The sequence below is a fragment of the Canis aureus genome, chromosome 14 (assembly GCF_053574225.1).
Source record: "Canis aureus isolate CA01 chromosome 14, VMU_Caureus_v.1.0, whole genome shotgun sequence".
Classification (NCBI taxonomy): Eukaryota; Metazoa; Chordata; class Mammalia; order Carnivora; family Canidae; genus Canis; species Canis aureus.
The window spans coordinates 42,397,631-42,528,924 of NC_135624.1; the positions used below are offsets into that span (position 1 = coordinate 42,397,631).

At 49.0% G+C, this 131,294-nt stretch overlaps 5 long non-coding RNA genes and 3 pseudogenes across 14 annotated transcripts; 5 read left to right on the top strand and 3 right to left on the bottom strand.

Annotated features, from left to right (window-relative positions):
- Window positions 1–7,390: 7,390 nt before the first annotated feature.
- LOC144283009 (TOM1-like protein 1 pseudogene) lies at window positions 7,391–8,134 on the bottom strand (annotated as a pseudogene).
- A 227-nt stretch (window positions 8,135–8,361) lies between these two features.
- LOC144283010 (TOM1-like protein 1) lies at window positions 8,362–10,896 on the bottom strand (annotated as a pseudogene).
- Window positions 10,897–17,812: 6,916 nt separating this feature from the next.
- On the bottom strand, window positions 17,813–33,035 carry LOC144283571 (uncharacterized). Its single transcript, XR_013352118.1, has 3 exons — window positions 32,974–33,035; window positions 18,043–18,335; window positions 17,813–17,871 (listed from the first exon to the last, which is right to left on the bottom strand). It is a non-coding gene; the product is annotated as an uncharacterized LOC144283571 (long non-coding RNA).
- On the top strand, window positions 19,304–43,559 carry LOC144283570 (uncharacterized). Of its 7 annotated transcripts, none has more exons than XR_013352113.1 (5): window positions 19,319–19,386; window positions 34,767–34,834; window positions 36,818–36,890; window positions 40,699–40,844; window positions 43,284–43,559. It is a non-coding gene; the product is annotated as an uncharacterized LOC144283570 (long non-coding RNA). The 7 variants fall into 7 exon arrangements; XR_013352117.1 differs by lacking the exon at window positions 19,319–19,386 and adding an exon at window positions 22,128–22,142; XR_013352116.1 differs by lacking the exon at window positions 19,319–19,386 and adding an exon at window positions 24,671–25,007.
- Window positions 43,560–50,813: 7,254 nt separating this feature from the next.
- On the top strand, window positions 50,814–61,877 carry LOC144283572 (uncharacterized). Of its 4 annotated transcripts, none has more exons than XR_013352119.1 (4): window positions 50,814–51,568; window positions 59,983–60,118; window positions 61,005–61,191; window positions 61,440–61,877. It is a non-coding gene; the product is annotated as an uncharacterized LOC144283572 (long non-coding RNA). The 4 variants fall into 4 exon arrangements; XR_013352120.1 differs by having other exon boundaries at window positions 61,005–61,157; XR_013352121.1 differs by having other exon boundaries at window positions 50,816–51,517.
- Window positions 61,878–92,698: 30,821 nt separating this feature from the next.
- On the top strand, window positions 92,699–94,823 carry LOC144283573 (uncharacterized). Its single transcript, XR_013352123.1, has 2 exons — window positions 92,699–94,276; window positions 94,567–94,823. It is a non-coding gene; the product is annotated as an uncharacterized LOC144283573 (long non-coding RNA).
- A 5,633-nt stretch (window positions 94,824–100,456) lies between these two features.
- LOC144283837 (U6 spliceosomal RNA) lies at window positions 100,457–100,556 on the top strand (annotated as a pseudogene).
- Window positions 100,557–103,892: 3,336 nt separating this feature from the next.
- On the top strand, window positions 103,893–110,519 carry LOC144282924 (uncharacterized). Its single transcript, XR_013351334.1, has 3 exons — window positions 103,893–106,033; window positions 106,623–106,728; window positions 110,421–110,519. It is a non-coding gene; the product is annotated as an uncharacterized LOC144282924 (long non-coding RNA).
- Window positions 110,520–131,294: the final 20,775 nt, after the last annotated feature.

Genomic DNA, 131,294 nt, shown 5'->3' on the forward strand with positions numbered 1-131,294 from the left:
TCCCCCGCCAACGCATACCTTGAATCCCTAACCCCCGCGTGACTTGGACACAGGGCTTCCATGTATGCGTTCGAGGGGGACACAGTTCACTCCGCACACTAGTCTCTGCCAGAAAGTTGTCAGAATATATAAATGTATGGGAGGCGCCTGGGGGGCTCAGTTGAAAAGCTGCCTTCGGCTCAGACCATGAGCCCAGGGTCCTGGGGTGGAGCCCCGTGTCGGGTGCCCTGCTCAGCAGGGAGTCTGCTTCTCCCTCTGGCCCTCCCCTTAGACAAACAGATAAATCCTTTAAAAAGGTCATTAAAAAGAACATCAAATATCTACGCTTTGAACAGAGTGCCTTGTGCAGTGTGCAACCTGCGGAGCCTTACGCAAGCCCGGCGCATGGCAGGTCCTGATTTCATGTGGCTCTCCTCCTCCTCCCTCTTCCTCCTGCGTCTTCCTCCTGAAGTTGCTGCGACCTGTACACCTGTACGTAGTGAGGCGGGTCCCCAGGGAGCCAGACTTGTTGAGACGTCTCCCCGGCTGGTTTTCTGGCCCCCACGCCACCCAGAGGCAGGGGTGCCATTGCCACCCTCCATTTTTCTCTCTCCCACTGCCTCCTGTGTCCTCAAGCCGGATTCCCCCGGGGTGGGGGGGGGGGGGTGAGCCAAGAAGGCCGGGCCTAGTGCCGGAGCTGCCCCGCACCTGTCCTGCCCAGCCTGGGGCCTGCGGGTGGCTAGCCTCTGCGAGTGGGCCCGGCTGGGCCGAGCACCCAGGAAGGCGCCAGGCGGCACCAGGTCCGGCCCGTTTCCAGGACTCCCGGCCCCGCTGGCTGCCGTGGGCTCCCTGGCGTCGCTGCGCCGTCCGGTGCGCTGGCAGGGCCCTCCCTCGGGGGCTACTCCTCGACGGTCGCATCCCTGATGGCTGTAGTCGCTGTCGCGTGGATATCTCCAATCCCCTCGGCTCCGGGATTCCTTTTCTGTTCCATTTATCTGGCAAAGCTCTGACCTGGACCCACGCGTGTGCCTTCCCTGGGCTTGGGCCTGAGCAGCTGGGCGCTGGCACGTGTGGCACGTGGCGGTCCTGCGTCACCTGGAGGTGGCCCGGCTTTGTCCTCGGCCCCCGGCCCCTGGCCCCCTCCGCTCCCTCGTTTCTCCCAGGCAGCTGTGGCCCACGAGCGCATCTTCCTCGGGCAATAGGAGCCCTTGGTGGCAGCACCTGCCCTGGCCGTCACCGCTGCCACCGCCGTCACTGCATCGGCCGCAGGTCTTCTGTGTCCGCATCCGCCCCTCGGCCTCTCCCCTGTCTCGCCCTCCTTGCACTGTCACCTTGCACCCTCCCCTTTCTGCTGGGCCGTGGGGCGTCCTCACGCCCCTCCCCGGACCCCACCGTGTCCGTGTCCGGGCAGCCCCTCCGTGTCTCCGCATCTCATCGTGGTCAGACGCGTCGGCAGAGCTGCCTGGCTCTTGTCGTCGGTGTCCACCAGGGAGACGCCGACCGTTTACATGGTCGCCCTGGGGGTTTCACGGTCTCCGGCCCTCCCTGCGTGTGCTAGAGCCGTGGGGACCCCTGGACGCCCCTCCTCCTTCACCCAGGCACCGCTTCTCGTTTGGTACCCGCGCCCCAGGCCCTTCTCCTCTGTTCCACCGTCACTACCAGGTGGCCTCAGGAGCTGCTCATCGGTCCCCTTTGTTGTCCACAGTCTCTTTCCTGGGGACCCTCTCCTGAGGGTCCCAGGTTCCTGGCATGTGTGTGCTGACGCTTCCAGTGCCCGCCTCTCTTCCGAGCTGCAGAGCCCACGGCCCGACCGCCGCCCTGCATGTCCCACGAGCGTCCCAGTAATGCGGCGTCCAGGCCTGGCCGTGTTGGGAGGTGCTGATCGCCCAGCAGCCCCCCTGGAAACCGGGAGGCGCTCCCGGATCTTCCCGGGGCCCCCTCTACATCTAGCGCCTAACCCGCCCCCTGGGACTTCACGCTCTACTTGGGGGGGTGGTCTTCACCTCCCTGCTTCCCCGCCCTGTCCTCGTAGCCACCACCCCTCTCGGGGCTGACGCGCATGTCCCCCTGCCTCCCAGGTGAAGGCTGCTCTGGCAGCAAAAGCTGGAGGCCAGGCGCCTTGCATGAGGCTGCCCCGCATGCGTGGCTCCTGCGGGTGTCCCCGCCGTCCCGCCGTGTTCCTCTCCGCTCCGGCCTGAGCACCCCGAGCACCCTGATCGTCGGACGGCCTGCCCCGGCCTCCCGTTGGCACCACAGCGCACCTGCGCTGGCACCCAGTCTGCTGGCACCTCGGCCCCCGCCCGGCCTCCGGAACCCTGACACACACGCCTCTGCCACCTGTTAGCCAGCCAGTCCCGGGCCCAGACCCCTTCCTTGGGGTTGGCGTCCGGGGTTGGCATCGGGGCGGTCCCCTTGTCTGGCATCAGCTTCTCTCCCATCCCGGGGAGGCTGTTTCCTTCCCGACGCGGAAGCCTCTCCTGCAGTCTCCCCCTCCCCTTGTCATGGGGGGTCTCGTCCACCCTCCGCCAAATGTCTTTGCCTCCACACACTTATCCCAGGTGTAATTTCGTACTTACTTCTTTGTCACTCATTTCAGCCTGCCCCCACCCCACCCCCGGGACCATCAGCCGGACAAAGGCAGGGCCCGTGTTGGGTTGTCCCCCTGCCCAGAGAAGCCCAGCCCTCGGCATCACGCGTGGCTCCTCATTGGCACGTTTGCTGGATTTGTGATGGGATGAAGCAGCTGCAAAGTTTTTTATTTTATTTTATTTTATTTTATTTTATTTTTACATTTATTTATTTATTTATTTATTTGCGAGGTTTCCGGTTAAATCCGTTATCCTGGATTTGAGCTTCCTCACCTGTATTCCACGAAGTGTCACTCTGGGATTCAGGAGATGATTACAAGGAACATCATGAGTCATCATGGTTCTTAAAAGTACCCGTTTCAGCTTTAATTAGTAGCTCTTCCTTCCCTGCCAGGAAGGGTGGAGGACGCAAGCACCCCCACTTCCTGCCACTCTCCCTCCCCACCTCCCGTTTTCCTTCTGGTACCTGATTACATCCTGGCAAAGCCTTTGCCGTCTACACCTGTTTCGCAGCCCTGACTCCCTCAGTTACTTGATCATGGTTTTCTATCGAGATGGGGGAATTGCTCACCGTCCGCATTATTTTAGGTCTTTGGTGTTAAACAACAAAATTCAGTCTTGGCTGATTCGAGCAGAGAAGGAATTGGCCGGGCGGGTGTCGGGCGACTCACAGGCGGGAAGAGGGAGGGAACCGGCTGGAAGTTGGGTGGGAACCAAGGGATGCGGAGGGACGGGGAAAACCCAGCCCAGGCCCGGCCTCGTGCAGCTGGTTAGGACGCATCTCAGGGCCTCCCTCCCTCCCGTCCTTCCTCTGTTCCCTCCGTCTTCCTCCTCTTTTCTGTCCTTAATGATCGTCCCCAATCTGAGGAGCTTTTCCAGCTTTTCGTGTGGTGCAAATGAAGTCCCTTGTCTCTGAAACTCCGCCTCCCACTCTCAGTTGTTTGAAGGCCGGATATTTCGTTTTCTTTCGGTCTTGGTTTTTGTTTTGTTGTTTGTATCCTCAGGAATGGGGAAAAGCATGGTTGAGGCTGTGGGAAATCTTTATCAGAAGACCCGTCTTCTGGGGGATCCCTGGGTGGCCCAACGGTTTAGCGCCTGCCTTTGGCCCAGGGCGTGATCCTGGAGTCCCGGGATCGAATCCCGCATCGTGCTCCCTGCATGGAGCCTGCTTCTCCCTCTGCCTGTGTCTCTGCCTCTCTCTCTGTGTCTCTCATGAATAAATAAATAAAAATCTTAAAAAAAAAAAAAAAGAAGAAGAAGAAGACCTGTCTTCTGTTCTGTAATGTGATTTTTGTCAATGACTTCTATGAGAATCCACTCCAGGGTCAGAGGGTGGATTCTGTTCCATGAGCTGGGAACATTCCCTATGTTCCAGATTATTTACCCCCCACCCAACCCCACCCCACCCAAGGCCCTAGGTTCATTGAAGGGTCCTGACACCTTCATTTCTGGCGGAGAAAACAGGCCACGGGCGTCTCCTCTCTCACCCGTCCCTTCTAAGGAGCCGTTTCTATTTTCTGCCAGTTGGATGATGGGAAATACAAAGATACACCCTCAGTTCACCTCTGTCCAGATTTGGAGTAAAGTGGTTGCAGCGTAGGATTTTTTTAAAAAAAATATTTTATTTATCTATTCATGAGAGACAGAGAGAGAGAGAGAGAGGCAGAGACACAGGCAGAGGGAGAAGCAGGCTCCATGCAGGGAGCCCGACGCGGGACTCGATCCTGGGTCTCCAGGATCAGGCCCTGGGCTAAAGGCGGCGCTAAACCGCTGGATTTTTTTGTCTGGTGGGCCAGGGAGGTTGGTGGTAGAGGCTGGAGGGCGTGGGGGGAGGTCGTACTCAGGAGCTATGCTAGGCCAGAAACCCCTGCTTCGTTCCTCTGCGGCCCCTCCCCTTGTTTGATGTGGGTGAAGCGTCTGCTAATTGCTCGACTCTGGACGTTGGTGGAGGGAGAGGCCCTGAGAGTCTCCACGGGCCCCAGCATCCCGATATTGCACCTGTCACCTCCTCTGGCTCAGGTTGAGTTTCTGTCACTTGTGAACTGGACCGTGCGCACACGGGCAATGCCGTAGGTGGAGGAGGCAGCCGTTTCCCGTGCGAATGAGGGGCCCAGCCTGCAGCCTAGGAGCTTCGTACCTGGTCTGCAAGAGATGGCCGGTGGGGGGGCGGGGGGAGAGTCAGGAGCATCTCTTTCTTCAGCGGCTCGTTGGATCCTCTGCTTAACTGCTCCCCTTGCAACCTCGTGGAGCGATGACAAGCATAAAGCGACCCGGCCCAGACTGGGTAATTTTAAGAGTGCTGTGGTGCTCGGTGCGATGCACCAACTTGGCCAAGCCCAACTATCTGGTCAAATACCACCCTAGATGTTGCTGTGAAGGTGGTTTTGGATGCGATCAACATGGCAGTCAGTAGGTTTGAGTGAAGCAGATCACCCTCCAGGACACGCTCGGGCACAGTGGGAGGCCTTCAGGGGAGAGACTGAGCTCCCTCCCTCCCGACGGGCTGCCCCACAGTGCGGGCCTCCTGGCTGGCCCACCTGCCACCTCCCACCTTCGTGTCCGCGCAGCCGCTTCCTTAGCGTCCCCCCCTCGGTGTACCCGTGCTTGCACCTGCCGCAGCCGACGGCTGCTGCTTCCCTGGAGGACCCCACTCAATACAGGCGGGAGGACTGCATGCCACGGTCACCACGGATGCCCAGTGGGTCTCCTAAGGGCCAGGCGACTTTGTCTCCTGTGGACCCGTGTGGGGTTTGCCGAGGTGAGTTTGCTGCTGAGGGGGGGCCGACTCTGTGGTCAGGCTGCCTTGTTTCAATCCCCAGTGCCCCCCTCCTTGCTGGCGACTTGGGCAGTCGACGTGGCCTCTGTGCACCCCGGTTTCCCCACGTGTGAGACGGGACGGAGGTTCGGATTGTGTGCAGATCGAGGTGACACCTACAAAGGGATCGGAATAGCTTCTGATACAGTAGATCCTGGGGAACCTCGCAGATGCACTGTGGCCTCGCATCCGAGCCCCGATGGGGGGGGGCCACCACTGCCGCCAGCCTGCCATCCCCGTCTAAGTGGGCCGCACCCAGAGGAGGAGATGCAGGGGACAAGCCCCGCATGCAGGTGGTGTCACGCTTCACCTCGGGCGTGGGCTTGGGGCGCCGCGAGCAGGGTACCAGGCTGCAGGGAGCTTGCGCCACCCCCACCCCCCCGGCACCGGGCACCAGGCACTGTCTTGTGGGGTGTTGGCGGGGAGGCCCGAGGCAGCCAGGCCTGGCAGCAGCAGCTTCTGCCCAGAAGCGCCCTGAGCTCAGGGACAAGGACCCCGGTCGGCCGGGGCCCGGGGCGCGAGGCGGGCTGGCCACCTGCTGCCTCCTCAGCCCAGCGCGGGCGCCCCGTGCCCCTGGTGCCTGTGGGGGTGGAGGCCGGCCGGTAGGCGCGGGGTGGGCCGCGGAGCTCGGTGCGTTAGGGCCCAGGTGGCTGAGCCGCTCCCCTTAGGCCGGCGGTACTGGAAGCCTGCGCGTCGGGGGCACCCGCTGAGCCGGCCCTCTTTGGTTTTAATAGTAATCCCGTTGTCTCTGTTCCGACTAGAAATACTAAGTTGCAGTAAAAAAGGGTAGAGAAAGGAACATTTAGTATGAGAAAGAATAACAGAAAATCGCCAGGACTCAAAGACAACCTGATACCGAGCCCGGGGACTCGTGAGGGCGCCTGAAATGTGACTGAACTCCCATCATCAAGGCTTTCATAAGTGACATTGTGAACCAGAATATTTATAAAGCAGTACAAATTGACTTTTTTTTAATTCCAACGTTGTGCTTATTTATTTATTAAAGGTTTTATTTATTTACTCACGAGACACAGAGAGGGAGGCAGAGACACAGGCAGAGGGAGAAGCAGGCTCCCTGCAGGGAGCACGATGCAGGATTCGATCCCGGGACCCCGGGGTCACGCCCTGAGCCAAAGGCAGGTGCTAAACCGCTGAGCCCCCCAGGGACCTTTCAAGGTTGTATTTAAATTCAAGTTGGTTAACATATAGTGTAGTGTTGGTTTCAGGAGTAGAATTTAGTGATTCATCACTTACAGGCACCACCCAGTGCTCATCCCCACAAGTGCTGTCCTGAGTGCCCGTCACCCAGTTACCCCACCCCGCGCCCCGCTCCCCTCCTGCAACCCTCAGTTCTCTGTAGTTAAGAGTTGCTTGTGGTCTGTCTCCTTCTCTGTTTTTATCTTATTTTGTTTTTCCTCCCCTTCCCCTGTGTTCATCTGCGAAGAAGTACAAATTGACTTTCCCATTCGATTTTAGTTAAACGAAGGCACTCCACAGTCCTATTATTTTGTAGGAAAATACTCTTCATCTGCTCTTCTCACAGCTGCGTGGTATCTTCTCTTCCAAATGTGGGAAGGCCTGTGAACCACCACATGCTATAATATAACTAAGCTGGCTGGCGCTTGTACAACGCATTTTTCTTCTGCTGAAGTTTCAAGGGAGTATGTGTTAAACCAAGTTCTGGGATAAAGCTTGCACTATGGTCAGGAACCGGTAAGGTCACACCGGTTGGCCACTTTTCTGTTTTTATTTTATTATTTTATTTTATTTTATTTTAGTTAATTAATTAATTAATTGGCTACTCTTCTGTTTTTATTTTATTTTAATTAATTAATTAATTTTTTTGGCTACTCTTCTGTTAAACTGCATTATTGCAGGAGAGAAATGGTCTACCATGTTTTTTCAGGCACAGGTGGGTCTTGTCTTCTGAGTTTCAAAGCTGCCCAGGGCCACCTTCTGGAGGATTGGCACCTCTAATGTAGTTAATGGGCCGATCATCACTTTCACCTCAACAGTCACTGTGACTTAGAGCTCTTTTATGGTGATAAACATCAGGCTTTTTTTTTTTCCTTTTCCTTTTTTAAAATTTTTATTTATTTATGATAGTCACAGAGAGAGAGAGAGAGGCAGAGACACAGGCAGAGGGAGAAGCAGGCTCCATGCACCGGGAGCCCGACGTGGGATTCGATCCTGGGTCCCCAGGATCACGTCCTGGGCCACAGGCAGGCACTAAACCGCTGCACCACCCAGGGATCCCCTTTTTTCCTTTTTCATACATAGCTTCTGTAGTGACAGCAGGAGCTAAGGACTCGAACCCCATCACCCCGTAGTACTTGGGTGGCTGGAGATCATTCTTTGCCGTTGCCGAGTGATTATTGGGCAAAGATGACAGTCTTCGGCTCGATGGTGTTGCTGGAATGGCCTAGCGGCTACGGTAGGAACACTGCATTTGAATGTTTTGAAAAACTCTCATATGTAGGACTCCAGGTGAGGCTTTGGCTGGCCCTTTGGGGAAACGGGGAGGTTTCTGTGTTTACCAAGGCCAACAGACCCACCTGTGGAGGAAGGCTAGGTTTCAAGTTGTTTGTTATAGCAGGACTTTAAGTCTGAAAGCTGAGCAGTCGTGGCGCCGGGCTCTCCCAGAGTGGCCCCGTGCAGTGGAGGGCTGGGATTAGGTCAAGGAGATCACAGGATGGGTTTTGCTGGTGGTGTGGGCATCTTCCCTCTGGTTCTTGTTTTGCTCGAAAATCCTTTGATGTTTTCTTTCTTTTTTTTTTTTTTTAAAGATTTTATTTATTCATCAGAGAGAGAGAGAGAGAGAGAGAGGCAGAGACACAGGCAGAGGGAGAAGCAGGCTCCATGCAGGGAGCCCGACGTGGGACTCAATCCCGGGACTCCAGGATCCTGCCCTGGGCTGGAGGCGGCGCTAAACCGCTGAGCCACTTGCGCTGCCCTCTTTGATGTTTTCAAGGAAGGCTGTCACATCCAGGGACATTTAATCCATTGAATTAGCTCAACGGTGACATCTGCATTCTCCACTACCGTGAGCAGGTTCACCATCCTGTTCTGCGTCTCCTGACCCATCGTATAAGGTTTCCGCAGTAGCTCTGTGTCTTCATAGTTTTCGGACCCAGGAAGACAGTGGGTCTGCCTCAGTCGGGCGGACAGCACCGTCATGTTCATTGTCACCACATCCAATTCGCTGTGCAGTTGTCCAGTCTGTTTGGGACCGATGTAACAGTAGAGCTCTGGAGAGCAGTTCAAAAAGAAGGGCTGGTGGGGTAGGTGTCCATGAGGTCTGGGCGGTTGCTTGTCTTGCCGATTCAGCCTCAGCATCTGAGGGAGGAAAATGAACCCCTTCCTTGAGAAGGTCGGGGTACACATCTCTCACTGCTCTTATGTCTGTTCCTCCTGGGAAACGCTGTCACCAAATTTTTTTTTTTTAATTTTTATTTTATTTATTTATGATAGTCACAGAGAGAGAGAGAGAGAGAGAGAGAGAGAGAGAGAGGCAGAGACATAAGCAGGCTCCATGCACCGGGAGCCCGATGTGGGATTTGATCCTGGGTCTCCAGGATCGCGCCCTGGGCCAAAGGCAGGCGCTAAACCGCTGCGCCACCCAGGGATCCCCAAATCTTAATGAAACTTAAAGATTCTATCCTGAATGTCTAATAGCAGAATGTATCTGGGATCCAGTAGCTTAACTAGATTATCTTTCATGAATTCCTTCTTCACAGTATTGGAAACTTGGACCACAGTCCTGCACGGACGGGCATGTCAGTAAGTGACCAGTAAGTTGGAATTCTTTATGATTGTGGTTTTTGGAAATCCTTCACTTCAGAGTTCTTATTGCATCTTTTCACCCATGATGGGCAGTGCTGTTTATGTCACACAGGAACTGGCCCCCGTCTTCAGCCTGAATGCTAGCATATATGGCCTTTCTGTATTTTGGGGTGCTCTGTCCATCATTTGTAGGCTACGGATATGGCACATTGTTTCAGAGGCAGGATTCTGGGCATCCTATGATCGAGTCACTCAACACAGAAGGGTCTTCGTAGAACACCACTTAGGGATCCAGCCACAAAGGACACCCTTGGTGGGAAGCGTGGTTGGGAAAAAATGGAGAGTCAGAATCTTGTTCTTCAGCATGAGGCCCTACTCCCGCAGAACACTCATGTGTGGCCTGTTCCAAATGCTTCAGATCGTTTGCGTTCCAGTTTAACTTCCAGACTTGAGCTTTGCAGAGTGTGCACTGCTAGAGCTCTTTCACGGGAAGAAGGCTCCTCTTGCTGTGCCCTGGGGTGGTAGCAGGTTAGGAACTCCTTCTCCCCTGGTCACAGTCCTGCAAGGCCCGCAGATGTGAGCTCCACTGGCCACCTGAGCCCGGACATCTAGAGGTGCCCCTTGGCTGGTGTAAAAATCAGGGTGCCAGAGGAGGGCCTGAGCTCCTTGATACCAGTGAGCTGCAAGAGGCAGAGAGAGAGAAGGAAGACGGGCCCGCCGGCCGCCATCCCTGGAGAGCATTTCAGCAGGCTCCTCGCTGTATATTAGATTAGCTGCCTGCCCCTCGGGCCACCGCCTTCAGACCAGCAAATATGCCTCCTTTCGCAGAGAGTCTGGGCACTTTTTAATCTGGACCCTGGGGCAAGATGAGTCCTCTAGAAATGTTCTCAGTTTGCAGTATAGCTTTGTGGGTCCAGTCAACGCAAGTTCTGTTGATTTTCGAAGCACCATGCTTTGGGGCTTGTCTCTCAGGCGCAGGGCTTAAGACATGGGGTTCCCAACGTTAGAGTCAAAACTTTTACTCCTCAAGAAGAAGCAGCTGAGCATTTTGAGTTCCTTCCATGTTGTGAGTTGTCACCCTGGAGTATGATTTATGGTGAGATTTGTCTCAGCTTCTCCTACCCGCTTGGATGTAGGTTTCTTCTCATTTTTTGGACGTGTAGGAGTCCCTCAGCTAGCTTTTTTTTTTTTTTTTCAGAGGAGGTTGTGCCATATGTAGGTGTAGATTTGGCGTGTCCACAGGAGGAGGCAAGTTCAGGATTTTCCCGCGTGACCATCATGAACCGGAATATCTGTAGTGTGTATACATATTTGAACCCATAAAGGTCAGATGGTTTAGCACTCGTTGGTGCCAGCCATCAAAATAGGATTGAAGTAGCTTTGGCAAAACATCTCCTGGAACTTGTTTTGGTTTAAGGAGGTTAATCAGAGATTTTATTCTTCTTCTGTGGAGGCTGTGCAGCATTGCCCAGGTCCCTGCTTGAGGTAAAAGGGCTTAGTCCCCTGGCTACTGAGAAGGTTGTTGGCTAACGTCTGTCTCTGGAAATTGCCACCTGCTGGAGAAAGAGCCTTCTTGCCCAAGGTCACACCCCTTTGGGGGCAGCCCTCGTCCGTGGTGCTGAAATATCCACGCTCCTCCCCCGCTTCCCTGGCTGGGGAGAACTCGGAAGGGCTGTTCCTGCACCAGACTCGCCTGTGGGGTCGGCTGAGACCTTGTTGTACCTGCTCCATAGCCCAGCTTCTCCCCTGCCCTGTCCTGCTCCCATCCTTTTCTTCCGTGGATATTGAACCAAGGGCAGTCCCAAATATGCCTCTGTACCTAAGTCAGCCTCTCAGAATTTGCTTCCTGGGGAATGCAACCAGGTCTCAGCGGGAGGTGAAAAAATATAGTTCTCAGATCCTTACCATGTGAGAAGATACTCACTTTTTTTTTTTAAAGATTTTATTTATTCATTCATAGAGACACAGAGAGAGAATGAGAGGCAGAGACACAGTCAGAGGGAGAAGCAGGCTCCATGCAGGGAGCCCGACATGGGACTCGATCCCAGGTCTCCAGGATCACGCCCTGGGCTGAAGGCAGCGCTAAACCACTGAGCCACCCGGGCTGCCCGAAGATACTTTTGAGATACTCTGCCTTTGATCATTAAAAAGGAAAGAAAAGAAATGACTCTTTTGGAAATTCGCTGGGTCTTTCTGCGGAGCTGCACGCTCTGCTGTGTACTGTTTCCCTTTACTTAACTAACTTTCACCCTGGTTTTAATTTATCTCAAAATACGAATAGCCAGGCCGACTTGAACCCTTTTTGCAAGTGAAATTTGTTGCAGAACAGAAAATTACACGAGGAGCCGGGAGGACAAGGCATTTGTTGGAACGGGAAACTCAGAACGTTATAGCAGAAGGGAGTACTTCTGGTAATGATGCGTGGGGTTGAAGCGATGTGAAAGGGAAATCATTTAACCATGTAAATTGAATGAAGGAGCATCCCATGAGAATGACCCCAGGCCCCAGTTTTCAGGAAAAGAAAATGGTGGGTATTGGAATGAGGTCACCCCAGCGCATGTGGGACATTGGGTCTATCGGTCCACTTGGGTTTGGCATCCTGGTTTAATTCTCTACTGGAGCATGAATTAGTTTTCATCTCAACAGCCCTCCAGCTTCTCAGAGGGTAAAAAAATAGGCCCATTTTATAACAGACTGCAAGATATCTCCGGGTAGGAGCAATTTTAGGGAAAAAGGATTTTCGCAAACAAATTGGCGACTCCATTTGACCTGGAGTCTCAATTAAAGGTTTCAGTAACAGGTTAAAACAGTTGCATTTGCTGGAGACAAGGAAGAGGAGGAAGAGCTGTTACTGTTGTCATTGTTTTTTTTTTTTTTTTTCTCTAATATTTCCTAACCAAGCAACTGCTTTGGGATAATAACAAAATGATTTCACTATGGAAAAAATGCAGAGAAGAGAAACTGGAGCCGTTTGATTGGCTAATAATGAACATAAAGGACTTCATGCTTGTTGAATGGCAGATTGAAATCCAGTGTGTATTCATGCAGATCTTATGGGGGTGGTATTGGATTGGACCACAAATTAGTGCTGGCATTAATGAGATGGAGGCTGTAAAATACAGAGAGTTCCAATAACCATGATCTCTGATAAGGCCCGATTGAAAGCACCCAGACCTTTCAGACAAGTTCTGTGTGAGAGCAGAGCAATAAACAACAAAGAGACATTATTCAAAATGGGGGAAAACTGGGGATTATATAACGGACTGAAGTGGTGTTAGAACGCTTGGTTAAAATGACACAGCACAGCTGAGTGACAAACATAGCCTTGCCTAGAATAATGATTTTTAGAAACAGACACTGTTTAGATGCTACTCAAATGATCAGAGAGAAAAATTATGCCTTTTTATTGTAGGGAAGTTGGTCTAAATGAGGAACTGCTCTGTGGCAATACCACCGCCGCTACCCTTAATGCTAATCACCTTCCATGTGATGTGTATTGTGATTTATGGTTTATGACGCTCTTAACATTTGTTATCCTGTTCTGGCCTCACAATGTTTGCACACCAATAGTTGAATACATGTCTGTGCACCCGGTTAGCTCTTGCATTCCATGACTGCAGGAACTGGATCTTACTCATTTTACGAAGCTTCTCCTCTTTTGTTTGTGAATTCTCCAAATCAATTTGTTTCCAAGAACACTGCCAGGTGAAAAATCTCTCTTTTCCAGCATTTCCGGGATTATCTGGCATACATAACAAAGGCTATTATGGCAAAATTATATTACGTAATGACATTAGGTTGACAAATGAACAGAAGACGCCGTGTGCTGTTAACGTGGGTGGCTTGCGTTTGCATGAGTGGAGTTCTTGGGTTACCTCAGTCTGCAAAACTCGTCCATACCTGCTGTGGGTGTGTTCTCTTTCCTAGGCCGACCAGCAAGGTTTCGATGTGCACGTGTGCTCCTTGTAGAACCGCGTGGCTTCCTGGAGCTCTGTCAGTAACTTTTCAGGAGTTTGTCTTCATGTTGTCTCAGGTGAACTGGCTGGTGGCTCTCCTGCTGGAGCTCCCCGTGCTTATTTGCTACTCAAACTCCAGTCTTTTATTTCCTGAGCCTCTAGCAAAGCCTTGAGTCCTAAAGTAGCTGTGGCCTGCTTTTTTGTTGAGGGCACACGCAAGGCGTTACTATAGAGAGAACTTATTTCATTTCCTTGATGGTCACCATCTTGGATTTGTTCTTCCACATTCTCATTTTCCACATAACCTGAGTTATTTCTGTCTTTCAAGGGCCTCATCAGATACGCTGGCCTTTAACCTGCCTTTTTGTAATCTCTCCTTCCTGCAGAAATTTGTTGGGTGTTCAGCACAGAGCCTGACATACAGTGTTTGTTTATTTAGTAAATATTGAAATGAGTTGAAGTACCCTCCACGAGAGGCCCTTCTATATTCATTGAATATATAAGAACAGTTAAACCAAGAGAGATTATATCTATGACCTTAGATAAAAATTTACAGCTGAGGAGACCCTTAGAAATCAACTAAGCTTCTCTACTGCATCCCCATTGTTTGTTTTGATAAGAAAATTAAGTTAGAAGGAAATTGGCTTTGCCAGTATCTAGCACTCAGGGGGTGGTTTCATAAAGGCTAGAACCCTGAGCAATGGTTGTTGTCTGTGTCCCCATATGTCTTCCTCAAGGTTAAACACAGTAGACATAGAGACACTCCTGTGTGCATCATATTGATCTTGATTTCAACATCTTTCTCCCAGGCGTGGCGTGCCAATGGCTTTTTATTTACATCCCTTGGTGATTTCATGTCTTTCTATACCAGGAATTTAAGAAATGTCAGGGAAGGAGAGGCTGGAAAACTTCCTGAACTGGCTGTCATGGAATCGTAGAATCTTGAGGTCAGAAGAGGTTATACAGGTCACCCAGAGCAGCCATGCTCTAAAATTTGAATCCCCATCTACGACATTCTGACAACTGGTCAGTCAGATTCTATCGGAACATTCCTAGCCTCTCTCTTTGGGCAGAGCCGACTCTTGGGATTTTGCCTGAAAGCCGTCTTCCTGGAGCCTCCACGTGAGGACCCAAGTCTACCCCTTTGGGGACGCTCAGAAATACTGAATTTCTAGTCCCCATGGCAGTTCTTCCAGTGTGCTTCTCCATGATGTTTCTCTTTCTATATCAACGTTTTTTTCTTTTTTTTTTCCTACCACTGTTTCCCAGCCTTTTGAAATCCAAGGCAGACACTGAAGATATTTACAGAGCACCCTGGGGTGAACCCAAGGGGAATTAGGGATGTCTGTCTGGGGAGTGGTGAAAAACTCATTACGTTTTTTCACTATAGTATATAATTATGATAAAATAAAGTACAAACGATTAGGGAACATGTTAAATATTGAAATTGTAGGAAGCTTCCAAATAAAATCTTTTCAAAGGTTTGAAAATGAAACTTAGCTTGATTCCACGAACATAACCTTTAATACCAGGTTTTATGTTTGAAATGGCTACTTATAATTCCCGATCAAGACTCGTTAATGATGAATTCTTCAAATTTTCAATAGTCGAGATGGACAAGAAGCTGTGATTAAGAATTCAATACCGTTTTTTTCCCCACCTATGAAAAACAGAGTAGTTGAAATTATACTTAATTAAAGACTCTAATACCGCTCTCTTTACTTTCATTGACAAATATAATGTTGAAATTTCTAATGTTGGTGAGAAAGGACTTCTACTCTGATTGCACTTTCATGTTAAGTATTTCAAAATATGCTGGAACTCTGCTTTGCAGAATGCACATGCATTGTTCGAGCAGACATCCAGCAGTACGGAAGCCTCCCGGAGGGGTACATCGGTGCACAGACACAGAGGGAAGTAGTTGCATGTGAAGGAAGAGACCCTGAGCAGCATGAGTCATACCCACTGGAGCAGCTGGCAGGCTCCTCCACCTCCGCCCCCCCCCCCCCCCCCCAGCCAGGAGCAGGTGGGTAACTGTGCTCTCTGGGCACCTGGAGTGGGAACTACTTCGGCAACGGCATCTCCACCTCTCAAGATGGGCAGCTGTGCTCTGCCTCTGGCTGCCAAGGTAGATGTAGAGGTGATAGATCTTGTTTGTGCTCAGTACATCCAGGCTGAGTAGCAAGTGCCAAGTGTCACTTTTAATGTTTTCCCATTGGGGGACCGTGAAAGACATCCTGACCCCACTGTGCTTGGACAGTGCTTGCACAGACCGACCAGAGCTGCCTGGGCCGGAGCTGGCCGGCATAGGGTCTTTGGCTGTCCAGGTCCTGCTCAAGAGCTGAGTGATCTAGCTCCAGGCACAGCTTTAAACAGTTCGGAGCACACCATGATGCCAGAGGCGCGTGGCCTGGGAAGATCTCTTGGACATTGCTTCCATGGTGTGCATTCAGATTCTTTCATCATCATGGTCTTTCTCTGAGGTCATGTCTGATTGATCTCCATCCTTTTCACAGCCTGATGCCCAAACTTTGAACACTAGGTGCAAACTAATCAGCAACAGAGAACCCCCGTCCACCAGCCCCAGGGATCTTTACCTCTTTAGACATTGATACAGTGCTTCTAAGATGCATTCCTGGCACCTACATCATGCCATCTCGTATTAAGCTTCTTGAATATTTTAGCTTTTTTTTTTATAGACTACATTTTTAAAATTTTTATTTATTTATGATAGTCACACACACACACAGAGAGAGGCAGAGACACAGGCAGAGGGAGAAGCAGGCTCCATGCACCGGGAGCCCGACGTGGGATTCGATCCCGGGTCTCCAGGATCGCGCCCTGGGCCAAAGGCAGGCGCCAAACCGCTGTGCCACCGAGGGATCCCCAATATTTTAGCTTTTAAGTGGCTAACTTTGTCTTAAAGAAAAAAAAAAAACCTGCTCCCCTGGCCACAAATGATTAGGCCAGTGATTTTTGTAAGAGTTAAAGGCAAAATCTTGGTTGAATACAGGGAGACCAGCTGCCTCTGAGGTGACAAAACTGAGCCACATAGATGGCAGCATGTCCTCTTGCTTTGCTTAAGGAGGGTGAGTACAAATGCTAGGTACATGAGGAGGAGGCGTGTTACTCTTTGTGAACTTAAAGAACCTTCAGGTACTCCATGACCAAGAGCTTGGACATTTTTCTTCTTTTCTTTTTTTTTTTTTTAATTTAAAGATTTTATTTATTCATGAGAGACACAGAGAAGGAGAGAGGCAGAGACACAGGCAGAGGGAGAAGCAGGTTCCATGCAGGGAGCCCGACGCGGGACTAGATTCTGGGTCCCCAGGATCACGCCCTGGGCTGAAGGCGGAGCTAAACCACTGAGCCACCAGGGCTGCCCTTGGATATTTTTCTGTAGGCAATAGCAGTCATTGTGTTTGGAAAAGCAAGTAGCCTAATCTAGTTGTACACTTTTACTTTGCTTTAGGTTAGGATTTTTTTTCCTTGTAATTTTTCTTCCTTTTTTAAAATAAGCCAGTAGTGTTGGAATATGTATAAAGAAGAGTGCACCAATCATACACGTACTCCCTAATTATTACAAAATCAACACACGAGTCAAGAAATAAAACATTACCAGGAACCTAGAAGATTTCTTACTTCCATTTACCAACCACTTCCCCTCCTCCTTGTCCAGATGTAACCACTCTCCTTACTTCTAATATATAGATTAGTTGTGCCTGTTTGGGACGTCCTACACGGACTCATCAAATATATATTCTTTTGTGTTCGGCCAGTGTGTCCAATATCGTGTCCACGAGGTTGATCTGTATTGTTGAGATAGCCGTAGTTTGTTCTTTTTCATTACAATGTAGAATTTCAGCGTATCGAATATACCACATTTCATTTATCATTCCATTGTTATATGGATGTTTGGGTCGCCTCCAGTATTTATCTCTCATGAATAATGCTACTAAGAGCATTTGTATACATGTCAGTGGCCCATATTTATGATTTTAAGGGATTATCATGCTTTGCTGCCACTTGGAACTGATCTGCTCTGGAGCAGAGCCTGGGTGTTCTTCTCCCTGGGCACAAAGGCAAGTAGTAGAGATTCCTTCTTGAACCACAAAGCTATTTTTCCTGATGTATATCCCAAAGTTGTCCTCGGTGAAATAATAACTCTGAATTTCTTTCTTTCTTTCTTTCTTTCTTTCTTTCTTTCTTTCTTCCTTCCTTCCTTCCTTCCTTCCTTCCTCCCTCCCTCCCTCCCTCCCTCCCTCCCTCTCTCTCTCTCTCTCTTTCTTTCTTTCTTTTCTTCTTTCTTTCTTTTTTTCTTTTTGGCTTGATGCAGTATGTATGCATGTATTTTAGTTCCAGTGTGGTTCACACACAGTGCGATATTGGTTTCAGGTGTGTAACAGAGCGATTCGCCAGTTCCACATATCACTTAGTGTTCCTCAAAGTAAATGTACTCTTAATCCTCTTCAGTTTCTTTTTTTTTTTTTTTTTAAAGAATATTTTTTTTAATTTATTTATGATAGTCACAGAGAGAGAGAGAGAGAGAGAGAGAGAGAGAGAGAGAGAGAGGCAGAGGGAGAAGCAGGCTCCATGCTCCGGGAGCCCGACGTGGGATTCGATCCGGGGTCTCCAGGATCGCGCCCTGGGCCAAAGGCAGGCGCCAAACCGCTGCGCCACCCAGGGATCCCTCCTCTTCAGTTTCTTAAGGTATTTTCCTCTCTTTGAATTCCAAATGTGTAGTCCACACCTGTGCAAGAGAAGAAAACACAAGACTGAGTTGTGAGATGGTGACATTGGAGGTTCTTTCCTACTCTGAGACCTACAAAGCAATGAGATATTCTAGAGGAAGGAGTGAGAGCCCAGGAAACTTGACCTTTGCCTCTGTCTCCAGTGTGATCGAAGCCCAGCCCTTTCTTACCCTGTAGTACATTGTATCCCAGTCATTTGTTTATGCTCATCTCTCTGGCCCCATAGGATCTCCTCAGGGATCCACATGAAGTCTTCTTCATCTTTTTGGTTCCTAGCATGGTGCCTGCACATGGTAGATTGTCTGCGTGAATTCCATCCTCAGGGTTACCACTGGACAGCTGCAGAGGGGAGGCTGGAGATTGGCCCTGAGAATACATCAGAACTGCTCTCGCACCTCTAGATTTTTCAAATTTGTTTCTTAGTGTTGATGATCCAGTATTAGCACTCAGAGGCACAATGTGGCTTAAAATAATAAAAAACACATAGTTAATGCTAATTGCATCTTTCTAGTGACCAGACACCGTTCTATGTGTTTTACATTTATTAGCTCATTTAATCCTAGCAAATCTTCAGGTGAGAAAGTTAAGGCTCCAGCAATTAAGGCTTAAAGTCCTCCAACTAGAAGGACAAAAGCAGGATGGGAACCCGGGCTGTCTGGCTGCAGAACCCCTGTTACAGCCATTCCTCTGTGTTGTGTTCACCAAGAGACGCGTAGGACAAATACCTATTGATTAGTTTTTGGTGGAGATTCTTCACTCTTTAAAGAACAAAACCATTTCCTATGTTAAAAGTTCTCTGAATAAATTCAAATGTATTCCAAATGGAAGCCTTGCATGGTAGTCGGGTACAGAATCCCAACCCGCGGTGGAGTGAGTAAGAGCATGGGCCCTGGGGACAGATGCCATGGATTTGAGTCCTCGCTCTGCCTCTTATTCCCTGTGAATTTGACAGTTTACATAACTTCTCTGAGCCCCAATTTTCTTATCTATGAATTAGAAATAGTCATTTTTACTTTAAAATTTTTTTGAAAATGAAAAAAATATATAAAATACTTAGCATTACTAAAAAATAACAACAAATGGTAGTAATATTTTTGGTAGTATTAGTATTTCTGTTAGTATTATTCGCTGTGACACCACAAAAGGTCTTCGTAGGGATGTTTCTTTTCTGAAAACTTGTTCATCTCTAGCCCTCTACAATCAGAACCTTTTCTCTCTCAGGCAATCTTAGAAGGAAATAGACTCTATCTTCTCTAATACTCAGTGTTGTCTTGTGGCAAAATATACATGAAATTTACTATTTTAGCCATTTTTTAATACAGTGCTCTGGAAGGAAGTACACTTAAGTTGTTGTGCAACCATCACCACCATCCATCTCTAGAACCTTTACATCTTCCCAAACAGAAGCTTAGTACCCATTAGACAATAGCTCCACATTCTTCTTTGCTCCTGGCTCTTGGCAACCACCATTCTATTTTCTTTCTCTATGAATGTGACCACCCTAGGAGACTGGCGTAAGTGGAATCACACAATATTTGTCCTTTTGTGACTGGCTTATTTCATTTAGTAGAGTGTTTTCAAGGTTCATCCAGGTTAGAATGTGTGCCAGCATGTCCTTCCTTTTTAAGGATAAATAATACTCCATTGTGTGTATATATCACAGTTTCTTTATCCATTACTTCATCAGTTGGTTGCTTACCTTTTGGTTATTGTCAATAATGTTGCTAAGAACATGAGTATATAGATACCTGTTTAAGTCCCCGTTTTCAGTTATTTTGGTATATACCTAGAAGTGGAATTGTTGAATCATATATTAATTCCATGTTTAATTTTTGAGGAACTACCATGCTGTTTTCCACAGTGGCTGTACCCTTTTATATACCTACTGGCAACACACTAGGGTCCCAGTTTCTCTACATCCTCACCAACACTTCTTAGTTTCTGTTTTTTTTTGTTTGTTTGTTTATTTTTTTAATAACAGCCATCCTAATGGGTATGAAGTGATAGCTCTTGTGATTTTTTGTTTGTTATTTTTTATCATTGTGGTTTTGATTTGAATTTTCGTATGATTGGTAATGTTAATCATTTTTTCATGGGCTTATTGGCCATTTTTCTCCAATATCCAGTTTTATTCTTTACGAAAAACACATGCTCCCACTCAACTCTAACAGTCCATCAATTCATACCAGGCAAGTCACCATACGATATAGTAGGTAGTTGTTTCATATTTTCATGATACCTCAGTGTCCTCTTAGTACATTGCTGGACCATTGTAGGGTGAGTTACTTGCGATAGATGACTAATCTGAAATGCAAGACATTGATCTTTTTTCACTATCAGTTTTAGGGCGTGCTTTTTCATCCATCTGTTGCCTTATCTGATGGGCAAGAAAGCTTTCAGTAGGAATTACCCCTGTGTGCAAGTAAACCCCATTGAATGAATGATGAATGAATGATGCCTTTCTTCCCCAAATGTACTGAATATATCTTGAGCAGTCTTTGACAATGTTGACTACTCTGTCCTTTTGAACTTGTCTTCTCCTTTGGCTGCCCTGACACCATCCTCTCTGGTTCTCAGTCTACCTCTCTGACATTCCTTCTAAGTTTCCCTCCCTTTTCTTTGTTCTTTTAAATATTGGTGTTTTCCATTTCTGTTTTGGCTCTTTTGTTCATCTCCATGGTCTTTCTCCCTCACCCACCATTTTTACCTCCATTTATATATGGGGAACTTCCAAACATGTCTCTTGCCTAAAACTCGGAGCTCTAGGATCGTTTATTAAGCTCTTCATTAGAAAAATCCTATAAGCACCTCAAATTCTACATTATCTAAAATAGAACCCAGATTCCCCCCCAAATAATAATCTTTCTTGAATCTTCCCTAAATTGATGAAAGACATTGCCATCAAGTCACAAAACAGGGAAATCATTCTGCATTCCCCTCTTTCCCTTACCTCCCCACATCTAGTAGGTCTCTCAGTTCCCCTCTCATCTCCTACCCAAGATTTCTGAACTCAGTAAGATGATGCTTGCAGTATGTTGACTCTGTGCCCTGCACACTGTAAGCATGCCATTCATGATAACTTTCCTGTTAGTAGTAGTTGCTTCCAACTCCTGTTACTATCCACCAAGGCTCTTTCAATGGTCATCTCTCCTCCTGCTTCCAATCTTGCCCCCATCAAATCCATCCGTTAAATTCCTTCAGTCATTTTTAATTTTTTTCATAGCACACATCTTACCATCTCACGTCCCTGCTTAAAAATGCTTTCCTGGCTCCCTAATGCAATTCAGTTTCTAAGCTCAGTACACAAGGTCCTCCAGCATCTGGCTGCTGGCTAAAGTTGGATCCATCTTTGGTTGCTTCCCATGGAACCCTATCCTATGTTCTGGCCAGAGCAAATGCCTATGCTTCCCTGAACACACCCCGTAGCTCCACAAGTTTACGGCTTTGTGCACACTCCTCCCTGTGTACAAAACGTGTTCCTCCCTCCTTTTCCTCCAACCGTAGTTCATCCTTTGAGACCTCACCAAGTGACTTCTCTTACATGTTGTCTCCCCTGAGCTCAGGTTTTCCAGGATGGTTGGCCATCCTCTGGCTTGTGCTACTGTAACTCGTACATTATCACAGGTAATTCAGGTGTCTGATGAATAAGACAGAAACTGCTGACAGCATCTTAGATGTAAGGTTTTCTAGCATTGAAAATAAAATAAAATTTCAAGGTCTAGTCTCCACTGGAAATCCTGTCACGGTATCATTTTTTCTCCCCAGATTGCTTTGTAATTGTTATTTTTTAAAATGTCTGCCTCCTGACTAATGGAAGACACGGGAAAAGGCCTGGGTCATAGTCACCTTTACCTGGCTCAGTGTGTGATACCAGACGCTTCTTGAGCACTATCTGTGTGCCAAGAACTGCTGTAGGCACTGTGCAAATTGTAAGGAACAAAAATCCCGGCATCCCTGAGGGCAGGGATGCACTCTATGCACTGCCCACCATTTCCCAGTTTCCCTCCTACCCAAAGGCTGAGGTTATTCACAGACTTTTCTATGATTAGGAATATAAAGGGGGAAAAAATCACTCAGAGAGAAAATACGAACTGTCAGATGAGAATGAAATTATAAGTGGTAAGAGGAGAATTAAATTAAGAGCAGTAAGCATCATGGATTTATAAAAACAAGTCATGTCAGACAAACTTAATTGCTTTTCCTGATAGAATTACCAAATTAGGGGATGGCGGGATACAATATCCTGAGAGCAGTTTCCTTCAACGACCAGGTAATGAATATTATTTTTGAAGTTAGCAGAACCCTTTGAAATAGTATCTGTTGAAATTGTACAAAATGAATTCAAATTGACTTTGATGTGAGTCTGGTTCACTGACTTGACAGCAGATTGAAAAGGAGAAAAGCTAAGGCAACTACAAACAATATGGCACTAAGCTTAAAGATATTGCCTAGCAGGAGCTTGGGGGGCTTTTTATTTAGATGTGTTTATCATGATCATTATCAGGGGTCAAAGTATGATTTGGTGGCATTTAAAAGACATTGAAAGAAAATCATAGTACTTGGGGGAAGTCATTGAATGGAGCACAGAAATGAGATGGTTCTATATTATCATTCTAATGGTATGGTCCTTGGAGTGATAAAACCCAATATTTTGCATAGTGCTTTAAACTCTTGCTACTCAAAGTGTGGGCTACAGACGGCAGGAGCCCAGAGAGCCGTCATGATCTGGGAGCTTGTTAGAAATGTAGAATCTCAGTTCCCACCCCAGTGATTCCAAATCTTCATTTTAACAAAGATCCCCAGGTGATATTTGCACGCACATTCATTAGAGAAGCACTGCTAGGCTATTTTCAGATTGTTCTATATGATTTGAGTTTTAGACCCTTCTCAGAGGTGCAAGACATTGCATTGATCTAATAAGTGGGGACTAAGTCCCAGTCTCAGTAATCCCACTCATTTACCCTTTTTACTTTGCTTAAAAGCAAGCCTGTGTAGCTGATGAAGCTGTGTCCTGGGGGCAGTTAACTTCAGTGGGTCACACCATTGTCGTCTGTAAGGAGGAGCTACCCACCTGTGCCTCCTCACAGTGTTTCTGTGCGCCATGCATGTGTGCCGTCCCTTTGCATCCTTTAACATCACGGAGAAGTGTCTCACTAGTCTCATTTCACAGATGTGAACTCTGATGTTTGGAGTGTTAATATAATTGGCCTAAATTCATGTTTTTAGTAAATGGCAGAGCCAGAGCCAGAATTTAAACCTAGGCCTGTCTGATTCCCAAAGCCTTGGTGTTTCATATATAACGGGCTACGTCATGGCTATGTGTGATAGGGATTTCAGAAGATGGCACAGAGAGGGGGATTCACTGAAGAAATATTTATTGAAGGGATGCCTGGGTGGCTTAGTCAGTTAAGCCTCCGACTCTTGATTTTGGCTGGGGTCATGATCTCAGGGTCGTGAGATCTCGAGCTCTGTGTAGGCTCTGTGCTGGGAGTGGAGTCTGCTTAAATTCTCTCTCCCTCTTCCTTTGCCCCTCCCCCCAAAAAAAAGAGAGAGAAAAGAAGAGTCTTTACTCAAAAAAAAAAAAAAGTATTTATTGAGCATCTATAATGTTGTAGGAACCTTGAGAATATTTATTAAGGAATAAAACAGACCTAGGCCCTGACTTTGTAGAATTTACAATCTAGTAGAGATGGGAAATTGTGTGTGTGTGTGTTGAAGTGGGAAGAGTATGAGGAATATTGCTTCCAAACGTGCCGTTTGTTGGGATAATGCAGATATCAAGAACGACGGATGATTGGTAAACATGCGGGTATGAAAACAGCTTAAAATACATAATATACTATTAACCTATTAACGACAAACTTCTAGGTAACCATTTTGCTTTTTAAGAATTTCTTCCAACTTTGTAAGGAACCTTATTGGGCCCTTAGAAAATTCTAATATCAGTGTATGTCAATGAGAACTTTGGAAAGGAGAGGTGAAGGAGGAGACTGAAACGCCATCTCTTTCATCTGACTTTGGCCCCGTGTCTAGGTCCCACTCCCTTTTGGTATTTGAGGTTGAACTAAGAGAAAGATGTTTGTCTTCACGTGAGTCTGGTCTCTAGAAAACTGCTGAGTGACAAGCATCATAGAAATGTAGACTCCAAGAGTGAGGATCCTTAGTGGGGAGGTGGTACATTGAGACATGTGGGACCAAGCATCGCTCAGAAGCTTTTCTCCTAGTGAACTGTCCTTTATCCCTCAAGTTTCTGATCCTGCAGACCTGGTTAGGAAGGTGATCTCTGCCACATGGTCCTGCACAGCTTTTCCTTTTCCTTTAAAGTCCTCCTTAAATTGTATTCTTTTTAATATCCATTTCTTGCCACTAGTTCCCAGCTCCATGAGGGTAGAGCATTGGTCTCTTGCAATAAATACTACATCCCCAGGATCTAGCAGAGTGCAAGGCATATAATAGGTGATAAATCAATGATTCAATAGTTGTCCTATTAAAATTTGAAAAGCTGATATTTTTAAAAGTCTTTTCGGTTTTAAAAAATGTGGCTCAATAAATATCCTTTGTGTGTGTGTGTGTGTGTGTGTGTGTGTCTGTGTCAAAATGCATGTAACATAAATTTACCATCCTGACCATTTTAAGCATACAATTCAGTGTCATAAAGTACATTCAGATTGTTATACAACCATCATTACTACACATGCACAGATGGATGCAAAAACGAAACTCTGTACCGATTCAACACTGACTTCCTGTTTTCCCTTCCGCCCTGTCTCTGGCGACCACCATTATGCTTTTTGCCTCTATGCGTTCCACTACGCTAGGCACTTCACACTAGTAGGCTCGTGCAGTATTTGTCCTCTGAAGACTTTTTTACTTTTATTGTTCTGAAGGAGCAAGGAACACAAACTACATGGTGGTGTTTGTTGGAGTGAGTCTATTCTTCATCTCATTTAGAAAGAAATATGCTTATTCTTGGCCTGTTCACATTGAAAGAGCCAGAGACTAGTAGAAGAGGAAGAGAAGTGGATGGATCTTCTCCAGGCTTCTTACTATTAAACTTCACTTAGAGATTTGTGGCTACACTGAAATTCAAGGGTGTGACCTATTGAATGTGAGAATCCAAGGCAATGGATTTAAGGTAGGGTTTCCCCAACCAACATTACTTATTTTCACAGCTCACCCAGGCTCCTAGCATAGTATTAAAGAGAAGGCTGAAATGCAGATAATAAAGAGAAACAGAACGAACGTGGCACGGATCCTCGGGCAGTAATTTAATACCTGAATCTGGGGTGTGGAGAAGGGACTGGCTCTGGTCTCTTTGATCTAACAGGGCCAAGCAGGGATTATGAGGTCTGTCTGTGCTTTGCCTGGGATATGCTTACCACACACACAAATCAGTGGTTTAGAGATGACAGAGAGGGCTTGCGGAAGTCACATTTACCTTTGCAACATCATCTTTGACTAGCGGGTGAATTGACAACAAATAGCAAGTAAAGATGAGACATTGGGGATCTCTGTTTAGATTAGCTATCTATACTACTCAGATTGGCCTTTCCATGGTACAGGGAGGGGTGGGGAGAGTGATGTTTGATGGGGGCTCAGCACCATGGCTGGGACCTGAAATGGGATTCTCCCTCAAGGCTTTGAGCATCATCAGATTCTGGGGAGCACATGGAGCCAGGAGCTGAATAAGACACCAGAGTCCACTAAGCCCATTTAGGAGGTGGGAAGGAGTACAAAACGTGAAGGGAGTCGGAGATTGTTATCAGAACGAAGAAGCTGAAAGATAAGAAAGTACTCAGCATTTAAAGCATAAGTGGGCAATAGCTGGGACGGGGTGTTTTCTGTGACCATGTAGGCAAGTTTAAAGAGCTAGGAAATTTTGCCCAAATTGCTAAACAGGTCACATTTATTTTACTGGGTAGACATAACCAAAGTGCCACGTTGATGTCTCTTTCCCCTAAACCCCACCTCCTCCACATCCTAGACGCTCCCAGCTTTATATCCCTATTACAGACCAACCACCTGGATGCCAAATGATGTACTGGTGTAATAGTTAAGGGGGCTTCTAGCAAGATAAGCTCTCTATATCCAGTGATTTGCCTGGGATTAGAAATGTGCATTCCACTTGGAGAGCCCTGCAGGTATCTGAGAAGCTTTGGGTCTTACACAAAACCATTTGCATGTCTTACGCATGCGTTTTAGCTTTTACTTGTGCAGAGATGATAATGGTTTTATTTATTCCTTCAACTTTCTTTGACTATTGAAAGAAGTAGTTACAGAGTTTGCTGAGAATCTTTGCAGCCCAAGTGCAAGTGAAAATACATATATCATGGATCTGTGTCTCTCTCTCTATATCATATATCAAGTATATTTTTATCCATGAAAAGATGGCTTCCGAAATTAGTGGACGTATTTGTCTTAGCTTTTGCAACCTCAAGCCCTGCTGCCAGACCAGGTAATGCTTTTCTTCTTGGATCATATGGTATGTGCTTCAGTCTGAATAACATTAAAAATATTTCTCTTAGCAGGATGTGGTGGAGTTGTTTTCTTTTTTAATTTCAAATAACACCACTCCTTGAACTGGGAACAAACAATTCACTTGCAGCTCAGCTCTGCATTTATTTGTAATTTTCACATAAATCAACTTATATGAAAATGTATTCATAATTTGAGCTTTCTCTATAGCGATAAAATGTTTCTGCTTCTGTGGTAGAAAATAGCTTATTATGCAAACAACATTGCCACTCTTACATTATGCATGGGATTTACCTGGAGAACATCACAAAAGCTTCAAAAAAGGGGGGGCGTCCAGGGGAGGGTGTAGGGTACTTCATTTACTGCACCATTTACCTATAATAATTAGCTACAAATGAGCTAATATCTGTATTTAGCAACTTATTTAATATTGCTTTGGTTAATTCAGTGAAACAATGGAGGAAAAAGAAAAAAATACAAGGGAGGTCTTCTGATAAATGGTGCCTTTCAGGATGTCAGCCCAGTGAAAAATGAGATCTAGTGGTTTCAAACTTAGGCCAGTGGTGGTGAGTAATTAATGGCCAACTCATTTGAACTTGTGTGCTCGATCTAATTTGGGATATTGAGGGTTCACACTGATTTGCCTTTAAAAAGAATGTCACTGTCAAATAAGGTGATTGTATAAGATTGATATGGAGAGCTCTGACTTGGATGTATAGCACAATTTATATTTAGAGAGGCAGCAGCAGTGTTATTCCAAACCGTGTGTGTAGTGTCACCACCATATCTGGATGGAAAGCTGGTGTTCTTTCTATATAGGATTCAAACAGGGATCACTTTAGGTATAAGTGGTATATGGTATTTATTTTTTTCAGTCACATAACAGATATGTTTTAAATGTCTTTTTGCTGTGTTTGGGCGTGTGGATAAAGTAGTAATACACAATGGCCTCTGCTTTTATGTTACCTTATTGTGATTGGAGGGGAGTGGGTAGGCAAAGCATAACACAAGTAAATAATTGCAATAAGATTGATAAATGCTATGAAGGAAACATACAAGGAGCACGATTTAAGGAGTATTGGGATGGTAGAGATAATCTTTGACAAATGATTTAACCTTTCTGAATTTGCTCTTTGTAAATTGTGAAGGACTATATGTGAATTATCATTACTTTACACAGTTACATACAATTCTACATGGTTGCCTCTTGTGAATCTGCCATCTTGAATCACTGTTAGTAGTCCATTTGCTCCATCTGGGTGATCCCATTTCAAAGGACCAAAAAGCAAGAAGATCACTCTGTGGTTGTGGCTTCTCAGCAGTTCCTAGCTCTTCTTTGCAAAGGCTTATGACTTTTCTATTGGGTGTTCTCCAAAGGGCAGCTTTCTTTTGTTGGTCCTGCTATAAGATTTCTGCTAAACTTTGTTTAGGGCTGAATTAGAGGCTCTTACTTGCAGAGATGACATGGTAGATCAAAGATTCAGGCCTGGAATCAGAAGCCTGGTGTTCCATTCCTAGCTCTACCCTTTAATGGTTGCTTGACTTTGGTCAACTTACATACTTTACTGAACATCTATTCCCTGTCATGTTTAAAAACTATATTACAATAATACCTCCCTAATAGTATCTAATAATACCTTTCCAAGTTATCATAAAGTAAAATGGAAACTCCTGTTATTTAATAATTTCAGTCTTTAGAAAAAAATAGATAGTTCCTTAGTTCATTTTACAAAGCCAATGTAATCTGATAATTATGTATTGATTTCACTTATAAATATGGATGCAAAAAGTAAAACTAAAACTGTAGCCCTGTATAAAATGAATGACATACCATGACTAAGTAGGGTTTATTTCTGTAATGTAAAGGTGTTTTAATATCAGAAAATCTACATGGTAATTCTTTAAATCAAACTAAAAGGGGAAAAAATCATGGGATTAAATCATTGGATACTATAATGTAATTTTATAAGATTAAATAGCCATTCTTGGCAAAATAGGAATATAGGGAAATTTATTTAAGCATAAAAAGATTATCACATTATTTTAGCAAGTATAATAAGCTATCCAATGATAAAGTTATTTTGTTTAAAATTAGGAACAAAATAGGGCTCTTCTCTATGACCACAATTATTTACCTTCATTTGAAGGTAGTAGCAAATGAAATGAGAGAAGTAAATAATGGATATAAATATTAGAAGAGATAAAATTGCTGTATTTGGAGATAGTATGGCTGGATACTTAGCAAACCCATGAGATTAAAAAGAATACTAAATTTGGTAAGAGGTTTTGGTAAGGTGTTTGGTTATTTGATAAATATACAAAATCTGTAATTTTTTTGAAAGATTATTAATGTGTTTATTTGAGAGAGAGAGTGAGCAGGGGGAGGAACAGAGGAAGAGGAACAAGCAGACTCTGCGCTGAGCCTGGAGCCCAATGCAGGGCTTGATCTCAGGACTCTAAGATCATGACTTGAACCAAAATCAAGAGTTAGATGCTCAACTGACTGAACCATCGAGGCACTTCTGTAATTTTTTTTACTAGTGTTAGTCAACTAGAGGTAGACTTTGAAAAAAACATTCCATTTATAATAGCAACAAAAATTTAAAGTACATAGGAATAATTTACAAGATTTATACTCTTCCTTAAAAAAGCTTAAAAAATCTTATTGAATACATTGAGAGACATATGATCTACATGGAAGACTTAAAACTGTAAAATTTTCAATTCTTTCAAAATCAAACACATACTTGCAATTTCATTTAAAATCTTAATGGGATTTTTTAAAAAAGAAAATAATTAAGTATCTTAAAATAGTCAAGAAAATTATGCAAAAGAATAATAAGACATACTTACTAGATATTAAAACTAACTTCAGATCCATGGTAATAAAAATTGTTTGATATCAGCATCAAATCAAATAAATAGATCAAAGAAGCAGAGTAAAAACTCCGGAAAAAGATCCAGGTATTTATAAGACCTTACCATGGCATTGCGGGGTGCCTGTGTGGCTCAGTTGGTAAGTGTCTGACTCTTGATCTCAGCTCAAGTCTTGATTTCTGGATCATGGGTTCAAGCCCTGGGTTGTAGTCTATGCTGGGTGTAGAGCCTACTTAAAAAAAAAGTGGTATTGCAACTTATTAAAGCAGTTATTTAATAAAAATTGCTGGCAAAAGTGGCTACCCAAGTGGAAGAAAACAAAATTTATAATCCTTACCTCATCATATAAAAAATAAAGTCTGGATGGATTAAAGAAAGTAATATGTCAATTTTTATTAAAATGAGTGATGTACTTAAGCTTTGACCTTGCAAAGTGAGTGGGATTCTAGCCAATAGACATAAAGCACGTATGTAAGGACATTTATACTAATATTTATTACAGCATTGCTTTTATTAGCAAACAAACAAGAAAACTGGAGACAACCTTAGTTTTCATCAATAGAACTATTGAGTAAGGAGATCCATTATTTGGCATTTTGTTTTTTGGGTTTTTTTTTTATGTAGCATTTTGAAAGAATGAATTCCACCTCTATTTATTGGTTTGGAAGGATGTCTATAAAGTAATTCAAGAAATAAAAGCAAGCTGCGAAATTATGTGACGAGTATCATCTAGTTTCTGTATCTATATTTTTATATTTGCCCAAAAAGGTTTGAAAGTGCTCACCTAGCTGTTGATATTGGTTTTCTCTGGGAAGAAGGCAAGGATGGAGGGAAATGAAGAGGGGGATGTATATTTTCTTCTTTGCATATTGTTAGATTTTGTCACATGTTAAAATGAGCACATGTTCCTTTCAAAATTAAAACAAAAATCATTAAAAATGACCAAATGAGTTCATGGATACAAAGGCGTACTGTCTGATTGGCATTACTTTTTGCCTCTCCTTTTTTTTTTTTGCCAGAGAATAGAAAACTAGCTTATTGAGAATGGGCCAGTTCTCATCTAATTAGATAATATTTTTCCAAAGATCCTCTAAGAAATAAACCTTCCCAAAGATCCCTAAAAACCCAGATCCCTAAATCACAAGCACTTTCCTTTATATTCAAATAACCAATGTTTTAACAAAATACATTTGACAGTAAGAACAATTTATAAAAGTTAGATCAAAAAACCTTTGGTAGGGCAATTACATGGGGTCAGCCTCCAAAAGGAAGAGGCCTGGGGCCTAGAAGTTCTCAAAGGACACCAGTCTCATAGCTAGTAATGCGAGGCTCTGACTCTCCTTATCTGACTTGGGATATGATATCCTTTACTGCCTCATAACTGCCTCTCAATATGGTCAAAGGGCACTAAACCTATTCCAAATGGAAATGATTTTTTCTCCCACCAATTTAGTAGACCTTTGAGGACTTTACAGGCTATTGTACTAAACCATATGTATCAAAATGTTCTGCTGTTTTGAATTCTGGTTTTTGAGATATTGAGTAAATAGAAATTTTCATAGACTGGCCATGACCATTTCTTGCCAGACCAAGTCAAATTGATGCCAGCTTCTACCTATCTCATTCTTCATTTTACTACTGTCCTAGTAAAAACTAAAGTTGGCTTGCAGTCTAGTGATAACTGGGCATCTATCTCTTGGTGCAATGCTATTAAGCTCCAGGTATCTGATGTGGGGTGAGTTATTTAGGAGATGCAAGCTAGTGGCATGGACAAAGCATACTCTCGGGTATTAGCATAGTAGCCCAGTCGTGTGTGTGTGTGTGTGTGTGTGTGTGTGTGTGTGTGTGTGTTTGTAAGGCTTAGAATTGCCTCAGTAATGATCACAAGCACTTTTTTGATGTTTGCAACCTATGAACACATGCCAACAATTGACTGGCTGGCTGAGTTGGATGAGTGTCCCAGAGGACGGGTTGTTGGCAGCTGTTCTTGGTGTATCTTCAAGCATAGTTACTTGGGAGAGAAGAAATAAGATTGGAGCAAGAGAACAACTTGGCTTCATTTCTCTAGTATGAGAAAGGGTTGTGACTTGAAGTCATCTGTCTGTATCCTGATGTTAAGAGTAGCTCAGATGTAAATTTCAAATTAAAGAAGAAAATCTAAGAGAATGCATTATGAGCTCAGTGCTCAATGAACAAAATAAAAAATGATTTCACTAAGGGAGTTCATTTTACTCTGCGGATGAGTTTATATGTTTCCCCTTTAAGTATACTTAGAATTCAGTCCTGAGGGTCAAATATTGACATTAATGAGACGACTTCTTATACTATACAGCAATGATAATGAAAGATTGTACATGAAACATTGTGAGTGAATCTTACAACATAATGTTAAGCACAAGAAGCCAGACACCAAAGAGTACATTGTATGATTCCATTTACATAAAGTTCAAAAACAGGCAAAACTCATCAATGGTGTTGGAAGTCAGGAAAGTGGTTGCCCCTGGGGGCAGGGGTGAGAGGAAGGAGCATGAGGGGAGGTGCTTGCCATATTCAATTTCTTGATCTAGGTGCAGAGTACATGAACATGTTCAATTTTTGAAAAAATCATTGACCTGCATGATTATAATAAGCATACTTTTCTTATGTATATGTCAATAAAAAATAAAAATAATTAATTTCTTGGGCCTTTCTTACCTGCCCTTTCTTTAATTGGCTTTTTTATTATCCTTGGTAAATGGCAACCGTTCCTTCTCCCCTATCTCACTTTCTTCCTATGGGTAAATCTTTAATAAAGGTTACAATTGATTAGCATGAAACTGTTTTTGAGTCCTTGACTATTTAGAATGGAGTTCTTTTTTTTTTTTTTAAGATTTTATTTATTTATTCATGAGAGACACACAGAGAGAGTCAGAGACCCAGGCAGAGGGAGAAGCAGGCTCCCTGCAGGAAGAGCCCGATGTGGGACTCGATCCAGAGACTCCAGGATCACACCCTGGGCTGAAGGCCGGCGCCAAATCATTGAGCCACCCAGAGATCCCCCAGAGTGGAGTTCATTTATTGTAGTCTTTTCACCTGACACTTACTGAGGGGGCAGCCTAATAAAACAGGTGCAGACAGCTTGAAATAAGTGTTAGGCATGAGGAAAAGATGGCCCATTAACCTCACACAGTGAAGGGTACCGTAATTGCAGGTTGAGAGGCAACTTTCACCCCGTTTACAGATTTGCTTAAGGCCTGGTCATCTAACTAAGCTTTTAATCTCTGTGCTGGGTAGTTTGCTTATTTATTCTGTCTAGAGGCAGGGCGTTGTTTGGGAAACCTCTGGAGATATTTTCTGGTCTTTTCATTTCAGATTAAGTCTATCAGGGAGCATGGTAGGAGATGAGCACAACTTGCATTGTGAGTAATCCAAGCAGGGAGTGCCCAGGAATGAATAAATGAAGGAGGGGATGGAATCTGGTTGACCTCCAGGTCAGGACATCCCGCCTTCAGCTCAGTAATGTCCCTACCCCAGACCCTTCCTCCTGAGTCCACTCAAGCTGCCCAAGGCTGCACTCATCTTTGGTTTGTCTGCACCTCTGCTGTTCCACCCCTACTTCTGTTGTGACCCCCTGGTACTGACCCATCTCTTGCCACCAAGTGGTGTTCCCAGGTACCATCCCTCTCTGCGAGGGATGGCTATCCACTCGCTGGCACTTGCCTATCATAATTCTCCCCTCCTTTCTGCAAGGGAACTCCATCGGAGCCTACCTTGGGATGTTTTCTCACCACAGCTTGAACTGCCCCTTGCTCACGGATCAGTGGCCCTGAGCTGGCACTGAACAGACAAAAAGAAGGGGGGTGGTGGGAGGAGCAAGTAGAAGGAGAAACTCTGATAAAAGTTGCTCATCTTCAGGGTGCTTCAGTTCAAATGTTACTTCCTTAGAGAAACATTCTCTAACCTCCCTTTCTACAGGGACCCCATCATTTTCTATCATATCACTCTTTTAGTTTCCTCCTTATTCCTGAAATTCTCTTGTTCATTGTTTACTTGTTTGCTAGATAATTCTCTACTTCACTACGACTGTGATCTCTGTAAAGAGTCCCTTACTTATCTTGTTTGCTGTGACATCCTAGCACTGTGATAGGACTCAACTCACATTTAATGAATGAGTGAATCTTTTTTTTTAATTTTTATTTTTATTTATTATTTTTTAATTAATAAATTTATTTTTTATTGGTGTTCAATTTGCCAACATACAGAATAACACCCAGTGCTCATCCCATCAAGTGCCCCCCTCAGTGCCCCCCTCACCCATTCACCCCCACCCCCCCTCCTCCCCTTCCACCACCACTAGTTCGTTTCCCAGAGTTAGGAGTCTTTATGTTCTGTCTCCCTTTCTGATATTTCCCACACATTTCTTCTCCCTTCCCTTCTATTCCCTTTCACTCTTATTTATATTCCCCAAATGAATGAGACCATATAATGTTTGTCCTTCTCCGAATGAGTGAATCTTTAAAAACACTCTGAAACTTGAAGAAAGTTTGAGTGACTCCCATTCAGAGTATAATATGTGAAAGTAAAATGGCCTCCATCAGTATGAAATCCTTGTGGTTTTGTCTTGCAAAACCCAACTGGCCAAAAACTATTGAACACCTGCTCGGGTTAGTTACACTGTGATGCTGGTGTAGACTTTGTTGGGCTAAGTGTAGATCATTGGCCTATGATGGTGATGCTGCTTCTCTAGGCTAGCTTCTGGCTCTGGCGAGGAGTGTGGCTTTTAGTTACAGAGTTGAGAAGGCACGCAAGGTTAATTCTGAGTTAAACTTTAGGATTCAACTCCCCAGGGAGACCTAGAAATGGCTAAGATCTTACATTAATATGTAACCAAAATTTAAACTCATATTTCAGCAACAAGGAATAGTAAATAATGCATTGCTTCATGAAGATTTGTTTAGTTTATTTACTTACATTATTTATAGGTTATGTTGGGAATAGACTTGGCCTGCTCTGCTTTGTTCACAGTAACATTCCATAAATATAACAGCAAGCAATAAAATAGCATTGATTCAGAAGTGAGCTCATAGCTTTGTATAACATCAAACATAAAAGCTGTGTTACAATGATAAATACTAAATCTTTAAAATATCTTTAAAATATCATTGGCTTTTTACTGCCATTACTTATGCAGTGTGTATTTCAGATTTTCATATTCAGTATTGTACGTTTTATGTGTGAGTTATGTCCTGAAGCTTTTGGTGTAGTCTGTACAAAACCGGCATTTTGAAGTTTTGGATGGGTGGCGAAAGAACTTGATTCTGGTTCAGAAGACCATTGTGAGTTGTCCAGAAAGATCTCAGTGAGAGAACAAATGGTGTTCTCTCTCTCTCTCTCTCTCTTTTTTTTTTATGTTCTCAAAACATATTGGCGTTTTTTTTTTTCTATGAATGTGCAATTTAGAAAAAAAAAAGTGTGGGTTTAAAACAAAAGTCTTTTATTCTTCCTATAGTAGGAAGTGTCCTTGTTTTCTTATTTGGCATCTAGAATTTTCTTGTGATTCTAGAGTCTCTGCATGGTCTGCTGTTGGTCTGATGGACTCCAAGATGGTGCTTAGCAGAGGCTGGGAGATAGGTATGTAGTTGTGTTAATATCTGGAATATGGAGTCACGTAGCTCTGGCCTGGGGTTCTGGCTCTGCTATTAACAGGTTGTGTGTTTTGGGCAAGAGACTTAATTAAGCACTTGAGCCTCAATTTGCTTGTCTGTCAGAGATCATACCGTATAGCTAATAATGTAATGAATATCCAGTAACATAATGTTTGTGGAGCACAGTGCCTGACACATACTGAAGGCCTTTACATGTTGCATCGCCTTGGGGAAGGGCCGATGAAGAGGAGGGGGAGATATCCCGGCCGTATAACCAAAATAGAAGTTGCAAATTACCTGATATTTATGGGAAATGGTTTATATGAAATAGTCATAATTATACATTGAGACCTCACCTTAACACTATTTGGCATAAGGCATGTCTTGGAGACCCCTTTCAAGGAAATTTATGAAAACCAGTATTACAAAAAGGCCTGCCATAAAGTACGGTTATACACATCTATTTCCCTGGCAAAGGCCTGAGGGCAGTGTGAATATATTTAAAAAAAAACCACAATCTGCAATATTGCTAACTCTGAGTGTTGGGTAATTTAAAAAATTTTTTTAATGCCCTTATGGAGGCACAGTTGTGTTTTTATTTTTTTTATTTTTTTTATGCAGTTGTGTTTTTAATATAGTGACAGACAGAAGTAGGAATGGGAACGATGGAAAAAGCAAGCCCAGGGGAGGACGGAAAGGAAGGGGGGCTGACAAATAGCCCTCGGATGGGACAAGTTGGAGCAGCTCTCAATTTATGGGCCACCACTTTCAACCCTGGGTCTGTCTTTGACATGCAGATTGGAAAGCAGTGGCTCAGACGGTTAGATCCCCATGTGAGGTGACCTAAATTACAGCCTCAGTACACTGGGACACGGGAGATTTGTTAGAAATGATTTTCTGTCTCTTATGGTACCCTCAAGACTTATTTAATCCTCTCTCAAAGTTTGAAGAATACATAAGAATTATGGTATCTTGTTGAGAGTATCTTTTTTAAAAATTTCATCTTTTAATTTGAAAAAGAAAAGTACTGAAAAGTTACAAGACCAATACAATGAACTACCGTACATGTTCACCTAGATCCACCTATTATTCCTATTTTTCCACTTTCACTTTATCTACCCATATCTATGATATAGGATGCATGACATATAACATTTTTTACTTATCCTTCTGCTGAACCTTTGGGAGTAAATTGTAGAAATCATGGTCGTATCAGCGAACATTTTCTAAGAACATAAAATGCATCAACATCATGATCCCATCAAATCTAGAAAGTTTCACATTGATACAAGGCCATTATCTAACATACAGTACATATTCAAGTCTTGTCCATTGTCCCAGAAATGTCCTTTCTGGCACCTGTTTTTTTCCACCCCAGGATAATTTATTGTATTGACGTGCCATGTTTCTTTAGCTTGCAATCATTCCGTGGTTTTTCCTCTGTATTTCCTTTTTTTTCCCCTCTGTATTTCCTGACAGTGACATTTTTGAAAAATATCAGCCCCTTGTTTTGTAAGATGTCCTCCAATTTGGGTTTGTCTGATTGTTTCCTTATGATCCATTTCAAGTTCTGCATTTTTGTTACGACTACCACTGACGTGATGTTGTGTCCTTCTCGGGGCCTCAACGCAGGTGATATGCAATGCCAAAGTCGAAAATTTTCATCAGCACTAAAATATATTTTTAATAATCTTATTTGTTAAAATGAAGACTTTGGAGTACTTCTTAATTGGAAAAATCTCCTTGAAAATCTTACTTTATGGAACATTACAACCATAAGATCTGCCACCGTTTCTTGGAAGAATGGTTGTGGAGTCATCTTTCTAGTCTTCATCACTCGGTAGAATGGCGCTGATGTGTTTAAATGTCAAAATATCTTAGGGACTTCTCTAAGATGCCTTGTTATCAGGAGAATCCAATTACATTGGAAGTCTGAGGGTGCAAATTAATCCCCATTCCCTTTCCGCAGGTGTTTAACCAGTTGAGAACACAAGGGGCAAAATGATGATCAGCTTTATCACCAGGAGACCCGGAGCATATGGGCAAACCTTTTCCCTCCCTCTCCGAAGCAGAACCTTCAGTGCTTTCCCAGTCCTGACCTCACCATTCTCAGCCCACATTTGGAAAGGTTGAGACCTGGCCAGGCCTGCCAGAAACTGGTTGGGAGAGGAAACAGCTATCTGTGTTGTCGAGCACATGCAGATCTGAGAGGCCACGTGCAAATGGCAAGAGGTGGGGGCCCTCGCTGGCTCCCCACTGCCTGGAATGTGCCCACGACTGCTCTCTTTTTCCAGTCCTATCCTCTTCTGTGGAGAGGAACCAGTGACAGAGGAGAGAGAGGAAGTACAGGTGTTCTCCCTAACATTCCCCTAGAGGACGAGAGGTGAAGTCTTGTCCCTAGTGTAGGGTGGCAATGTGGGGAAGAACAGAAAAGGACTCTTCCTATAACATTGCCCACATTTATTTCTTGGGTTGCACCAAGTGGAATGGAAAATATGAAGTCTAATTGCAAAGTGAAATCTCATCTTTCTAATTAATGCTGCAGGCTGCCAGGGATGTCAACTTGCCTTTTCAACTTCGGAAAACTCATTGAAGAGCAAAACATTTGTCAGCTTTGCCAACCTAGACTGTTACTAAGATAGACTCTCCTACACTGTTGTTTTTTCTTTTCTTCTCTCTCTCTCTTTTTGGAATAAATAATACATTCACATGGTTAAAAGTTTTAAAGTTACAAAATTTACAGAAATCTTCATTTCACCTTTTCTGTCTGTTGTTCAGTTCTTCTTTGAGGTTCCAGGGCTATTGCTTCTTTTTTTAAAATCTGTTCTTCAATGGTGTGGGTCCAGCATTCATTTTTCAGACAAGTCATTATCGCCTGAAGCTTCCTCACCCTTCCATCCCTCCTGTCCATCTTGGTTCCCAATCTTTTGATATTAAAGCCAGATCCTGGAAAGGGGTCAGTACTAGACAGGGAGAAGATTCTAGGCATATGTGTATGCATATTTATGTGCCAGCATTTCAAAGTCAAATATAAATGATTTAGGAATTGCTCATTTAGTCAATAAACCAAAATATATTTATTATTTAATTATCATGTGCCAAGGATGATACAAAGAGTACAAAGAATGGTCCCCTGAATTCAGAAAGCTCCAGAGTTTACTTGTGGAAGCAGAATTAATAAACCTGTTTGCAGACAACTTCTAAGCCGTGTGGGTACTGGGGTCTTCTGGAAAGGAGTTCTCTGGCGAGAACTTCATGGAGGAGATAGGATTTGAACAGCCCTTTGGAGGACAAGTGGTACCCAGTGGGTGTTGGGAAGGAGGGGCTTTCTAGACATGACTACCTAAGTCACACCGGCCCCTCTTCCGTTCCCCTCCTGTGGAGGCTCATTGCTGACATGCACCCTTACTGTTTCCTCTGCCCGGATCCCTATCCAGTCTGCTTAGCTAATTCTCCATCCCCGGGTCACTGCTCTAATATCACCTACCTGATGACACCCGCCCCAACCTCCCTATTGAGAATCAGAACCCACCTCCATGCTCTGAATGCCCCTTATTCCGATCTAGTCTTTCCAGGGCTGTCAGCAGTTTATAAGACATTCTATCATTTAATTTTGAGATTATTTATTTATTTATTTATTTGAGAGAGAGAGAGAGAGAGAGAGAGCAAGCAGGGGGAGAGGGAGGAGCAGACTCCCCGCTGAGCAGGGAGCCTACTGTGGGGCTCCATCCCAGGACCCTGGGATCATGACCTGAGCTGAAGGCAGATGCTTAGCCGACTGAGCCCCCCAGGCGCCCCTATCATTCAATTTTAAAAACTCTATTAGTTGTTCATTTTCTGTCTACCCCCCACTAGAAGGTAAGTACTGTAAAGGCAGAGATTTTTGTTTTCTTCCCTGTTTTCTGCTAACCTCAGCCCTTAGACATTGGCCTGTCATAGGCAATCTGTAAATGCCGAGTACAAGAAGGAATAGAGCCATCCCTTCCTTCCTCTCCAAGAAATTGTGGAGAGAGAAAGCCCACGTCAAAAAAAAAAAAAAAAAAAAATTAATCAAGTCATCCCTTTGAGCTCAAGACCTCTTTGCATTTCCTTTGTGTGTGTGTGTGTGTGTGTGTGTGTGTGTAAGATTTTATTTATTCATGAGAGACACAGAGAGAGAGGCAGAGACCCAGGCAGAGGGAGAAGCAGGCTCCATGCAGGGAGCCCGAGGTGGGACTCGATCCCGGGCCCCGGGGTCACACCCTGAGCTGAAGGCAGATGCTCAACCACTGAGCCCCCAGGTGCCCCACCACTTTGCATTTCTAAGGGACAGTTATTGAAAGTAGGTGGCTCAATGCTGGGCCTCTGATTTTCTGCAGGCCTGAACATACACAGTTTGGAAATAGAAAATGAAGGGAAGAAAGTAAACATTGTTCTGCATATTAATGTGACACAGTGATGCTATTGAGAGAACAGCACCTTGAAATTTATGAGCAGTTAGAAACTGATTCCTCTTCATCTCTCCGGGTCTAGATGGTCTAGACGGTGTTGCTGAACTGCTTTCCCTCCCTCGTTCAGCCTGGCCCTCCCCTCTGCGTTGAATCCCCCTGGATGTGCTGCTGACACCCACACTTGAATCTCTTAGCCTGACAGCCCCATTTGCATGTCATGTCTAAGTCGCCCCTGTCTTCTCCGTCTCCGTTAATGGCACTATCATGTACAAAGGCTCCAGCCCCAGGCCTCCTGGTCATCGTCCATTCCTCCTTTTCCTCCCTGCTCACATCTCATTCAGTGGCAAGTCCTGTGAGTTCTTCTTCCAAAAAGTATTACATCCCAGCGCTGTTCGCCGACCCTCTCCACCACCATCACCTCCTCCTCCTGCTGCTGGAGACTTCCACGGATCTTCCTGCTTCCTCCCTTATCCCCAAGAACCTATTCGCACAGATCAGGCTGCGGTAATTCTGTCAAAGATGTAGCTCCGATTATGCCCCACTCCTGTTTAAACCCTTTTAAGGTCATTGGATAGGACTTAGAATGGAATCTAAAGGGGATCCCTGGGTGGCGCAATGGTTTAGTGCCTGCCTTTGGCCCAGAGTGAGATCCTGGAGACCCAGGATCCAGTCCTATGTCAGGCTCCCGGTGCATGGAGCCTGCTTCTCCCTCTGCCTATGTCTCTGCCTCTCTCTCTCTCTGTGTGACTATCATAAATTAAAAAAAAAATAAACAAAAAAAGAATGGAATCTAAAGCCTTACCGTGGCTCTGGGCTTCACCTGATCTGACCTGGCCCTTGCCTGCTTCTCCATCCCATCACCATCACGCTCCTCCTTCACGACGTTGGCCTCATTTTCCTTCTTTGAATATACGGAACTCATGCCTGCTTTGGATCTTTTGCAATTGAATTGCTTTTCCCTTTGTCTGGAAGTCTCCATCCCAGGGCATTGGCTGGACTCTGTTCGTTAGTCAGGTCACCCACTCAGAGAGCCCCTCCTGACTGTCCTGTATAACGCCTTTCCGCCCCCACCCTATCTCCTAGGTCTTATAAGCAGGAATCATTTTGATTGTGTGTCTGTTTCTCTTAAAGAGGTCCCACAGAAGACAGCCCGGTCACATGGGTGGATAAAAGGACCATTTACAAAGATTTAGGCAGATAAAGGGAAACGAATAAGTGATAGAAGTACTTCTTATAGCAACAATAACAGAAAACTGTTAACACCCCAAGGCCTGAATGGGGCAGGGGGTGAGAGTAGCTACTTGAACCTGGAGAAAGTAGCTGTAGTTTACAGGAGAGGCCATTTGGCACGTCTTTGGCCCAGCAGACAGGGTGTCAGGGGGAAGAAACACTCAGACCTTACTTTCCTGCTTCCATCCAGACTTTTGCTGCTGCTCCTCATTGACCAGATTCAACCAGAAGCTGAAGGGCATGACTACCAACTGATGCAATCCATAAAGGACTGTCTCCAAGGCGTACAGTTGGCTTGAAAAGAGAGGAGAGAGGATCCGGGAGGGCAAACAGAAGGTATCCACACACACCCCTTACTAGAATTCACGCTTCATGGGAGAAGCAACTGTCCTCCGAATCTAGGAGAGTTCCCGGCACACATAGATGCCCAGTAAATATTTGTAGAATAAATGAATGAGAATTCTTTGTCTTTGGAGGATGTGTCTGTTTTTTTTTTTATTCCCCCCAACTATTATAAGCTATAAATTTGGAGAGAGTAAATAGATGTGCCTTCAGTTCACACTGCCGGAGTGGGAAGTTGGGAATGGATTCACTCTGGCAGGTGTGTGTCCTCCCGATGCTGGGCAGTGCTGTTGCAGCTGGGAGCCTGCCCCTCCTAACCCTCCAGTTGAAGCCCTGGTCAGGGTGTTGCTATACGCGTAACTACTCAGACTTGGAGAAGCATACCTTGGACTGGGTCGTGGGAGGGGATTGATTCTCCAAAAGGAGAGCTGAGGTTTCCCAAAGGATGAGTTGAGATTCACGAAGAGGAAGCATGAGGGAAGCACTTTTGTAAGAGTGTGTAAATCTGAGGGTAGGAGTTCCTTGAGAAGGATGTAACTTGTTACCCTCTATATGTGACACCTGAAACCCTTTAGCTGTCTGTTATGCAATCTTTTTCCTTCAGGTTGAAAGAGAGAGTATTAATATTAATACCCCTTTTTTCTTAAGGAAGATACACTAAAGGGCCATTGCACATGTGCTTGTATTAAGGAATAATGAACAGCATCTATATAGATGTGTTATCAGCAATTCTCCTCTCTTGACACCTCCTAATATATATAATGAGAGACATGTTCCTTTGTTTAAGGCCTCATGGAATTTCACCAGGCCAAGGTCTAATAGAGCTTTGTCTTGAGTAAAGGCCTAATGGGATTAGGCCTGGGGGAAAGAAAACTCATTGTGGGCCTTTTAGTTTGTGCCTCCAGAAAAGTTAGGGGTGGGGAGAGAGACAGAGACAGAGAAACTGAGGGAGAGGAAGGGTAGATGGACCAAACTTTTCAGAAAGAGGAGATAAATTTTACTACCTCCTTTGGGCCATCTCACACCTACGTGATTTCATTTATCCCTTAGGACAATATTATGATGTCAGGAGTCTTATTGTTTCATTTCTACAGATAGGTAAACAGATTAGCCAAGAAATTGAGTTCCCCAAAGTGAGAAGTCTGGGAACAGTTCCCTGCCTTTTTAGTCTTGTACCTCTCAAATCCATTCTGTCCACCAGTAGAAAGAACTCCAATGAAAGGTTGCTGGGAACTCAGTTGTGACAGGAGGAGTTCTTTCTTTCTCTTTGCCTTGGCATTTTTCTGACACAGTAGACTTTGCCCTGGACGAGGTTCCAGGTGAGCATGAAGGATTGATGAGGCCCAAAAGGGGTGGGAGGAAGGGAGTTGGTACATTGGTACTTCATACTCTTTCTGATGTGGAGGACATGATAAATGTTTTTTGGTTTAAGAGAAACCTTTCATAAGAAAAGTCTCTTCTGAGGCACCTGGGGGGCTCCGTTACTTAAGCGTCTACCTTCTCAGGGTCCTGGGATCGAGCCCCATTTGGGCTCCCTGCTCAGGGGGAATCTGCTTCTCCCTCTGTCCCATTTGTTCTCTCTCGTGTACCCACTCTCTCTCAGATAAATAAATAAAATCTTAAAAAAAAAAGTCTCTTAAAGAAGAGATAGCGAGTTAATGTGAAAACTATCTTCCTAAACTAATAATGTCAACAATTATTAGGAAGCAATACAGATAATGCACTGAGGGTAATCAGGAGTGAATATTGCATAAGTCAATGTAATGATCATCATTTCTTGAATTTCAAGAAGGAGAAGGAACAGAACTTTCTTAGAGAACATGGAAATATTGACGCAATGGATTATCCCCTTCTCCTGCTGTTTTTGTAGTCAGAGAACAAACACTCTTTATGTAAAGGAAATTTGGGGTTGAGCAAGGAGAAATATGTTAACTCAGACCTTTCTTTATTACTGGGTAAAAATAAGAAAGAAAGCATGAGAGGAATAATTTCTTGGAAGAAAAGTTTATGCAGGAGAAAACACAAAGCCATGCCTAGCTGTATCTGGGCTATATCATGTGGAAGATTTATTTACTTTCAGACTGATCCTGCCCACAGAGCATGAGAGCGTGAGGCGAGGCAGACCAACCCATGTGTGATAACACTCTTGTTCTAGGCTCGATTATATTGTTTTTGAAACTTAGATAAGATTCCACTGCCCTGGTACCAGTACTGTGTACTTACTAGTTGTGATAGATATCACTATTTTTCACTGATATTTCCAATTTTCCTCTCCTCCTCAGACATATGAAAGACTATGTTTTCTTGCCCCTCCATTTGTTGGGTGGGACAATGTGACCAGTTCTAGCCAGTAGGCTAGGAATAAAAATGGCATGTGTCCCTTTTGGGGAAAGCAGTGATATGCTGATGTGTTATTTTCTGTCTTTCTCTTAGCATGGTAGACCAAGAAGTATCACGTTGAGATGGAGAAACCCAAGATTGAAGCCTGGAATGCTGACCCACTACATGGAGGACAAACGTCCCAAAAAAGCCACCAGGACCTGCAGTGAATTTGTGTGAACAAATCTTTGGTTGTGTCCATGTCTGAAGATTTAGGGAGATGTTTATTACCACAGCCTAAACTAGCCTATTCTTAGAACATCTGGTGGGTGGACACACACACCCATATACACACACAGAAGTCAAGAAGAATGTACAAAACTGGCTCTTCATTCTGTTTCTAATTATATCTCCTAAGTCCCACAAATTACATAGAATATGATGACACTCCTCTCCCTTTTGCCACCAGCTACTCATCTGGGGTACCTGTAACCTTGGCTCTTAGGGCCACCTCTTGTGCTTGCTTCTCAGGTGGTCACTGCTCAAACTAGTAGTTCTAACTCCCCTCACTCCCAGAACCTGGCAGCTTCCCCTTCCTAGCCTCTGGTGTGCATTTTAGTCATTACATTTTGTTTTAAGGCTTAAGGTATTTAGGATTCTTGTGGAAGGATAATCTTTAGGGCAGTGAGGATTTTCCCATCAAGATGTCTGCTATTAGCAGGAATTCTTAGAGTTATGAGGCTGAAAGAATCCAGTATTCTGGATTGTGTGTACATTGGTCTGTACTGTGTTGCAGGAAGAAGTGTTTGTGTGTATGGGGAGAGGTAGCAAGAGGAGGGAAACAGACCACCCTTCCCGCCACACTAAGAGACAAGAAAATGAGGCCTATCTCTGGTAGGATTCTGTGAATGCCCAGTAAACGCCAATAATGATGATGCCTGACTTTTCATTTATATGGTCTTATTTTGTTTCTGCCCTAACCTGAATGTGGTGTCAAGGGAACTATTAATGGCTTCTATTCAGGGACATGTGACTTGGTATTTATATATTACCTGCCCACTTCATAAAGTGCTAATGAATGTTTGCAAAGCTCTTTGAAATCCTCTGGTGAAAGGTGCAACGTTAAGTGAAAAATATTATTATTATTATTAGAAGGTAATAGACAGCTTTGAATGATTGGTCATAAGAATAACCGACATAGCATTAAAAGAAGTGCCAGAAATCATCCAGACGTTTTCAGCTCCTCCGGCCCTATCAGCCTCCACATTACATATATTACACTGTTTCCCTGACACCCATTCTAATAACTGTATAATTCACACATTAAATCACCACTTCCAGGGAAAGGTTGAGCTCACTCACAGCTCTATTGATGGTGACACTGAGAGGATATTAAATGTTGGAAGGTCTAAAATGGAGGCGAAGTGCTCTTAGGTGGAGAGGCCAGATCTAGCCACTGAATGGCCACCATGTTTAAGAGGATATGAAAAGAGAATGAATCAGAGACACCTTGGAAATGGAGATAAAACTTTAAAATAGATGCAGGATGGGAAATCCATGAAAACAATCAAAATCTAAAGTGAGATAGCCGACACATAGCCATATTCTTTATTGTATGCCTTCTCTGGTTTGAAAAGTAGTGGCAACACAAAAGGATTTGGGTTTCCTAATTCCTTTAGCTTGGAGTTGTTTAGTATTTCTATCTTCTGCATAAAACTCAGTCTTGGTTAGGGTTGGCAAGTTACTTCCAACTTTTCTCACTAACTCTGGTTGGATGGCTGGATGGATGGCTGGATGATGGTAGCCACCTAAAGTACGGTATTGAGAATTATGGGGGCACATTTGGCCTTGGCAGGAAAGAATGCTACGATCCATTAGCAATGTCTGCCCAGGCAGAGGGAGAAGGAAGATTGGCACATATGTGGAGTAGGCCTTGGGCTTAGTTCAAGGCTGCTTTTATTGTGACTTATAACCAAAGCTATTAAAAAGTAGTCCAGGGGATGCCTCTTGATCACCTGCCAGCAGAGGCCAGAAAAGCTTGTGTTCCTGGCCCTGTAGGAACATAATAATCCATGTCTCCTGGAAAGGAACTCCTACGTCTGTCTGGCACCGTGATCTTTCTGACTTATGTCAGGAGACACCTCTATATTGCCTGGCTTTAGTTGCCAGTGGGACTTATGCTTATGAATTCCATAGGACTGTAACCAGCCAAGAAACATTTCTTAAACATCTACCATCCTAAGGCATAGTAAGAAGCAACCAACCCAGGAAATTTGTTTTTTCTGTGATGGAGGCCTATTAGCTTACCATCATGAACGCAACCAGGGGTAGGCTTCTGATTAGGCATGCATCTTGAGGTGGACTGTAATCCTTTCCAGAGCCCTTGAAGAGCAGGTGCTGTCTTTTTTTTTTTTTTCCCCCCGAGCAGGTGCTGTCTTCATGCTCACCCTCTGCTGTGCTCCAGAGTGCCAGCGTGTCCTGGAGGGAGTGTTACATGATTTTGGTGCTCTACTTTTTGTGTCTGGAGCTCAAGTTTTTGCAGTTGCCACCTGGGGGGATGCCCCTTAATTGCCTGGTTCTGGTGGCCAGGGGCACTTGCATTCCTGGGCCCCAAGAGACTGTGACAATCAGAGGGATGGTTCTTGGCAGGCAGGCTATCATCCCTATGGCACTGCACAGACGGCAGACCATGGTACACTCCCCATTATTTCTGTGAAAGACACTTGTCTTGGAGTTTTGGTATGAGGTGCAAGATTCAGGTTTGGCACACATTTAGTGGCTTCTGGAATTGCTCTCAAAGAACATAGGCTGTGGATGCCATCTTGCTGCTTTCCCTCTGACCTGCTTCACCTCACCAGTATCACCCAGAAAAGAGTTTATATACTCTTCACAAATTATGTGACTGCTGCTCAGGGGACACCTCCAGATCCCTGGCTCTGGTGGCCAATGGGGCTTGCACTTGTAGACCTATAGGACTGTATATATCTGCACACTTCAGAAAGTTGATGCCTGAGGGTCTGGTTTTAGTCAGCCTGAATCTAAAGCTGAGATCCTAAATAAATAAATAAATAAATAAATAAATAAATAAATCCATGCTGAGATCCTCCCCTTTGGGACATTGACAGGTTTCGGCACATTCTCAGCCACTGATAGCTATTGAAGATGTAATAGGCTACTTGGAAAAGCACAGAGGTTTGGGAGAAAACCAAGAGCTGAGGCAGGGTTAAACCAGGGTCATCTCCTATACAAGGCCACTTCTCCAAGACTGGAAGAGGTATTTGTTTCATCTACCAAATAGAAACCAACATAGAGAGTCAAGCAAAGTGAGGAAGTAGAGGAATATGCTCCAAATGAAAGAACAAGATAAAACCTCTGGGGAAAACAAAGTTAATGAAATAGAGATAAACAATTCAAGTGTTAAAGTGTGCTAATTAGTGGTCATAAATATGCTGATCAAACCTGGGGAGTCAAGGATGAACACAGTGAGAACTTCATCAAAGAGATGAATAATATAAGAAAGTGCCAAATAGAAGAAGTCATAGAGTTGAAGAATACAATAGCCGAAGTAAAAAAATATACTAGAGGGATTCAACAGCAGACCAGATGAAGCAGAAGAAAGAATCAGTCAACAAAAAGACAAAACAGTGGAACTCAACCAATCAGAGCAGCAAAAAAGCTAAAAGGATGAGAACAGATGAAAATATTGACTTGCAGGGCAACATCAGATGTTCCATCATAGGGTCCCCAGGCAACTAAAGGGAGAGGGAAAGAGAACCAAAAATCTTATTTGAAGAAATAATGGCTTAAAACTTTCTTAACATGGGAAAGGAAACAGACATCCAGATCCAGGAATCCCAGAGAGTTTTATATAAGATAAATCCAAAGAGACCCACAAGAAGACATATAATTCAAGTGTTAAAGGTTAAGGACCAGGAGAGGATCTTAAAAGCAGCCAGAGAAAAACAACTCGTCACATACAAGGGAACCTTTGTAAGACTAGCAACAGAATTTTCAGCAGAAACTTTGCAGGCCACAGGAGAGCAGTATGATATATTCAATGCGCTGAAATAGAAAAAAAAGGCTTCCAACCAAGAATTCTCTGCTTGGTGGTTATCAGTCAAAAATGAAGAAGAGATGAAGAGTTTTCCAGACAAACAGAAGCCAAAGGACTTCATCACCACTAAACTGACCTTATAAGAGACAGCAAAGGGATTTCTCTAAGCTGAAAATTAAGGGTGCTAATTAGTAACAAGAACACATGAAAGAAGAAATCTCACTGGAAAGGCAAATATAGTAAAGGTAGTGGAGTAATCTTTTAAAGCTAGCATGAAGGTTAAAAGAAAAAAGTAGTAAAAAATAACTATAATTACAATAATTACTTAAGGGATGCACAAGATAAAAAGATACAAAATATGATCTTAAACACGTAAAACCTTGGGAGGAGAGCTTTACAATGATATCAAACTTAGGTTGTTATCAACATAAAATAGACTCAACTATAAAATGCCAAGAGTAAAAGAATTAATCTTATATCATTGTTGCAAAGATTAAATGAGATGATACATGTAATTTAGAATAGTGCTAGACGCACAGTAAGCTTTTATAATAATTTTTAAAATATTTTATTTATTTAATTGAGAGATGGCAAGCACAAGCAAGGGGAGGGGCAGAAGCAGAGGGAGAGGGACAAGCAGGCTTCCTGCTGAGCAGGAGCCCATTGAGGGGCTCCACCTCAGGACCCTGAGACCAGGACCTAAGCAAAGTCAGATGCTTAACTGACTGAGCCACTCAGGTGCCCTAATCATAATCATAATCATGATCATAAAATTTATTTTAAAATTTAAAAATATTATTAAAAGTTTATGATTTATTTGTACTAAATATTTTGTTTTATATTTTTTTGGGGTTTTTTTTTTGCTTTATACTTTGAATTTGCTTCATTTTATTCTTTTTTTATGTTTTGCCTCTTATTTTTGTTTTTGTGCTCTTTGTTAGTTTAAAGGTACACACAATTTGGCTGTAAATAGAATGTTCATCTGAAGTCTATGCAAAAATGTACTAGAACTTTCCCCATTGTCCTAGAATTGCAGCTAAAGCCCAATAGGCCATGTTGGAAATGTGCTATTATTGAGGGATGATCTCCTCCCTCTGGGGCTTACAAGAATTGCCAAGAGGTATGTTTGGCCTGGCCCTACTACCACCTGCCTCCTTTCAAATGACCCTAGTCAATATAAAGCGAGGATTAAGAGTGAGGAGTTAGCATTAAGGGGGTGAAGTGTTTGAGACTGTTCCCTCCACTCATCCTAACAGGGACCTCAAGAGACCCACAGGTCAGGACAGGATGTTCTGAAGGAAGAGGAGACTAGCCTTTCATTCTCCAGTTATGACTGCATAGCCAGGAGACTTGTGATTTGTCCCCAGGGCTTGTGACCATATAGGAGATAATTATTATGAGTCAAGGCATGGAACATAATCGGTATTTAGACACAAAAGAGTGCATTAGTAGCAAAAATACTAAAAAGATACTGAGGGGCACCTGGGTGGCTCAGGTGGTTAAGTGGCTAACTCTTGATTTTGGTTCAGGTCATGATCTCAGGGTCCTAGGATCAATCCCCATTATCAGGCTCTATGCTCAATGTGAAGTCAGCTTGAGTTTCTCTCTTTTCCTCTTCCTCTCCCTCCACTAATGCTTGCTGTCTCTCTCTTTCCACTAAATAAATCTTTTAAAAATCTTTTTAATGTTTTTTTTTTAAATATATTATTTATTTATTCATGAGAGACACAGAGAGAGGCAGACACAGGCAGAGGGAGAAGCAGGATCCCTGTGAGAAGCCTGATGTGGGACTTGATCCCGGGACCTTGGGGTCATGACCTGAGCCCAAGGCAGACACTCAACCACTGAGCCCCCCAGGTGTCCCTAAATAAATCTTTTTTAAAAAGTAAAAGAAAAAAAAGGGATATTGAGCTAATTTTTGTAATTAGCATCCCATGTGTGCCAATTACAAAAAACAGTTTTTAGGCTACTATAGCAAAAGCTAGAAATTTGAGGTGTTTAGCATCATATCCTTCCAAGAGACAGTGCAAGTGTAGTGGTTAAGCATTGATTTTAGAACTGGATTATATGAGTTCAAATCTTAGTTTTCTTTTTGCTCGTTGGTGGCCATTTACAGCTGGGGTCCCCATGCCTCAGTTTGCAGTAAGTGGTATTCAGATTGAAGGGGGTGTTGGCCGAATTAAGAAAGTTGATGTATCTAGAGCTGTGCTGTCAAACGGAAGAGACCAATGAGCCATATATGTAATTCAAAATGTTCTGGTAGCCTCATGAAAACCCAGAAAAGGGGAATAGGTGAAACTAATTGTAATAATATATTTCATTTAATCCAGTACATCCAAAATATAGTTTCAATGTGTAATTAATACAAAATTATTAATGAGATATTTTACATTAGTTGTCTGACTCTTCGGCATCTGTAATTTATATTTACTGCACAACTCAGGTTGGACCAGCCTCATCCCATGTGCTTATAGCCATGAGTGGCTGGTGGCCACGGCGTCCGACAGCACAGCTGTAGGATGTTTAGAAGAGCGAAGAGCGCCGGGTGCATGCAAGCTGTCATACGAGGTTTATCAATTCTTTTACCTTTCAAATATTTTTCAGATGGATCACCTTTTTCCTTCTCCACTGACATGCCCGAGACCAATTTATCATCATCTTTGCCAGGAAAGATGGATTAGCCTCCTGCCTTGGCGCCCCCCATATTCACTAGCCACAGCCCTTTGCTCTCTGTTCTTCATACTGAAGTTCAAGGCATCCTTTCAAAATATGGGTCTGATCATACCCCCACTCCTTTGCCCCCGAACCTTCCCTGAGCCACGTTCATGCTCCTCTGAGCTTTGCCACTAACCTTTGTTCAGTTCCTTGCGGAGTCCTTGGACATGTACCCCCATCTGTAGCCTTCCTTGCACGCCCCCCTTCCTTTGTATCTTCTTGGGAAGCCCTTTCTGGTGGCTTCGGTCTCTGTCAGATAACTTTGCTAAACTGCAGGCATAGGATCCTGTTCTTTTCCCAACGCTCTTTTCTCTGTTTGTAATTTTGCTTTCGTTAGTGCAATAAATTAGTTAACCTGCCTGCTGCCCCATGTAGACCATAAATTCTTTCAGGGCAGGCACTTCATTGGTCTTTGTTCACCATTTTTCCCCTCCATCTAGCTCAATGCCTGGCACTTTGTGGGCCCTCATGAAATATGTTTAAATGAACTACTGAAATAAGTAAACATGCAAATATTGCCCGACAGGACCCAGCAAAAACAGAGTGAGGGGAATTTAAACCAAGGAAGAAAATGACACAAGGTCAGCTTTTAGTTTAAATTATTAAAAGATAAGAACAGAAGGATTCTAGAGTAGAACGACGCACCACGTAACAAGATGCAGAAGGCTTCACAAACATGGGAGTACCAACGTTTGGACTGACGTAGACAAAGCCGTGAGCAGACGGTGTCCTTAACCCAAGTGTATAAAATCAGCCTGTAAGGAAGAGAAAGAAAAGGAGGTGGGGAGCATGGAGGAATATTGTGGGCCGTCTTTTACTTCTCTGGTGCCTGAGAAAGGAAATGAGTTGGGCATGGGGGAGTATGGCTGGAAGAGGAAGCTTGGGGCCTTTTGACCCAGATTTTACACGATAGACCTGTACTCTCTTCTCTGTAAACAGCTGAACTATAACGGAAATTCCAGGATCTCAGCAAATAGTAATGAAATGGAGCTGGTCAATGAGTCAACAAATGTTTTTATTTTCCGTAAGCTGCGTGCTGGGAACCCTGTGGAAAGCAAGACAGCTTGGTGTCCGTCTCTTTAGGTCTAGGGATGACATCAGTTTCATACTTCCTTTTTCAGTTCTCTGTCAACTGAGCTCGGACCAGGCCAAGTAAGGGTTAAAGTGGAGTGTGTGGACTGGACACGTAAAGTAAGTGACGGTAAAGGTGGTTCAACGGATCCCACCAATAAGGCCGCCTAGTACGTCTACTACGTATTAGAGGATGGGGGAGACCCTGACTTGAAGAGTTCTCCAATATTGCCCCCCTCTGGAGGGTAGACGACTACTCCCAAGAAATCATGGAAAATGGATGCGAGCGTCTGCTCACTGCCGACGTGAAGTTTCTGTCCAGTCGGTTGGGTGGAGTGAGAACACCAGAGAGAGGAGCAAGTCGACTCCATCTTGGATGAGCCGCCTCGTGCCCCTCCCATAAATTCATCGCGGAGTCTCAGCGACTAACCCAGTAGGGATTTAGTCCGCGCTCACATAGTGTCTGTTGTGCATCTGGCGGCTCTCTGGAGCAGCACGCCTTGAAGCGGTGAGAGAAACCCGGGGCTCTGTTATCTCGGCACGACTTCCAGACCTCCAGGTGACCTCTAGGTGGCCAGGGCAGTGGAAGAGAACTGTGGCACTCAGTCCCTCAGCCTGCAGGGGACATATGTCACTGTCATTCACAACCCCCCGGGCAGAGGGAGTCACCGTACAGCCCCGGACTGCAAACGGGTCTGTGACGGGCCAGCTTCCGTGTGCCCAGGAAGGAGGGCGACTGGATGTTCGTGAACGCGAGGAGTGTCCACCACGCAGGAGATGCACTTAGGGTGCCCCTGAAACACCCGAGTGGGAATCTCCGATACGCAGCTGGACACAGGGGTCTGGAGCTGTGGGTCTCAAACTTGACTGTGTGTAAGAATTATCTGGAGGAGACGGTTAACAATTCAGATTCAGATTCCTGGGTCCTCGGCTCAGAGGCTCCACGGCGGGAGGCCTGGGTTAGGCCCCGGGGTCTGAACGTTTAGTCCCCGCGGAGACCGTAACTTGACGAACACGAGTAGAGACGTAGAAGCTCAGCCCCGTAGGGGTGGTGCCGGGCTGCCAGTGGGGGAGACCAGGGCCACGACCCGCTGCCGGAACGTGGGGGCGGGGCAGATAGGAGAGAAAGATCCAGGGAAGTCCAAGGGGAGAGGCTGTGTGGAGAAGGCAGGAGGGCGGCGTTTACGGCCCGTGTGGGGTGGGGCTCAAGGGCTTCGAGGGGCCAGAGCCCGAGGTCGACCGCAGCTCTGCTCCCTGAAGAGTGGGTGGAAGCGGCGGGCAGCGTGGGCCCCTCCTCGAGGATGTTCGGCTGCAAAAAGGGGAGAAGGTGGCGGCTGAGGTGAGGGCGCGAGATCAGGGGAATCAGAAGAATCCATCGGGTGAAGCTTGGACATGGTTACGGGCTGACAGGAAGGGGCCGGGGGTGAGGGTTCAGGTGGAGGGACGGGGACCAGGCCTCAGCTGCATCTTCCCCGTGGACAGAAGGAAGGATGGATGCTCCTCCTCTGTGGTGGAGGGAAGGGGAAGGGCTTGTCAGCTCCGGCGCCCGGGAAGTGCCAGGGAGGCGGACACGCAGGGGCCTGTCCCCCGTGACCAGCCGGGACCAGAGTCCTGTGCAGAGTCTGCCCACGGTTGGGACGCGCCGCTGACCCTTCCAGGCGGCCGCTGGCTTTGAAGCAGGCCTGGTCACTAGGGTCCAGGAAGGGTCGCAAGCCCCGCTCAGACCCCAGCCCTTGGCTCCGGGACCTCATCTAGGGGCCCGTCCCCGCCATCCCCTCTGTCCCCCCCAACCCCTCCATCCCCGCCATCCCCTCCGACCCCTCTGTCCCCGCTGTCCCCTCTGTCCCCGCCGTCCCCTCCATCCCCTCCATCCCTGCCATCCCCTCCATCCCTGCCGTCCCCTCCATCCCTGCCATCCCCTCTGTCTCCTCCGTCCCCTTGGTCCCCTCTGTCCCTGCCATCCCCACTGTCCCCTCCATCCCCTCCAACCCCCCCATCACCTCCATCCCCTCCGTCCCTTCTGTCCCCTTTGTCCCTGCCATCCTCCTCCATCCTCTGTCCCCTTTGTCCCCACCGTCCCCTCTGTCCCCATCATCCCCTCCGTCCCCTACGTCTCCGCTGTCCCCTCCATCCCCTCCTTCCCCGTCGTCCCCTCCATCCCCTCTGTCCCTGCCGTCCCCTCTGCCCGGTTTCTGCTGGCCCCCCGCTGGCAAGCAGGGCCCGGGCCGTGGCAGGACAGCGGAGAGGTGGGAGGGACCCGGGTATGACCATGGGGGCGGCGGGGGGCACCTGCAGGTGCAGAACCAGCCGAGGGCGCCGACGCAAAGGCCCGCGTGGCCCACCCCCCGTGCCGCGCACGTGGGCGCTCCCTGTCGAGCCCCGCGTGGCTAGTTTGTCTGGCGCTCGGGGCTGCTGGCAGTCCAGAACGAGCCCCTGGCCTGTTGGCTGCCGGCGACTACGGGGACTAGACGGGGCCCCAGGCCCGTCGCAAGCCCGTTCAGGACTAGAGCTCCGGAGGGAGGCGTCGCGGTCGCGGGTGCGGTGCTTGTGCCTCAGCCAGCAGGACACACTTTGCTCACAGCCAGACCCCTGTTATTTTTTTTTTTCACCCAAGAAGTCGAATCCTGCGTGAATCCATAGTACATACGAATGAGGAGGCGCTTGTAGTGTGTGTGGCGAGGACCCAGGAAACCACGGACCTCACAACCCTTTTTAGGCAATGTTTTCCTAATTGTGCCCCCTAAACTTTTCTTTTATTATTTACTTATTATTATTATTTTTTTTAATTATCGGATTTGGTTGACGTACGACGTTACGTTGGTTGCCGGTTTACAACAAAGTGGTTTAACAGGACATCTGTTCCGTCTTCAGCCTCCATCCTGCTAAATGGAACCGCCGACCGATGCGTGTTACATGGCTGTGGGCGGTTGGTATGGATGATGCTGCGTCATAAGTTTGCAGACTTTTTCTGTACACGTCTCATGTTTTGTGGGCTGTCCAGTCTGTCGCAGCCACTCAACTCCGCTCCTGTAGCCCCAGAAGTGTCTCAGACGATAGGTCAGTAAATGGGCACGGCCACCATACCGCTTTTCTTGCTGTGTCATAAATCATCACAGACTTAGTGGCTGAAAACCATGCGCATTTATGGCCTCACAGTTTCCGTAGGTCAGGAGTCCGCTCAACTGGGTCCTCTGCTCGGGCTACCATCAAGGTGTTTCAAGGGCTGCAGTCTCATCCGAGTCCTGGGATCCTCTTCCAAGCTCAAGGGCCCGCTGGTGGGATGCAGGACCTTGTCCGTCTAACTCACGGCTGCTTGAGAGCAACACATGAGCTCTCTACTCATCTTACTCATCTCAGCCGGACACTTGGGGAAGGCCTAAGGCGTCCTTTAAGGGCTCATCCGGTTAGGGCGGGCCCGCCCAAGGCTGTCTTCCTTTGGTTACTTCACAATGAACGGATTGAAGGCCTTCATTACACCTACAAAATATCACATCCCCTCACCTTTGCTATGCAAGGTAACATAATCCTGGGGCGGGGGGGGGGGTGGGGGGGCACCTCATCATAGTCACAGGTCCCACCCACACTTGAGAGAAGGAGAGATTACAGAGGGAGTGGGAATACGGGGGGCTGACTACCTTGGACTTCTGTCTACCGCATCTGTGTGCTAACAAAACGACAGAGGTCCTGGGAAATGTGAGCGTCAGAGCTCTTTTCCCCTGTCACAAAAGTAGTATTCTTCTCTTGATTATTTTTTCGACCCTTTAAATATGTAAAAGTCACTCTTGTGGGCTGGAGAAAACAAAAAGCCAACATCATCAGGCACTCGGCTGGACCTGTGGCCTCTGGTTTGTCACAGCCTGATGCCATCTGTGGAACGGAGTGAGACAGCTCTCGTGGCCGAGAGGGAGGTGGTTTCCAGAACCAGACGCTGGATCCGGATGTTAGGGCTCTGCAGTGTGCGGAGCAGGGCTGGAGTTTGAGGGTGACCTGTTGGGATGGAAGATGCTCGATCCCTCCAAGACCTAACAGAGAGCAGAGCCACAGCCCTGACCGTCGCCTGCACAGGGACGCGTGTGCTCAACCAGTGCTCCGCAGCCTGTTATCTCCCCGTTACCCTGTGAGGACGTGTTCTCCGTGCTTATTGATGCAAATTGTTGCTTTCCTGCATTTACCTGTTCCAGTGCTTATTTTCTTCAAGTCTTCACTGGGATCCTCTGTGGGGCTGTTGCAACTTCACATAGTCAATCAGGGATCGGCTTGCTCTTTGGTGTTACGGAAAATAGAATTCTGCTGAAACAGAATTTATGGCCAGAAAAACACCAAACAGAATAAAACAGGAAGCCCAAGCATTGCTTTTCATATCACAAGGCACAATCATAGTTTCAAATATGTGGATTGTACGTCTAGGCTAATTTTCATATTGTTTAAATCCAAATTTTCGCCTGCACAAACAAAAAGATGAACAACTGTGAAAAACGTCCTTGTTCCGGAAGCTCAAGAGAACTCTGCTCGTATTGTGTGAGACATTGGATCTTAGAATCATGATCTACTCATCTAGCCATAAATATACTTAAATGCGTATATGGCGCTTACTATGTGCCAGGCACTGTTCTAAAGATTTTATTTATTTATTCATGAGAGACCCAGAGAAAGAGGCAGGCTCCACGCAGGGAGCCTGATGCGGGGCCCCATCCCAGGACCCCGGGGTCACGCCCTGAGCCGAAGACCCCTCGGCGTCCCTGCCAGGCACTGTTCTAAGCCCTATGCAAGTAGTAATTTGGTTAAGCCTGGTAATAACTCTTCAAATACAGTGTTATTAATATCAACAACAAACCGAGGCACGGAGCAGGATTTAGTCACATGACCAGTATCTCCTGACTAAGGAGTGGCTGAAATGGGATTTGAACCCCAGCAATTTCCATCCAGGGCCCGTTCTTTCAACCACTATCCATAGTACTTCCCCAGCATATAATAGTAATTTCTAAATGTCTCCTGAACATGCTGTTGTGATTCATGATGCACAACTAGTTGATAAGATATTTAAATGAAAACACTGAAATTAGTGTGAAAATTCTTGCCAGGTGACTGAAATGGCCAATTAAATGACCATCTTTCCCCTGGTCTCAGCCTCGCAGCCTTGTTGATTAGCCTGTCAGGGTGTCCTGTGATATTTCTAATGCCAGCTTTGAGATTCTTTCCCAATAATGGCGATATCAGAATCTTGGTAAGGATCAGTTACATGGCACACATTTGCAACGACTGTATTAATAATTCATCAGATTTTTTCAATTGATGCAGAAGTTGTTATTGTAAAATTATTCAAAATTTGTTACATTTCTATAATACGAGTGAAGACATTGAAATAATTGTGTGATTTTATCAAAGACAAATCTCGTCCTATTCAAACATAAGATTTCTGATACGGATGCCTGTTCTCAGAAGAATACTAATAATGTCTCGATCATCACGTGCTTTGTTTTTATCAGCTGAAAAAGTTCCATTGTCAAGACATTTTCCGAAGACCCTAAATCAAAACAAGGCCATTGCAATTTTCCATGACACTTTTTTTAAAAATGGAGAAGCATAAAGTTTCTCCATGTGAATCTTTGCATTTTAATCAGAATTGAAGAGAAAGATAAAAATATGGTTTCCTTCTAAAAATAAAAGAATTTCAGAAGAAAATCGCCAGTAATGTTAACTATTTGTTGTGATGTGGATTTGGTGAAACGGCTGAGGGGATGGGAGTAGAATTACCCGCCTTGAGAAGGAATATATTGAAAAGCCTTGAACGGTTTTGCTTCACTTGGAAAAAACGACAAAAACTTGTTAAAAGGCCCTGGAAAGGATTATCTGAGGAAAGCAGGGAATAATTTCTGGGATATTTTGTTTTCTGTTGCTGCAAAGACTTTTCAAAATGGGATCCTTAAACTCTCGCTTGAATAGTTGTTTGCTGAGTGGAAGCAGAAGAAAACAAAATTCCACAGAAAGATTTCCATGGAGAAACATCGTACTATTCCAGGGTTTCATGCCACATGGTATATGGTTCCAGTTCATGAGATCATTTTTGCTGACAGTTTTTGGAGGATTACTAAAATAATTGATATAAAAATCTCTCTTGGTAATCAAGTGAATTAGACTTTCCAAGAGCTGTTTGGAAAAAAAAAAATTTCTAACTTCACATGTTGAATTCTACAAATGGGCACAGACCCTGTCATCAGCTTTGACAGAGATGATGAAATTGTACTAAAGTAAAATCATATTAATCCGTCTGTAATTTTTTTGCAGAATTTTTAATTAAGCCCCACATACATGTACCCGTGTTGGTAAAAGGCAATGGGTTAAATGCATAACTCGTAAAAGTTATTTTTTTCTAATTTCTGAGGCTTCTAAAAATAAATTCACAAATGCAAAACACTGGTTGTCAGAACATGAATTTAAATTCGGGGTCTGTCAATATGGTCACCATATGAATGTTCTGGACCAGAACGAGTGTTCTGAGCCAGAAAGAACGAAGCAGAGCAGTCGCAGAGTGGATGTAAATGAGAGAACGATGAAGTGTGGGTGATTTGAGGATTAATGGGGACTTTTTTGTGTCCAGAAGGAAAACAAGGCTGACATAAGATGATTCTTGATAAGGTAATAATCACTCACTATCATCAAAGTGTAAGTACTTCAGCCAGAGACTGCTGAGCCCCAGGAAAGGGCTATTAGGCCTTGTTAAGGCGATCAGCCGCTTCCGTCATTATTTGTGTGCCTGGCATTTCACAATCAGAACTCGGCATCCGTGTTAGGAGGCCGCTGGAATTCACGAATTTGGACGGACAGATTGGCTGGATGACGACAAAGCGGGAAGGCTGTCTTTCTGCGCTGGACCTCAGCAGAGAGTGAGAAACACCGTGACGCACCCACGCTAGCCTGGCGCGCTGTGCTCGATGATGCTTCCCAAGCCGGCGCTGGGCGCGGAGAAAGGGATCCGGGGAAAGATGTGGTAAGTGGTGTTTTGGAACAACCAAAGGTGAAACTCACGCCTATTTCCTGAATAGAAAGTTATGAAATGGCTCATTTGCTCGTCCAACAAATCCTGAGTGTGTCCCGTGTGCCAGGCACCATCCCAGGCGTGACAGATAGGCCAGTGAGCAAAGATGGGCCACAGGGCTACGAGTCCAGCAAAACCACAGGAAAGGAGATAAAACTATTATATGCAGGGCAGCCTGGGTGGCTCGGCGGCTCAGCGCCTGCCTTTGGCCCAGGGCGTGACCCCGGGGTCCCGGGATCGAGTTCCGCGTTGGGCTCCCTGCATGGAGCCTGCTTCTTCCTCTGCCTTGCCTCTGCCTTTCTCTCTGTGTCACGAATAAATAAATAAAATCTTAAAAAAACCTATTATGTGCAAGTTGGATTGACTGTGTATAAAAAAGTCACATACATATTAGGAGGAGGGATCTACTACCCGTGTTGTTACAGTAAACACTACTGGATATCGTGTAAATACAGTCCAACTGCTTTTTCCTTTTAAAGATTATTTATTTATTAGAAAAAAAATAAAGATTATTTATTTATTAGAAAGAGCGCACGCGTGAGAGAGATCACGCGTGGAGCATGAGCGGAGTAGGGAGGGGCAGAGGCAGAGGGAGACTCCCCGCTAAACGGAGCCGGTGTGGGGCTCGTCCCAGGACCCGGAGATGCTGACCTGAGCTGAAGGCGGGCGCTGCACCGACTGAGCCACCCGCCTGCCCACAGTTCAACTTCTAATTAACGTTTCTTTTGCATGGAAATTATATTTGACTAATACATGCCAGGGGAGTCCGTGTGCTTCTTTTTAAAAAACGAATATTAACTATCGCATAATCCCAGAATTCTGTTCATCTAGTTTCTAAAGAAAATTTAGGTCATTATACACAATCGACCAAATTAAAACTGACTTGCAAAAAAAAAAAAAGTGTTTTTAGCATATGTAACCTGGGAGATTTCCAACTTTGAGGAAAACTCAGACTCCATATAGTTCCACTTTAACTGTACTTCTTGTAGTTAAAAGCGTTTCCAAGAGATACGCACATTTAGGAAATATTTCTCACGTACTGAATTCTAGATGTTTGCATGACTTCTCAGATGGACCAGGAAAAGATTCTGATAGTTTCCTATAAAGGAATAGCCCTGAAAAGCACATAAAAATTCTGAGCCCTTTACACAGCGCTTGGCACATAGTAAGTACTCATTAAATACTTGTAGACATGAGCAAGCAAATTGGGCATGACAAGTTAGCATCACGATAATTAGATAGTAGGGGCCGTCCCCGTTTTGTGAAATCGGAAGCTTTTGCAATTTTGGGAGCCCTCTAAAAAAAAAAGAATTCAAAATCATACGTATAAAATTAGGCATGAAAGTGAATATCCATTTAGAATGAGAAAATAAATCACTACAAATTATAATATTTAAAAGGATAGACAATTGTGAAAAAGCACTTCTTCTCGCATGTTTTTGGCTTCTCCCAGGATGTTTCATTTTGTCATATTTAATCAATAATCTGCAAAAATACACAAAACGAATCTGAAATTAAGGCATACAAAGGAAGAATGCAAATATGTTTTTTTTTTAAATGCAATTGTGTAACCAAGTCACTGAGACCCTGGAACATGCCCCTATTGCCCTTCGGCCCCTGGCCCTGGGCTCTCATGTCCTGACGTTGGGAGAGCCAGTATGGGAGTGGGGGTGGGATGGGAAAGAAGCCAAGTCGTCCAATTCTGGGGGCCCCCGGTCACTCCTCCGTTTCCAGGCCTGGGGCTGAGCACCGGCACTTGGGCTTCATGGTGTTGGGACCGTGGCCCGTGACTGGCACCACTTGCCGCGTGATGGGCTCCCGTCCCCGACCTGCTCTCCAGCCAGGACAACTTTACCAACAGGGGGGCACCTAGTGTGACCTCTGATTTGCACAAATGGTGCAATAAAAGGGGTCCTTCTGGTCCTTTCTGCTCGCAGCTTCTCAGTAAAGGGACATCAGAGCTCATATGGCAACTTAGTGACCGAGTCACCTGTCACCAGTGACTGTCCTTACGGCCTCGATGCGGACTGGCGCAAGAGCAGGATGTTGTCGGGAGGACTCTAATCCTAAAAGGTCAGTCCTTAGCCCTGCTGTCCTGCCCGGACCCTTTGGCCCAGACCCGCCGGGGCCCTGCCTCTCAGAGCAGGAGCCTCCTCCCTGGCCCGCCGGCCCTGCGGGGGCCTCTTCCCTCCCAGGGGCACCGCCCGACAGCGGCCGCCCTCTTGCCCCGGACACTCTGCTAACTTGCCCAGCCTCCAGGCCACTGGGCCGCGTGGACCCTGAGTTCCCGGGGGTCTTGGCACTGAGGCCAAGCGGCGTCAGTTAGTTCCCCGTGGAAAGCAAACCTGGGGCTCAGCTTGCCTCCCGAGCCCGGGCACTCCCCTTCCTCACCGAGTGCGGTCGTGGTTGTGGGATCTCTGGGGTTAAGGCTGGGGGGTGCTTCTGGGCTTCCTGATGGGCCCCATGCTTGCTCTCCTCGCACCCATCCTTGAGGCTGGGCGCTGGTGAAGGTGACACACGGCCCCCGGGACCCAAGCTTGACCTTCTTAAGGCTCCCTGCCGAGCTAAACCACAGCTTGTCCATATGTGCAGGCTGGGGGGGGGGGGGGCGGGAACCCGCCCGGGGGACCAAGGGCTGAGGCCAGGCTCAGGGCTGGGGGAGCGGGTGACCCCATGACGGCGGTGGTGGCACTTCTCTGGTGTTGGAAGTGCCGGAAGCCGGGAACCCGCAGGACATGTCGCACTCCTGGTTCACGGTTCTGTGACCATACGGGTCTGTGTCCCCGTCGTGCTCACATTTAAAACTGGACTTTTTGTGTTTTTGTGTTTTTGTTTTCTGTTTTGTCTCTTCTGTCTCCCTTTCTTTTTCTTTTTCTTTTCTTTTTTTTTTCTGTCTCCCTTTCTTCATCTGATTGATATTTCATCCTTCAAAACACTCTGCACTCATCGCTGCTGTAAGGAGAGCCCTCCTGACGCCCCCAGAGTCTGCACTGGGCCCCCCAGGTGCTCCCGCGGCAGCCCGCCTGCCTCCACTGTGGGCTCCCACGGGGTCTGTGCTGTCTCGCAGGAGGAGCTACGTCTTTTGTCTTGCCGTTCCGATGTCTCGTGCCCAGTAAATATGCAATAGATGCTTGTTGAATGAATGAGTGAGTGAGAATTATTGACTTTTGGGGCATCAAACTATTCCAGACCCTGGTGATCTCAAATCCATCATCATATTCTGTACAAACTGATTGAATATCGATCCCTTGACATTGCTTTGAGTTTTTTTTTTTTTAAAAAAAGGCCTTTTGAAACTATGATGTGCAACTGTAAAAAAAAAAACAAAAAAAAACCTGTTTCTACAACACACACGTAGATACCAGTCTTATTATTTTATGATTATCCTTTGCAGGTAAGATGTGAGATGCCCAAGCTGCAGGCAGACCTGAACACATGCTTCACGAAGCTTCACTTTGTTCGCTCATAGAAGACAGTTTCGATTGAAAATCTTGGAAAGAAACAGCTTGACCAGGAGAAGATTTGCAAATAGTCTTTTATTTCACTCCTGCCATATGGTCTGTGCCCATATGCTAATCTTCAGGTCCTGCTCTCAGTGACCCTACCCCCTCGTCCTGGGACTCTCTTGTTGACTCAAACCAGTCACACACCTAAGACGCTCGCAGTTTATTCACTTCCACGCAACTTTACTGAATACGTACTCCTCACATTCGCTGTTGTTGAGATTAGGTCACGCGGTCAGGGTATCTGTATCCAATGGTTTTTTCTTATTCTTTCATTTCTTCAACAAATACAAAGCTTTCATGTCAGGGCACCGCGTGCTCCCGAAGCCATGAGAGGGAAAGAAAGGTCGATGCTTTCCTGATTTCAGAGAAATCTTAATTTACTTAGGAAGATAAGGGACACAGGTGTAATGTGTTGAGTATCAACAGGAGCCAACACTGTCAGGGACGACCCCTGGGGAGGTCCCTCGCTGTTGCTCTGCCTGCCCCTAGGATTTTCACCCTCACAAAAGGCCGAGTTGGGTGTGAGGGCGAGGAGATGTGGGCGGGTGGGTGTGCAGGATGAGGAGACGTGGGTGAGTGGGCCAAGCCTGGGGTATGGGGTCGGGGGGAGCCGAGCCTGGAGCTCCCGGGGGATGGAGTCGGGGAGGGGGGGCCCAAGCCCAGGGCCTTGAGGGATGGGGTCTGGGGGAGCCAAGCCTGGAGCTCCCGGGGGAGGGGCCGGTGGGGTAGGGGGGGCCCCCCGGGGTCCTACTGGGCCACAGCCCAGGTGCTTCCAAGAAGCGGGAAGGGAGGGCGTGGGGGTGGGGGTGGGGTGTGGGGCTCAGGGTGTGACCCTGGGTGTGCGCTCAGGTCCGGGTCTCAGGGTGGTGGGATGGAGTCCACGGGGGCTCAGCGCCCAGCCCGGAGGCTGCTGCAGGTTTTCTCTGGCCTGGCCCTGCCCCTCTCACAGGTGTGCACTTGCCCTCCCTCCCTCCCTCCCTCCCTCCCTCCCTCCCTCTCTGATTCTTACACACACATAAATAAGTAAAATCTTGTAAAAAGCAAGTGGGGCGGGGAGGGGGTGGCTGGAGAGGGCCTGGTGCAGGGGCGCGGTGGCCTGCGGGCTCCAGGGGACGAGGCACAGGGGCCTGCAGGTGCCGGGCAGCAGGTCTCAGGGGGCAGGGGCCCAGCACCCCAGTGCCTCCTGGGGACCAGGACAGGAGTGAAGCCGAGCAGTGCCCAGAAGGCTGCATCTATGCAGGAAGCCACCAGGCGAGTGCAGCCCGAGTCACAAGGAGCCTTGAGCTTGTCCCCTCTGCAGGGGCCGCCGTGGGGGCTGGGGAGGCTCCGGGGCAACACCACCTGCACCCTGATGTCCTCCCCGGCCCTGCGGGGACAGCCGGTGGGAAATGAGACTCAAGGGCCTTCGCCGTAACCTTGACCCGGGCCTGGGCCTCTGACAACTGAGCGAGCGTCGGTTTGCGCTGTAGGATGGCCTCGCGCCCCAGGTGTGGCCTCATGGAGGACCCGGGGGGGGGGGGGGGGGGCTGGGTGCAGCATAGCTGGGAGCAGCGAGGGGAGGGGACGGAGCGTCTCCATATTTGTGCCCCTGGGAGCCCAGGCTCGCCCAGGTCACCCAGGAGCCGAGCGGCCGGGCCCCCCGGGGGTGCTGGCCATGGCCTGCAGCTGCCCTCCCCCAGCCCAGTGTCCCTGCAGGACTGGACCCCCCACCACCCGCGCAGGGTGAGAGCCCCCCGCCTGGCGGATTGGGCCTGGAGCCCCTTGGAGCCCCTTCGCTGGAATTTGAAGGGCCCACCCCCTACCCAGCGGTGGCCACCGGCCGTTCCCGGCCCACGTTTCTGAGCTCGGTCTCTCTGCCTCTAAGCGGGGGGATGAAGGAACCCGCCTCCCAGGTTTCCTTGGGGTTGCTTCGGAAAGAACGGAGCTCATGCTTATAGGGCGCTTAAAACAGTGCCTGTGTACAGTCCCGCGATGCGTGTGAGCGTGGACGTGACTTCTACACGCACTGTATCGGCACGATGTGTGCCCACACGCGGGTCAGGTAACGCACATGCATGTGTACACATATAGATCACGAAATACATAGATAATGAGATATTTCCTGCGTGTCCCCGCTCATAGACTGGGAATCCCGCCCGCGCCCCCCGGTTCCTGGGGCGGCACGGTAAGGGCTCGGAGGTGGCCAGTCCTCTCCAGCCACAAGGAAACAGCGCGACGAGCTGGAAAACAATAACTTGGCTCGGATTTAGCAGAGAAGAGCGGTCACAGGGCCGAAGCTGTCCTCAGAGCTGGAGGACAGACAGACAGACCCCTCCTGCCAGTAGGGCTGCTGCTTCCCGGGGCTGCACATATACCCGGTGGCCTCATAGGGAGGCTCGGCGCCTTGGCCGGTTTCCCGCCCCCGGAAGGGCATTGGCCACAACGCAGGGAACGAGTGGCGGCCTGCGGAGCCCAGGTAACCTTGGAGGGAACACCCGAACGTGCATATCGACGCAGCCATTTGAGTAAGTATTGATTCCTGGTAGCTGGGGCCCGGATGCTTAGCTCGTGCAAGAGGTGGGAAGGGTTACTTACACATCAGGGCATAGAAAGCTTAAAAAAAACCAACAAGGGATCCCTGGGTGGCGCAGCGGTTTGGCGCCTGCCTTTGGCCCAGGGCGGGATCCTGGAGACCCGGGATCGAATCCCACATCGGGCTCCCGGTGCATGGAGCCTGCTTCTCCCTCTGCCTATGTCTCTGCCTCTCTCTCTCTCTCTCTCTCTCTCTGTGACTATCATAAATAAATAAAAAAAAAAAACCAACAATAAACCGATAAACCCTTGGGGGATCTTGTCGTTTTTTTCTTTATAGATACTTAGTTGATGGAGAATGCAGTGGGGCCTGTGGCTTGGTGGTTATTGATCCATAGGTATGATTAAAAGAGCCCATAGGTAGCTGCGGAGACCACCCTGAGCGGGGAGCAACCGCGATTCCCTGGTAGGAAATTGATAAGGCAAACAGGAATTCGGAAAGGGGTGCCTATTGGACAGGAACCGGGCTGGTTTTTCTTCTGGAAGGAGGGAGGTGCAGTTTTATGAATTTATACTCTAAACCAGATCAAGGGCAAGAACCAGGGACAAGACTGAATGTGATGGGCCCTGGATTCTGCTTCCACTTCTCTTCAGTCATCCACAATTAAGCCGCTTGCATTTACTTAATATCTCACGCTCTCAAAATACACTTCCAAGATCTTTTTTTTTCCCCTGACACTGTCATACCATGAAGGAGACAGAAAAGTCTTATTTTTGGCCACACATGAGAGCAGAACAAGGCTGAGAGTCTACTGGTGGGTTCCAGGGGAATGGACACCTAGTGATACCACAGTTAGAATGTCCATCTGTCCACCCGTCCACCTGTCCAACCATCCGCCCACCCACCCATCCATCCATTCACCCATCCACTCAACCACTCACCCACCCATCCATCCACCCGCCCACCATCCACCTATCCATCCATCCACCCACCCACCCAGCCACTCACCCACCCATCCACCCATCATCCACCCACCCACCCATCTATCCACCTACCCAACCACTCACCCACCCAACAACTCATCCATCCATCCATCCATCCATCCATCCATCCATCCATCCATCCTATATTTGCCGAGTGTCAGGCATTGTGTTTATGTCTGGAGATTCATAGATAAACAAAACACAAGTCCCTAGATCAGGAGCTCACGATCTTATAGGGGAAGAGGGAAGACAGCTGTGTAAACAAATATAGGCATCATCATTATCCACATTTAATTTTTTAAAGAAAAGTGATGGATTGCCTATTTCCAGCAGAACCCAAGCTCTTTTGTTTTAAATTGGAAAAATAATGTGTCCCTATCCCATTCAAAAATGTCAGTTTCTCCAAGAATCTTTCAAAAACCCTTGTAAACACCTATACAACTATCCAATAAAAATGTCTGGTTTAGTATAAAACACCTTAAACAGCAATAATCTAAGTTATAGCACTTCACGGATTTCTTAATCATCTTCTTGTGCAGCATACAATGATACTGAAGAGCACTAGATAGATCATGTTTTACCCCATGATATCGTGTTCAGGGAACTGGAAGTATTTTCACACGGCTGAAGTGTAAGCCACGAAGGGCCGTGAGACCGGAGAATGAGGCACGAACCTGGATGGGACGGCCTTGTCTGGAATTTATTCTGGAAGACCTGGACCCTGTACCTGACCGTCTTGGGGCGAGAGTGTCAGCATCCCCTTGGAAGTTTAGAAAAGTCCTCGGGAAACAGAACAGAAGCAGTTTCTGGGGCCAGAGACCTGGGGCCCCGAGGTGATGAGGTGATGCGGCCCAGGGTGGGGGCCACTGCAGAGGGCACAAGAGGACGGGCTGGTCTGCAGCGTCCTGAGGGTGGAGCTGGTGGGGTCTCTGGGACGGGAGGTGGGCACTTCCCTGTGCTCGCCGTGCCCGGGCAGTTAGGATCGAGGGTAGGTTTGTTCCAGGTAGTGCCTCCCCAGCCCTGCGCAGCCGCTGGCAGAGCCCAGCGTGACACCTGGGTAAATGCCGTCGCTTGGCCAACGCGCCTTCAGCGAGGTGCCGAGGAAGGAGTCAAGTAGTGAATCCGTGAGTGAATGAGTCACTGACTCTTCTTGGCAGCGTCTGGGCTCCCCCCGGCCTCCGGCCTCCGTCCTTCATTCCTACCCCGTCCCCATCCCGGGGAGCGCAGAAGTCTCAGCCGGGGCATCGTGAGACCCTCGCGGGCACCCTGCAGCCTCCCTTCTCCTGCCCCAAGTCCCGAAGCCCCCCTGTCTGGGGGTGGGGGCCTCCTGATTTCCAGTCTGGGGTTTCCTTGACCTCAGCAGAGCCCCAGGCACTCAACTGTTTTCATCATCTCTCTCTCCGCAGTGGAAATAATGATCCTTATTCATCCCCCTCACACGGATGTCGGACAGATTGATTATTTAATGTGCAAAAATTGCTTGGAGGATGAAAAGTGCCTATTATTATTATTATTATTATGTTGTCCAAGAGACATTCTCTGCCTTTTAAGGGGAGCCCCGGAGTGGTCGCTGATGTGTCGTTCGAACGCTCTGCGTCTCACAGGTGGAATATTTATTTACCAATAGACAGAAATATCCGCGCGCAGGATGGCTCCCCGGAGCGCGCTCATCCACTTCCAGAGTTGGTGAGCGGATCACTCCCGTGGAGTGTAGACGGGCTGCTGGGTCAGGGCACGTCTGGGCCGATGTCCGCGGGGCTCCGTCAGGCACCCTGACCCAGCTTCGCCTCTCGTCCGCCACTTGTCATCTCAATGATGGCCTCAGTCACGGAGGGGGCGTCTCATCCATCCGTCCGTCCGTCTGTCCATTTTTCCCCCTGAAAGCTTTGAACTTAGAAACTTTCACCTTGGCCAGAGGTGAATGACGGCTTCCCAGGGGCATCCTTTTCCAGGTGCTGCTCTACGGAGGTGATTTTCATGCACGCACCTCAGGAATTTCTGTATTGAACAATGACAACTACAAAAAGAATGTTTTGATTTTCTTTCTTTCTTTTTTTTTTTTTTTTGAATCCCTTTTTTAGTTTGCGGCTTGATAGAGAGTCAGGGAAAGTCGTAAGAAAAGTTTCAATTGCTTTTTAAGTAGTGGGAAGGGGGGACCCTTAATTCAAAGCGTGTGAATGTAGAATTGATGCTGGTGGCTTGATGTCCCAAGCTTGATTTGCTGCTAGTTTTCTTTAGCAACTTGGGCTTTTAGTGTGATTTATGCCTAAAGTTTTAGAGTGAAATTTATGAACTGCATTAAATGCTAAGGAAGAAGCATAAAAATCAGTAATTTGAGAGTCTGCAGCAGGAGAGTGCTGTGTACAAATAGGCTAAATGGAAATAATAGACTAATAGATGTGTCGGGGAACAGCAAATGGCTCTCTGACATCAAGGACCCAGAGCTTTGGGAAATTCTTTAATTACCATCTAATTGGCTGGATGAGGTGGCACTGCGAAGGCTGTATGGATGCGAGGGGTACCCTTTGCAATGGGCAGGCTGGGGTGGGGGGCGGCCAGGCCCAGTGGGGGGGCCACGGGCTCCGCTGTGCGCCAAAGCCGGAGTGCGGGCCACCGCCTGCCATTTTCTTTTTTTTTTTTTTTCTTTTTCTCATTTGTTTTTATTGAAGTTCTATTTGCCAACATCCAGCATCACCCCACGCTCATCCCATCAGGGCCCTCCTCACCCCGTCACTCGGAGCCCCATGCCTCTACCTCCCCTCTGCAACCCTTTGTTCATCTCTGGAGTCAGGGGCCTCTGTGGTTTGTCTCCCTCTCTGACCTCCCCTGCCTGGGGGACCCTGTCCCTGGGGCTGCGGGGCCTCTGTGACCCCCCTTCCTGGGACCCCCCTGCCCCCTGTGCCCGGCTCCCCTCCCTGGGACCCTCTGCCCGCCCTGTGCCCGGCTTTCCTCCCTGGGAGCCCCTGCCCCTGTACCCAGCTCCCCTTCGTCCCCATGGTGGCACCTGGTCCCCCCCACCCCATGTGCAGCTCTCTCCCTCCCGCCTGCGCTCCCCGAGGGGCTGCTGCGCCCCTCTGCCCTCCACTGTGCCCCCTGAAGCGCTGGCAGACGAGCAGGGCCGGGGTGTGGCTGGAGGCTGGAGTGCCCAGCCTGGAGCTCCTGGCTGCCCCCCGAGCCCCCGTGGGACAGGTGCCTTCTGGCCTTTGACTGACAGGGGCCTGAGGCTCCGGGCCCTTGGAACTTCCCCTGGGGGCGGGGGGGGCGGAGCAGCAGCCCCTGGCCCCCCATGCACCTCCTGCCCGGGCCCCCCACCCCGTCCCGCAGGCCCCACACCCGGCGTCCTGGGCGCTGGGCTCCAGATATACCTGCCGACCCGCGTGGCTGCGAGCAGAGCCCTGGATGCAGCAGGGTGGGCACAGTGGGGGCTTCCCAGGGGGACAGGGCCCCTCTGGGTGGGTGGGTGGGGTGCGCAGGGTCCCCGCCCCGAGACCCGGAGCCAGGGCGGCTGGGCCCTGAGTCTTGGTCTGGGTGGGAAAGCCCGAGAGCAGCAGCTCTGGGGTTGAGGGCCGAGGAGCGGCTCCACTGGCTGCCGCGGATCTGAGCCTCCTTCGCCCTTCCGTTGTGCGCGGGCCCCCACCCACGGTGACAGCCTCCGCGCCCCTCAGCCCAGGCAGGTGACACCCAAGGTCGCGGTGGGCATGGGGAGAGGAGGAGGTGGGGAGACCCGGGGGCTCAGATGCCGAGGGGGCCGTGGGGACTGGGGGTGCAGAGCGGGGGAGTCCCGCTGGCTGGGGGGGCCTGGGGCAGAGTCACCCGTGACCCCCCTCTCTGGGGGCTGCGCCCCGAGGAGCTCGGCTGCGGGATGCTTGGGAGCCTGCTGAGCCGGGGCAGCCTTCTGGATCCCCCCACTCGGGACCGGTAGGTGGGGACGTGGAGGCTCTGGGCAGAAGCTTCAAGGTGAGACGGCGGGAGCTGGTGGGGCCGGGCCGGGTCCGCGACGGTGCCGGGGTGCGGGTACCCCCGGGGAGCCAAGAGGGAGCGTCGGGGGGGGGTTGGGTTGTGCCCCCTGCAGAGTGGGGTCCCCATGGGAACGCTGCCCAGCAGGGAACTAAAGGTGAGGGTCTCCTGCGGGGGACCTGGGGCCCAGCTTCCTGGCTCCAGCCATAGCTCGCGTGTCCCCCGTGTCCCCCCCGGCAGCGGCGCCGCGGGACCCAGGATCCCATGCCACCTGGAGCCTCGGTGTCGCCGCTGGTCCCCAACCCTCAGCATCACACTCGGGGACAAGCGCGCTCTTATCAAGGTCGTGCTGGCGGGTGACCCTCACCCCATGGCGGCCCGACGCATGTTGCCAGGGTTTCCGCAGCGTGTGTTTTAGGAGGTGACAGGCCCTGCCCGGAGCCTTGCAGGTGGCCGGGACGGGGTGACAGGGCCTCTGCTTTGGTGGGTCCCCTCTCCGCCTAAGGTCCCGGGGGGCCCACAGCGCTTTCCCCCCCCCCCCCCGCGGGATGGTGGCTCTGCAGCAGGGACATGAGGACCGTGTACACCCGGACTTGTCAGGCCTTTTCCAGGCGGGATCCCCCAGCGGGGCTCCGGGGGTCACCCCGCAGAGGGCAGGGCCGACGCCCTCCAGGCTCACCGGTGCTCCGGCCGACGGCCCAGCCAGCTCTTACTCTGATTACGCCGCCGGCTTGGGCCCCGGCTGCTAATCCACGTGCAGACAAAGGGACACGGGGATGGACCTGAGCCTGACATGTGTCCCCAGTGGATGCCCTGCAGGAGACGCGGCCTCCCCCAGAGGGCGCTCGCTGCTGCTCCTGGAGCTCGTGCAGCCCCGGCCGCGAACTCCGGCCTCGCAGCTGAGGCTTGTCGTCACCGGCACCTGACGCCCCTGGTGCTTCGGGGGCACCGGTGGGCATGATGCGCGCGTGGGAGCGTGAGCTACGAGGGGTTCCTGCTGTTTCTCTTGTGAACAAAGCCGCCCCCCGCCCGGGGACTTGGCCTCCGTGCACCCTGTGTCCCGTTGACAATCATCAGGACAGGAAGGGAAATGAAGGGCGCCCACGGCCCGAGGCCCCCGCAGTTGAGGCTGGCCCTGGGGACAGGGGGACAGCGGGGACGGCGGGGACGGTGGGGACGAGTCGGCAGGCACAATGTGCTCCCGCAGCCCAGGAGCCACGTGTGGGGTGTGGAACGTGGCCGGAGCCCATGTCCCCGGCGGCCGAGCGAGAGGCCACAGGGTCACCCGCGGGCCCGGCAACACCCCTCTAGGAATCTCCCTTCTCAAGCCCGCGAGTGGCTCGGGTCAGAGCAGCGTGGAGGGAAGCGAGTCGGGGCCTGGGCGCCCGGGTGACCGCAGCCCTGCTTGTCACGCCGGGCCCGCGCTCGGCCCTCCGTCCCTGCGCACCCCGCCCGCCTTCCCTGGGGCCTGGGGTGCTGGGCGGGGGGCTGGGGCCACGGGCGGCGGGCTCGGGAGGCCTGGGTCCCCGCGGCTCTGCAGCGTGACCTGCTGGTCGGGACGATCCTGAGGGCTCTTTTCTGCCCTTAGGGTCCAGGGCCACCAACTGGGGGGTCCTGCTGTGAGGAGAACATGGCGTGAGTCCCTGTGACGCCCGCGTCGGGAATGGGACGACTGCTTCCCGCCCTTGAGTCCAGTCCCCCCAGAAGCATTAGCCACTCGCTTTAAAACAATGTGTATTGAGGGGCCCTGGGGGCTCAGGGGTGAGCGCCTGCCTCGGCCCAGGCCGTGACCCCAGGGTCCTGGGATCGAGTCCCACGTCGGGCTCCCTGCATGGAGCCTACTTCTCCCTCTGCCTGTGTCTCTGCCCCTCTCTCTGTGTGTGTCTCATGAATAAATAAATAAAATCTTGAAAAAAAAAAAAGAAAGGGTCCTTTCAGGGCCTGCCCCCGTCCTCCTCAGGGCCTGTCCCCATCCTCCCCAGGTAGCTCTCCATCCTCCCCAGGGCCTGCCCCCATCCTCCCCAGGTGGCTCTCCATCCTCCTCAGGGCCTGTCCTCCCCCGAGCCTGTCCCTGTCCTCCCCAGGTAGCCCCCATCCCCCCCAGGGCCTGTCCCTGTCCTCCCCCAAACCTGTCTCTGTCCTCTGCAGGTGGCCCCCCATCCTCCCCAGGGTCTGCCCCCATCCTCCCCAGGTAGCCCCCATTCTTCCCAGGGCCTGTCCCTGTCCTCCTCCAAGCCTGTCCCCATCCTCCGCAGGTGGCCTCCCGTCCTCCCCAGGGCCTGCCCACATCCTCCCCAGGTAGCCCCCTATCCTTCCCAGGGCCTGCCCCCATCTTCCCCAGGTAGCCCCCTATCCTCCCCAGGGCCTGCCCCCATCCTCCCCAGGTGGCCCCCCCGTCCTCCCCAGGGCCTACCCCCATCCTCCCCAGGTGGCCCCCATCCTCCCCAGGGCCTGTCCCCATCCTCCCCCAAGCCTGTCCCTATCCTCTGCAGGTGGCCCCCCGTCCTCCCCAGGCCTGTCCCCGTCCTCCCCAGGTGGCCCCCATCCTCCCCAGGGCCTGTCCCATCCTCCCCAGGTGGCTCCCAGCCCTCCCCAGGGCCTGTCCCATCCTCCCCAGGTGGCTCCCAGTCCTCCCCAGGGCCTGTCCCCGTCCTCCCCAGGTGGCCCCCATCCTCCCCAGGGCCTGTCCCATCCTCCCCAAGTGGCTCTCAATCCTCTCCAGGGCCTGTCCCATCCTCCCCAGGTGGCTTCCAGTCCTCCCCAGGGCCTGTCCCATCCTCCCCAGGTGGCTCCCAGTCCTCCTCAGGGCCTGTCCCCGTCCTCCCCAGGTGGCCCCCATCCTCCTCAGGGCCTGTCCCATCCTCCCCAGGTAGCCTACTGTTTCCTCTGCTCCAGGCTTTGTCCCCCCCCACCCCTGCCTGCTCCGTTGCTGCGGTGAGGCCTTGTCCCCTCAGCCCCCCACACACGATGCTCTGTGACCACGCAGAGGGCCCGCGGCCCTGAGGACAGTCCCCCTGAAGCCTCCTCCCCGGCGACGTGGCGTCCGTCCCATCCGTGGGGAGGGAGCTGATTTTAAGTAGCGCCGCAGGCATTTGGGTCTGCGTGTATTTATTTCCTGTTGTCCCGAGTTCTATGAATATGTTTGTTTTAATGTGTAATAAGGGGAAAGTACGGCAGGCCCGCGGAGTCCGTGGTTCCCGTGACGTGTGTCCATCTGGGATGAAGCCAAAGCACGTGGAAGTTCAAGGATGAGTTCATTCGTTTATTCACTTACTTACTCATTCATTCATTTATTTTAAAGATTTTATTTATTTGAGGGCGCGCACGGGGCAGGGGCACAGGGAGCTGCAGGCTCCTCCCCAAGCGGGGCCCACCTGGACTCACCCCCCCCCCCGCCCCCCGCCACTGGGTCAGGACCTCTGGGGGGTCAGCGGGGACCAGGAAGACAGGGTCCCCTCCCCTCCTTGCTCACGCAGGAGGAGGTTCTCGTGAGGAGGCCACTGTGTGGGCAGCAGGGGTCGCTCATCGCCTGGACTCGCCATCATCCTCCCCGTGCATCTATTTTATTATTATTTTTTAATGACTTTATTTAGTCATTCATGAGGGACAGAGAGAGAGAGGCAGAGACCCAGGCAGAGGGGGAGCAGGCTCCCTGCGGGGGGACCGATGGGGACTTGATCCCAGGACCCCGGAGTCACGGCCTGGGCCCCCTGAGCCCCCCTGCACCCCAGTGCCCAGCGAGCATCTTCCCTGGTGCGGGTCCTTTCCTCGCTGTCCTCGCAGGGTCCTTGCCAGCACCTCCCTTCTCTGGTCACCCCGGCCGCCTCGGCCTTTCCGAGCCCACTTCACCGCCCCCAGGATCCTCGCCTCAGCTTCCCAGGGCGGCTTTGGTCCTTGATGTGCACGAGAGGCTGCCAGGCGCTCCTGACGCTTGCCGAGGGGTGGCGGGCCTGTCGCCTTCTGGCCGCTTGGACCGCGGGCTGCAGAGTCCGCGAGTGCGGGTGTGTGACCCCCAGCTCCCGAGCTGGAGCGGCCGGCGGGGAAGCCGAGGACCCACGCATGCTGCGGCCGCCTCCAGGCCAGCCCCGAAGGGCTGGTGACCCACGGAGCCCTGAGTCGCTGACAGACGGGTGTCATGCGAGGCCACGGCGTTGGGGTGCTGTTACTCATGCAACGCATCCCTGCAGCCCCGCTCTGCTCCCCGTTGGGAGAGGACCTTGAGGGTGTCCCCATGGGACCTTGCACCGTGGACCTTGAGGGTGTCCCCACGGGAGAGCCAATGACACTGCGGCTTAGGTTCCTAATATGTACCCGCCTGTCTTTCCCAGTAGGAAATATGAGGGTACGTGATGGTTGATGGTTTTGCCGCCCATCGTGGTTCAAATATCTAGTGTCATTTCTGCAAAAAAAAAAGATATGAGCTCGATTATTTTTGAAAATATGCGTTGAGTCCAATCAACAAAGCGGACCGCAGGGGGGGCGTGCAGGCTGCCGTGTTTGCCCAGGACCTCTGGGGCTGGCGTGGTTATTGCTAGAAATCCTCCTTCAGTCTAGACTTTAAAGGATAAGTCCTACAGACGTCCCGTCGGAGGGGCCTTTGAGGGATCTGGGAGGCTTCCTGCTCGGTGTCCGTAGGTCTGTACGGATCCATAAGGTGCCAGAGGTCGGGTTCGGCTCCAGCTGGAGAAGGATGTTGGATTTTTATTTTTATGTTTTTAAAGATTATTTCTGTATTTAGAGAGAGAGCATGAATGGGCGGGTAAGGCAGAGGGAGAGGGAGAGACTCTCAAGCGCTGAGCTCGAGCCCGGCCTGTGGCTCGGCCAACGCTGGGCTCGATCCCACAACCCCAGGATCATGACCTGAGCCAAACCCAGGAGTCGGTTGCTCGGCCAGCTGAGCCACGCAGTGTCCCAGTAACGTTGAAATTTTATTTTATTTATTTATTAATTTTAATTTTATTTTTTAAAGATTTTATTTATTTATTCATGAGAGACATAGAGAGAGGCAGAGACCCAGGCAGAGAGGGGAGCAGGCTCCATGCAGGGAGCCTGACGCAGGACTCGATCCTGGGACCCCAGGGTCACGCCTGGGCTGAAGGCGGCGCTAAACTGCTGAGCCCCTGGGGATCCCATAACTTTTATTTTTTAAAATTATTTATTTATTTATTTATTTATTTATTTATTTATTTATTTATTTATTTATTTTTTGTTTTATTTTTTAATTTAATTTAATTTTTTTAATTTTTTATTTTTTTTAACGTTGGAATTTTAGACGGAACTTCGTAGGGGGCCTGTCATTGCCCCCGTCACCGCGGTATTGTGACCACGTGCTCTGGTTAACGCTGAGAACACGCGTGATCGCCCACCCTCATCCCGCTGCGATCACTCTTGGTAAAGATACTGACCCCTGTTTTATTCTCCTCACAGAATTCCTCCTCTAACTATGCTTCGGTGCCCTCTGGCTCCGTCGTAATGTTCGGTCGCTTTGCGTGGCTCCAGTTGCAGCCTTGGGAAGCTGGGGCGTGTTCCGTGTGGGGCCCCCGCCTGGCGTCGTGAACAAATGTGTCAGCAACACCTGCCGGGGTGTGACGCTCGCTGCTACTCTGGCGGCCGGGGGGGGGGGGGGGCTCAGCGGCTGAGCGTCACCTTCAGCCCAGGGCGTGACCCCCGGGTCCCAGGGTCGAGTCCCACATCGGGCTCCCTGCATGGAGCCTGCTTCTCCCTCTGCCTGGGTCTCTGCCTCTCTCTCTGTGTCTCTCACAAATAAATAAATAAAATCTTTAAAAAATAATAATCATAGCATGACTCCGAAGGGAGGCCGTGGGTGATGTGTGCCCACAGGGTGTCCTGGCGGGTGCTCCTGGCGGGTGCCAGCGGACACACCAGAGATTCCGGCGTCGGTGGCTTCCCCTCTCCCTCCCGAGTGCCCGTCGGCGTCGGTGTGAGCTCATGCGGACCGAGGCTCCTGCTGCCGATGTCCCAGGGTGGGGGGGTCAGGAAGGGAGCAGCAGCCGTGGGGGCTCGGGTGCTGGGGGACAGTGGGGATGGCGGGCATGGTGTCCACTGCCGTCCGGGCCCCGGGGCACTGTGTTGGTGTCGTCAGGGTGGCGGAGGGCCCGGGTGGGGAGGCGAGTTCCAGGGAGGGGTGTCTCGCCCCCTTCTTGACGGGGAGCCCGACAGCGACTCAGGAACCGCATGGCACGAGGCCCGTGGTTTGGGACACGGTGCACAGAGCCGGGAGGTGCAGGGCCCGCGTGCGTGGGACCCCGTGTCAGCGTGGGCCCAGCGTGCAGGTGTGCGCCCCCCAGTTCTGAGGCCCTTGCCCCGCGCCCAGGGCTCCGGTGCAGAGCAGGGCTGTCCCGGGGCGGGCGGTGTCCCGGGGGCCTTGGCGCGTGGGCCCTGGCACCTGCGGGCAGCCCTCCGCGTACCCCGTCGTCCCTGCCGATGCTCGCCCCGCCGGTGCCGCTTTTCTCTTTCTCCCCAAGATTCTAGTAGTTAACACACCGGGACGTGTGTTCCCGTGTCTGGCCCTGTGACTCCCCGACCCCATGCGTGTGAGCTGCAGGCCCGCCCCCCACCCTCCTGTCCCCGGGTATCCGTCAGCCTGTTCTCCAGAGTGAACACATTTTTTTTTGTCTCTTTTTTTCCTTTGTTCACCGGTTTTGTTTCCTGAAGTCCACCCAGGAGCCAATCACCTGGCATTTGTCCCTCCGTGACTGGCTTCAAGCGTCCTGCTCTCCAGGCCCGTCCACGTGTCGCATACGTCTGGGCGATACTCCGTTACACGCGCGCATACACGCCCCACGCCTTCCACGTCCAGTCATCACCGGTGGACACCGGGGCTGCTTGCACCGTTGTAAGCAAGGCTGCGGGGACACGGCGTGTGTGCATCTTCTCGAGCGAGCCACCGTGAGTATGCTCATCGTGCTCACTTTTATGGCGGGAAACTGAGGCAAGGAAGGATTGAGCACTGTCCTCCGTGCAGTGGGGCCAGCGTGCGAATCCAGGCCCACAGGTGCCAGAGCCTCCGTCCTTAGCTGCCGTCCCACTTACCTGCTCAACACGGGGACTGGAGGGTCTCCGGAGCCCAGGTGACCTCCGCCCCGCACCTGGGGCCACACTTGGCCTGTCCTTCCCCCGCCTGGACCCCCGGCTCGTGGGCCCGGGACCCGGTCCAGGCCGGGCAGCCCGTCCAGGGGCCCGTTGTCGCCGCGGAGGCCGGCGGGGCTGCGTGTCCTCCGGTCACCCCTCCAGCGCTGACAACGCGGGGACCCCCGTGAGCAGACCTGTCCCGTCCAGCATCGCGGCGAGTGTGTCCTGTCCCGAGGGGTCCGCGGCCACTGGGCCACTGCCGGGCCCAGAGTGGCCACCCCGCCACTGCAGGCTCCCAGGGCGCGACCCACAACGGGCCAGCACCCCCGCTCTTGTCCTCCACAGAGAACTGGGCACCCCGGCCCCCCACGCCGACTCGGAGGCTTTCTTTACCATTATTCTATTTTTTTTTTACGACTTTTGGAGTAAGACTATAATTTAAATTGAAAAAATTTTTTTTAAAAAAATTATTTATTCATGATAGAGAGAGAGAGAGAGAGAGAGGCTGAGACCCAGGCAGAGGGAGAAGCAGGCTCCATGCAGGGAGCCCGACGCGGGACTCGATCCCGGGACCCCAGGGTCACGCCCTGGGCCCAAGGCAGGCGCCGAACCACTGAGCCACCCGGGGATCCCCTGTAATATTATTTCTAAATGTTCAGGACTTTCAAACTTAAGAGGTTACTTTGTTCCTTACGTGGGATGTCAAAGATGTCTCGTCATGCGTGGACTTAAAGGAGTGTTTTCCCCTTGAAGGAAATATCGGAAACTGTGGGTGACGTGATGATGGGTTATTTAAACTTTGTTCTCCATCCTTCTCAGTAAGCATGTTGTGCTTTGATACTATGAGAGGAACTGGATTTTATTTGTATGTGTGGGTGGGTTTGTTTGTTTATTTATTTATTTATTTATTTATTTATTTATTTGCTTTTTTTTTTTTTTTTTTTTTTAGCCTTGCTGTCTCCTCCAGTATAGCTTTATTCTATCTGGTGCAGGCAACTTGCTTTCTTAGTAGCAATGATGGTTGTTTTTTTTTTTTAATTTTCTTTTTAAAAATATTTTATTTATTTATGATAGACATAGAGAGAGAGAGGCAGAGACACAGGCAGAGGGAGAAGCAGGCTCCATGCAGGGAGCCCGATGTGGGACTCGACCCCGGGACCCCGGGGTCACACCCTGGGCCCAAGGCAGGCGCTAGACCACTGAGCCACCCAGGGATCCCCCAAAGATGGTTTTTTGTTTCTACTTCATTTTACTCCCTGAAATTCCTCCCAGACAGACCAGCTGAGAGGGAGGCAAACTAACGGCACCGGATGGCGAGGCCTCGGGGTCCTCCTGCCCCGTCCAGAGCTGACCTGCGGGGACCTGCGACACCTTACGGAGGTCGTTACGGGAAACAGGAAAACCATTCGCCTGCAGCTCACTTGCTGGGTTCTAACAATGTAATTACCTGAAGATCCTGGTAGTTCGGGGTCCCCGGGGGGGCTCAGTGGTGGAGCGTCTGCCTCCGGCCCAGGCCGTGATCCCGGAGTCCCGGGATCGAGTCCCGCATCGGGCTCCCCGCACGGAGCCTGCTTCCCCCTCTGCCTGGGTCTCTGCCTCTCTCTGCATGTCTCAGGAATAAATAAATAAAATCTTTTAAAAAAGAAAAAAAAGATCGTGGTAGCTCAGACTCTGTGTGAAAAAAAGGCCTTTTCAGCTTCTGGGTAAAGGTGGGAAGCTCAAGTGGTGGCCACCTGGCCGGGCAGGATTTCCAGGAACTGGTAGAGGGAGCAGTTGCATTTGAGGTCGTGTAGGGTGCCGTTGGGATTCGGAGGAAGGGGGGCGGTCTGGGGCTTATGGGTAAAGGGTTGGGGCGGAAACATCCCATCCAGGCGGATGATGAACCGGAGACAAAAGGCCAAACCACAAACGGGAAGCTGGAAACGTCCCGGCTGCGGAAAACACGAAGCCGTGGGTGTTGTCTTCTCCCTCCCGGCGTCCCCAGTAGCCACCAACGGCACCCCCCGTGGGCCCCGTGACAGTTCACTAATCACCTCTGCTTTTCTTTCATTTAGCTGTAAGTTTAAAGTAAATATTGATATTTTCTAAGATATAAAACCAGTCACTCATCACGACGCATTTCAACAAAACCAAACGGCTCGAGGGCCTGCACTTCCAGAGGTTTCTCCTAATTGGATAAAACGATGAGGTCTGTACTTTTTCATTTGCCTGATTAATTACTGCTCCAAAACCCTGGAAAGCAGACATGGTCTGTAAGTGGTATCTGTTGTTTAATCGGGGACAGATGTTTTGGGGCCCGGAGAGTTACTCTTAAGTGAAGTGAATCATGGAACTGTATGTTTTAAAAGTGACGGTCCCGCAGCAGCAGGAAAAAGCACAATGTCTTCTGACGCTCCAATCAAGGCCGTGATTGTGGTTTATCCCGAATCTGAGAGCACCAGGAAGTGGCACCGAGATGACAGTAGTAATGGGTCCCCATCCACCCGGGGCCTAGGAGGACCCCCAGGACTTGGTCCCCATCCCCTGGGGCCTAAGAGAACCCCAGCACTTGGTCCTCATCCACCCTGGGGCCTAGGAGGACCTCAAGCACTTGGTCCCCATCCACCTGCAGCCTAAGAGAACCCCAAGACTTGGTCCCCATCCACCCGGGGCCTAGGAGAACCCCCAGAACTTGGTCCTCATCCACCCTGGGGCCTAGGAGAACCCCCAGCACTTGGTCCCCATCCACCCGGGGCCTAGGAGGACCCCAAGCACTTGGTCCTCATCCACCTGGGGCCTAGGAGAACCCCCAGCACATGGTCCCCATCCACCCAGTGCCTAGGAGGACCCCCAGCACATGGTCCCCATCCACCCAGTGCCTAGGAGGACCCCCAGCACTTGGTCCTCATCCACCCTGAGCCTAGGAGGACCCCCAGGACTTGGTCCTCATCTGCCCCGGGGCCTAGGAGAACCCCCAGCACTTGGTCCTCATCCACCCGGGGCCTAGGAGGACCCCAAGCACTTGGTCCTCATCCCTCTGGGGCCTAGGAGAACCCCAAGCACTTGGTCCTCATCCACCCGGGGCCTAGGAGAACCCCCAGCACTTGGTCCTCATCCACCCGGGGCCTAGGAGAACCCCCAACACTTGGTCCCCATCCACCCGGGGCCTAGGAGAACCCCAAGCACTTGGTCCCCATCCACTCAGGGCCTAGGAAAACCCACAGCACTTGGTTCTCATCCACCCCGGGGCCTAGAAGGACACCCAGAACTTGGTCCTCATCCACCCTGGGGCCTAGGAGGACCCCCAGGACTTGGCCCCCATCCACCCTGAGCCTAGGAGGACCCCCAGGACTTGGTTCCCATCCCCTGGGGCCTAGGGGAACCCGGAGCACTTGGTCCCCATCCACCTGGGGCCTAGGAGAACCCCCAGCACTTGGTCCTCATCCACCCCGGGGCCTAGGAGGACCCTGAGCACTTGGTCCCCATCTACCCAGGGCCTAGGAGGACCCCAAGCACTTGGTCCCCATCCACCTGGGGCCTAGGAGGACCCCGAGCACTTGGTCCCCATCCACCCGGGGCCTAGGAGGACCCCCAGCACTTGGTCCCCATCCACCCGGGGCCTAGAGGAACCACCAGCCCTTGGTCCCCATACACCCGGGGTCTAGGCGAATCCCAGCACTTGTCTTACCTGCACTCCCCTCCCTGGTCCCTGCTGAGCCCATGTCCCGTGGTCAAGCCCACCTCGAGGTGTCTCTCCAGCTGTTTCCCCTGTCAGCCCCTACCGTCCTCGTCTAAGCTAACCCACCGTAGCCGTGGGCCCTGAGGGGCACTAAGTTCACTCCCATTGGTTTGAATGAAGGCTTTAAGGGGGAGGCTGTTTTGGGTGTGCAGTCAAGGCCAGGGGCCCACGCAGGGATGCTCTATGCCAGGACCACTCTTAGGGAGGGACAGGGGACGCTGCTCCCGGTGCTGAGGGCTGGGGGGAGGCCGCTGTGTCAGGGAGGGGTCAGCCGTGAGCTGTGGCCCTGTAGCCCCCAATGGGGGGTGTTTACCTCTAGTGCCCCATGCATCTCCTCTTGGCCCAACCCGCCCGAAGGCCAGCGGTGAGGGGGCCCTGGAGACGCACGCTCGGGCCCCAGCCTTCCGGAGCGCGGTGCGGGGCGGGGGTAGGTGCACATGACGCCCCAGGTGACTCCCCATGGTTGTCAGGGTGACAGTAGGACTCCCCAACTCAGAGCCACAGAGGAACGTGTGCGCGTCCCTCAGTCGAGGGTCGAAGCCTGTCCCCAGGTGATGGCATCACAAGTGGGCCTTTGGGAGGTGGTCAGACCACGGGGTGGAGCCCCCATGAGGGGGTCAGAGCCTCTGCGGGGACCCCTTCCCCCGCCTGTGACTGCAGGTGTGTGGCCCCCGTCGGCCGTCCTACGATCCAGCTCCTTCTGACGCCATCCCCCCGAGGTGGCATCGTCCCCGCCGGCTGGGGATCTGGTCTTAAGGCGCTGCCGCCCCCCACCCCCCAGACCCGCCTGTAGGCCCGGGTTGGTGACTCCTCGTGCCCAGCGCGCTGTGATGGAGCTTCCCACGCCCGCCCCCCGCCCGGGCAGCTCGCAGAGCAGCAGTTTACTCCTTGCACCACTGGTTTACTGGGAAAGGAAGGACGGCGGGACGGGCGGGCGTGGGGTCGGGTCAGCTGCGGGAGGCGGCCCCCGGGCCCCCTGCTTTGCGGACCTCATGGCTCTGGGCCCCAGGCCTGCAGCCCCACGGAAGTGCTCCGAAGCCTGCCCTTTTCCTTTTTCTTTTCTTTTCTTTTTTTTTTTTTAAAGATTTTATTTATTCACGGCCTCTGCGGGCACCCTGCCTGGATCCCGCCGCCTCCCAGCACCTGTCCCTCCTGGGCCTCGACGGCAGACCCGGATCCCGGCGGAGAGGGCGGCGGCACCGAGGGAGCAAGTGCGTCCTGGGAGCCGCAGCTTCACGGCCTCCCTGCCGGAGGCACCGGCTGCAGCTCCCTCCCGACACCCAGCCCCGTCTACGCCTCTGCCCTACCGTACTTCCTTACTCTCCATGGCTAAATCCTGTCCCGGTTGGTTTGTTGGTTTTTTGTTTTTGTTTTCAGACTGTCTAGGGTCCTTCATACCTTTTTTTTTTCTTTTTTTCTTTTTTTGAGTTTGTAAAAATGGACCTTAATTTTTTTTAGAAGAGGTTTAGGGTCATAGAAAACCGGAACAGGAAGTTCAGGGCCTCGTCCACGTACCTCCTCTCTACTGCAGCCGGTTCCACCACAGTGGCACGTCGCCCGGTACCTGTCACCGCTCACCAACCAACAGCGATACGTTGTTATGGACTCACCCCACCGTTTGCATCGGGGCCCACTGTTGTGTTGTAGGTTGTGTGGCTCTGCCCAGCACAGGACGTCGTGCGGGACCTCATGGGACAGTTCCACCGCCCTGAAGTCCCCTGTGCACCAGCCTGCCGTGCCCCACTCTACGCCCCGAGCCTCGGCCGCTCGGGACCATCATGCGTCCCCCGTGAGTCTTGCTCCCAGAACTTCACGTGGTTGGAGGCCTGGCCGGCGGGCCTCGCTCACAAGCGATTTGCACTTAGGTGTCCTGCGTGTTTCTCGTGGCGCGGTTGCGGGGGATGCGGCACGGTCTGCTTAGCCGTCCACGTACCAGGGGACAGCCTGCTTGCTTCTCGGCTTGGGCCGTTCGGGAAAGAGCTGCATTAACCTCCGTGCGCAGGTTCTGTCCATGGATAAACACCGAGGGCGCCGTGGCGAGACTGCCCGGGGGACCGTGCGCAGCTTCCTGAGACCCGCAAAGCTGCCCAGAGTGGCTGTGCCCCCCGGCGCGCCCGCTAACGGTGCTCGAGGGCTCCCCTTGCCCCGCGCCCTGGTTTCTGTTTGTTGCCGCAGGGATGCGCTGGCACTGGGCTGCGGTTATAGTTGGCCTTTCCCCGACGACGACTGAGCACCTCGAGCATCTCTCCGTGGGCTTAGTTGCCGTTTCCACTCCGGGCCGGACTCTCGGCTTCGTCGACGCTTTCTGCGGGAAGGCTGCTTTCCTCTGCTTTCCTCCACGGGCGTCAGCCTCTGCCATCTGACCAGCCTCTCGACACTCGGTAGCTGGAAGCCACAAGCGTGTCCCTGGGGGTCACGCGGGCTTCGGGCAGGGCTGGGTGGGCTGGGTGGCTGTGCTCCGGGGCTCAGGGCGAGGGCTGCTCTGCTCCCCACGGTGGCCTTACACACTCGCCCCACGTTTCACAACCTCTCTGGGACCCGTGGGAGAGCCGGCACCCACGTTCATGGCAAAGGCAGAGGTATGAGCGGGTGAGCGGAGACGCGTGGGATGTCCCGGGGCCTGGGCTCACGGGTACGTAGCCAGAGGAAGCCCCGTGGCTAGCCCACAGTCAAAAGCCAGGATGAGGCCCTAGGGAGGGTAAGGATGCACGGGGGAGGATAGAGAACCGGGAGGCCATTGGGCAGCACAGGCCACTCACAGTCCACCCTTTGGGTTACAATTACTCACCCCCCTCCAACACGTAAAATGTCCTTAGCCCTACCCAGCGCTTCAAAGAGTGTCTGTCAATCACGACATCACGATGCCATGATCTCCGCGGTCCCCACATGCCAGAGGCCTCTAGACAAAAGTGATCAGTTATCTCCTGTACCCAAGCTTGCAGAGCTGGACAAGTGGGAAGAAAATAACGGAAATAAATACTTCCGTGTGAAACGCTCCTGTTTCTGCCCACATCCCATTGGCCGTATCAAGGCATCCCATTGGCGTATCAAGCCCGCCGTCAGAGGGCACCCATAGCGAGGCCGTGGCAGGGCAGGAAGAAAGAATTGGGGACAATACGTCAGCCCAGGGCAAATGGCAGTGGGAGAAAGGTTGTCCTTCATTTCCATCATCTGGCCACTCTGCAAAAGGCTTGAGAAAATATACCCTTTTTGGGGGCATCTGAGCAAATTTCTCAGAATGCTTCCAACCTGGAGTCCACGGGGTGGCTCGCAGGCCATCTGACGTTTCCCACGATTGCAGTCGGTTTCAGTCAAGGCCTGAAGTGATTCTGCCCATAAGACTGTCAGAAAAAAACCTTTCTGAGTTTTTTTTTTTTTTTTATAAAGTGGCAAAATATTTTAATGATAATACATACCCAGTGTTAGGAAGGTTTCAGAGAACCTTTCTGAGTTTACAAATGAAAACAAACAGGGGCAGTCGTTTAGCGCCGCCTTTGGCTCAGGGCGTGACCCCGGGGTCCCGGAATCGAGTTCCGCATCGGGCTCCCTGCATGGAGCCTGCTTCTCCCTCTGCCTGTGTCTCTAATGAATAAATAATAAAAAAAAGACCAACTAAAATTTGATTCCATATATACTTCCTTATGCATCATCGTTTTAGGAATTTTAGCAATTCCAGGTTTGGACCAAAATATATGTTATTTAGAATAATTTATAACAGATATTATCTTGGTAGTAGTAGTAGATTGAAATTGGTATTTTAATTTCCCCAGATCTTCCTGAGTATGTCAGATTAAACAAGGTGTCCCTCAGTGAAAATATTTGTGTAATTAGTATAATTTGTGTAATTAGTGGTTAACATATTAGTCCAAGAAAAATCTCTTTAGAAGAAGTCAGAAGCACGGAGAAAATGAAAGACTAATGTCTGGGTACAGGCTTTATGCAAGTCTGATGGTTCATAATTGTTTTCATTTAAGAAAATTGCAATAGTGTTTAACTGGGTTTTCAGTTGATAGAACTTTTAAATCTAGCTTTGATAAATGCTTACTCTATGATTTTAGCATTTACCCCAGAAGTTCAAAGCCTTGAATAACATGGTTCCAACCAAATTCCTTCCAGTCCCATTACATTTTAAGGGCACGATTTCTCAGCACATAGATCCGTGGTAAAAAAGAAATTTTTTTTTTTTTTTTGTAAACAAGAAAATTAAAGGAATACAGTGGGGAAAACATCTTTATGAGCTTTTTTTTATTATTTTAAATTTTAGTCTGCCTGTGTGTCAAAGTTCATTTGGGACGTGCTTCTCTGTCCCCGTCGCGGTCGCTCCGTCTGTCCATCTCCGTAGTTGCTGTCAGTCCGGGCATATTGGGCTGCGGTGGGGTGATGCCCTTACATCTTCTAGGAACCCGGTTGTCCGGCTCCAAGGATCTCCTTGTAGACCAGGGTGACCCCAACGTGCAGCATCGGCATCACCGGGAGCTGCCTGGAGCCCCACGTCCTTGGGCTCCTCTCACACCTGTTGGTTCCCACCCTCCAGGGGTGGAGCCAAAGTACCTGTGTGAGCAAGGCCTGCAGGTGGCTGTGCAGCAGGTTAAGGTCTGAGAACCCTGCCCCAGCTGCCACCTTGTTTCTTCTAGAGTTTGGTCATTGCCTTGAGGACCTGGCGGACCCGGCAGTGTCCAGGGCTGGTCTTTGTCTCTAAGCCGTACCTTGAGGGCCAGACCCTTGACCTCGTCTTTGTCTCCAGGCTGTTATCTTACTTGAGAATCTTCTACTGGCTGGGAAGTCTGACAATAAAAAGGAACCGTTTCCCAGACCAGCTGGTCCTAGATCCCTGGGTGCCGTCGAAATTCTCACAGCCTGACCAGTTCTCTGAACGGACCCGCTGCAGGCGGCCGGCTCCCGGCTGGGATCTTCGGGAGCCTCCCCAGCTCCCAGGCTCCTTTTTCCGCCTTCCAGCCTCACTCCAGGGGCCCCACCCATCCCGAAAGCTCATGAGAGGCTTAATGATTATTATTGTTCCCAGGCCCGAGGGGTGGCTGTGGCTGAGGTTCGGGGTGGCTCTGCGTCGCCCTGCGGGCAGGTGGGAGCGGGTGAGGGCTCTCGGGTCCCGGTTAGGCCAGCAGGTCACCCGTGAGCCACTGGCCAAGGCAGGCCACGCAGGCAAGCCCAAAGCTGATGAAAATGCAGCGGGAGAGCGAGGCTCTCATCTCACTGAGTCGAGGAATGAATCTCGCAAAGGAGAGTAAAGGGATAGAAGTCGATTAAGCAAGGACGCAGAGAAAGCTCTGGGGGGTGAGGGGAGTCCCCACAGGGTTGCCCACGTGCGCCTCCAGGGACAGCCTTTAATTAGAGCTGCCCAGGGAGCCTGCGGCCTTATCCTTCTTGTGATGTCCCGGGTTGAGCGAGGACTGGTGAGAACATTCTTAACGGCTTCCTTCCTCCTGGGGTTCCAGTTATTCCTTTTTTTTTTTTTTAAAGATTTATTTATTTATTCATGATAGACCTAGAGAGAGAGAGAGAGAGAGAGAGGCAGAGACACAGGAGGAGGGAGAAGCAGGCCCCACGCTGGGAGCCCGACGCGGGACTCTATCCCGGACTCCAGGATCGCACCCTGGGCCAAAGGCAGGCGCCAAACCACTGAGCCACCAGGGGTCCCCTAGGGTCCGGTTATTCCTTGTTGGTTGCAGGCGACCATCACAGGAAAAGTATCTTCCCACCCACACCCAGGGCAGGGTGGTCTGGTTTGTCCCCTTATCTCTGGTTTCCTTACATCTCAGCATTTTGGGACTTTGTTTTGTGAGCCTGATTCCATGCCCCTGCCCGTCCCTCTCTGCCCAGCCCCGCGTGTCCCTTACTCAAAACCACGACAGGAGCAGAGATACGGGGAGGGCGTGGAGCAGAGGGCATTACTGCAACCTGGTGTCACCCCCACCCTCCAGGGTGAGACTGGGAATCTCTCCTATGAGCTGCCATGACTATAAAAAGTATTATCTTTCAGAATCTTTCAACAATAAATAATATTATTGTTTTTTGTTTCTACCACCAATCAGACTAAGTTTCAGAAGCTTGGGGTCACGTCGCCATCGTGTTCTTCGAGCCCAGGTGGTGCCTGGTGCACACAGATGCTCAGTGACTATCCGGGGAAGCCACACGCGACCGGATGCGCGGGCAGCAGGCCGAGATCCGCAGGGACCGGGAAGCGGGTGCTGGCTGCAAGCCGGTGGGGCTCGTCCTGGGAGAGCAACAGCCCCCCTTGCGTCTGAACTTCAGAGGAGCAAAGGGACGCTTAGCACTTGGAAGACCCCGCGGGCCAAAAAAGGGTAATAAAGGGGGAGAAAAACGGAAGCAAAGGGCAAGTGCTGAGTGGGGAGAGCTGATGGAACCCCTGGGTGGGTTTCGTGGGGCTCTCTCTTTTTCTTGAACTTTTTCTTTCGAAAAGGCTGAGGGAAGGCGCTCTGAGCCGTTGCCCCCCTGCGCAGCCTGTCACCGCCCGTGTTTTGCAGTCAGGGCCAAGTGTCCACGGGGGCGGGCTCCGGGGTGAGGCCCACCTACCCTGGGACAGCGAGTGGCGCCCTGGAGCACCTGCCCGCTTGTCCCCTCCACCCCCCATGGCTGCGCCCGGCAGGCAGGTGGCCGGGCCAGGAGCTCCCTTCCTCCTGACCTTCGGGCGGGTGAAGGGCGCTGACCCCCGTGCCCTGACGACCCAACCCTCCTCCCGCCTCCAGGCCGCTGGAGGGAACCTGGGCCAGGCCTCCCGAGTCTGCAGCCGCTGGGCCGCCGCGGCCTCCTGCCTGGCCTCCTGCCCGGCCTCCCTGGTCCAGCGGCCCCCCCACCCGGGCCAGCCTTCGCCGAGGGCAGCACCCGGAGGAGCATGGCCAGGAGCCCGTGTAGGCCCAGGGCCAGCTGCTGACCGACGAGGCCCCGGCCCACCTGGGGGAGCTCCCCGTTTCCCACTGGTGGCCTGGGGAGCAGCAGGGCGAGGCGGGGACGGCTGTTCAGGCCCCAGGTGCTCAGGCTGTGGGAGCCTCACAGTGGGAACTTCCACGAAGCCACGTTGGCCGCGTGACCACCATCTGGTGCATGCTCAGGGTCGGGGGTGTCCTCTGTCGGGGACCCCAGAGGGCACGCCAGGGCCTCCTTCTGTACACTCCTGGGGAAGACCACCAACTGCCACCACCTTCCTGCATCCCGCGGGGTTGTTCCTGCTGCCCCCAAACGGCCCAGGGTGCTCACAGCGGCTAGTGGTCCCCACCGTGGGCCCAGGGTGGCCCTGCGAGCGCCCACGACACCCACCCGAGCCCAGGGCACCCGGTGGCCTGGCTCGGTCACAACGTGTGGAACCCGCCTGGCACCGACCTCAGGAGGTGTCCACCCGTGGCTGCGAGGGCCCCGCCGCTGCTCCCACGAGGTTGGGCCCTGCGCACTGGCCTGTCCTGTGCCCTCTGCACACGGGGTCTGCCCGGGGCTGCCGAGGCCTCGCAGCTCCACTGTCCCTCCCACAGGGCCACCGCTTGACAGCGTCTGCCAGCTCTGACCCCATAACACAGGAGCTCCAGTGGGGCTGCGGATGGGCTTTGTGGGATGCATGGGCCTGGAAGCTATGCCCGCCTTCCCTCAGTGGGGCCAGGGCATTCGGGAGCTCCGGGACCCCCCACCCTGACCCTCTCCCATGAAGCTCCGGGACCCCCACCCCCTCCCCCACCTCCACCCACGAAGCTCCGGGACCCCCCCACCCCCTTCCCCTCCGGGGGAAGGGTGCTCCCAGTGGAGGGTGTCCTCGGGGGAGGGTGCTTCCAGGGGAGGGTGCCCCCTGGTGGAGGGTGCTCCCAGGGGAGGGTGCCCCCGGGTGGAGGGTGTCCTCAGGGGAGGGTGCCCCCGGGGGGAGGGTGTCCTCAGGGGAGGGTGCCCCCAGGGGGAGGGTGCCCCCGGGTGGAGGGTGCCCCCGGGTGGAGGGTGCCCCTGGGTGGAGGGTGCCCCCAGGTGGGCGCCCCCGCAGCACGCGCACTCGCCCTTTTTAGACGCCCCGGAAGGCCCTCCCCGGGGTGGGGGCCCAGGGTGGGCGGGACGTGCCCAGCGGCTGGGTCCGCGGCGTCCTGCGCGGTGACGCGGCTCGGGCTGGGCCCCGGGGCGCCGCCGCCTCCCTGCAGCCGCGCGTCCCCCACCCCCGGGGCTCCAGCCCGCCCGCTGCCCTGACCGGCCGGGGCGTCGAGGGCGGTGACCCGCCTGCGTTGTGCCCGGGACGCGGCCCCGGCGGGCGGAGCCTGGAGGTGCGGGGCGGCCGGCGGGGCGGGGTGCACCTGGGGTCGCGCGGGCCGGGCTCCGGGCGGAGTCGGGGCGCCCCCCTCCCCCCCACCCCCGGGCCCGGGCAGAGGGAGGCCGGCGGCGAGGAGCCAAGCCACCGAGGGAGCGGCGCAGGCTGTGGGCCGAGGAAGGGTCCGGGGACTCGGGGTCCGCGCCCCGGGCAGCGGGGAGCCCGGCCCTCGGCTGATGCTATGGGCGCCGGACACGGACACGGACACGGGAGCTGCGCTGGCGCTCCACGTACTGCCCGAAACCAGCGAGGGGACGGCCGTCCGGCTGCGGGAAGGCGGCGCCCAGGCCCCCCGCCCCCAGCCCCCAGCCCCCAGCCCCAGACGGCGGAGGCGCCCCAGGCAGCGGGTCCTCCCGGGTGCACACTGGCCGGCGGGGTGGGGGGCGCCACCCCAGCCCCGGGGACATCGGGCCCCGCCCCTCCCGCCGTGGCCCCGCCCACAGCGACAGCGGCCCCTCCCCTCCTGTCGTGGCCCCGCCCACCGCGGCACCGGACCCCGCCCCTCCAGCCGTGGCCCCGCCCACAGCGACAGCGGCCCCGCCCCTCCCGCTGTGGCCCCGCCCACCGCGACACTGGATCCCGCCCCTCCGTCGTGGCCCCGCCCACGGCGACACCGGACCCTGCCCCCTGCCGTGGCCCAGAGAATCCCCGCGCGACATTCCCTGAGAGGTGCTCGGCCACGTTTGTCGCTGCCGCGCAGTTCGGGTTGAACTGCGTTCCCCAAGTGGGTTCAGGGCCTACTTCCCAAGGCCTGTGGAAATGGCCTTCTTTGGAACAGAGGGTGTTTGCAAGTGACTGACCAACCTAAGGCCCTTGGGGTGGGTCCCAGCCGCGCGTGCCGGGGAGATTCGGACGGAGGCGTGCGGGGAGCGACCGCGCTCCGAGGGTGCAGGGAGGCGCAGGGATGTGCGGTGCGCAGGGAGGGCGCAGGGAGGGCGCAAGGGGGCGCAGGGAGGTGTATGCAGGGAGGCGCGGGGGGGCGCAGGGGGCGCAGGGAGGTGTGTGCAGGGAGGCGCAGGGGGGGCGCAGGGAGGGTGCAAGGGTGGCGCAGGGAGATGCGGTGCGGAGGGAGGTGCAGGGAGGGCGCAAGGGGGGCTCAGGGAGGTGCGGTGCGCAGGGAGGCGCAGGAGGGCGCAAGGGGGGCGCAGGGAGGTGCGTTTCACAGGGAGGGCGCAGGGAGGTGCGGTGCGCAGGGAGTTGCAGGGAGGGTGCAGGGAGGCGCAGGGGGGCGCAAGGAGGGCGCAAGGGGGGCGCAGGGAGACGCGGTGCGGAGGGAGGTGCAGGGAGGGCTCAGGGAGGTGCGGTGCGGAGGGAGGCGCAGGGAGGGCTCAGGGAGGTGCGGTGCGGAGGGAGGCGCAGGGAGGGCGCAGGGAGGTGCGGTGCGCAGGGAGGCGCAGGAGGGCGCAAGGGGGGCGCAGGGAGGTGCGGTGCGCAGAGAGGCGCAGGGAGGCGCAGGGAGGTGCGGTGCGCAGGGAGGAGCAGCCGTGGAGCGGCCGAGGCCCGGGCTGCGTGGCGGGCGGCCCCAGGCGCTGGGGTCGTCAGCGCGTCGCTGCGCGCTGCCCCTGCTAACTAGGGAGGGTATGTTAACTCAGCTGACATTAATAAAGATTCTCAAAAAAATAAATAAAAGTGAAATGCTAAGGGGACAAACCAAAGCAGCCGCAGCCGGTGGGAGGCCTGCGCCGGAGCCCGCAGTCCGTGCGGGAGCGCAGACGCTGCAGGAAGCTTCTCTCTTTGGCTTCACCCTTTGGCTGCTGAGGGTCCCGGGGCTCCGAGCCTTTGCCGCCCCGTCTTGGTTGTCGTCACCATGCTGAGCCCAGCCCTGTATTCAATGCTTTATTTTCATTATTCCGTTTCTTCCTTAAAAGGGTGGGTGTCAACAGACCCACTTTGCTGGAGGGTGTACTGGGGTCACCTGTCGGGTCTGAGATGGGACGCGGCCCTGGCATGTGGGCCCTGAAGGACTGGGGGCAAGTGTTCAGAGTAAAATACACCTGCTTATGGGTAAAGGAGTCCTGGGGGGCGGGGGGGGGTGTCCTAGGAATCTATCCACCAAAGAAAGATCATGTTTTCGGGCAAATATGTCCCGGGTTTTGTAAAATCGACTAGCTAAGGAATCTTTGAAACACGTTCCTTATTTGCTTGTTTACAGATTACCTGAGTCACTAAATTGAAATACTGCTTTACTTATAACAATGATTCAGAAGTTTTAAACATAAGCAGAGATATGCCTTTTTTTTTTTTGCTAAATAATGTCAGAAGATTCAAAATCTATCTTCTGTTGCTAGACGAAGCAAAGTGCTGATGGGCTGTTTGATTAGGGATTAGCAGGATGGGAGCTGAATGGGGGGGCTGGGGATGAAAGTTACAAATTAAAAATAGGGGAGACAAGAGAGAAATCTCCCCCCCCCCCCACCCACACACACAAAATCAAATAACCATCCTTTTGGGACTGATGAAGATGGCCCTCTCCATTCCCCTTTCTCCCCACGATCATTTGATTCAAAATATGGAGCGTAATCATGACACATAAATCTGCAGAATTAGTTTTTTTCTGACTTAAAAACCCCATTTGTAGAACTACCGCAGGAAATTATCGTCACAAAGTTGCCGTATGCTTTGATTAGTTATAAAAGTTACTTAATAGATAATCAAAAGAGACCTATTTTCTAGTTTTCTTGATCAGCGTAGTCTCTGTGGTGCTGTATTCATCAGATCTCAGTGACATACAAGTATGAGAAGCTTGAGTCAAACTGGCTTAAAAGGAGGACAGAGTGGGATTAATCCGTTCACCTAATTGAAAAGTCTAGGGGCAATTAGTAAGGATAGATTTACGGACCTAGAAGATAACCAGTCTCGCCCATTGCTAATAAACATGTGATGTGAATGTAAATCTAAATCTCCTAGTTCTCTGTACGTTACCTTCGGATCGTGATGGTTTGAAATCACTCAGTGGCAGCCTGAAGATAATTGTTCTTGTTGTGTAATTATTATTATTATTATTATTTTTTTATCACCGCTAAAGGGTTGTTTGCTTCTGAATGCCGGGAGAGACATTTTTAAACTTGAAAAATTTAAAATTTGCTCATGAGGTTTATTTTATCTTTGGATGTTAAGAAGAATGGAAAACGGACCCAAAGTTAACCGAATAGCCCCTCCAAATAAAACATGCATGACATCCCCAGATAGTACTTGACCTTCACTGTGTGCCTGAGGATGGCCAGCTCCGATGGAGTTGCGTTTGGGTTGCACAATTCTCGGCAGGCCTTTATCTGGCGTGTTGGACTATTGTGAGTAAGTGCGTGTTTTTTCCGTCCCAGCTCCCAGACTCCTGAATGTCCCATAAAAGTGATGTGGGAATGTCCCTACACGCTAAAATGAGGCCCAGCTTCCGTGCTCTGGATTTAAAAGTTGGGTAAATACGAGGTAATGGGTAGACCTTGCCATTTGATGGCAGACAAACACCTTTGTCAGGTAAAGATATCGCTCTTATTTTAGAACCATGGAACTTGAGAGAGCCAAATCCTCCAGACCCCACGTGGCAGATATTTTGGTCAGGCCTGATAAAAACTCCCCGGTTGGTAGGTGACAGTGGGACGATGTGGAGAGAGCACAGTCTGGATTTTAATTCCCATTCTGACACCATCTTGGTGGCTTTTCTGGAAGGATGGCGATGCTGGTCACCAGGGCTGAAGGTGCAGGAGGGAGAACGGGAGGGAGTTGGGAGTCCCACACCCACAGCAGAGCTGCCCAGACTTCCTTCTCGTTGCTACTTTAGGTTGGGGTTGTGTTCCCTGGATTGTCACAGCACCAAGAGAGCTTGTGGGTCCCTTTAGAGGCGGTGGGAACAAGACTCCCTCCCTCTCGTATTGTGCTCGGCCAGGTGGTAACCAGAGGAGAGCTGCGTGTGCCCCAGGGTGTCACGACTCCCTCAGTAGTTACCTGCCCACAGACAATTACCCCGGGCAGACGCCCATTCCTGGGTGGCTGTGGCGGATTTCAGTATCGGCTCATTCAGAGGCCTCCGACCACAGGCTGTGACATCCTGGGTGAGGTTTTCTGAGTAGAAACCGGGCAGTATGTTCTAATAAGCAAGCCTTTAATAGGGCTGAAACCGGTTCATTGTTTTGCATCTTCCTGGTAACGAGGACAGGGATTTAGAATCTGAATTCCCTTTCCACCAGCAAGCACAACGATGCTTAGGAAATCTGTGTGGGCACATACGTGTATGTTAAGAAGAAACGTAGCTCGTTTTCGTTCACCATCAGGCATCCAGGTCCCCAGTGAAAACAGATTGTGAGAGATAATTCCAAATCCACCATCGGGACCATCCTAGGCCTGAGGTCTAGCAAAAATATCCTTTTAGGTTTGTTGTCAGCCTCAGAAATCCCTCAAATGTGACCCATATGATTCTGATGAGAAGGGTCTGCGGACTCCTACAGGAGAGGCACCTTCACCGCTGCAATGTGGTTTTCCACATTTGTTAATTTTGAATTCATTTTTTAAAGATTTTATTTATCTGAGAGAGCTTGAGGGGTGGGGGGGGAGAAGGAAAGGGGGAAGCTGAGTGGGGAGTCCGACTTGGGGCTCCATCCCAGGACCCCAGCATCACAACCTGAGCCGAAGGCAGGTGCTTAACCGACTGAGCCACCCACAGGCACTCCGGTTTTCCAGGGTTTCTCATCCTGCTGTGTAGTCACTTGCTCTGGCCGAGCACACCCTACAGCCTTCCGTGGAGCCGACAGCAACTATAATGCCGTGGGAGGCCAAGCTGGGCGGACGGAGCGAAGACAGAGACGTTGCATCTTCACCAGGACACAGCGAGTATGATTGCTCAGAGGGGAGAGTAACCATATAATGCAAAGACCAGGAATGTCGCTTCTCACTGAAAAGATTGCACAAATCTCTCAGATTTCTCCTCTCCAGACGGTTGGGCATGATGGTGATTGTGTTGTAATCTGCGTGTGGGTCGTTGTTGTTCTTTTTCCTATTCTTGTCTCATCCTATGGCATTTCTAACGGGTGCTCAGAAAAATACGGTTGGGACGGCATGGGCACTCAGAAGCCAGGAGTCTGAGCACCCACTACCACGTGTCAGCTGTGTGACGCTGAGCAAGTCGTTTGACCGTCCCTGCAGATTGAGGGTGATGCTTTCCAACATCCCATGTGGTGGTTGTACCCGATGAGGGGATGTACGAGAAAGTGCTTTGTAAAACGGAAAGCCCCGGATGGATGCCACTTGCTACCACGGGTCACTTCACCAGGGAAGTGAGGCTATGCACTTAACTCCCATTGGTTTTCTCCGCCCCTCCTTTGGGTTTGCTAACTTCGAGAAGCCCCAGCAAGGTGTGCCCAAGCGTAGACATACATCATCGCCCACCCTAGAAACGGTAGGAAACCCCCCCCCCCCCCGGGCCCTCGAGGACGCATTCGTTGTAACGTTTCTGGGCTTTGTATCAAGTTGAGAACTCACGTCGAGAGGCCTATGCTTGACCAAACTATTTTTTTTCTCACTCTCCCCAGTACCTAAAAAGGATCATATAGTCCTAATTAGGCCTAGAGAGGCCCACAAAACAAATGTGTTTCCAAGAGCTTTGGATTTATGAACTAAAGACTGTAGGCTACTGTGTATTTTAATATATTCAGAGAGACAATTAAGATGACTTTACTTACGGTTCTGGAAAACAGTCTGGGCAGCGTTCAGCTGAGCGTATAGCCGTTCTCTGTCAAAAACCAAACTGGAATGACATTTTTTGGAATCAGCTCGCTCTGTTAAAAGCTACCAACCATCTGAAAACACTCCATGAATTGGGATGAAGTCGTGTAAAGTTTTGTGATCCTCAGGAGAGGAACAAAAATCTGGAGGAAAGTTCAGCTGCCAAAGTGCAGGAGCAGACACCTCACAAAGGAGGGAGTGAAATGGCCTGTGATGCGTGAAAGCGCTTGCCCTCACCGAACAAAGAGATGTCCGTTGAGACAACAGCAGAATGCCTTTACCGGAGATGGACACGAGTCATCTTAATGGTCCCGTGTCCTATCCTGTGCGTGGGAGCGTCACGGCGCAAGACCTCTTTGGATGGCAATCCGGCAAGAGCTGAAATTATAGATTGGGAAACACCATGAATGAAGGCGTTCACCGCAGTCTTGGTGGTGGTAAGGACATTGGATACACCTAAATTGGGAAAAGCCAAGTGTTCTTTGGTGCTGGGGCCCGGCTGGATCCATAGGGTGGAGCTGGGTGCCGTGGGCTGCACACGCAGTCCAGTCCATCTCCGCGTTGAAAGCCCAGCCCCAGGGATGTTAGGAGGCGGCTCTGGGGAGGTGATTCCATCAGGACCAGGACGGAAGGGTCCCTGTGGTGGGATTAGCGCCCTCATTAAGGGGGGGAAAGTCAGTGCTCTCTCTCTGCACCCCGCGAGGGGCCAAGACGTGACTCTGTACAGCAGGGGGAAGGCCTTTCCCACATCTCAGCCGTTGGTACCCCGATCTTGGAATCCCAGCCTCCAGAGCCATGCGAAACACACGATTGTGGTTTGAGCCCGTCCGTGATGCTGTGCACGGCAGCCCAGGCCCGGCGCAGACCCCAACCCGACGTGAAATGTCATGCCATCCATAAATTTCATTATTTTGAAATGTACTTGATAATATGAGGACTATTGTTCTAGAACATTCACTATAATAAAGACAGATTGACAACCTCCATGCTGTGCATCGTGCTGCCTGGGAACTCTATGTAGAAAAGGAAGCGGGAAAGAAAATATAATAAAACATGAGAGTTACACCATTAGGTGAGGCTACGCGTGGCTTCTGTTTTCTTTATGTATTTTTATATTTTCCAAATTCTGTATAATTAGCGTGGATACATTGTTATGTTAATAATCAATAAAAGCGCCGTACTAAGTAGAGCAAATACTCGGCGTCCTCTCAAAACTGTCAGCGGAGCCCGACCTGCAGGTGGAGGCCCCACCTGCGCGGCAAGGACGCTCGGTCGGCCAGATCTCTGCCTGTTTCTCCGAGAGGGATTCCAGCTGGAGCAGGACGTGTCGTCGGAGTGAACACAGGCCTTTCAGTTCTGTCAGCGTCAAAACCCTATTGAGTAAGTACAACAAGAATTAAAAAGGAAGAGGGTGGAAAAAAAAACCCTTATGATTTTCCTATGCTTTTTCCGTTTTTTTTCCCCCCTTTCCCTTCGCTGTAAATTCTGTTAAGTTTTACCTGTACATTCTGCCCAATTGATATTCTGAAAACGAAGATAAAGAGAGTCAGGCATTTGGGACTTTCTTGACAATGTTAATTAAAATGGCCCAGGGAAGACATAACTGAGACATCTTTTTATCTAAGATGGAGATGAAAACCCCGCGTGTTTCTAGGGTTTAACGACACCCGTATGATTCTATTGTTTCTAGTTCTGCTGACAGAAAGGGCTTTCTCCTTGAAACCAAGTAGAAAGCCACTCAAATCCTATCCAGTTCCCCCTCAAAGTAGGCTAGAAATCACAATGCAGCATCAAAAAGAAAAGAGCTGGTTGGCAGCGGTGCTGGATGTTTCCTGACTGTGTCTCTACGTGCATTTTGCATCCGTCACCCTGTCCTCTGTCCAGGACTGGCCGTTGGGGCCTGCGTGGACGGCCCATGCCTCGGGGATCCCGGTTGGGTTTGGCCGACGGAAGGCCCCGCAGCAGAAGGGGAAAGACCTTCGGGTACTTCCTCCCTGGCCTGTCGGTGGCTGGAGGGCGCAGGGCCCCAGCGCTCTCTGGGTCCGGGCTCGTCCGACGCTCTCTCCTTCAGAGGCGGTCGGAGCGACCTCCTGTTGCCCCTAGCCCACGGGGGTCCTGCCATTCCCTGCTGGCGGGGCCTTGGTAAGTAGGGCCTTCGCCAAACTCTCTTTTATCTCTGTTTTTGAATTTGCCCTCTCTTTCCCGCCGGGATGCTGAGCCTTCCACTAGCTCCTGAGACGGCGCAGCCTCATTCTGTCACGGCTCTCCGCAAGAATATTCTGATAGCCCATTTGACAAGCCCACTTTTCATAATTATATGGTAGGGGGAAGAGTCTGTGGACATCTCACAGTGTGACAACGGTCGGTCTCAAGTGCTCGTCTGGACAATGATGGATCTTAGCAACTGGGTTTCACAACACCCTGCTGGGTCGAAACAGAGGTACGCCGCAGTCCTTGATGAGCACTGACGAAGAACTGAGTTCTGTGCATTAAACACGTAATAAGAGTAGATGTGTTATTTTAAAAAGTGTGCCATTTTTACTCACAGACATTCCAGCATGCTTTCTCCAGGCACAGGGAAAGGAAACAGAAAGTTCCAGCAAGTGTACCTGCAATTGCCGGATCCGTCATCTACGACACGGCTAGTCCAGAGGAATGGCCCTGGGAATGTGCTCCATATCCTACATGTAAGGGTGGGAAAAGGATGGGAAACTATTGTTGGCTCACATAGCAATTTATTTATTTATTTATTTTAAAGTTTATTTATTTATTTATTTTAAAGATTTATTTATTTATTTATTTATTTATTTATTTATTTATTTATTTATGAGAGACACACAGAGAGAGAGAGAGAGGCAGAGAGACAGGCAGAGGGAGAAGCAGGCTCCATGCAGGGAGCCTGACACGGGACTCGATCCCGGGACTCCAGGACCGCGCCCTGGGCCAAAGGCAGGTGCCAAACTGCTGAGCCCCCCAGGGATCCCCTACATAGCGATTTATTAAGGAATTCCCTGGACTCAGGAGCTCTACTGTTCGTCATCCAAGGTTTTCATCGGCCTGTGCAGTATAGGGTCACTAGTATTCTAATTAATATTCACCAATAGGTGCTTTAGAGGCACTATCTTATTTAGTCCTCATACCTATTCACATCTCACCGATTAAGAGTTCGTCGGTGGGCTGAGAGGGAGACGGGCTTTGAAGCACGTGGCCCACCTTGACCAGGGAGCTCTGGGTTGTGTCCCTTGGTGCAGATGTGATCTGGGTGGAACTCAGCTCTGCCTCCTGCTGAGGCTGTGACTCATGGATCGCAAATGGTGGGTAGAACAACAACAACAACAAAATTTCAAATCCCTTTGGTCAGTTTAATTCAATTACGTTGCTAGATGTGGTGGATGCTGAGATGAATGAAATATGGTTCCGGCCTCCGGGGATCTGAAGCCTACTTGGTAGACAGAGATATAAACAAATAATGAGAGAGCTGTCATAAAATGTGATTCAGATGATAAAAGAAGTATGCTTAAAATTTAATAGGAAAACAGACGAGGGAGCAATTATATCTCTGGGATGTAGAGGAGTGTCGGGAAAAATTATGCACCAGAGGTGACGGTTAAGCTTGACCTTGAAGGGTGTGTAGGAGTTCAATAGTGGAACTGGTGGAGGAAGCGGCGAAAGGGCCCAGCAGGGGTCTTCATTCTCAATCCTGACAAAGGCTCGGAGTCTCCAGTTGCCTTCGGCCTCCAGTTGCGTTTCCAACATTGGACTTCATGTGACTTGTCCAGATTTCTCACTCAGTCCTGTTTGGGTCTAAGTACCATTGGAAGAGAAGCTTTGGGAGGAAGGAGAGCTGGCTGGTCTGGAATAAAATCTAACCATTGATCTTGATCTCAGCAGGACCATGTACTAACCTGAGAAAACCATCCAGAGACCCCGAGTCTGAAAGCTGACAGCAGCGTACCGTGTGAGATGTGTGCACGGTTCGCAGGGCCCGCCTTTCGCTTGGTTTTACAGATTAATCTTGGAGACAACTATCTCCCAGAGACCCCTGTGGCCGCATGGAGTTTGGATCATGAAAGTATGAGGGAAATAGGAAGAAAGGAGAATTTATAGAAGGGATTTAGTAACTCAATACTATTACTCATTAAGGATGCTGTATTATATCAGACCCAGACGAGGGAAGAGGATTTAGAAGATTGTCCAAGATGTCATGGAAATTGATAGAGTTTACTTGACTGAGGAAAGCAGACGAGTTAAATCCAGTTTTAGATTTTTAAATATGTGAGAGCCTTGCTACTCTTATCTTTGCCCCCAGACAGATGTGAATTCTTTCTTGCTAAGACCCAAAGACCCTCTTCACCACTGTCTTATGTCATCTTGTCTTAGAACTACCGTTGTTTCTTATTCTGCCGACGTGGCCGACGGACACACCCTCAAGTCATGCCAGTGAGACCGGTGGCCTGGGCAAAGGGAAATGAGACGAGTGGGAAGAGTATGTTACTCTTTATTTAGAACCCAAAATCGGTGCCTGGATGTAACAACGAAAAAAGTAAAAGGATGTAACAACGAAAAAAGAGGTGACACTTAGACATAAATGTGCAGATTTTATAAGGGGAAAAAAAAACCTTTAAGACACTCTTGGAAGACATAAAAGTAAACTTGAACAAATGGAAAGAAATCCCTGTTCTTGGATGGGTAGGAAGACTCGGTATCCTGTGTTCAGAGAAAATATGGCTAACTTCCCCTATAATGTAGGCATGAGAAGATCCTTTCTAAATGCAGCTCAGAATTCAGAGAAAGACAAGAGAAAAGACGAATAATTCAAGCTGCCTGGAAATGAAATATATTTGCATGGTAAAAATTTTAAGAAAGTCATGACAAGGTCCTGAGATAATTGGGGGAATACGTTTGGAGCATATATGACAGTTAAAGGGCCGATCCCCCTAACATACGCAAAGTAACCAGATGTGGGAGGTGAGAATGCTCGTCCAGCTTTCTCCTGGCTTATCGGCCAGTCTTCACCCTGGGTTTTCCATAGAGGCCTCAGCAATTAGCTGGCTGTGGGGTTGATCTGATTTAACATTTCATGGTCACTTTGTTGTTATTTTTCACTAACTTGTACTTTCACTCCCTGGGACCCGCTTGATTTATGTGTTTTCTCAGATCACATTCTGAGCTGTGCTCTGCACCTGGTGTTTTTCCTGGGCCAGCGGTGATGACTGGTTTGCCGGGCTCTCGTTTCGCAGGTTCCTGGTGAGATCCGCCCCTGTGTGGGTGGTAGGAGGCCCGGGGAGGGGCGTTGGATTGAGGGGATCCTTCAGGAGAGATGAATACACTCCAAAATATGCTTAGTTTACAGTCTTGGGGCTTTCCAGGTGTTATTAGACCCAGAGGGCCCTTTCTGGTGTCTCAACAGGAACGGATATGTTTTCAGAGGAGAGGGGTAAAATAAATAAGTCTGAGGTTATAGATATCTAAATCAAACCTCCATTTCCATTGTTGTTATTCGAGTAATCATAGTTGAATGCACACAGACTAAATTTCATTGTCGTCGAAGTAATTAAAGTGTCTCGGATGGACAGCAGGAAGATAATGGTGTTCTGGAAAGAGAATGTTCTGGAAAATTAAAGGAATGGTGCCCGCACTGCCCCACCCCCACCCCCTCGTGATGCTGGGGAGCAACTTTAGCCAGAGATTCGTGTTCGCATCAGGACAGAGGAATGCATTTTCTGGAAGTGTGGTCTTACAGATCTCTGGTCTTGATTCTGAGCTAGAGACACAGCTGACCTGCTACTACCACCACCACAACGCTTTGCACAAGTAGAGGGATTTCTGTTGTTTTGTCTTCAGAGAGGGAGCGAGGGTGGAGGGTGGGGCGTGCAGAAGGGCAGAAGGAGAGAGAAAATCTTGGGCGGCTCCACACCCAGCAGGGAGCCCGAGGCGGGGCTCGATCTCTCAACCCTGAGATCCTGACCTGAGCTGAAATCAAGACTTGGATGCTTAACCGACTGAGCCAGCCAAGGGCTCCGAGGGCTTTCCGGTTTGGGACTGATCGATCTCATCTGGTCTTTATGTGGCTCCATGAAGCAGGCAGGGGCAGGTATCGCCGTCCCCATTCTGCAGGTGGGATCATCGAGGCTGAGAAAGGCTGAGATGCGAAAAGACAACCCAGCGGATGACTCTGGATTAAGAACCAGGACACCCGAGATGGGCTCATCTTACCGCTCACCACCTGCGATGTCCTGAGCTCAGCTCCTGTGGTTTCTACGCCCCCACCCCCACCCCAGCTTCAACTAAATGAGAGGTTTGTGCAAGATGGTCCTTGAGGGCCCTCCCAGGGTTACTGGGGCAGGATCTGATCACTTGCTGGGCTTCACCAGGAGCTGGTTAGCGGAGGTGAAACAGTACGCGACGTCCCTGAGCTGCCAAGGCCTCCCCCTACCCCTCACAGAGCAGGACCAAGAGCTCACCGGGGATGGGGGAAGCCTTTTCCTTTTGTGGACCACAGATGGAAGGCATACGTTCTCCTGTGTGATTCCAGGAAATTTTTAAAGTTTACTATTTTCTTGTAATGTTTTCCAATGCCTCCTGTGTACATTTTATTAATATTTTCCAGCTTTACTGTGCTCACTTCGGCAGCACATACACTAAAATTGGAACGAGAAAGAGAAGGTTAGTGTGGCCCCCACGCAAGGTCGGCACGCAAACATTTTCTAGCTTTATTGAAGTATGATTTGCGTGCCATAAAAATCCAACTGTTGTAAATACGTAGTTCAAATGCTTTTTAGTAAATTTATGGACTTGTGCAACTGTCACCATAATCTAAGTTGGGAACCTCTGCTTTATCTTAAATCATTCCTTTGTGCTCCCTTACATCAGCCTCCACTCCCTTCTCCAGCTCCGGGCAACCCCTGATATGCCTTCCGTATCTATAAATTTGCCTTTTTCTGGACAGTTTACAAAAACAGAATCATGCACTATGTAGCCTTTTCCATCTGGCTTGTTTAATTTAGCATACTGTTCTTAAGGCTCATCTACGTTGTAGTCCACGTCCGTAGTCCATTCCCTTTTTTATGACTGAATAATATTCCACGCTTTGGGTATAGTATAGACCATATTTTGTTTACCTGGCCATCAGTTGGATAGTTGGGTTGCTTCCACATTTTAATGATGGTGAGTAATGCCGTTATGGACACTTACGACTGAATCTCTGTGTAGACATGGGTTTTTTATTTCTTTTGGGTACGTTCCTAGGGATAAAAATGCAGGTTGGTTTTCTTACGTTTTTATGCAGTACGTGACCCTCTACTTTTAATCCTTATACTTGAGAGAAAGATTCACAGGAAATGTGTGGCGGAGCCAATGTGTAGCCTGTCGTAATGGGCTTTCGTGATGCCCGGTAGCTCTTACAGGAGTGTAATCTGTCTCTGGAAGTAACGCAACCACACAGAGTAGCCGTGGTTACGGTTTGTGTCCAACCTTCGAATTCGTAGGTGGAGGCCGTCACCCCCAGCGCTCAGAATGTGACTGTGTTTGGAGACAGGGCCTGTGGCCCAGTGAGGTCTTCAGGGTGCGGCCTGCACCCACCACGGCTGCGGTCCTCCGAAGGGGGGAAGGGCCCCGGGAGCCTGCGCACAGAGGCCGCAGAGGACATAGCAAGATGGGCCATCCGGGCGGCAGAGTCCGGCTCGGGGGAGGCCAAACCTGCCTCAGCTCGGGCTCCGACTTGAGCCTCCAGAACTGTGAGGAAATAGAGGTTTGTTGTTTAAGTCGCCCGGTCCGTGGGATTTAGTCTTGGCAGCAACAGGCCCACACACGGTCCCGGACTTCAAGGAATTTGCTCCAGCGCCTTCGGGAGGCTGTCTGCGGGCCGAGCCTTCACCCAGAGCAGCCTCCAGTAGAGCTGGGCTCCGTTGTCCTTCGTGCCCTCTGGCGCGGCTGCCTTCTGTGCTGTAAAATCGCGGGGGGGCCTCCTTGCCGTCCTCCAGGTCACGGTCACATCACTGCGCTCCCCGAGCGACCCCGAGCAGCCTCCTCCCTGGATGCCTCCTCCTGTTTGGAGGCCGTTGGCCTGGGAGTGACCAGCTGCCTCCACTTGGCCCCACCGCCCCGTCTGCCCGCTGCCAGGCCACCCTGTCCCTCATGCCACCCCATCCCTCACTCCACCGTGAGAGCCCCTGGCGGCCGGGGGGTGGGCTTTGCATTTGCTGCCCTCTGACCTTGCCTCTGGCTCAAGGCCTGACACAGAATTGCACCAATTCCTTAAACCTGACAACTCCAACTACCAAAATGTTCGTCAAGTTCCAGAAATGTGTCGAGATGTGAAATACTGGTCAGTGCAGTAGGAGTAGAACAAGAATGGCTACAAACGTGGGAAGAGCAGACCCAGCATGTGGGCAAGTCACTGCGAGGGCCTGGGGCCAATGACTCACCAGCCCCAAACCTCGGCTGCCTTACCCCTGAGTGAAAGGGTTGACCTAGCGAGGGTCTGGGGACGGCGAACCCTTTGCAGCCACCCAGCAATTGGTGAGTTCTGCAGGACGTGCCTCCCTGGGTACGTGGCTGCTTGAAGACGCTCAAGATCCAAATTATGTTGCGCTTTGATTAAAACGAACTTAGAGTGAATTTTGAGTGTCTGGCTTCCAAGTATATGGAATTTAGAAGTGTTAGTTATTAGTCTCTGGGGGCCCAAACCCTTGAGAGGGAAAGAAGGTAGAGGAACCTACATCACCCACCTTTTGATAATGGACAATTTAAAAGAAATGTGTACATGCACGCACTCACACTCGCACGCATGCACACGACTAGCTTGGATCTTTAGAGCTTCGTGTTCAAATCAGACCCCACTGGGAGAATAGTTTGTGTGGGAATTCTACCGTAAAGCAGAATAAAACACAAAAATTCCCCAAATGATAAGAAAAAAAGAGCTTATGTGGTAAACAGCCCCAGAAAGGCAAGTACTTCTGTGCAAGTGGCCTCTGACTTTCTTGGCCCAAGTTTTCCCTTTTCCCTTGGGTTCCGTTAACCTCTTCCTTCACTCTCCCTACCCCACGGTTTCCAAGGATTTGGAGATCTTGATTTCTTTACACTGAGCACAGACAACAAGTCTTTTCTTTCATTCACTCAGCAAATTTTTGAGAAAAACAAAAATAAAACAAGGCACAGAGAAGGGAGGGTGGAGGAAGGAAATGCTCACACGGGTGAGCATTCAGGATAGGGTCTCTGATCCCAAGGCAATTAAATCCCTACCCCAGGCTGGCAGCCCCACCGCCAAGCCCATACACCCATGATCCTTTTCTCCCTACTCTTGTCTCCTGCTGGTCTATACCATCTCCTGCTTAAGAATGAATCTACCTCATTAGCCTGAACCATCAGTGGCAAAGGAAGACCAGTTATGTGGCCTTTTGAAAGTTCCCTAATCCTCAGGAACATCCCACCAAATTGCTTTTATTTTTCTTTTGCTTCTATCATCTGCTGAGCCCTGATCATTGATGCCACTACAGCCCAATCTCAGTTCTTTCTCAGCTCCACATCTCGGGTACACGTTCTGGTTGGCAAATGTTGGGAAAAGCAGATTTCCAGCCATAGTAGTCATGGCAAGATGTTATTTCCTTTCTCCCTTGCCCTATCTCTGATGGGAAGGGTCTCGGTACCATAAAGAATATGGGACTTTGTTGGCATAATGATGTACTGAGGTTAAAGTAAATAGATGGCCAATATTAGGAGGGAAAAAAATGGACTTGCTTAGAAGAAAATGCTAGTGGTTTCCCCAGCTTTCCACGTGTCTCAGGATCCGGCTCAGGCCTTCTAAGTCAGAATCTCTGGGGATACAAAAATCTGCATTTTAATAAGCCCTCCAGATGATTCCGACACATGCTTTGGGCCTTGGGGTTACACAATATCATCCATTCTCCATTCTTGTCTTTTTCATAATAAGCCATTCTCCATTCTTCTCTTTTTAAAATATATATTACTAAGGGAAAGAAGTTTTTTTTTTTTAATTGGAGTTCAATGTGCTCTTCTCTTTTTTTCATAACAATAAAGCCCTCAAGGCAGCAATGTGCCCGACTAAGAGGTAACATTTCGTATCATCCTTGCTGATAGAGCGGACGCATGAGATGCAAACAGTAGTCATTGGGTGGGGCTTCTGGGAGATGCCATGAAAGGGAGCTGCCTCCCTCGGCAGGAATCCCCTTGTTGCCTTTGCCTCCCCTTCTTTGTACTTTCTGCCAGCAGCCGCCTTGGACCATGAGGTGACCTTGGAGATGGAAATGACTATCATGGAGCAAGGAGACTGAAGGAGCATCGGCCCCTGGTAGCGAGGTGCTCCATATCAGCTTTGGACTGCCCTCCTTCATCTTCTTTAGAAGAGAAAGAAAAATTATCATGCTTAAGCCATGTGGGTTTTCTGTTATCTGCAGCTGAACCCAATCCTAATACATCGTGTTGTTTTGGATTATTTTTGTATCACTCCTCTGAAAAAAGTGGAAAGAGCTAAAAGCCTTCTCCAGCAATGCAGGACAAAGAAGAGGTGTCATTTTCCAGGTTGAGGCATGGATCTCAGAGGCATGGACCGAGGATTAGGAGGAGAAAAGATGGAAAGGACAGTAGGGAAATAAAAGCAGGTGGGGCAGGACCAGAGAAGGGGTCATTCTCAGATGCTCACCCAAGGGGGACTCTTTGCAGACTGATAATTGACTTCCTCGATAGAAGGATTATTTCTCACCAGCCTCTGCACTTTATATTTTGTATACTTATAATGAGAAATGCCTCCCAGTAATGGATGATACTTAAAAATATAACTAAGGGGTCATGCACTTTTATTTTCTTGCACTCCTCTTATCGGATGCTTCGACGCCAGAGATTGTGACGGGAATATAAAGACGAATGTTGTAAAGTTTTTGCCTTGGAGATACTCAAGATTTAAAAATAATATGCAAGCTCAGTAGGAGGAAAGTCATTGTCTTTTGTAGCTGTTCAGAGACTTCGCCTCAAGAATATTTAATGTGAATTTTATTTTTTATCTTGGGCTAGAGCAGTGCCGCGTCTTGCTTAAGGTTGGCACAAGCCATCTTGCCAAGATTGGCACCATGCTTCCAGGGGTTTGCCTACATAGGTTAGGGGTTGTTTTGTAAGGTGGTCCGAACGTGGCTGGACACCTGATTCAATTTGGGATCCAAGTTCATTTCCTTCGTTTAGAAAACAATTCAGGAATTGTTTCACTGTCCTTCTAAGTGCTCCTTGGGGTGACTTCCTCCGGATTTGGCCTTAGAAACAGCCCACCCAACCCACTTGGCTGGTGCACCCTCTTCAGAGGTCTCCCCGAACAGAGTTCAGAACCAAAGTAGCAAAGAGCTTCTCAGAGCAGTTTGGCTCACCAGGCTTCTCTGGAGATGACGGTCACTCATTCGCTCGTTCATTCAATAAAGGGATATTTCTTGAGTGCCTATTACGCGCCAGGTGTTATCCCTAGAGCCCTGAATTCAATTGGCGAGACCCAGCCCTTCCTTTGTCAGAGTCAGCAGAGAGACCAAAAGAAAACCAAAGACAAACAGTAAACTCAAGGAACTGAAAATAAATGGGACAATTGCAACTTGTGACGTGAGCTAAGGACACAAATAGAATACTGATAGAGAAAACCAGGCTTGGGGGCACGGACCTCTGATGACGGTCAGGAAGGCTTCTCTAGAGAAAACCAGGCTTGGGGGCACGGACCACTGATGACTGTCAGGAAGGCTTCTCGAAGGAGGAAAAATTTGAACTAAAGTCAAAAATTGAGAAGAAGGCCTCCAAGCTGGGAACCAGTGAAGCGGTCTCCAGGTGCAAGGAACAGCGTGCTCAAAGGCAAGGAAAGGGCTGTCAAATCCCAGGAAGTGGAAGAAAGCCAGGGAGGTGGGGCTTCGGGAATGTTTGCTCCCTTGGGCCTTGGGGGCCTGCAAGATTAAACACTGGCCAGTTCAATTGCCTGAGGTCAGGAGTTGGGACCAGTGTCTCTTTCTCTACCCACTTGTACTTCTTCCTGTGCATTTTGTTTCAGATACGCTTACTAAAAATCATGAAAGCATTTGCATGTGTACACGGAAGGACATAAAAAATGAAAAGAAAATTAGAGATGAGAGATGGCAGGAAAGAATAATTGGAAGCAGAGGGACATATGGCTTCTCTGTCTCAGAGAAATCGCAAAGCACAGCCCTTTGAAGGTATATTCTCAAGGTTCAAATCTTATTATTTTATTTTCTTAAAGCTCAGTTTGTAAAGTAGGCAATTAGAAGACTCAAATTAAAAAGCCAAAGTAAATCACAATTATGAGCTCTTAGTCTACTTAGATTCCCCTTCCCTTAAAATGCAGAATTGTGTTTCATGTCAACTTCCGTCGGAATCAGAACCAACCAAATTGTTTTCCATGGAATGAAGGCGGGGAGGGGTCTTGTCACAAAATGTCCCCTCAACCAGAGTCCTGGGAGGATCACGTATGGGACACTATGATCATTCATATGGACAGAAGTCTAGAGAGGAGTTTTCAAATGAATTACAACAGTCAGAGAAAAGAGAAGCTGTTGGGAAAGGTTATCTTGTACCCTGAGCAGGCTAAGATGTCAGTCATGTGATTCATCAGATCTGTAAACGTACAGCACAGTCTTCTTTGGAGATTGCAGTGGGGAGACCTCAGATTGCCAGGGTCCATGGAGGGCAGGGGAGGGTTTCACCCAGGTCAGAAGGAGAGGGTGTGGGGGGGCGAGGGTGGGTGGGTAAGGACTGTCTAATCCTCTCTGGCTGCTTCCCAACCAGATGCACGTACAGGGGAGAGAAATCGCAAGCTGTCCTCTCCCTGACCGATCTCCACTGTGGCTGAAGACAGTAGATCATTGGGCTCAGGAAGGATCAGGGTAGCCAGGTGAGAATCAGGGCTTCCCCAGGTTCTGCCTCTATGTGCCTTTTCACCAGCAATACATTAGAATTTGACTCACCACCAGAGTCCAGTCACCTAACACATTTCGAGAGCACCTTGACTTAATTTCCAAATTGCTCTTAAATCAAACCAAATTCTCAAAAAGCTGCCGACTTAGAATGTGGTCTTCCACTGTTTTAATTAAACCATTCCAATTAAACTTCTCACCACTGCAGGTAGAGCATGCGGTCTGGGGAACCAGATTTAATTTGATTTATTAAAATACTCTGCTTTTGAGGGATGTTTGTATCCGTTTCATTATAAATTACGATTATGAATTATATCTGCTTCATCTCTGTCTGTAGATGGCTCACCCCAAAGTCTGACCAGGAGAGGGCTTTCCTTTTTGTTTTTTTCCTCATAAGCAAAGGCTACATAGCTTCCTGCTCCCGTTTTCCTCGGGGGAAGCCTGAATGGAAACCAAAGTCAGAAGTGAAGCAGCAGGAGTGACCACAAGGCCAGGGAGGGAGGGGGAGAACCAAAATGACCTACAGGACTATGGGTGGAGGAAGAGAGTGAGAGAAACCAGCCAGAGGGACAAGGTTAAATTCAAGGGGAACAGGAGACAACTCTTGCACCACCTTCTGATATCTGTGTTTAGCGTGAGTGTGTAAGACTTTGTGTTCAGCAATGAACTAGACCTTCCCAGCCTTGTAACCTTGCAGCCGGTAGGATGACACTGGGTCATAAGCCAACTCCTAGAGCCCAGAGGGTGAGGTCTATTGTCAGGTCAAGCCACTGTTTCCCTCCATGTGTTGGCCTCCTTCTTGCCAACTTCCTTTGGCCCCTTAGCTCAGCAGCTCCGGTGGGAAGAAACTTTGCTCTCTTATTGAGAGCAAAGTTATCTGTTTTATAATCTCGAAAGCATTCTGATTGCCCTTCCTTGGGTAATCCAGGAACAAGAGCTCCCGAAGTCCACTGACCACGCGACGACGCTGGCATGGCTAGGATGGGAGGTTGTGGGCAATTAAGTGGGCCGTACCACTCAGCACAGCTCTCGGAGGCTGAGGAGTGCTAGCTGTTGGTGGTGCACGAATCCATGGTAAGAATCCATGGTAAGTTCTAACCAGAAGGAGGACCTGAGAAAATGATACCAGGGAAGCTCATTTTGGTGGAAGTATTTTGGTTTTATTAGAGGGAGAGACTACTGGAGGTCCATATGTGACAGACGAACCTTGCCCCATACTTCTCACTTGATACACAAATTAACTTAAAATGGATCATGGACCTAAATGTAAAACCTAACACTTTTATAACACTGCTGGAAGAAAACATAGAAAAACACCCTTGGGACCTTGCATTGTACAAAGATTTCTTAGCTATGACACCAAAAACAAGATCCATAAAGGAGAAAAATTGGGAGACAAGGGGAGCAGCATGCTTTTCTTTCCTTGGGTTTTGTTTCATTTAGTTATGAATAATTTGACACCGCCCTCACCTTCGAGGGTGATGGAACTCTCTGCTCACATGGTATTTTGATCATCGCTTAACTTGAGGGCCTGGCCCTGGACTGGGCCCATCACGGACATGCAATAAATACTGGTGAAATAAATGAATAAGCGAGATGTAGGATGATCGCACGATAGCCAGGAGGAAATTCTCTAAACAGAGACATGAATCAGAAGTCAGATGAGCGAACTGAACATAGCGATAATGGAATCAATTAGCATAGAGGTGATGGGAACGGCTGCAGGAGGCCACGCATTCCCAAGGGAGGAGTCTAGACACAGAACAGAGAAGGCCCTGGGGTGGTCTAGTATTGGAGGATGGGAGGGCTAAGGGGGGTAGTCTGTGGAGGAGACAGGGAAAGCATGATTGAAGAGGGAGGAGGAGGGTTAGGGCCACAGAGGGTCATGCAAACCAAGGGAGGAAGCATTTCAAAGAGTGAAGGGTCAATAGTATCAGTTGCAGAAGAGAGGTCAAAAAAGGATGAGATTGGTGGAAGGAACCAGAGTTTCTCTCAAAGGAAGTCACTGGTGAACTTAGAGAGCGATACTTTCTACCACGTGTTAAATTTTGGTTACTATCCAACAGAAAACCTATCAAAATGGCTGAGGCAATATGGAAATTCACCAACTATCAGGCAGGTGTCTGCTGATTTAAGACACAAACATAACCGAGAGCAAACTTTGTCCTCTAGTGTCACGGTCAAGAAAACGTCATAGAGAACTCCAGGGACAACCGTCATTGTAAAAATGGGGAAAAATTAGACGCTGTCACCTGCCTCAGACACTCTGTATTTTTTTTCTTGTTTCATTCTTTTCCCGTTGGGAACAAAATCTGTATGTTGGCAAATTGAACACCAATAAAAAATAAATTTATTATTAAAAAAATAAATAAATTTTAAAAATGTGGATGTTGGAAAAAAAAAAAGAAAGTAGCTACAGAGAACTTGGGCCGAGAAGACATGTGATTGGGAAGCAGAGGCCACCTCGTCGCGGTTGACGGTGGGTTGATCCACAGCAGCAACTCTAACTGGACTCGGGAAGAGTCGTCGAGACGGAAAGTGCGGGTGCAGGTGGCGACCGGAGGGCGCAGTACCCGACGTGTGAGCGCGAGGGAACTTGGGGCGCCCTTTAAGGGAGGATGATTTACTTTGGGGACTAACCCAAGGGCGCGTACGGAGTGTAGGGGTTCGTTTATTTCATAAAGAGGAAAAAAGCCAATGCAGTTCGCCGAGCTCTGTGGTGGATCCTGAAGAAGGACCAGGAAGGCTCCGTATTTGCCTGCAAACTGACCCCGAGCTGTCCCAGCGAGTGCTGACCTCAGACACACGGCCAGGAGGCTCCGGGGCAGGGCTCCGTCCACGCGGCGGCCGAGGCCGGTCAGCCTAATAAACACCGTGGGGAAAGGAGTCAGAGCGGTGGCCTAACGTTCACTTAGAACAAAATTATTAGTGACTTAATAGTAACAGAGGGGGAAACGGAACAGTAACTCCTTAAAGAGGATTGACCAGAGTCTCCCAGAAGAGCAATAGAACATGCACATTTGTTTCTTGGCTTCTTATCGCTATAAATGATGGACTATCAAAGCAACAGCACACCCATTAATCAAGACTGTAAACAATTAAAATCTTTCTCCAGATCCGGGAAAGCATCAGAATGATCAAGACCGTGCCAAAAAAAAAAAAAAAAAAAAAAAAAAAAGGAACATAAATTTCAGCCAGCTCTTTGGATCTGGGAAGTGTTTGGGCTACGCAGCCAAAAAGTCAGAGAGCAAAGAGTCTAAACTAAGCTGATAACAACTGATCATTAATTAGAGCTGAAGCCAACTATCTCAGGCCAGAGAAATATCTTGGCTACTCAGCTAAGAGCCAGAGAGCCAAAGGTCCAAGTTGGGTTCGTGATAATTAATCACAGGCAAGACCACTGCCCCGAAAAGCCCCTGTTAGGGACGGGGTGCCTCTGAGAAGAAGCAGCCCCAAGAGAAGCCGGCGGGGCGGCTCCTGCTCCGGGCGCCCCCGAGGCTGAGGCCCTGGAATCAGCAATCAGAGCAGATTCCAGCATCTAAAGACAAACTGAGCAGCTGATAACTCATCCTATGGCAAGGATTTTCTTTTTTTTTCTTTTTTTAAATTAATTAATTAATTTATTTTTATTTTTAATTCATTTATTTTTTTTATTTTCTTTTTTTTAAAGGGAGATTCAAGTCTTTCAACTTCATTGAAATAGGAAGAAGGCACACGAAGGAGAGCAAGTGGAAAATAATGGAGATTATCCAAAAGGTGTCCAAGGGGAAATTAAATGTTGATTAACACCAAAAGTCAGTCACCAAATGGAAATGTGTAAAAATGGAAGCATGTGAGGGGCGGGGGGCGGTGGTCACGGCGTAAGGATGGCTCAGGGGGGTCGAGGATTGGATGTCACACGGAAGTCGATGCACACGGATGCTTACCTTCCTTTCTGCATCTGCAAGGAAGCGTTTTTCTTATTTAATCAGAGAAGGCCCGAGCACCTTTTGGCACACACATCCGCTTTCCTTCTACCGTCGTATCTCAGGGTTTCTCAGCTGCCTGTGCACCCCCCCCCCCACCGCTGCCACGGAGGACCCCAGTCCTTGCCCTTGGGGTCTGCATACAGCAAGCCGGGGACCGCCTGAAGGCCCTGGATGCACGCACAGCTCAGCAGCTGGAAGAAAGGCGTGCAGGTGCCTAATACGGAGGCAGCCGGGACCTTCCGGGTGTGTTCCCGGATCTTTGCATGTAATGCAATTTTTGGCCTTCCAGCTCATTCTGTATAGAGCCCAGATTCTTCTTGGGAACCTGGGTGAGGTGCTGGGCTGCACTGGGATCATTCTCTCACACTAAGCAACGATTTTGTGCTAATGACTCATTAAACCCTCAGTAACACAGTAGAGTTGGCAGTTTGTAGCCTCCCCATCTCACAGATGAGGAAATCGAGGTTCCAACAGGGCGGGGAACCTGCCAAAGGGTCACTGCTAGCAAGTGCGGAGGTCAGTACTTGAACGCAGGCCCACGTGGCTCCAGAACCCGTGGGCTTGACCCTTGTGTCACGCTGACTCTACCAGGACAGCCTTAGGACAAGAAATAGTACCGGCGATTTAGAAGGACAGGAGAGGGAGAAGAGAATAGGGACAACGGATGTCAAGCAGAAGAGTAGGTACACATGGGGGCCTGCTCACGCTCAAGCTTTGATCCCGCCTGCAACTGCGTGTTTTCACCCCGTGAAGGCGGCTTTGTGAACCGTGGGGCTGCTGGTACCGAGCATACGGGCCCTACATCCACGTGTTCAGACCCCAGGTCCCTAAATAAGCAAGCTCTTGGCCCCCGGGATTCAGATGGTGTGGTTTCCACCACTGAAAGATTTACAAGTTATATTCCTGGAAAAGTGGATTGAAACCCTCAGTGTCTTCATTGTCCAAAGAAGGAATGACTCAGACACTATATTCGGGCCTGAATTCCCCGCGTGAACGTATGTGGAGTGTGTGTGTGCGTGTGGGCGCGTGTGCACCCGCGTGTGTGCACCCTCAGAGGCACCTACCATTTGAAGAGCTATAAAATACAATTACTTGGGTAAGCTTTGGACATGTGTGATGGTTCACGGACCCCACTCTGGGAGATCTAGGTCGTGTTTACATATTTTAAGACACATTAGGGTAATTCCCATTGGAAAAAAACAAAACAAAACAAAACGTGTATTTTCCCCCAGATTCTATGCAAATGGCGATTTTGAATGCATAAGTACATTTTTGGTTAAAGAGAACATCACTGTCACTTAATATATTACTGGAGATATACACAGATGTTGTTTATGTTTGCGCTTTATGTAAATTGCCTTTCAGTGGAGAAGAAATGTATACATAAGATTTAAACTTGCTATGTTTTACATATTTAGTTTGTGTAGTTTGTTTATATTTCACAGGAAGCAAATATAGGAAAGCATAGAAACCAGCATATTGCATCAAGCTCTTGCGATAGTTTTAAACGAAATGCCCCGAATGGATTAACCTTTACAAATGCCGAGAAATTAGGGGACAATTTCAGTGGAGTGTGTCTCCCGCGGCTGTCCCCGCAAAGCAGTTTCAGTGCTTAACTCGTCGTTTTTCACCGTTGGCTGAAAGTAGGCCTCCCCACCATCGCTTCTTTGCTGCTCCCCCTGTCTCTTCAGATCCCATTTCTTTCTCTTTCTTTCCTTTTTTTTTTTTTTTTTTAAATTTTATTCTTAAGTCATCTCCGCACCCCACGTGGGACTAGAACCTGCAATCCCAAGATCAGGAGCTGCCTGCTGCAGCCACGGAGCTAGCCAGGCGCCCCCAGACAGTGCTCCTCTTAACATGGGTCGACGGCCGGCGGGTCGGAGAAGCAGGAAGGCCCGCTCCCCGACAGGTGGAAGGGGCAGCCAAGGCAACGTCCCCCCAGCTTCTAGAAGGAGCTGGTCCAAGGGCCAGCCGGAGGCCCGGCAGCCCGAGGTGCAGATCTTTACAGGGTAGAGGGTAACGCAGGTCGCAGAGTCAGACCAGAGACCTTGGGGTGGCCGCCGTCCGGCCTGTTAGGCCACACCAGCTGCTCCCCTAACCCGCCTCGAGTCCTGCCCTTCCCGTGAAGGCGGAGGATGGGAAACGCTCTGACGCGCAGACCAGAGGCGCTAACTTGCTGTCACTTCTGCCACCTGCTCCTCTGTACCTGCGCGTCCTTGAGTGTGAGATACGTGATGGGCTGCATAGCATTTTGTCAACAGGCTGCCTCGGCGTTCTGGAGAATTCTTCGATGTGAAAGACTTTACTACACTTAGCATCCCTGGCCCTAAATAAAAATAGGGGTCCCAGTCACCATGACGTCCCCGCCGGTATTTGCCAGTACTCTGGAGTGGGGGGGATGATGCTGCCGCAGTCGAGAGCCACCAACATGAGGCAGCTCTAGGATCCCTTTTCTAGACGATGATTTATTTATTGATGATATTCCCCTCGGGGTTAGCAGCAATGTCATGCCGATTAAAAAAATATTGGAAAATAGCTTAAGTGCCACCAGGAAGGAAAATCATCCAAAACAGTTGCCATCAGCGGTTTGACCTCGTCCATCTGGTCCCTTAAGTGTCTATTTCTTCTTTGCATTTTACAACTCAGATCGGATCTCACCCGATGTTCTGTTTCATGATTTGTTTGTTACCCGAAACAGTAAACTATGAACACTCCTCCACTCATGAAATACTCTCCCGCGACGATTTTTAATGAAACTTGTGAAACCTACTATTTCATATACGTCATTGATGTAATACTGAGTCGCATCACTCTCATCCCATGAACACCGTGCGTCTTTTCTCGTCTTCTGTTTTTGGCACCAGATTATATTGTGCTTTTTATCCTCCTTTTTTAAAAAATGATTTTATTTATTTATTCATGAGAGACAGAGAGAGAGGCAGGGACACAGGCAGAGGGAGGAGTAGGCTCCCTGCAGGGATCTCGATGTGGGACTTGATCCCGGGACCCCGGGGTCACGCCCTGAGCCTAAGGTGGATGCTCAAGCTCTGAGCCCCCCAGGGTGTCCCTTTATTCTCCATTTTTTATTTTTATTTATTTATTTTTAAAGATTTTATTTATTTATTCATGAGAGACAGACAGAGAGAGGCAGAGACACAGGCAGAGGGAGAAGCAGGCTCCATGCAGGGAGCCGGATGCGGGACTCGATCCTGGGACCCCGGGGTCAAGCCCTGGGTCCAAGGTGAACGCTCAACTTCTGAGCCCCCAGGTGTCCCTTTATTCTCCATTTTAAAAAATAAGTGTATAAAATCACAAATTCCTTGAGAGCAAGTGCTGGGGAAAAAAAACTTATTTGAACAAAAATAAATGTTGGAAGCACCTAAAAGAGCTTTAAACACTTCCTATCGAAGTGGATGCTCTATGCTCTCCCTCCCACCCTGAGGTCCCATCCTGGAGGCAGAAGGATCAACAATAATAGAAATTAACTCTTACATAGCATCTTCCTGTGCGAGGCACCGTCTCAGCGCTAGTAAGTGTCTGGACTCTTTAAAAAAAAAAAAGATTTTATTTATTTTAGAGAGAGGAGAGGGAGAGAGAAAGGGAGAGGATCCCAAGCCAGCTCCACGCTGAGTACGGAGCCCAACACGGGGCTCGATCCCAGGACCCTGAGGTCATGACCTGAGCAGAAATCAGGAGTCAGGTGCACAACTAACTGAGCCCCCAGGCCCCGCTTTCATAGCTTGTAAAGATCTGCACTGCGGGCTGCCGGGCCACTGGCCGGCCCTCGGACCAGCTCCTTCTAGAAGCTGGGGGGACGTTGCCTTGACTGCCCCTTCCACCTGTTGGGGAGCGGGCCTTCCTGCTTCTCTGTCCCGCCGGCCGTCGACCCATGTTAAGAGGAACACTGTCTGGGGGCGCCTGGCTGGCTCTGTGGGTGCAGCAGGCAGCTCCTGATCTTGGGATTGCAGGTTCTAGTCCCACGTGGGGTGCGGAGATGACCTACGAATAAAATCTTTAAAAAAGAAGAGAGAGAGAGAGGGGGAAAAAAAAAGAGTGACTCTCTCCAAACTAGGGAAATGGATGGTGGATCGTCAGGCCAAATATTTAAATGCCAGAAAAATGCTTCAAATTGGGAGTCATTTACAAAATGTCATGTGTGTTGTTACAATGTCAGCCGTGAGTGCTTGTTCCTTCAGGGACGGTGTGGCTCTGTTTGCAGGGACCGCACGAGGTCGGCAGGTGCACCAAGGATCTGCAGCATCTCTTTGGGCCTCCCTGCTTCCACCCACCTTGCCCGTCTGTTCCGCCTGCGGCCTCCTCTCGCCAGTAGCGCCCCTCATGGTGTCACCCCAGTCATTGGTCCTGGGGCCGGCTCTGGCTTCCCTGACAGCCCATGGGCCTCCTGGTGGGCCTCGGGGGCGCCCTGGGTGCACGGGCCTCGGGTGCGGGGTGGGGAGGTGAGGGCAGGCGCTCTCCGGTGTTGGCCCATGCTTCTGAGCCGGGGGCTTCCTGGGTGCGCCTTGGTCGTCGGCTCTTCCATGAGGTGGGACAGCTTGGCTGCGGGTGGCTGCCGTCAAGCGTGTCCCCACCCAGGTCCCTGGGACTCTGGGTGACCGGCTCCCTGGGGAGGCTCGGCGTGCTAGCCTGACTTCAGAGTGGTTCCTCTCTTCCTGCCCCCGCGAAGTCCGAGGAGTTTTGTCTGGTCTGGGGGGCCAGGTGGGCACCAGGAGGTCACGGGGTGGGGGAGGCGTCCCTGTCGCTGGGTAGCCCCGCAGGGTTTCCGTTTCTGTTTCTGTTTAAGATCTTATTTATCCGGTTTGAGAGGGAGGAGGACAGTGGCCGCCGGCTGGGACGGCTGAGCAGAGCCCGGGTGAAGGGCCACCGACCCGTCGGAGGGGCCTGGGGACAAGGAGGCCGGGTGCCCCGCGTGCCCCCGGGGCGGGGAAGGAGGGACTGAGGACCTGACGGCCCTTCTATGCACCTGTTGTAGGGCCACGGGAGGGGCAGGCCTTGGGGCACAGCCCGGCGGGGCCACGCGGGTCAATCTCGAATGTGCTTTTAACGGGATGAGCACTGGGTGTTATTCTGTATGTTGGCAAATTGAACACCAATAAAAAACAAATTTATTATGAAAGAAAGAAAGAAAGAAAGAAAAGTGGGGGGAAAAAAGTGGATCGGATGGGCAGCTGTGGGGTGAGGGAGGGAGGGAAGTCAAAGAAGCCTTCTGGTTTTTGACGCCTCGGGACAGGCACGCTGGGGACGGAGGCCAAGCGCCACCAAACCTGACACCTGGGCAGCCTGTCGGGTACCTAAGTAAAAGGCTGAGTCAGCCCGGGGCCGCAGGAGCCAGGGGAGCTGCCCCTGCAGACCTAACCCGGGCGCAGAGACGGGATCTGCACCCCGAGATACGCGCAGGCCCCGCGCCCGCTTCCCGCCGGGGTAGCTGCTGGAACCACACGTGTCTGCTGAGCCCTCAAGCCGCAGCCAGCAGGACGAGGAGCTGAATTTTATTTAACGTTCATCAGTTTAAATTTAAATGCAGAAACTGACACTCGATTCGGTTATTGGAAGACTTCAAGTGTGTTTGGAAAAACACACTGTAAATATTATAACATCAGGCATTTCCTAGGAAATGGAATCTAGGCATTTCCTTGCGAAAATGCGACGTCTGAATTAAGATGTGCTGCAAGTGTAAAACCCATTACCACACCTCAAAGACCTGGTACCCCAAAGGTAAAATAATGCATTAATAGTCATAATATTGATTACATGTTGACATGATCATGCTTTGGGTATATTGACGTTAAGTGTGCCAATGAAATTAATTTCACCGGGTTCTTTTGCTTTTTTTTTTTTTCCCCCAAAATGTGGCTCCTAGGAAACCAAAGATTATATACGCGGCTTGCGTGACATCTCTATCGGATAGTGCTTAGCCTGTAAAGAAGAAATGTCTGAGTGTGGCTGGAACTAGAGGGTATTATGCTGAGTGAAGTAAGTCAATCAGTGAAAGACGATCGTCGTAGGATCCCACTCGTATGTGGAATTTAAGAAACAAGACAGAGGATCAGAGGGGAAGGGAGGGGAAATAAAACAAGGTGAAATCAGAGAGGGAGACAAGCCCTAGGAGACTCTTAGTCATAGGAAACAAACTACGGGTCCTTGGAGGGAAGAGGGTGGGGGACGGGGCGACTGACATGGAGGGGGCACGTGACGGGATGAGCACTGGGTGTCATAGAAGACTGATGGATTGCGGCCCTCTGCTCCGAAACCAATCATGCACTCCATGTTAATTCATCGAATTTAAATAAAAATAAAATAATGATATAGTTTTAAATTAAATAAAAAGAAATGTCTGAGGACTGAACCCTTGGGGACCTTTACTATTTAGAGATTTTGGAAAGGAGGATAATCCTATAAAGAAGTCTCAAAAAAAAAAAAAAAAAAAAGCAGCCTCCTAGGGAGACTGGCCAGGAGTGTGAGGTGTTGGAGAAACCAGCTGGAAAAAAATATGTCAAGAAAGAGGAAGTAAAGCAAGTGTGCTGGGGCGGCTGAGAGCTTGGGGATAATGTAGACGGGCAAGTGGCCATTTGATTTGGCACCATGGTGATCGTTCGTGAACGTGACGTGACGGTTTCACCGTGTGTGTGTGTGTGTGTGTGTGTGTGTGTGCGAAGGGGGCGCAAACAGCTGATGGAGGTAGATTATTAAAAAAAAAATCGATTATAAACTAGTCCTTCAAGAAATTTTGCCTTTCAGGGGAATAGAAGGATAGAAGTATTGGAGAATAGGGATAAGGGACAGGTTTTTTTTTTGTTTTTTTTTTTGCTTTTTTTTTTTGTTAATCCAACGGGAAATATATTATCATAGCACCTACTAGTTTTTTTTATTCTCTATTAAGCTTTTGACCTAAATAATCCATCTTGCGAATATCTATTACCTAGTTAGGATGATTCTAATCTTATTTAATGAGAGTTAAGGAATGCTAAGAATTCCAAATAAATACCTGTGTCGAACTTGGCCCATGAAGTCATTGTGTAGAAGTTGGTCTGGGATTGCCAAATCCCTTCCTAGGATTACTAGACTGAGTAACACCATGGATTGAACACAGTTCCCTAGAATATAGAACCGGGACATCATCTTTGTTGCAGTAGAAGTGTGTCTGCCTTCTAGAACTCGAGAACAGAGCCACAGGCCCCAAACTCGTATTAAATTTAAATTGATCATCATGTCTCATTTTAATTTCCGCTGTACTTAGTTGTCGATTTCGGCACATAATTAGCGCTTTGTATAATTGACCGAATGAGTGAAGATAACCTCAGCATCCTAAAGTACCAAGGGGACTAGCAGTACCCAAGGATTCACCGACAGATGGCACCATTCCATTCTTAATTTCAAGTGCCGGATGGATGGGGGCGGGAAGTGGAATCCCTGGTTATGTATTTGGCTACTTCAAATTTCACAATTGAGTAATTGGAGCATATTCACCTGTATTTATTTGTTGCAAATGTCTGTGTTTCTGCTCTGCATCGATCCTGTCTTTAGCTCAGATCTTGAGAGACAAGGAAACGAGATTGACCTGTAGACAAGAGAGGAAATCTCTATAGGGTTTGGCTATTATAATATTTGTGGACGCCAAGAAGTCAGGTCCTGCTAATTCATTTTCCCCGAAGAGGTTACTGTCCTTCGGTGGCAGTAAAAGCAAGGCTGTCTAGCGAGCATCCAGGGCGCCCGCGCGGCACTCCGGGCAGCACATGCTGCGTTCAGCAAGTTGGACGAGGTTCGGCGGGACAGGTCACAAGGCCTAAGCACACCCCATGCTTCAGAAACACAAACCCAACCAACGAAGCCCCATCCCACGTGGTCTGCACATGCACAGTGCAGAAGAGGCCAGGGCTCCCTGTAAGCACCCTGATTCCTCCCAACTTGGTTGGTTGTGACTTCCACGAGCCCCCGTGCTCCTGGTCTCACCTGCAGGCCCAGGCAGTGGTCAGCTGTGTCGTAAGACCCCGGGCCCGGGTCACAGCATGTCAGGTGGGACACAGAGGTGGCCCATGCAACCTCTCGGGGTCCCCCACCTACACCTGGAGGAGGGGGCTGCTGCCACGATGGTATTTTTAGACTCATCCAGAGAAGTGTCTGTGTCAGATCAGGGCAGCTGGTTTGCCGTGAGCCTGGCCGGGTCCTGCCGTCGAGGAGCCAGACGTTGCCCAGCAGCCCCCCCAGTTCGTGCGGAGGGAGCCCTGTGAGCCTGCTGCCCGAGGCCTGGGGGGCATCCGTGCCGACCCGGGCCTCCCCGGAAGGGCAGGGAGGTCACCAGGCTCTGGTGTATCTGAAACAGCCACCACCTTGCGGGGAGGTTATCGCTGCGCTTCCTGCGAACAGAAGCATCGCTGTGAGCTTGGAAACCTCTGTGCATAAGTCAGCACATCTTCAAATGACACATCAGTTCCTTTCTCCACGGTTTCTTCCACCTGGACACCCCCCAGTCGCCTTTGTGGGTTTCTTTCATCCTCTTTTAATTGGCATTCACCCCAGGCCTTGGCAGCACCTTCCCCGGACCCGTGACAGTGACCGTGACCACGGGGGGACGGGGACTGAGCGCCGCAGGCCTCTTCCAGGCCCTGGCTTCTCCTGCCTGAGGAACCTCTCTCCCTGCGTGTTGCCTTAGTGCCTCCAACACAGTACGTGGGGGAAGAAGACCCCCCAGTATTCTCTTCCCGAACCTGCTGCCCATCCGCATTCACCATGTGTGCCTGCATGAAAGTGTTGTGGTATAATATTTGACATTTCAATGAAAACACGACTTATGGAAGTTGTGAAGCATTGTCATAAAACAGATATTCATGACCCTGCCATGTGACCTTGGAATCGGCGTTCACCTACTGTGCTGGCGTCTGCGCAGAACCGGAACGTCTCATAGTGTGTGAAGGTCCCATCGCTGCCGTAACCGACGGGCCCAACTGAGGACCCGAAGGGGGGAGATGGGAAGTGTCCAATGGGCCAGGGGGCTGCAGGAAGAAGCTGTGCCCTGGCCTTCTCCAGCTTTTAGAGGCCGCCCATCTTCCTTGGTTGGTTGCTCCTTCCTCCACCTTCAGAACCAGCAGGGTCACATCTTCCAACCCCCCTGTCTCTGTGTGACCGCTGCTCCTCCCTCTGATCTCTTCCCTGACTTTCTCTTTAAGGATCCCCGTGATTGCAGGGAATCCACCATATAATCCAGGATAATCTTCCCATCTTGCGATCTTTAATTTAAATGCCTGTTTGGCCTGCAAGATATATGCACAGCTTCTGGGGATTAGGACGTGGGCCTCTTTGGAGAGGGGGGCATCGTTCTGCCTACTAGCTGTGTAGTTTCTTTAAAAAGACCTTACCAAATAGGTAGGTATCCATAAAATTTGTAAATTGAATTTTAAATTAACTTTCGAAGTTCATAAAAAGTATACATGGTCTTCAATTTTTTTTTTTTTGACTTAATGTTATGACTCTAAGGTCCACCTACTTCACTTTAAAGTCAACTTGGTTGACATACCTCAAATCGTGTATCCATTCCACAGTTGATGCAAGGAGTCCTGCTGTGAATAGTCTTGATTCCTGGGGCAAGAATGTGCATGGGGTTCTTGAGTGTCCTCTCTCCCGTCTCAGAGGTGCACCCTCATGGAATGTGAATTTTTCCACGTGTAGGACTTCTTTATATATTCTGTAGATTAATCCCTCATTCGTTGATTGTATTTCCAATAAATTCTGCCCCAGTTATGTCTGTCTTTCCCCCTACCTTCTTTACGGTGCCTGTGATAACACAAAGGATGAGCTGCTCAGATCTCACAGGAATGAGAAGTCTCATCCAGTCTTAGACTTTTTTTTTTAAAGCTTTATTATTAATTTACAGGATACAGGCAATTTTGTAATAGGTGAAGCGGGAGGAGGTCTGGGACCATCAATATCATTCTTTAGATCTTTTCTCATAGGCAATCTGTGAGATTCACATCATTTCAACACTAGGAGGTCATTTTGAAAGTAAAATGTCCCCGTCTGTGCACCATCAATCCGTAGATCTCAAGTTTGTTTGCCACAATCAGTTTTAGAGAATCAGGTATATCCGCTAGAAGCATTCTGTGGATAAAGACCTTTCCCTTCACAAATTCCAGTAATTCATTTGCCAAGGGGTCTACCATCGGTGTGTTTACAAGGACATTAGATTGGGCTCTTTCTTTCCTGGTATCATTACTCCTCACTCCCTAACTGGAGAGACTGATTTACAGACCTGCTGTTTAACCATTTATTTCCCAGTATTTTCCCTCACGTTACGGTGTGAGGTAAAGAGCCAGTGCATTTTACATATGGGTAACCAGTAACCGTCTCAGTAATGTTTGTTGAATTTCATGAAATTTTTTCTTCAAAGAGTATAATCTATATGAGACTCAAGTCTTTGGAATATGTGATAATTGGAGATTTAATTTATGAGTTAGTATGCGGTCAAGTTTTGAAATACTCTATACGTGGGGGGAAGCCCAAATATTATGGAAGTGTCGGAGAAAGGGTTCTATGACTGCCAAATAATTCTGGCCAGCTAAGCGTGTCGTTTTCAAATGATTACTTTGCAGATTTTCACAAAGATTTATTGTGTTCGTGACTTGTGAACAATTGAAGTAGACGTGTTGAAATCTCCCAGTCTCTTATCTGCCAGTGTTCTTCTGTGGTTCTACTGGTTTTTCTCTCTTTGTGAGAAGGTCTCATTACCCTGTGTATAGAAAGTTTAGAATTATTCTGTATCTCTGTGAACTTATCATAATGTGGTGGCCTTCTCATTTCCTAATTATGCCTTTATCTCTAAGCTTTTCTTGTCTGATAGTAATATAACTATGTCAGCTTTTCAAAGTTAATATTTGCCTGGTCTTTTTAAAAAAAAATTTTTTTATTTTCAACATTTCTAAGTCCTTATGTTTTAAGGGTGTCTCTTGTAAAGAGCCTATAATTAGTTTTATGTCTCCCAGGGGGAAAAAAAGACCCCAAACTTTCATTGTTTTAATCAGTTTATATTTGTTGTGATTGCTGACATCTGTGAAGTTATTTTTATCACTAACTTTTCTCCTTTTTCCTTTAAAAGTTGATGACATCTTGCACTTATTTTTATTTGTATCTTTATTTTTTAATTTTTTAAAAAAGATTTTGTTTATTTATTCATTCATTAGAGACAGAGAGAAAGAGAGATTGAGAGAGAGAGAGGCAGAGGCAGAGGGATAAGCAGGCTCCATGCAGGAGCCTGATGTGGGACTTGATCCTAGGACTCCAGGATCACACCTGGGCCAAAAGCAGGCCCTAAACCGCTGAGCCACCCAGGGATCCCTGCACTTATTTTTATTTATTTCATTTTTTCTCCACCTGCTGGATTGAAAACATGGATGCTTCTATTCTTTAGTCAGTACATTTGAAATATTATTTATATTTATTAATATAAATAATATATTTATATATTAATTATAATATGTTATAATTACTAATAATATATTAATATAAATAATATAAATATTATTTATATTTAACAAGTATGACTAAGTAGAGATTAAGTTCATGTCTTAGCCTTTCTTCTGAACAATACAATTATTTTAGGACGTTTTAATTTCAATCACTCAGGTTTTTTTTCCCCTTGGAATGTCTTGTTTTTTCCTTATTATTGAAATGTAGTTTGTTTGGCTATACAACTTTAGATTAATTAACATTTTTCTCAATAACTTTGAGATTTTAATTTATTGTCTTTTGACTTTCAAAATTGCTATTGAAAAGTTGGCTGCAAATCTAGTTGTCTTCTTTTTTTGTAGGTAATTTGTTTTTTCTCACCACCTGCTTTTAAGCTCTTCTCTTTTTCTTCGGTGTTCCTCAGGACCATTGCTATGTGTGTAGGTGTGGATTTCATTTTCTTTATTCTGCTTGATACACATCATGCTTTCTGTATATGTGGACTTGTATCTTTCATTGTCTTCCTGGAAAACTCTCAGCCTTTATATCTTTAAGAGTTGCTTCTCCTTCATTATGGCTAGCATTTCATTCTGGAGCTCAAAATAGGTGTAGGACATCTTGGTAAATCTTTACTATTTCTTACTCCTTTGTTCCTATTCATAGCTCTCTGTGCTTCCATCTAAAAATGTTTTAAAATACACCATCCAGTTTACTAGTTCTTTCTCTCCTTATCTGTGTCTGATCTATTGTTTAATACATCCATTGTATTTTATAGTATGATAGTTTTTACTGTAAATAAGTTGTACTTGATAATTTATTAAGTCTACTTGGCAATTTTAATAGATTCTACTCTTCTTTTTTTAAATAAGTTTTTATTTATTTATTCATGAGAGACACAGAGAGAGAAGCAGAGACACAGGCAGAGAGAGAAGAGGGCTCCCTGTGGGACTTGATCTTAGGACCCCAGGATCATGCCTTGAGCAGAAGACAGACACTCAACTGTTGAGCCACCCAGGCATCCCTAGGTTCTACTCTTCTTAACTGCTTATTTTTTATTTCCATCTTCTTTCTTTTGAACCCAACATACACATTTTAAAGATATTGTTTCCAATAGTTCCAAATTCTGAAGTCTTGGGAGGTCTAAATTAGTTGTGTCTGTTGACTCTCACTCACAGAATCTCCCTCCACAATGTTTGACTTTGATTGTGAGTTCATATTTGTTTGAAGGCAGTTTTCTGATAGGATATGCATTTGCTTCTTCTGGTTACTGGGGGATCTCAACTACCTGGGACAACATGAGCCTCCTTTCAACTTTTCCAGCCTAATGTGAGAGTTTCCAGTTCTGCTCACTTATTTTGCAACCAACACAGGGCTTGGACTCACCCAGACGGGACTTCAGGGCAAATTTTGACTCTGCCCCAGAGACCAATCATTTTCAACCCATAGCATTTAGTATGACTGGAATATCACACAAGTGTGAATGAAAGAAATCTCCAAAGTCCATTTTAATATACTTTATAACCAACCTACTACTGAAAAAACTCTTTTTAATTGCAGAAAGAAATATCCAAGGATGAAAGCTTAATTCAGTTGTGATTCTTGGAATCTGAGCTTTTTAATTAAAAAAATGAGACTGTGGAATGGCATTCACTCCAATACTAACAAGTTTAGACTACCAGCTAGGCTAAGGTGTGCATAATATTCAGTGTAAAGGGGCTGCTTGAGAAACCTAACTCTCTAGCTTTCTGCAAATCTGCCAAGTGACTATGGGCGCCCATAGTCACTTGGCAGATTTAATCAAAATATTAAATCAAAGTTAATCAAAATATTAAATCTCAAACTATGTTGGGTGAATTGAGTGAAAATGAAAATCTGTTTATTAAGAAAATGAATCAACTTGGATTTTTGTATCACATAAATAAAACAACCAGTTGATTCAATAAATATTTCCCTATTGTTCTCATTGCGCAGCTGTCTCATAATACACAGACTACCCAGCAGATAGATTTAGACCCTGGAGTTGGTGAGAACGTTGGGCAAGTTTCTTAAATTTGGAGTGTTCTCATGGGATTGATGTGACCATTAAACAAGTTAACACATGGCAAACACTCACCATAGCACCTAACACAAAGTAGGAACTTAAAAAATTATTCACAAAGACCCTCCACGCTAAACTCATAAAATGAATTGTCATTTTGTGACCTTTATTCAAGGGATTTTCTTTTACTTTTTTCTTTTCTTTTATTTTTTTAACCTACAGGAACAACTTAACACAAATAAGTTAATGTTTTATCTGCAAAAAGGGGATCACAAAGTTAATTTTAATGAACCAAAACCCCAATGTTCACTAATAATCACCATTTTATATGAAGTTCCCCTAAACAGAGTGTTTCTTGTGTGAATAAGTTATTTTTCTTTCTTATAATGAAACCTCAGAGGTCTAGGTATACCATCAAGATGTTAGAATATTTTCATTCAATTAACTTAAATTATGTAATGTGAAAATGAATGATGGCCAGAAGGCTGATGCCAGTGTAATTCTGGTGAGAAATTATATTTCACACATTGGTTTATTTAGTTAGAATTTTCTTTGGGTAGTAAAAATAGTGTTACATAGAAATTAGTTGTATCTAACCTCACACATACTGCCATAAATGACTCTTGCAAATCCTATACTGAGTGACAGTGACAAATCTCCCAGAAGGCAATTTTACAGTAAAATAGGGCTATCCCAGCCCCACTCAGAATGAGGTGTTCTCGATAGCCGAATGTTTCAAATAGCTGATTTAAAATAACAGAACACTGAACATTTCCACTATTTGGATTGGAACATTTTCTAATTGTATGATTCACTTATTTTTTTCTTAAACAGATTGTATATGGATTATGATGCAAGCTTTTCTTAGTGACTTAGGATACATCCTTCTGGTCTGGATGTTAAGGAATCAGACCTAGGTCTTGGTATTTGAATTATTCCCCCCATGTCACTCTTGGATTCACTTTTTTTTTCTTATGAATTTACTAAAAGCCCTAGACATAATAATTCTAATGACCTGTCACAAGACATTGTTTTGGCAGGAATATAATTTAGATCAGCAAAGATGGTGGTCTCCACAGAATGATCTTGATCTTGTAGGATCTTTCTCCTCTTGCTATTTATGCAGCATTCCCCCAAGATCTGGCCTCTGCCATCCACTGTGCAACCAGGAAAAGAACTCAGAGGACTGGTGAAGGGACATCAAGAATTGTGGCCTTTGTCTTCAACCATTTTTGTGGCTCAGTTGACTGTGTTTTGCAAATCTGGAAGGATGTCACTCAAGATGTCCAGGTCACATACTCATTGTTTAGTGCAGGTGTCTGATAGTATTTCTTCTGAGTGCCAACAAGTAGGGAGGGGGGTGTTCCAATCAGGAAGTTAAAACTGCGCATCGTTTGCTGCCATTGCTACATTAACTTGCCTCATAAATGGGAAGAAAGAGGAAATGAAAATACCTAAATTTAAAAAGGAGATCTAGGATAAGGGTTGTCAAACTACTGTTGATGGGCCAAATCCAACCCACTGCCTGTGGCATATGGCTCACAATTAAGAATGGCCTTTACCTTTTTAAATGGTTGAAAAAAATCAAAAGAAGAGTGTTTTGTGACAAGTGAAAATTGCATGAAATTAAAATTCTAGTGCCCATAAATAAAGGCTTATTGGAATATACAATAAGCCATGCCCCTTCATTTATGTTCATCTATGGCTTTTTTTTTTTAAAGATTTTATTTATTCATGAGACACACACAGAGAGGGGCAGAGACACAGGCAGAGGGAGAAGCAGGCTTCCTGCGGGGAGCCCGACGTGGGACTTGATCCCAGGACCCGGGGTCACGGCCTGGGCCTGGGCTCAACCACTGAGCCACCCAGTTGTCCCCATCTATGGCTGTTTTTGTGCTGTAACATAAGAGTCGAGTAGTTGCAACAGAGACTATGCAGACTGCAAATCTTAAAATATTTACTATCTGGCTTTTTTACAAAAAGGCCGCTGACCGATGGTCTAGAAGAATAAATTTTGTCTTCTGCCTAGAAAATTCATTTTTTGGACTGAGAAGTGGAGCTATCTCCATGCTTACAAAGCTTACGAGCCCACCCACTCTTATAAATAATGGTGAGGAATTCTCCTGAAATCTCATGGCGGGAATCCCAGGGATGTATGTGTATGTGCGTGTTTATGTGTACGGGCACTAAGTACTTAAAAAAGACCTGAATGTAAGTTGACCACCACATGTGATGATAATTATGATCATAAATTGTTCTTGTAAAAAGGTATTTATTAAATTATGTCAATAATTTAAACAATATATCTTAAAAATGTTTTGTGACTTTCTCCCCAACCAGCTAAGGACATCCATTTACCTCAGGGCGCTCAGAATTCGTTAAAACAAGAAAAAAAGAAAAATAAAAGGTAATGCCCAGGTTTAGACTACCAAAATGGGAATCTTTTTAAGTCCATAGAAAGACAATTGGTTTGAGAATCTTGAGGATATTTGAAATTCCTGAAGCTTTACTTATTAAGACCTCTGCTGTGAAACTTCAGGGTTATGATAAATCATCGGTGGAGAGAATTCAGTAAATGATGTGAGGGGAAGACTCTGACCCATGGGAAAAAGGGAAAACATACCCCTTGGGCTCCGGGAGAGTATGGGTAACACAGGGATATACAGCGAAGAAGCAGTTGGTCTCCTGCCTCACAGTTAGGTCTTTCGTCCATGCCGAGTTGCTCTTCGTGTCTGGTGTGAGAAAGTGCTCCAGTTTCACCCTTCTGCGTGGGGCAGTCCAGTTTTCCCCACACCGTTTGTTGAAGAAACTCTTTCTTACTGGTTAGTCTTTCCCGCTTTGTTGGAGATTGGTTGCCCACCGAGTTGAGGCCCCATTTCTGGGTTCTCTATTCTGTTCCATTGATCTATGTGTTGGTTTTTGTGCCAGGACCACACTGTCTGGATGACCACGGCTTTGTAGGTACAGCTTGACGTCCGGGATTGTGGCGCCTCCAGCTTTGGTTTTCCTTTTTAACATTCCTTTGGCTATTTGGGATCTTTTCTGGTTCCATACAAACTTTAGGATTATTTGTTCCAGCTCTGTGAAAAAAAGCTGATGGCCTTTTGCTAGGGATTGCATCGCGTGTCTAGGCTGCCTTGGGTAGCGCAGTCATTTTAACAATAGTTGCTCTTCCAATCCATAAGCATAGGGTATTTTTTGCATTTCTTTGTGTCTTCCTCAATGGCTTTCATGAGTGTTCCATAGTTTTCAGTCCTCTTTGGTTAGGTTACCTTTCTGGATTTATTCCAGAAACCAGGTCAGACCAGCAGCCCCGAGAGGGGTGACAGTAAGGACCGGTATGTGCATCCTAGACCCTCTCGGGCCCTCACAGCTAGGGTAAGCGGCTTCTCTTCCTCACCCCTCACACAGCGGGAGGACGGAGGCAAGCGGCCCTGATACAGAGATGAGCTCCAGGGAACTGAATTGGTTGCTCGAATGGAGCAGCTTGCACCAGGCTGCTAGGTCTCCGGCTGCCTCCGTTCCCTGCGCGAGCCCGCCCGTCCCGTCCCCATGGGCTTACATAGCCAGGGCAGGGCCGACTGGTCAGTTATGGAAAAGGGGCAGCTAGTTTTTCTAGAACACGTTCTTTTTTAGAACATAGGAAGAGTAATGCGCTAAAGACGTCGACCCTTTTGCTCCCTTCAACACATTCAGCTTGTGACTGCAGGTTTGCTGGAGGCCTGACCTCTGGATGCCGTGACCCTGCCCTCAGCAACAAAAGCTGTGGCGCATCACTGTCCGGACGTGGGGAGTCACGCATCGATCTGAAATAAAATGTCATGAAATCAAACTTACCTTTATCGCGTGTGATGTATTCTTTGCTTTGTGTCCTAGTCTATCTTTAAATAAATGCCAGTGAATCCATATTGTGACCCACTCAGGGTGTTCCAACTCACAACCTCAAATACGCTGTCCGAAAGCCCTAGTGAGGTGAATAGAACGTTTGATTTTTCACACCACAGCTCCGGATGCTGTGCTTTCGTATCATCCTGTCCCGAGAACCTTAGCAACCACCCAGTCCCCCTCGCTTTCAGGCAGCAGCCAGCCCTTAATGTCCCCCCAATACTCCTGCAGCATCGGATCTGTGCTCAGGTATGTGTGATCAGAACGTAACCCAAACTGGCTTAAGCCAAACTTAAAGAAATTGGATCTGCATTATTTTTCTTTTTCATTTTCTTTTAAACTTTTTATTTTTTTAAAAGATTTTATTTATTTATTCATGAGAGACACACACACACAGAGAGAGAGAGAGAGAGGCAGAGACACAGGCAGAGGGAGAAGAAGGCTCCATGCAGGGAGCCCGAAGTGGGACTCGATCCCGGGTCTCCAGGATGACACCCCGGGCCGCAGGCGGCACCAAACCGCTGCGCCACCAGGGCTGCCCCAAATCTGCATTATTTTTCCTCCAGATTGTAATTTTTAAAAAATACCTTTTGTTTCTCTTTTAAAAAGTGCTGAGGATCTTATTTTACTAATTACATAGATACCAGCTACAGAAAATAACTGATAACATAGACCACACAGAAATCTTCAAAATTTCTCAAATACTTACTAGGCGGGTATTTGTATACATACTCTACTCTGTTGGTGTGTCCTAATCCAACCTTGTGCTTTTTTTTTTTTTTTAATTTCCAGGAACTTTTCAAATTTGCTTCTAATCTTCCTAAGACTAAACTTGCAGTCACGTGGTAATTTTCTAAAAGGGAATTTGTTATAGGTTAACTTGATTTAGTGAAAAAATAAAAAATAGACATTTTTTATTTACACCAAAAACACCAGAGGTGGGTTGACTAGTCATTATAAAACTTACCATGTGATTCTATTACATAGCCGATCAACAGAATGTGTATTAATTCAGGCAGATAGGTGGATAGGTAGGTAGCTAGCTTTTGGGTGACTGAGGCATGCTCGTATTATGAAAAAATCATCGGTAAAAATTTTTAACTCATTACTGATAAAGATAAATACTACATGTTCATAATGAAAGTTACAGTTTTCAAGAAAAAAGGCCATTTGTGAGGGCATAAAGCAGTCTCTTTTTTTCTTATTTAAACATCTAATGTTTCATAGGACTCAGCATATTTTATATTTTAATTTTTTTATTAGTTTCATAGGTAGAATTTAGTGATCCATCAGTCTTATATCACACCCAGTGCTCATCGCATCACGTGCCCTCCTTCGTGCCCGTCACCCAGTACCCCGGTGCCCCCCTCGCTCCCTCTCCTCCAGCGGCCCTGAGGGCGTTTCCTAGAGTTCAGCATCTCTTACGGTTTGTCTCCCTCTCCATTTTCATCTCATTTTATTTTTCCTTCCCTTCCTCTATGTTCATCTGTTTTGTTTCTTAAATTCCACATATGAGTGAGATCATATGGTACTTGTCTTTCTCTGGCTGACTGACTTTGCTTAGCACAATATCCTCTAGCCCCATCCACGCCGTCCATAAAGCACTCTCATCAATAAACTACATTTAGTACCGGACTTTGTGATTTTTTTATGCCTTCTTAGGAGAGGGTGTGGGGGGGCAGGGGGGACACATGTAGGTAGGGAAGGTTATTTCCTGCATTTCCCATCTTCAAGAGAGCTAAGGTTGCCAAATAAATAAGTTCTAAATGGAAGGGGCGTAATGGCACATAAATCAAAGCGTTACCGACCCCCAGCTTCTCACAGACTCCACTGCACAGGCCGCAGCCGGGCGCAAAGGCCTGTGTTTCAAGCCCAGGCCAAGTGGAGAAGCCAAAGAAAAATGCAGAGGGTGAGTTTTCTCCGTACCCTGGATCACACAAAGTACGGTGAGGAAGAGTAAAATGAAGTGACCGGGCAGAATGAACGGCCGGCGAAAGTCAGGCGGTGGGAGAGGTGCCGCCCAGAGCTCCAAGGCCCAGGTGTGCGGTGGGAGGAGGCGCACCTGCGCGCCTCACACCCGGACTCCCAAGGACAACACGGGGAGCCCACTTCCCAAGCCTCATCTGGTGGTGCCTGTTGGACCCGAGGTAGCGCTCTGGCTGAGGCCTTCAAATAACGGATAGCAGGTGGTTTTTTGTTTTTTTGTTTGTTTGTTTTTAAAGATTTTATTTATTTATTCATGACATACACAGAGAGAGAGGCAGGGACCCAGGCAGAGGGAGAAGCAGGCTCCACGCAGGGAGCTGGATGCAGAACTTGATCCTGGGACCCCGGGGTCACGCCCTGGGCCGAAGGCAGGCGCTAAACCGCTGAGCCCCTTGGGGATCCCCTGAGTGTAGGTGTTTGCACGCTGGGGCCGAGTGCGCATTCTGTGTTCCTGTGATGGAGGAAACTCAGTTGCCCCATGGGGCGGGAATTAGGGCCCTGGCCTCACTGCCCCTCACCCCTCGCATCCCCGGGAGAGCTCATCACATACAGGCTATTTGAAAAGGGGGCAAAATTAGAATAGGAGGTAACTCTGACAGCAACTCTATAGCAGCTTTCCAAAGAATTCCGGATGGTTCACAAATGTTAGAGGTGACTTCAAAATTTCCCAAGCATTCTGTGTGGCTGGTGAAGGTGAGAAGGAGGGAAATAAGCAGCACTGTGTGTTTCTTTGTCCCCTAAGAGCCTCTCCATCACCAAAAACACGTGGCCACCGTCGAGCCGCTTCCCATGTGCCCAGGGCCAGAGCCTGCTGAAGGCCAGCTCCTTGGGGAGCGTCAGGGTTGGGGCTGGGCGCTCAGAAGGAAATGCCCCTTGCTGAGAAAGGGGTGGCGCAGTGGGGGGGGGGGGCATCTACTCTCAAGGAAGTTTCAATTAAATACGGATGCCAATTAATTTAATTTATATTTCTGCATGAAAAATGTCATTCCATTACACGCACGCTGGAAGGATGCCAGGAGCCCAGGTTAGTAAATCACGTCTCTACTGACATAATACGGAATCGCAGACGAATCGGATACTTACTAGGTGCCCCGCTGAGCTCGGGGCGGACCCTATAGAAACCCGGCGGGGGTGCAGCCTGTCCCTGCGGATGGACACCCACCGCCCCCTGCCGCTGCTCCCGGCCTCGGGCTGTGGGGAGAGCAGCTCCCAC